This window comes from Heloderma suspectum, chromosome 1 (assembly GCF_057233095.1).
Source record: "Heloderma suspectum isolate Gila_16-S chromosome 1, 16-S_ref, whole genome shotgun sequence".
In the NCBI taxonomy this organism is placed as follows: domain Eukaryota; kingdom Metazoa; phylum Chordata; class Lepidosauria; order Squamata; family Helodermatidae; genus Heloderma; species Heloderma suspectum.
Genome location: NC_139458.1, coordinates 271531751 through 271675929, shown reverse-complemented (window position 1 = coordinate 271675929; position 144179 = coordinate 271531751).

Here is a 144179-nt window from a genome sequence, read left to right as displayed (position 1 = left end):
TTTTTTCAAAACATGGCAATTGCAGAAGAGACAGTTAGGGCCTGGGTAAGAGCGGGCAGCTCAGCAAGCAGGCATGGGGCTTGAGTTCAGGTCCAGGGATGCAAGCAGGAGCAGGGGCTGAGTGGTCACCCAGAGAACTCGAACCGGGGGGGGGCACCCATCCCTCCCTATTATTGACATCCTTCAAAATTATTACTATGCTTTAATATGAGCAAAACTTCCAAACATCCCTTGAATTCCACTTTAGAGCAATGTTTGGCCTCAGAAATTGGCAGTTGAGGCAATTTTATGCAACATTTCAATGTAATTATTGGTGCTGTTCCTTCTCACTCATGGTCATGTCTACCAGTTGGCTAAACTTTTACTGTTAAATCTTCTCACTTAATCATGCTGGGGAGATGCAAATGTTTCTGTGTATTTCATTAACTGAGAAAGCCAATTTGGCAGCAATAGATGTTATTCCAGATCTCCAATTATGTCCCGAACGATGTGAGCTGCAGTAAGTAAACAGAGTTACAATTGGACCGATGGTCTGATTTTCTATAATTGTGCCAGCATGTATGCTATAGTTGAATATAATAAAAATGCACTTACTAGACAGTGCAGTAGTTATACACTGATAAAGAAAAGGATGAAAGGGTGGTTTTGAGAGATGTTTGAAGTCATGAGTATTATCTCTCTTCTATTATTTTCTGTATGAGATTTTCTATCATAGTCTGGTTTGTGAACACCACAGATAGTAATATTGTTTTTGCAAAAACTGGAAATCTTTTAAGTTCCTGAACATTATTTTGCTCTCAGGCAGAACACTGCAAATTAACTGTGCAAGGACCTCCATATACATTCAAAATTCTAAGGGGCAGATGCATTTCAATAGCCTTTCTACTTCCCCGCCTGTAAATTCAGTAAGCCTTTATACTTTCAGTATACCAAGTAAACCAGAGTGTGTATGGATCTGTGAAATGAAATGCTCCTCTAAGCTCTCTCTGTTCCCTGCTTTCTGCTCCTTATCTCTGTCCTATATGTAAGGGCCTCAAAAAGTGCATTTCGATATCCTTGATACGTTTTCCCTAAAATCCGTCATTATGAAGTGTTCATGTCTCATTTGCAGCTTGAGATAAATGAAGCTGGCTTCCACAGAGTCAAATGAATGATCTATCTCAGGGGTGGGCAGGATGTGACCTGCATGCTGCATGTGGCCCTGTGCAGTCATTTTTGCACCCTCTGCTCCCCGCCGCTGCGGTAGCAAAAAACATAGGGATGTACCAAAGTGACTTGCCTTTCCGCGGATTATGTTGATGGTGGGGGGGAGGCGTTCCATCCCTCCCCCCGGAATCCTGGCCAGCCAGCTGTGCTCCGCAGCAATTCTGCGGAACCACCGGCCAGCTCCACAAGCAGCCGGACATCCAGCCACTGGCTAGCAGGGACGCAAATGGTGGCGGCCGTAGCCGCCGCCGTTTGCGTCCCTGCAGTCAGCCGTAATAGGCTACGTAAATGTTTACGTAGCCTATCACGACTGATTAAAAAAAAACGCGTGTACGCAAATGGCGGTGGCCATGGCCGCTGCCATTTGCATTCTTTATTTTGTCACGTCTTAGTCTACATAAACTTTTATGTAGACTAAGACAGCAAAAATAAGGGGAACGCAAATAGCGTAGGGTCTATGCTATTTGCGTTCCCCTTATTTTTGCCGTCTTAGTCTACGTAAATGTTTATGTAGACTAAGACGTGACAAAATAAGGAACATAAATGGTGGCGGCCATGGCCGCCGCCATTTGTGTACGCGCATTTTTTGGTTTTTTTTTTAATTCAGCCGTGATAGGCTATGTAAACATTTACGTAGGCTATCATGGTGTTTTTTTAAAATCTAGCCGTGATAGGCTACGTAAATCTTTATGTAGCCTATCACGTTTTGTTTGTTCGTTTGTTTGTTTGTTTTAACCTGGAAATGGCGGCAGTGGCAGCTGGTCGGAAGACCGGCCACCGACGACGACAACGATGAACCGCCGCCGACGAACCACAGCCAGAGCCGCCGGTGAAGCCGCCGCCGCCGCCAGGAAGATCCGCCCAAGGTATGTCTCATCCCGGGGGGGGTGGCGGGCCATTCCACCACCGATTTCAGGGCGCCGAATGCACTGGCATTCGGCCTCCCCGAGATCTGTGGCAGAACTTTCGTACGTCCGTAAAAAAAACAGCTGAATTTTTTCAAGAAAATAAGGTGCCCGGAATCCTCCTGGGAGTGCAATACTGCTTGTTATCAAGGCACTTGCCTCATGTGTGCCTTGGTTTCTTGTGAAATTGCTGCTTTTTTTCTACCGCTGCCACTGCCGCAGCAAATTCAGCTGCAATTGCAGTGAGGGGGGAGCAGTGGGTTCCAGGGGATGGGATGATGCACCTTCCAACCCCAGAAATTGTCCACTCCTGGTCAATCTAGTCCATTACTGTCTACTTGGGCAGGTAGCTGAGTAGGCCAGATAGAATATTGGTCTGACTCTGTATAATGTAATTTCATGTGTCTGAATTGGTTGGCAAAGGATGTGGTTCATCATATTAATTCACCTTGGCCACCTGAAGACTAAATCTGCTTGTTTATTTTGCTTATTTTGATCCTTTAAATTTTTTACTATAAACGTTTTCTTTGGGTATAATCTGGTTTTACTTCATTTTGAGAATCATTCCCTCAAGTTCAACTGTCCATAAGCTGATGTCTGTCTTCCCTTTGCACTCATATTTATTTAAGCCCAGACTTAGTCTTCATAACATCCAAAAAGACATGTCATTTACCATCGCAAATTATAACAGGCCCATGAGCTACTTAGAGTTAGTCCTGGATTTCACAGGTTATTGTTCAGTCGTTAAGTCATGTCCGACTCTTCGTGACCCCATGGACCATAGTATGCCAGGCCTTCCTGTCCTCCGCTCTCTCCCGGAGCATGCTCAAGTCCATATTCATTGCATCAGTGATGCTATCTAGCCATCTCATCCTCTGCCGTCCCCTTCTCCTTTTGCCTTCAGTCTTTCCCAGCATCAGGGTCTTTTCCAGAGAGTTTTCTCTTCGCATTAGGTGGCCAAAATATTGGAGCTTCAGCTTCAGTATCTGTCCTTCCAATGAGCAGTCAGGGTTGATTTCCTTTAGGATGGACTGATTTGACTTCCTTGCAGTCCAGGGGACTCGTAAGAGTCTTCTCCAGCACCACAGTTCAAAGGCATCCATTCTTCAGCGCTCAGTCTTCCTTACAGTCCAGCTCTCACAGCCATACATTACTACTGGGAAAACCATAGCCTTGATTATATGGACCTTTGTCGGCAAGGTGATGTCTCTGCTTCTTACTATGCTGTCTAGGTTTGCCATAGCTTTCCTCCCAAGGAGCAAGTAGGGATGTATGAAAGTGACTTACCTTTACGTGGATTCTGTTCATGGGGGTGGAGGCATTCCATCCCTCTTCCCAGAATCCTTGATGGGGGGGAAGGTGATCCGGAGGCAAACCAGCTTTTGCACTCTCCACTTTCACCCTCAACAAGAGGCTCTTGAGATCCTCTTCGCTTTCTGCCATTAGCGTGGTATCATCTGCATATCTAAGGTTGTTGATAATTCTCCTGGCAATCTTAATTCCGAGCTGTGATTCATCCAACCCAGAGTTTCTTATGATATACTCTGCATATAAGTTAAATAAGCAGGGCGACAATATGCAGCCTTGTTGTACTCCTTTCCCAATTTGGAACCAATCGGTTGTTCCATGTCCAGTTCTTACTGTTGCTTCTTGACCATCATACAGGTTTCTCAGGAGACAGGTAAGGTGGTCTGGTATTCCCATCTCTTTAAGAATTTGCCAGAGTTTGTTGTGATCCACACAATCAAAGGCTTTAGCGTAGTCAATGAAGCAGAAATAGACGTTTTTCTGGAATTCTCTTACTTTCTTCATGATCCAGCAAATGTTGGCGATTTGACCTCTAGTTCCTCTGCCTCATCGAAACCCAGCTTGTACTTCCGGTAGTTCTCGGTTCACATACTGCTGAAGCCTAGCTTGTAGGATTTTGAGCATCACCTTGCTGGCCTGTGAAATGAGCGCAATTGTACGGTAGTTTGAACACTCTTTGGCGTTGCCCTTCTTTGGAATTGGAATGTAACCTGACCTTTTCCAGTCTTGTGGCCACTGTTGAGTGTTCCAAATGTGTTGGCATATTGAGTGCAGCACTTTAACAGCATCATCTTTTAGGATTTTAAATAGCTCAGCTGGAAGACTGTCATCTCCACTAACTTTGTTGTTAGTAATGCTTCCTAAGGCCCACAAGTTCAGTGACTGCACTATCATGGCTATCAGGGACATTAAGATCTTTCCTGTATAGTTTTTCTGTGTATTCTTTCCACCTCTTCTTAATCTCATCTGCTTCTGTTAGGTCCCTGCCTTCTTTGTCCTTTATCATGCCCATCTTTGCACAAAACGTTCCCTTGAGATCTCCGATTTTCTTGGCAAGTTCTCTAGTCTTTCCCATTCTATTGTTTTCCTCGATTTCTTTGCATTGTTCATTTAAGAAGGCCTTCTTGTCTCTCCTTGCTCTTCTCTGGAACTCTGCATTCAGTTGGATATATCTTCCCCTTTCTCCCTTGCTTTTCACTTCCCTTCTTTCCTCAGCTACTTGTAAAGCCTCATCAGACAGCCACTTGGCTTTCTTGCATTTCTTTTTCTTTGGGATGGATTTAATTGCTGCCTCCTGAACAATGTTACAGACCTCTGTCCATAATTCCTCAGGCACTCTGTCAATCAGGTCTAATCCCTTAAATCTATTCCTCACCTCCACTGTGTAATCCTAAGGGATATGATTTAGGTCATACCTGAATGGTTTAGTGGTTTCCCCTACATTCTTCAATTTAAGCCGAAATTTTGTGATAAGAAGCTCATGATCTGAGCCACAGTCAGCTCCAGGTCTTGTTTTTACTGCCTGTATAGAGCTTCTCCATCTTTGGCTGCAAAGGACATAATCAATCTGATTTCGATATTGACCATCTGGTGACGTCCATGTGTAGAGTCGCCTCTTGTGCTGTTGGAAAAGAGTGTTTGCTACTATCAGCCTGTTCTCTTGGCAAAACTCTATTAGCCTTTGTCCTGCTTCATTTTATACACCAAGGCCATGCTTGCCTGTTATCCCAGTGATTTCTTGACTTCCTACTTTGCCATTCCAATCCCCTATGATGAAAAGGACATCTTTTTTTTGGTGTTAGTTCTAGAAGGTGTTCTAGGTCTTCATAGAACCTATCAACCTCAGCTTCTTTGGCCTCAGTGGTTGGGGCATAGACTTGAATTACTGTGATGTTGAATGGTTTGCCTTGGATTCGTACTGAGATCATTCTATTGTTTTTGAGATTGTACCCCAGTACTGCTTTTCCCAGCCTTTTATTGACTATGAGTGCTACTCCATTTCTTCTAAGGGATTCTTGCCCACAATAGTAGATATAATGGTCACCTGAATTAAATTTGCCCATGCTTGTCCATTTCAGTTTGCTGATTCCCAAGATGTCGATGTTCAATCTTGCCATCTCATATTTGGCCACCTCCAGCTTACCTTGATTCATTGATCTTACATTCCAGGTTCCTAAACAATATTGTTCTTTACAGCATCAGATTTTCTTTTCACCACCAGACACATCCACAGCTGAGTGTCCTTTCAGCTTTGGCCCACCCGCTTCACTCTTTCTGCCGCTACTTGGAAATACCCTCTGCTCTTCCCCAGTAGTATTTTGGACACCGTCCGACCTGAGGGTCTCATCTTCCGGCATAATATCTTTTAGCCTTGTGATACATTCCATGTGGTTTTCTTGGCAAGAATACTGGAGTGGGTTACCATTTCCTTCTCCAGTGGACCACATTTTGTCAGAACTCTCTGCCATGACCTGTCCGTCTTGGGTGGCCCTGCACAGCATAGCTTATAGCTTCACTGAGTTATGCAAGCCCCTTCACCACAACAAGGCAGTGATCCATGAAGGGGTTTCACAGGTTACCACACTTCTTATTGAAAAGCCTTAATATAAGACATTATTCCTGGCTAGGAATACAAATAGCCAATCCCTTGCTTTGTCTTATTGTTAAACTAACGAAGACAAACAAACGAACAAACACTGATCTACCATGGCACAGCCTCAATCCACCCCCTTGAACTGCTCCCAGTGTCAGAGCTCCAATGTTAGGGAGGTACATGATGGGTGAATTTGCACATCTTGCTAAGCCACCCAGAAGATAAGCCACTGGGGTTGGTTCTTCACTCAATAACCCCCGTTGATCAGGTGCCCTGTGGCTTGTCGTAGGTTGTTTCCCCCTTAGTTCTCCCACCTACTCCTGGCATGTAGCCCTGGCACCTTTGCAGCAGAAATCCTCAGTTACTCATCCCCTATGTCAGCATCTTTTCTGCAATTGGTCCATTGGGGTTGCCAGCTCATGAGGGAAACTCCCCCTGCTCACATCAGATCAACAAATGCTTATGATTTTCTGAGCCCTTATGAATGGGGTAACGTGTTCACAAACTTTTTTAAAAATGCCTTTATTCAGGGTCTTGCGGCATACCACTATCCATTGTCAATTTCACCTTCTACTTCAGCGCTAAGGCCTTTTGCTTTGAAGTGTGCTTCATGTACCACTGAACAAGTCACAGTGGCCCATAAAGCTCCTTCTCCTGCAGCCACCAGCTGCTTTCAGCTCCCCTCACCCTTCATGCTTGTTGCTTCCCTCCACTGATCTCTGTTGTTAGGGGATCAGTAAAGATACACAAATTTCAAGGCAGACAAATGAGGTGGATCTGTAAAGAGATGCAAATCCCATGGCAGAGCAGGGAGAAAAAGGGGATCAGTAAGGATATGCAAATTTCCTGGCAGAGCAGTAAAGCGGGGGGGGGGGATTACACAAATTTCATAGCTGTGGACTTTTGAATGCGCATGCTTGCACAAGACCAACAAATAAAATAAAATGAACAATGTTGCAAATGCATTCAGGACACTTTCCTTTTCCCCCCTTTTTCTCAATATTTGGGAGCATGGGGCAGAGGGACAAGGGATGAGGGAGGATAACTGTGGCACTAGCAAGATCACAAGCAGCAGCAGGGGGTTCTGCTACTCTTACCTGACCGCTCTCTAGCTGTTCCCAACAACCCATGATGAAGTCACTGTGCCAGGTCTGGACATCACAACAAGCCTCCCTGAACAACCCAACAACAAGCAATGGGTTCTCAGGGTGGCTTGTTCATGGAAAACAACCCATGATGAAAACAACACTCCAGCAATGGATATCACAACAAGCTACCCTGAAACAACCCATGGTGACAACCACTGTGTCTTATATCATGTGAACCAGGCCAATGTGGACTTTTCCATCATGGCTGGAAAGGGATTCCAAAGTCAAGTCTCTTCTCCCTCGGCCCTTGGAGGGGGTGATCTGAACAGTTCTATATCCTCTAAGACACACTCATGGGGCCCATACAATTGTCGCATAACTCAGGGGTCTAAAATTACCTGGCTGCACCCCTGAACATGCCAACTAGAAATTAGTAGACAGACACCAAGACTGGGATAGCTGTCAATTTAGGGGAGGAGAGCTGGTTCAAATTTGTTGTATGTGGTTCTTTGTATGTGGTTCTTTGTATGTAAATTTGTTCTATGTGCTTCTTTGTCTGCAGAGCATTCGATACTGAAGAAGTGTCTTGTCAGATTCATTCATCTTATGCTTAGGAGTGGGAGATCCACAAATCATAAAGAAAAGGAGAAAATTCACATAAGATTCCCTTGGAAGACTTTATCTCATGGTTAATTTATGGCAGTCACTTTTTTGAAGTCTTTGCCTCACAAGGAGGCCTTCACATCAAAGGAGAATCATAGCCATCCATGCTGCTATTTAACATGAGACACTGATCTGATTTTACAGGCTGTTTTCAAAAACACCTCAAACACAAGGATTGACCAACCTTCGTAAGCATTGTAAAAAAAAAAAATTAAATAAAAATAAAAGTGGGGTGGGGGGAGCAAAACTAGTGATGGCAGAGAATTCTGCCATGGATCTCGGTGAGGCTGAATGCCAGTGCATTCGGCCCCCCGAAATCTGTGGCGGAACGGCCTGCCCCCCCACCCCCCCACGGATCCCCCCCCGGGACGAGACTTATCTGGGGTGGATCTTCCAGGCAGCGGCGGCTCTGGTGGCTGCAGCGGTGGCTGGTCTTCCGACCGGCTGCCGCCACCGCCATTTCCAGTCTTGGTAAAAAAAAAAAAAAGACGTGATAGGCTACATAAAGATTTACATAGCCTATCATGGCTGGGTGGGTTTTTTTAAAAAAAACCCGCGTATGCAAATGGCGGCTACGGCCACAGCCATTTGCGTTCCTTCTTTTTGGCCGTCTTAGTCTGCGTCAATATTTATGTAGACTATGATGGCAAAAAAAAGGGGAACGCAAATAGTGTAGCGGGTGCTATTTGCATCCCCTTTTGATTCGCCATTTTAGCCTACGTAAATCTTTAAAACGGTGAATCAAAAAGGGACGCAAATAGCGCCCGCTATGCTATTTTCATTCCCCTTTCTTTTTGCCATCATAGTCTACGTAAATATTTATGTAGATTAAGATGGCCAAAAAGAAGGAATGCAAATGGCAGTGGCCGTAGCCGCCGCCATTTGCATACATGGGTGTTTGTTTGTTTGTTTACCCAGAGACCTCCGTGGCCAAAAATCCGGCTGCGGATGGCTCTGGCCTGGCTGGGCCTGGCCAGCTGCTCCGCGGAGCTGCCTCGGAGCATAGCCGGCCGTTCGAGGATTCCGGGGGGAGGAACGGAACACCTCCCCCCCCATCAACATAATCCGCGAACAGGTAAGTCAGTTTCGTACATCCCTAAGAAAAACACAAAGAAGATTTTGGATATTTTAATACCACCCTGTGATCAGTAAGCTATACCTTTTTTGAACCCCATAAAGAGTGAAAGAGGGCAAAAATTAAAAACGGTGAATCTATAAGTTTTCTCCAAAGAAGCATATGAAGTGCGAAATGTTTTTTCCACACTGGTGATCAAAAAAATAATTTGCAATAACATTTGCCTGGGAGTATATAACACCCATCTGCCTCTGTTGTGTGTCAACTCCCTTCAGTAATAGCTGTGTCTTAGAATATGCATATGGAGGATTTGTTTGGTCCTTAAAGAAATTGAGCTGGCAATGGCTTTTGAGAGGTTTTGAATGTGTAAATATTTTAGGATCTCAGCTATTAGGAAGCTATGATGGTAAATATTCCATGCATATTCATGGAGTTTATCCAGTATGTGCACCAAGTGAATATGGAAGTACATACAAGCTCAGACCTCTGTATGTGCATCAGAACTGTCGAATTGTGGGCTAAGAAGAGAAGAAAATGCGTTCTTTTCATATTTCCTTTCCAGATTTGCTGCACTACTCTATTGTTTACTTGTATCTCTGAAACATGATTGCTCTGATTTGACAAGATAGATCCACAAACATATGCAAGGCTCCTGAGTTACCTGGGAGCCCCCTCTTTGTGCAGGGCCACAGTCGGGGAGTGGAGAATGGGGTGACCATACGTCCGTGGCCGGTGGCTATTGTTCAGCATAGTGTGGCTTTGCTCTGTCCTGGGAGCCAATCAGGTACTCTGGAAGGCTCTCAGGGGGTGGGACCTTGGGGGTAGACCAGAGCGAAGATCTAGTTCTCCCTTCCTTGGATCCACCTTTGTGTGATAACAGAGGGCCTGACCTTCTGTTTTGGCATTGCTGTCACCAACGTCCCCACCCATCCACCAGGAATGGGAGAATCAGGGATGTTCAAGCTTACCAAAATTCTCCAAACATTCATTCATTCATTCATTCATTCATTCATTCATTACATTTGTATACTGCCCAATAGCCAAGGCCTCTAGGCGGTTCACAACCATTAAAAACACACAATACAGCATAAGATACATTATAACATTTAAAAGTTTAAAATTATAGTATAAATAACAAAAATTAAAAAACCTAGCAGCAATGCAGAGATTTAAAAAAAAATGATTTAAAACAACAGAACTAAAAGACTAAAATGCTTGGGAAAATATAAAGGTCTTCAACTAGTGCCAGAAATACCACAATGTTGGTGCCAGGTGAGCTTCCCTGGGAAGCTCATTCCACAACCTGGGTGCCACAGCAGAAAAGGCCCTCTTCTGTGTAGCCACCCACCTCAGTTCCTTTGGCAGGGGTAGGGGTGGACGAAAGTCCCTTACCTGTCCTCGAAGGTTGTTCATAGGGGGGGGGAGGCGCTTTGCTGCTTCCCCATGTGAAGTTCAGGCCGGGGGGGAGGCTTCCCGCCTCGCCCGGCCGCGAACTCGAAAGTTTAAAAAAAAAAAAAAACGCCCCCTGATAGGCTACGTGACGATTAACGTAGCCTATCACAGCTAGATTTGCAAAGTCAGCCGTGATAGGCTACGTCAATCGTCACGTAGCCTATCACGGGTGACTTAAAAAAAAAAAAGCGCGTACACTAATGGCGGCCCCCATAGGGAGCCGCCATTCGCGTTCCTTATTTGGTCGCTGTAGTCTATGTAAAGATTTACATAGACTACGGCGAAAATAAGGGCAATGCTATTTGCGTTGCCCTTATTTTCGCCGTAGTCTATGTAAATCTTTATGTAGACTACAGCGACCAAATAAGGAACGCAAATGGCAGCTCCCTATGGGGGCTGCCATTATCCGTACGCGCTTTTTTTTTTTTTAAAGTCACCCGTGATAGGCTACGTGACGATTGACGTAGCCTATCACGGCTGACTTTGCAAATCTAGCCGTGATAGGCTACGTTAATTGTCACATAGCCTATCAGGGGGCGTTTGTTTTTTTCTTTTCTTGGAATGGCGGCAGCAGCAGCCGGTCGAAAGACCGGCTGCCGCTCCCGCCCCGCACGAACACCCGACGAACCGCCGGCCGGACCCGCTGCCGGGAGGGACATTTGGCGAAGGTAAGTCTCATCCCGGGGGGGGGGGTGCGGGGGGTGGGGGGGCGGAGGATTTCTCCCCGAAACTTGTTCGGGGGGCCGAACACGTTGGCGCTCGGCCCCCCGAAGTTTCGGGGAGAAATTCTCCACCATCCCTAGTCAGGGGATCTCAGAGAAGGACCACTGAAGTTGATCTTAGGTTCTGGGCAGGTCATCAGGGAGGAGATGATCCTTCAGGTAACCTGGCCCCAAGCCATTTAGGACTTTGAATTCCAGGACCAGACATGTACTGGAAACCAGTGCAGATGGAAAAGTACTGGCATAATATAATCACTTTGGCCAGTCTTGTTAACTATCTCGTTGCCCTGTTTTGGATCAGCTGAATTTTCTGGACCATTTTCAAAGGCAGCCCCATTTGTAACTCATTCAAAGCTCAGTTCAGTTCACTCCCATTTTCGTTTGGGCCTGCTTTTCAGTTCATTTGGACAGGAAAAGTGTGCATTTTGAATGGGAATAGTGTGCATTTTTGTGTGCATTTTAAAAAACTACATACTTCCCCCTCCCATTAACTAAAGCATGAAAATACACATTGTTTTTTGAAGTGCATTTCAAAGTGTGATTTAAACACACATACACAGTTTCCAAACATGATCACCAGTTCAAAACATTTTTTGAAAACAATGTGTTTCCATTTGCACTCAGGGCAAGTTCAGATGATTTGCATGCATCCCTACTATCCACTCCTTGTACTAAGATGCCATCTTGTTACAGATTATAACTAGTCACCAGGTGACAGGACCAGGAAGGAATTCACCTACGCTACATGTACAAATTGTAGGGATGGATGGAACACTTACCTTCCATTCCATTCTGTTTCCACTGGGGGGGAGGTGCTCTATCCCTCCCCCTGGAATCCTCGACGGGGGGGGGAAGCGATTTGGTCCTCCCCCCCAGAATCTGCCATGGAGCCGCCATTTGCGTCCCTGCATTTAGCCGTGATAGGCTACGTAAATACTTATGTAGCCTATCACGGCAGGGAGAAAAAACACCAGTGTATGCAAATGGTGGCGGCTACGTAAATATTTACGTAGCCTATCATGGCAGGGGGAAAAAAACCCAGCGTACGCAAATGGCGGTAGCTGCCGCCATTTGTGTATGCTGGAGTTTTTTTCCCCCTGCCGTGATAGGCTACGTAAATACTTACGTAGCCTATCACGGCCTCCACAGGGATGCAAATGGCATCCCTGCATTAGCCATGATAGGCTATGTAAGTATTTACGTAGCCTATCACGGCTATGAAGAGGAAGCGAATGGCAGCCTCAGGTTGGCAGCCATTCGCAAAGCAGCACAGATGGGATCAGGTAAGTGCTCCATTTCGTGAACCTTTTGTGGGTTGGGGGCAGCGGGGACTTAGTCCCGCATGCCTTTCGTGGGTTGGGGGGTGGGGGCTTCGTTCCGCGATGGATTTTGGGGGGCCGAATGCACTGGCATTTGGCCTCACCGGGATCCGTCACAAAATTCTCTGACATCCCTAGCAAATTGGTTGGCAGTTTGGGGCTTTCACCATTCTCATAGCAAGATCCCTAATCTTGTCCAAGGGCACATAATATCATTAAAGCTGTTATACTGTTATTCTGAGGTCTTTGCTTTGTTTCCTCTCAGTTACCAGCACAACTTTTGACATCGGCATGGGGTTGGATCCATTAAAGGATTAGGCAGGATTGGTCTCTCCACTCCTCAGAAGAAAACTTGGAGGTGTAGCTTGAGGCCTAGCCCAGCACTGGAGCTGGCAGTAGCAGGCCTACCACACATCCAGGTCTGACGTGATAGGTTTGCTGCGTTGGGCCCAAGATTCCTGCCCCCCCACCTATGTCACCCAGCATACAGGCCAGGTTGGTGGTATCGGGCAGTAGTTGGGCTGCCTGATGACTGAATCAGGCCCCACCAACTCTATTGCAGCTGTAACAAATAAAGTTGTCACCAATTCTAAGCCACTCAGGTCTGTGTGTTATTTGTTACCTCTCCTCCCCCAACCTTTCTGACTCCATGCTGCAGGTACAAGCAACCTTCTATATGTGTGAGCAATCTTCTGTGCATTGTAGGGGTGTACGAAACCCCACTTACCTGGCTCCTCTGGGTTCCATGGGGGGGAGGCAATCCAGTCCTCCCCCAGAATCCTCAATGCGGGGGAGGCGATCCGGTCCTTCCCCCCAGAATCCTGCCTGGCCGGCTCCGCAGCCAGTCCTCAGAGCCACCAGCCAGGCCGATCTGCAGCAGGGCCCCCATCCACTGCTGGACTGCTGCGGACACAAATGGTGTCCTGCGTAGGGTCCTACATCATTTGCGTCCCTGCTGTAGCCATGATAGGCTACGTAAATATTTATGTAGCCTATCATGGCTAAAGCGGGGATGCAAATGGCGGCTGCTACGCCATTTGCGTCCCTGTCTTTTGCTGTGATAGGCTACATAGATACTTACGTAGCCTATCACGGCTACAGCAGGGATGCAAATGTCGGCCGCCACGACGGCCGCCATTTGCAGCCACAGCAGCCCAGAAGACAACCTGGAGCTGCCGCCGCCGCATCTGCTGCCAGGTAGGTCCGTTCTGGGGGGAGATGGCGGGGGTGGCGGGGGGTGAGGCCATTCCACCACATTGGAGTCCTCATTGGAGTCCGTGGCAGAATTCTCCCTAGTGCATTGCCAATGGAATATGCATCTCGTTGCACAGCTCCATCCAGCCTATTGACTGGGCTGGATAGGTTTTTTGCAAACAGGGATGTGTTTTCACATCTGGGCCACCAGTTAATAGATGTAATGAGTTGCCTGTAGTTGCATCTAGATAAGAGCCAGCATCAGTGTCATGGACCGGCAATGCCTTGTTCTATGAGTGGAAGGGGAAACTTGTAAAATAGTGTGCTAGCACTCCTTTTTTGCCATTCCCGTAATAATAACAATAACAATAATAATAGTTAAACATATACCTTCTAAAAAAAGAAGAAGCCCTGAACAGCAGCAAGGGAAATAATTTTAACAAACCTAATTTATGTATTTATTCATTCAAACAGGTATGCATCACGGGTGATAAAATAATTAGAGCTGGGAAATTACCACACTTCAAAGTTGTAGTTTTCTCATGCAGAAATCCTTATGGCCAACTGTCTGTTAGGCAACTTAAAAAGGCCTGTATATTTCCCCTGGTAGAAAAAGGAATTACGATTCAAAAGTGCATACAGGGAACTGTAGAACCAAAGTATAATGTATGTTGGTATTTCCAATGTTACTGCAAGGTTACTCCAAGGAGCAAAGCACATTGGGAAAAAAAAATAAAAAACTGCTGCATCAAGAAATGATAAATTTTGATTGAGAACATTGCATGGGTCCCCTCCTGCTGCTTATTTACTACAAACTGACTGAAATAAATAAAATTATATCCATCTTGAAACCACATTTTTGCTGGTTCTTCTTGCATTCATCTTAGTAGCTTTCCAATCAATTTAGAGCCCATCCCTAGCTTCCCCCTTTTAGGCTAGATCGACCACTGTGCAGATTCAAATATATGTATACAATGGTCAATGGGAGTTTTTATTGGATCACTGAAAATTTGCACAACTAACAGACCTCATAATGGATGCCAAGTTTCACAATACTAGCCTAAGAGGTGTCCTTTTTATAAGCAGTAGAATCTTGAGGCATATAATGGTGGAAACTTTTTTTTTGCAACTTACCTCAACTAAAGGGGCACCCCTACACTTTGATCAATGTCTGACCCCCTCTTCCAAGAGCCTCCTCTGAGAAAGTTCAGAGGATGGCAACAATTGTGGAATGCAATAGTGGAGTGCTTTCCTGAGTGAGGTCCACCTGGTGTAAACCTTGTCATATTTTCGGCACCATGGTTAAGATTTTTCTCAATCCCAGGCATTTGACAGCAAATGATAGACTTCTTAACTCAGCTGTTTGATCAGGTCTCAGTATTTTATTGTTAATTCGTTCTAGCTGTTTTAAATTGTTTTAAATGTTTGTATGTTCTAATCCCTGTTATAAAATACCATGAGTCCTTTTCTGAGATAGGCATCTAATAAATTTAATAATGTATTATTATTATTATTATTATTATTATTATTATTATTGTGTATATCAAACTAGGAGTATGTCAAAAGTTGAATGTATGAATTGTACTCACAATAGCTGAGGTAATAAGAGGGAATCAACATATAGCAGCTGGGTTTTGTCTAGTGCTTCAAGAATTTGAATAGTCGTATTTTGGCCAGGATGTGCAAAATGAAAAGTGAGCAAGATTCCTAATGAGACAGTTTGGTCCTCAGCACAAAAAAATATTGCCCACATTCTGGAAAACAGAAAGCAATTAGAAATAATTGAGAAGTACAAACTGGTTCAATTACTGAACAAACAACTGAAGATAATAAACTGAAACTTGAATTATTTACTTGTTCATAGATGATTGTATGTATTACACCTTCCTTGTGTCGTTTAATTAACTAAGTTATTAACAGGTTGTAAAGAATGGGAAGCTTTGATTGAGCTGATGTAACATTGACTTGATGTGATACATAAATGAATATTAATATCACCTGTTCCTAATGTAATAAGCAAGTGCTGACAGAGTTCCAAATGTAGCTGCAATTGCAATTGAAACCCTTTGGTATTTGGGAGAGCTGTACTTTGTATATGCTTGTGTCATCTCTACACATTCTTGCTCCAGTTTGGAACTCCCTTGCAATGTGGTTTGTGTGCTGAACCACACAATGGACCCAACTGCCTAGGGAGGTGGTGGGCTCTCCCAGACTGGAGACCTTCAAGATGAGGCTGGACAGCCATCTGTCCAGGATGCTCTGACTTGGATTCCTGCATTGAGCAGGGGGTTGGACTCGATGGCCTGGTAGGCCCCTTCCAACCCTACTGTTCTATGATTCTATGATTCTTTGATTCTGTGAACCCTTGTTGCTCTGACCTTGCTTCATGATGGATCCTCTGTGCTGCTGACCTTTGGCTTCCTGCTAGACTCTGCTCTTTGGACTGTTTTTGTGCTGGACTGCTTACCTGTGCTTTGACCTTTAACCAGGCCTCAGACCCTCATCCTGGAGTTCTCCTTCTTTGCTGGTAATACTCTGATTTTGACCTTTGCCTGCCTACTGACTTCTCCTGCTTTGAACCGCTCTCTCGCTGGACTGACAAAGCTGTGCTTGCCCTGTCTGCTGACTTGCTGTTGGATTTGCCCCATAGTCTGGCTCCGGGGATGAGCTTGTAGCACCAGTCTGTGTGGTTGATGGAAAGGGGTCTGGGTCTGGGTAAGGGAAAGGGGCATGGCCATACTGGGGAACCTGAGATGGTCAGATTGGGATCCCAGGAGGGGTGGATTTGTCCCCAGGCCTGAGGTTCCTCACCCCTGTGGGAAATTATGGTTTTCCATTACATCTGAACTAGGCCAGTATGAAAACACATATCTCTAGATGCAGTTATAAAACAGATGATTTTAAACTTATGGCTACCACATGGTTTTGTCTACTTGTGTCCAATCATGTGCATGCACCTGTACAGACTTATGTTAGGTTCTTTAACCAACAGTCATGGGGTGCTGTGGCAGTAATTGGGGTACTCAGGTGTGTGTAGGGGGGTAGAAGGCAGGGCAAGGAGACAACTGACCAGAGCTTAGAATAATAGAATGTATGTTTCATTATAGAAATAGATTAATTAATTACATCCACAGCATCCAAATTGGATTGGCAATTACTTGGTTAAATCTATAGAGGAGGTTTCAGATGGAGGGAGGGAGCAATGTGAGAGTGTTTTGTAGAAAACAAAGTGTTGTAGCAAAAGAAGAAAGTTTTCTTGCTGGCCAGAAGAGGAAGGAACCATCTTCTCTCTGAATAATTAATTTAGAGATGAACTAGGTAAATGTCAAACTTTGAGGAACTCACTTCTAACTGCAAAACATTCCTTTTTAAAACCTTGGTATTGTTTGGGGGAGGAGGTTTCCCCCCGAATCAAGGGGCAAGAGGAATATGCAAAGGAGATCATGTGTATATCTTGGGTGTAGGTACCTAGATTTGATGGAATCAGCAAAACTTGAGCTTGCTGAAGTTTTTCAAATTCCATGTCAAAGCTCATTCAAACTCAAGTCCATAGATTGTGAGCTTAGGGTTGTTGTTGTTTTGGCATGGAAATCTGCATATTTATGTTGTTTTTTTCTAAATGTACACATCAATTGGGTGTACGTTTGAAATATACACATTATTTTCCCATTGTTGAAGCATATTTGTGTGCATTTTTCAAAAGTTCACATTTCTTCATGCACATTTTTCAAATTTACGCATGCTGTCAAACACATGGGGGGGCTGCAAACCACATTGCAAGCTCAGAAGTATGGACTTCGACCCCAGATTGTGTCTGTGTTCAGTCCAGAAGGTATGAAGCAGGTAAATCCTAATCGAAAACATACTGAAACCAATTTCTCATATATCTGTATTAAGTACCTATTATGTGTTTACCAGTGGGTCTCTCCATGCTTCCTGCATGGTGCTTTTTTCATCAGAGTTGCCAAACATGTTTTCAAACTTTATGCAGCATTTCCAAAGTTGGGGGGGGGGGCTCTCCTCCTTGTTTTTCACTGAAGAGAATGTAGTTGTCAATTAAAAAGGAGGATTTGATTTTCCAGATCTCCACTAACATTTTAGCAGAGACTTGGAATGCAATGTCTCATTGGCTGCAATTTGAATTTGATCCATATTCTCATGCTAAATTAACTTTATGGGAGAATCCAGTTTTGAAAACAGAGAGATGGCCTTTTATGTGGAGGGGTTGAGCTGATAGTGGAATTTATACTTTAGATCAGTTAACGTGATCTGATGATGAATTTTACCATTTTCAGTATTGTGGATTAGATATCATTTACTGGCTAGTGCTCGTTGGCAGTACATTCAGCCACAGCATTTGTTGGAGTTTATATACAGGCCATCAGTACTTCAGTGCTTCCTACACCCTTGGAGGAATTAATTGGTTCTTTACAGAAAACTAAGCCTACTATAGCTGTTTATAAAGTCTTTTGGAATGTAGTAATGAAAATGTTCAGATTGTCAGAGAGAAATGGAATAAGGGGTTGGAATGCTCTATATAGGGTTGGTGGAGAATTCCACTGCAGACTCTGCCAGAGTCTGCAGCAGAATGGAGCACTTACCTCCGCCTCCCTCTGGAATCCTCAGGAGCCGGATCCTCTTCATGGTGATTACATGGAGTTGTGTGCCAGCTCCGTATCGCTGGAGATATGGTAATGGTGGCCGCCATTACTTTATTGCTGGAATGTATACAGCCACAAATGGCATAGCGGATGCCCCTTGCAGCCATAAAGCCCTTAGTTTAACCTAAATGCAGCCATAAATCTCCAGTGATATGGAGCCGGTGCGTGGCTCTATGGAATCGCTGCAGAGAGGAGCCGGCTCCTGAGATTCCCCATGGACCAGAAGGTAGGGAATCCGCCCGTCCCTAGCTCTATATAGTCTAATGAATGGAAAGCTGCCTCACCTTCCATATGTACTATTTCTGTAGATTTAAAACTGAGGCTGATTCAACAAAAATCAGTGATTTGTGTTGGACATCACAGAAGCTTGTTATGAAGAAGCTGGTTAGCTCTGCCCGATGCTGGCGATATAATGCAGACAATGCCTCATTGAGACATATGATGTGGGCATGTCTTACAGTGGCTTCTTTTGGGATGGAAGTCACTGCTTATATAATTTATTTTTCTTGAAAAATCTGTGATAACAGTGGCTGTCCGTGCGCTTTTAAATTGCAGGCCTATGATGTGGGAATTAACAGACTGACAGCAAAAGTGGATATTGAAAGCCCTTACAGTTGCAAAGGGACCTATACTTTAAGCTTGGAAGGATAAACACCCACCACCTATCATTCAGTGCACTGAAGATCTTACTACATTTGAAAATATCTCCTACTGCTGCCAATTTTGTATGGATGCCTATGTAGATATATAGTCTGCGTATGGTTATGCATATATACTGAAATGAAAGTGTTAAATCCTCTCCTCTTTTTTCATTTCTTTGCCCTTTTTTGCATCGTTGTTGTGTTTGCAAACCATTATAGTTATTATTATTTTTCAAAAGAGCGCTAGGCTGCCAGTTCTAAGGGGAGAGGGTGTGGCTCAGTGGTAGAGCCTCTGCTTTGTGCACAGAAGGTCCCAGGTTCAATCCCCGGCATCGCCAGGTAAGGCTTGAAAAAGTCCTGCCTGAAACCCTGGAGAGTTGTTGTCAGTCAGTGTCAACAACATTGGGCTGGATCAGCCTGGATGAACTCAGTATAAGGCACCTTCCTATATTCCTGTGATTAAGAGTAATGATGGGTTAGAATTTAGAAATTTGTTCAGTTTGCATTTTAATGTGAACTTACCAAATTTGCACTTCTTAAAATGATCACATTTGTAACCCACCTTTTTTCCACTTGAAAGGAATCCAGCATGGCTTCCTGAACCTATGCATGAATTGGAAGGGAGTGGCATGAAGTTATTCTCATTTTCCCAAATTTTGTGATGCAGTTTGTGCATAAAAAAAAATGTACACCCATCTCTACAGTAGGGAAAAATCTGTACCAAAAGAAAAGTGCCCACGTAAATGTTTATATTAGCGGAAAGTGCTCCAAACCCCACATTGTATCAGGGGAAATTGCTTGCTAAAAAAAAACTATATTTAGAAAATTGCATACAAAAAACATATATTTGGGAAAGTGTCTACCAAAATGTGAACATTTACAGAAATGTGCATGGAAATGTATGGATTTTCAGGTGGACTTTAACAAGGAAATTTGCAAAGTGATGTGGAAATGGGACAGAACAACCTAAATGTGGGGAAAATGAGGAACTGAGCAGAATCAAACTTGGCAGATTCATCCTTCTGGCTGACAGTAAGGCACCTGCACATTCCAGATTTCTCTCCCTCTTTCATAGAGTGAGAGACACTTGCGTAATTTGTCTTAATGGAGGATGGCCAACATACACTGCAGCACTGCTGGTTTCTTGTCCCGTGGTTCCCGAAGCCTCTGTAGAAATCTTCTCAGACAAAATGGAGATTTTTGGAATTAAGGTGCTTGGGAGTACTCATAATGGCAGGGAAGCTGAGTAAGTGGGTAGTATCCATGATGTATTTGTAATCTTCCTCACAGCCATTTTTATAAATAGCACAACTTCTAATGCTCTTTCCTCAATCTGGCAAGCAGCAAACTGCTCGAGCAGAGGAAGAAATAGATGCAGGGACATCTGGATTGTCCCTTCTGACATACTTTCTTAATATAGTTCATCAAGCTTTTCTTTTCATTCATCATGGTTTATAGATGCTGCAGAGACATTAATTGAATGCTTATGGGTAAACTGTGAACCTTTTCATCCTTTCTCATTTTCAGAAGTAATTTCATCTACACTGACACAGTAGACCATAAAAGCATCTCTGAAAGCTCTTGTAAGGTAAGATGCCAATAATTTGCCAATTGGAGTCCCTAAGCACTCATTGACATGATGAACTGCTATTATGAGACCCAAGGATTTGCTGTTATTTATTGGGTCAACACCGCAGGAGAGCCCCAGGAGTTGTTACTTCCTAATGGAAAATAATGCATTATAACAAACCTTTGAAGCAGTGGTTAACAGGCTAAATACTTATTGATTCTAGGTTAATCGTCTGATTTTGTAATATTTATAATTGAGCAATATCTTACTATATGAATTGGTTTGTCCTCTGAGTGCTTACATTGTATACATCAATAATAATTTTAAAAGGGCTTCAGATTCTGGCACTGTGTCTTTTAGAACAGATGCAATATTCAAGCTTGTGTATCTAAATGGCCTGATTGACATTTAAAATATATGAAAGTCTATCCAAAATGTAGCATTGGCCTGTGAAACCCAGTCCATCCAAGAAGAGGAATGTACTTCTGGTGCATACAACACATTGCCTGCTCAGCCTCATAAGCAACCCAAGAGTGAAGGCACGGGGTACCTACCAGGACCAGGATGCAGACAGGGTCAACTGACCCTGGTATCATCAGAGTACATCCAAGCTGTGAGAAACTCAGCTCAGCTGTATAAGGTCCCTGGGCCTAAAGGCTGAGGTGTCACTCTGGAGTGACAGGGAAGGCAGCTGTAGCTGCTGCCACCACCAACCAACCTAAGCAAACATCTGCTCCAGCAAAGTACCCCCACATACACCTCTAACCCCACCTCTAACTTCCAAGGTTTGGGGCTATAATGCCATGCTTGCCAGAAAGTCTAGGGCATTGTGAGACTTGGGGGTGGAGTTTAACCACACTCTCCTCCACCCAGTAATGCAGTGGTCCATTCTGAGGTGCAGGCACTCATCATGACAGTCCCCATAGCCATGCCCCATGGGGAGTCCAAAAATGCAGATAGTTGTGCTGATCCATATCAACAAATGAGTGCTGTGTCGAAAAATTTCATCCACATTTTTTTCAACCATTCCCATTCAATTTGATAGAAAATAAATGGTTTTTGAAAAGAAATTCAAAGGAGAAGAAATGTTGGAGAAATTCCCATGGGTTGGATTTGTGATTCTTCTGCTTACCTTACTTGTGAGCTGGCTGAGGAGCATGTGTGAGTGTCCTGTCTGTCATTGTACAGTAATCTCTGTGGCAGCCTGTAGTCTCCTTGGCTTCCCGCATTTCAGTGAAGCCATCATGAGGAAGACATCAGGAGACAATTCCTCCCATGGGGCTTTTTCAGTTCAGAAAGTGTAGGTGGCCTGGGAGGCTGCAGAGTGATGGAAAGATGTGGAACAAAGAGAGAAAACACACACAGCACCCTCGGCCACCTCGCAGTGATTAGGTAAGCTCAAAAAGACCACCAAAAGAAATTCAAACTTCTGCCTCAACAAAGTGGAAGCCTCAACATAGTCGATGCTGCTGCCACCTACAGAAGCAGGGCAGTAAACCAAAGACCCTTAGGAAGAAAAAGAAAGAAGCTGTGCTACAACAACCCCTGCCAATAGTGAGCCCTATCTGTGAGAAACGGCTGGAGAATTTCTCCTGCCTTAAGAGAAATTCAGTGAAATTGTCCCCCCAGTTTCTAGGGATGTACGAAAGTCACTTACCGTTTCACGGATCTGCTTCACGGTGGGGGGGAGGCGCTCCATCCCTCCCCCCGGAATCCTCAATGGGAGGGAAGCGATCCGTCCCTCCCCCCAGAGTCCTGCCCGGCCAGCTCCGCTCTGTGGAGATTCCTCAGAGCCGCCGGCCAGCTCTGCTCACAGCCGGACATCCGGCCTCTGTGCAGCAGGGAGGCAAATGGCAGCAGCCATAGCCGCTGCCGTTTGCATCTCTGTACTTAACCGTGATAGGCTACATAAATATTTACATAGCCTATCACGGCAAAGTAAAAAAAAAGTGTACGCAAATGGTGGCGGCTATGGCGGCCGCCATTTGTGTTTGCTATTTTTCGCCATTCTAGCCTACGTAAATATTTACATAGGCTAGAATGGCGAAAAATAGCGAACGCAAATGGTGGCCACTGTAGCCGCCACCATTTGCGTATGCTGCACCTGGCTGCAGCTGGCCAGGAGACCAGCCACCGCCGCCGCACCCGCCACTGCACCCACTGCTGCTGTCCCGCCTCACCCGCCGCCACACATCCCGCCGCTGCATCTGCTGCCGCCGCACTCGCTGCTGCCACCCCGCCACCCCCGCCGCACCTGCTGCCACTGCACCCACCGCCGAATCAGCCGCCGCCAGAGCCGCCGCCGAATCCGCCACCACGCTGCTGGAGCCACCACCGCCACCGCAACTGCCCCAGGTAAGTGCCGTCCCAGGGGATTACGTGGGGGGGAGGCGGGGGGCAGGAGGCCATTCCTCCACGGATTCCAGGGGGCTGGATTCTACAGAATCTGGCCTCACTGTAATCCATGGCGGAATTCTCCGCCATCCCTACCAGTTTCTCTGCCCACAAATAGGCTGGAGAATTTTGAGAGGACATTTGTGCACAGCTCTACAGCAAACCAGTTCTAGCAGTTTTCATCTCCACCAGGAGCAGGTCTTTGGCAAAGCTGATGGGTCAACTTACCATCCAAGACCAGGCAGGCCACCCCCAAATACTTTGCATTACAACAAGGAACAGTATATTGTTGCAGGGAACATTCATTTTTCCCCAGCTTCTGTGTGGATTGCAGCTAAGCTCAGAGGGAACAGGTAGGGATGTACAGATTCTGTAAAATATGTTCCATCTGTGTTTTGCAGATTGTCAGGTGCCTTTCAATCCATCGTCCACCCATTGATGGAACTGGATTTTTCCAGTTTCTGAATTTGCACGAATTCTCATATGCAAAAATTTGCAAATTCCCCCAAAATGCGCAAATTCCCCCCAAATGCACATTTTCATGCTTTAGCCTATGGGGGAAAATGTATGTTTTTGGCTGTTTTTTAAAAAAAATTGCATATTTTTCTATGACAAAATGTGCGCAAAATTCCCAAAGGTTAGAAAAATGGTCTGCAAGTCCCCTGAATACTCCCAAAAGGGGAAAAGCTGGTCTGCTGCAGAATCTGCAGGTCAGATTCATAAAAATCTGAACTTATTTGGTTCCATTGCAGACTTCTCCAACAATCCTAGTGTCAGGAATGAACCTGGGCCTGTGGAGAAGTCTGGCAGCTCAGATTCGGAATCAGAATGGCAACAGCAAGAACAGAGGGGGGCACCCTCCCTAGGGAGCCCAGATATGGTGAGACTTTCTTCCCAAGAGCTTGACACACAGATGACCCAGCCTGAAGGACTCCCCCATTCCACAGCCATGAGTACTCAACATTCGGAGGAGGACGAGGACATAGGAATGTGACTGACACCTAGGACCAGGGAAGGCTGAGGAGGTGGCAGATGATGTGAGCACCCCTGCTAATAAAAAAGTACCAGTGTGGCATCCCTGCAAGCCCTGGCTCCACTACACCGCTGGCCCCACCTCTGCTGTGTTTGGGCTAAAATTAAGTCCTTAGCTGTTCAGATTCTTGTTCATCCATTGATCCCGAAAGTAATAACCTTCAGTTATCCCATAAGGGGCCCTTGTAAGCCCTCACTCCAAAAGCATAGGGATGGGTTGATTGTGATCCTTCCTGTGGCCCTTTCTCAAGGCTTAAATTATGTCTACCTGACACTCTAGACAGGGAGTCAAAGGCCACACCTGGAGATGTGCAGATCCCCCAATGTCCAGTCGGGGGGACACACACAATTCAATAGGCCCCAAAAGGGCCAGATTTCCCAGTGACAGACGTACCTAACCAGTGCATCCTCTGGATTTTGGCATTTCTCTCTCTCTCTCTGTAAACAGAGCAAGATACGCCAATTTCAGCCACAATTTACTAGGGGTGGACGAAAGTCACTTACCTGTCCTCTAAGCTTGTTTGCGGTGGGGGGAAGGCGCTTCGCTGCTCCCCCCGCGAAGTTCAGGCCGGGGGGGGAGGCTTCCCGCTTCGCCCGGCCGAAATTCAGGCCAGGGGGGAGGCTTCCCGCCTCGCCCGGCCGAAATTCAGGCCAGGGAGGAGGCGCCTCGCCTCGCCCGGCCGCAAACTCAAGTTTTTTTTTTTTTAAAAAATGCCCCCGTGATAGGCTACGTGACGATTAACGTAGCCTATCACGGCTATATCTGCAAAGTCAGCCGTGATAGGCTACGTTAATCGTCACATAGCCTATCATGGGTGACTTAAAAAAAAAAAGCACGTACGCAAGTGGCGGCCCCCATAGGGAGCCGCCATTCGCGTTCCTTATTTGGTCGCTGTAGTCTACTTAAATCTTTACGTAGACTACGGCAAAAATAAGGGCAACGCAAATAGCGTTGCCCTTATTTTCGCCGTAGTCTACATAAAGATTTACGTAGACTACAGCGACCAAATAAGGAACAGGAATGGCGGCTCCCTATGGGGGCCGCCATTATCCGTATGCGCTTTTTTTTTTTTTTTAAGTCACCCGTGATAGGCTACGTGACGATTTACGTAGCCTATCACGGCTGACTTTGCAAATCTAGCCATGATAGGCTACGTTAATCGTCACGTAGCCTATCACGGGGGTGTTTTTGTTTTGTTTTCTTTGATTGGAATGGCGGCGGCGGCAGCCGGTCGAAAGACTGGCTGCCACTCCTGCCCCGGATGAACACCTGCCGAACTGCCGGCCGGACCCACCGCCGGGAGGGACATTCGGCAAAGGTAAGTCCCGTCCCAGGGGGGGTGCGGGGGGCGGGGTGTGTGGAGAATTTCTCCCCAAAACTTGTTCGGGGGGCCGAACACGTTGGCGCTCAGCCCCCCGATGTTTCGGGGAGAAATTCTCCGCCATCCCTACAATTTACGTATAACCAAGCACTTTATGGCCACAGGTGAGTGAAATAAGTGAATTACGGCTGTAATTTGCTCAAGCTATGCTAACCGTAGTTGAAGTTAATGTATCTTGCCCTGCTTATAGAAAGAAAGAAAAATTGCTGAAACCCAGAGGATACACAGGGCCAGCAGTGAGATTTCTCCAGCTTCCCTAGCCACACTACAACAGCTTTCCCCAACCCAGTGCCTTCTGGATGTGTTGGATTACAACTCACATCACCCCTAACCATTGGCCATGTTGGCTGAGGATGATAGGAGCTGTAGTTCAAGACATCTGGAGGGCATCAGGTTGGGGAACGCTGCCATGAACTATCTCTACTGACCCACCTGATCTGCATATTCTCCAAAGGAGAAAAAATGGCAAAGGATCAGATTTCTTTCTCTTGTAAGGGCACAATCCTATGCATTCTTAGAAGGAAAAAAGTCCTACAACTCCCAGCATTGCCCCAGCCAGAAATCCTATGCATGCTATTTTCCTGTTTAAGCATCCATAAGATTGCATCCTAACACTGAAGAAGCCAAGAAGTCCTACACACAGGGACACTGTAAACAGGTCTCTGTGTAAATTTGAAAAGAGCCCCCATTCAGAAGTGCATAGGAACTATACCCTACTTCCAAACCTTACACACACACAGAGAGGTTGTTGGCACACAAGAATGATGTAGAAGGGTTCTCCAAAAAGGGCAGGGGAAGTTTTAAAACATATTTAAAGGTTAGTTAAAGTGAAGGGGACATAGTTTGGAGAAAGATTTTAGTCAGACATCCCATAAATTGAGTTTGTCCTTGTTTCAATAAAGGGACCTTCTTTTTGAAAGGTTTCAAGAAAAAAAATTAAGCCATTCCTCTTTTTTTTTACCATCTATCTCTTTGCAGTTAATGAGAAAGTTAGGCTATTTAACTTAACTTTAAATGGAATCCATTCAGGCTGGGGGCACTTTTCAGATGGTTTCAGAGACAATCTATAAAGTTTAGACTTCAGTCAGAATTTGCCAGAAGTTTAACAGTGTTTGCATTAATATTCAGATCTAACATCATAATCATCATCGCCACCGTTGTTGTTATTGTTGTTATTGTTATATCCTCCTTATTAGCTTATTAAAAAAAATCTATCTTTAAAAATCAAAAGCTAGGTAACTACAGGCTCAATTTGTCCAGTCCTACAAATCTTTGGAAGATCAACATCATGCTGAAATATTGCACACTCCCTCCTGTATCCTCTCTCTTTTGCACAACTTCCCTTGTGGTTACTTGTTTAGCACTCTCTGTCAGTGGTGCAGCTGGGGCTGGAACTTGGGGCTAAAGCTTAGAGCCCTGGAGAACCCCCCTCCCCGCCCGCCACCACCATGACCACCCAGACAGTAGGGGTGGGCAAACGAGCGATGTTCAAGATCACTAGGATTCTCTGAACATCGTCTCACTGCTCATCGTATGTCCAAGTTGGGTTGGAGATCTCTGCTCGCTTTGCACAAACAGGAGATTTGCACACACCAAAACAGCAAATGGCAGACTTGTGCAAATCTCCTGAAATTCGCACAAATTTCCTCCATCGATTAAAGCAGGGCTGATCCAGTCTACTGGGGGAATTTGCACAAGTTAGGAAACTTGTGCAAATAGAACTGGGAATTGGGACTGAGACAAGCACATGCTGGCCAATTTGCAAAAATTTTCGGCAGACGTATGGTTGTGCTTGGGGCTTCAAACGGGGCATGCTTTGTGAGCAACACTGATATTTTCATACATCTCTACCAGAGAGCAGCAATGTTGGCTGCCATGGGCTTGCTGAGTCTCTCAGCAGGGCTGCCCCACATCATAGCAGCATCCTTTCTTCCTATTTTTAAATACATTTTATTGTTGAGGCAGCCCACCAAGCATGTACATTGTTACAGATGTACACTGTTTTTACTATAAAACGTGTATTATCCTTTTCTACAACAAAATTGTGCTTATTTCCATCCACATGTGTTTGTTTAGCATCAGGGCAGCAGAAGCAAACTCTATTTGATTCCTATGGTCACAATGATGCTATAATTTACGTAAGTTCAAAATGCACCCGAGTTTTGAGAAAGTTTGGGTTTTGCTGCAACCTATCAGGAATATAGAAACAGTTGTAAAACATGTAATAGTGGTCTGTGCATGTGAGCGAAGAAGACAAATGTTAGTCATGTACTCCACAACTGAAGTAACATGCATGGCCATCCCACCCACCCCATTAAGTCCAAGTTCTAAAATTATGTAGCTGCACCACTGCCCACCATAGCTTCCAACAGCGACATCTCAATGGGAAAATAATGATTAGCGCATGGTGGCAAACCAGAATCAGAAACTATAGCTGGAAATGGATTTCTGATTCCATTTTGGAAGAAAAAAAATAGCTATGGTTTGCTAATCTGGGTGTCATAGCAAACTATAGAGAGTCCCAAACAGAGATAGAAGGAAGCAAAAAGGGAGGGAGGCAGGGAGAATACAAGCCTGTAATTCATTCATGTCATATTCTGCCCAACCATAGTTTGGAGGATCAATTGAGCTGAGAAAGCTGTTATTTGAAATTATGTGTTTTCAAGGCACAAAAATGACTTTGTTGCAAGGTCACAATAATGTCATTTTTAGTGTTCAGGCAGCACCATACAGTGATTATTGATTTTTAACTATTCAGTAATTGACCAGCACCAGAAAGGAATTCCAGAATATATCTAACTCTTGACTGCTTTTGATTGAAACTATCATCTCTAATGATGAGGCACCAGGGATTAGCTATAAATGACAGAGAAAAGGTGAAATATCAAAAATGTCGGCATATTTTAACTTAACGCTTTTATTGCCAGGCAGGAACTAACACTTAGGAGATGCATTTCAACCTTTTTGATGGGAAAACTACACAAAAGCTGGGAAACCACCAAATCAGGGATGGGCTAAATGTGGACCCTGCTGCCCCCAATGTGACCTCCCCACCCCCTGAAATTTAGGGGACCCCCCACAATTTTTTAAAATTGCAAAAAAAAAAATGGCCCATTTATGCCTGTAATCTTGCATATATCAGCCATTCAGGGCGCTGTTTTGTGTAAGATCAGGTGTGTCCATTTTCGTGATCGACACTTCCTTTCACAAAATGGCAATCACAGAGCTTGCCAGAAGGGCCTGGGGTGAGTGCAGGTGGCTGGGTGAGCAGGGGGGAACTTGGGCACGGGTCTGGGGGCACACGAGGTGCATCAGCAGCTGGGCGGGCACCCGGAGGACCCAAGTTGGGTGCGTCCAGCCATCCCAACTTATACATACTTTCTTGGAACTGAGCACCATTGAACCTAGTGGGATTTACTTCTGAGTAAACATGTGTAGGATTGCACTGAAATCTGGCAGTGCTGTCCTACAACTTCCCGCTGCTCGGGGAATTGGGAAGAGCAGAACAGCAGACAGTAGCATGTTCAACTCCTTTCTTTCTGCTCCTCTCTTTGTGAAATCAGGCAGTTTCCTGAAGTTTATCTGCATTAGTTCCCACTTCATGATAAAACATAATACTTCACTGCCATTGCAGAGGATCATTCAAAGCTAAGCCTTTAATCTCATATTTGACTGTCATTTTATTATATTGTCCTGGGGTTGCAATATAGGAGCTAAGATAATTCTAGAAATCTGTGCTGCTATCTGAAATTGAGTGCCAGATTAACACTGCAGAGCAAACATTTCTGATAGTTTTGAAGATCAGGTCACTTTAGGCTTGTATTGAATATTCTCCCATGTTGATATTTGGGCTCAAAATTGTGTGTGTGTGTGTGTGTGTTTGTGTGCGTGCACACATATGACAGTGGAGGGAGAAATATTTCCTGGGGAAAATGCAATTGTGAGAATCCAATCTCTCAATCTTGTTTTCTCTCACTGTTTCAACGACCTGCTGCTACTTGTTATGCACCTTTTCTTTCTTTCTTGTTACTGTCCCTTTCTTCTTCCTGGCTTAATCAAGTAATCCCTGATGGTAGGGATGTACGAAACCTAGGGATGGAAGAGAATTCCACCACGGATCTCGGTGAGGCCGAATGCCAGTGCATTCGGCCCCCTGAAATCTGTGGCGGAACGGCCTGCCCCCCCTGCCACCACCCCCCACAGACCCCCCCCGGGGATGAGACTTACCTGGGGCAGATCTTCCGGGCTGCGGCGGCTGCGGCGGCTCCGGCAGGTGGTCTTCCGACCGGCCGCCACCGCCACCATTTGCAGGTTGTTGGGGTTTTTTTTACACCAACGTGATAGGCTACGTAAGTATTTACATAGCCTAAAACAACTGGGTTAAAAAAAAGCATATGCAAATGGCGGCAGCTATGGCTGCCGCCATTTGCGTTCCTTATTTTGGGCCGTCTTAGTCTACGTAAATAATTATGTAGACTAAGACATCGAAAATAACGGAAATGCAAATAGCGTCCACTACGCCATTTGCGTTCCCGTTATTTTCACATTCTTAGTCTACGTAAATATTTACGTAGATTAAGACGTCAAAAATAAGGAACGCAAATGGTGGTGGCCGTAGCCGCCGCCATTTGCGTACGCGGGTTTGTTTTTTTTCCCAGAGCCCTCCGCAGTCGGAAATCTGGCTGTGGATGGCTCTGGCCTGGCCATAGCGATGGACGAAAGGGACTTACCTTGTCCCACAGCTTGCTTCGCGGTGGGGGGGAGGTGCTTTGCTTCTCCACCCGAAGTTCAGGCGAGTGGGGGGAGGCGCCCCACCTCGCCCAGCCAAAATTCAGGCCGGGGTGGAGGCGCCCCACCTCGCCCAGCCAAAATTGAGGCCGGGGAGAAGCGCCCCGTCTCCCCGGCCGCAAAAGAAAAAGTGAAAAGAAAAAAAAAACCCGTGATAGGCTATGTAACGATTTACGTAGCCTATCACGGCTAGATTTCCAAAGTCAGCCATGATAGGCTACGTAAATCGTCACGTAGCCTATCACGGGTGACTTTGAAAAAAAAAGAAAAAGTGCGTAAGGAAATAATGTTCCTTATTTTGGCACATCTAGTCTACGTAAAGATTTACGTAGACTATGGCGAAAATAAGGGCAACTCAAATAGCGTTCCCTTATTTTCACCGTAGTCTACGTAAATCTTTACGTATACTACCCTGTCCAAATAAGGAATGCAAATGGCGGCGCCCATGGGGCGCTGCCATTTGTGTACGCGCTTTTTTTTTTTCCAAAGTCACCCATGATAGGCTACATGACGATTTATGTAGCCTATCACGGCTGACTTTGGAAATCTAGCCGTGATAGGCTACGTAAATGGTTACGTAGCCTATCACGTGTTGTTGTGGGTTTTTTTACTTTGTTTTTTAATGGCGGCAGCGGCAGCCGGTCAGGAGACCGGCCGCCATCCCCGTCCCCGCCCCCACCAAACCACCGCCGAACCGCCGCCAGGACCCGCCGCCGAGAGGGACATTCGCCGAAGGTAAGTCCCATCCCGGGGGGGGTGGGGGGGCAGAGAATTTCCCCAACACTTTTCCCAAAGATTCATGGAGAAAGTCTCCACCATCCCTACCTGCCCGGCTGCTCCGAGGAGCCACCGCGGAGCACAGCCGGCCAAGGAGGATTGCGGGGGGGTAGGAATGGAGCGCCTCCCCCCCCGTCCAGGATTCCGGGGGGAGGGGCGGAGTGCCTTCCCCCATCCAGGATTCCGGGGGAGGAACGGAGCGCCTCCCCTCCCACCATCAGCATAATCCGCGAACAGGTAAGTGATTTTTGTATATCCCTAACGAAACCCACGTTTTCGCAGATTGATTCGCGGTGGGGGGGCGCTCCATCCCTCCCCCCAGAATCTTCGACTGGGGGAGGTGATCTGGTCCTCCCACCCCGGAATCCTGCTCAGCTGGCTCCGCTCCACGGCAGCTCCGTAGAGCAGCCAGCCAGGGCCGTCCGCAGCCAGAGCCGCCGCCAGAGCCGAATCCGCTGCATCCGCCCCAGGTAAGTGCCGTCCCCAGGGGGATTCTGTGTGGGGGAGGGGGCAGGAGGCCGTTCCACCACAGATTCTGGGGGGCCCTTTCTAAAGAATCCGGGCTCACTGGAATCCATGGCGGAATTCTCTGCCATCCCTACCTGATGGTTTTGGATCATATAGCAAACAAAATGATGCCAAAAATGCTGCAGGGCCAAGCAGATTTGGTGAGAGCAAATTAAGTCAATTGAGAGTGAGGATTTCAAATGGGAATGGCAGAGAATTCCACCACGGAGCTCGGGGAGGCCGAATGCCAGTGCATTCAGCCCCCCAAAATCTGTGGCGGAACGGCCTGCCCCCCGCCCCCCCCACGGATCCCCCCAGAACGAGACTTACCTGGGGCGGATCTTCTGGGCATCAGCAACTCCGGTGGTGTATGTGCTTTTTTTTTTTTTTTTCCAAAGTCACCCGTGATAGGCTACGTAAAGATTTACATAGCCTATCACAGCTCACTTTGAAAATCTAGCCGTGATAGGCTACGTAAATCGTTGTGTAGCCTATCACGTGTTTTTTTTTTTGAAAAGCCTATCACATGTTTTTTTTTTTTTTTACTTTACTTTGTAATGGCGGCGGTGGCAGCCAGTCGGAAGACCGGCCGCCGCCCCTGCCGAAACACCGCTGAAACGCCGCCGGGACCCGTCGCCAAGAGGGACATTCGAAGGAGGTAAGTCCCATCCCGGGGGGGGGGGTGCAGAGAATTTCACGACCAATTTTGGGGGGCCGAATGCATTGGCATTCGGCCTTCCGGAGATTCGTGGAGAAATTCTCCGCCATCCCTAGATATTTTGCTGCCAAATGCCCCCACACACACTTGCTGTACCATTCAGACAACACTAGCACATTCCTTCATCTATCCCCCCACTCCATTCATCGTGCCACCTGAAACAAGTTGTTTCACCCTGCTGGATGGCGGAGCCAGCCCTGCCTTAGGATGGGATGAAAACATGCAGGCTACTATAGGTTGTAACTGTTCGTGGCACGTTTTAGGACACATGCTATGACATTCCTATATTGAAGAGTGAGTGAGGTATCTTAACTAGATGCCATAATTTTCAAGGATGTGTGTACAAAATATTCTTTCAAGAAACAATTGTCAAGTTAAGGCAAGGAATATAATGGAAATGTCCCCCACCCCAATAGACTACCTATATATTTGGATCTCTACTTTTAGTTCAGTCAGAATGTCTGCTTAAAAGCTTTCAATCCATCTTGAAACAATGTCAAGTTATATGCTAGCCAGATTTATAGATGGAGGTAAAAAAAGGGGTGCTGAAAGTGAAGTAAATCAAAGAGAATTTGTGATAGTGGTTGGAGCATGCCTACTATGCTATGTCAATGTTAAGCATTTTTAATCCCCAAGGATTTCAGTGGAAGATAGGTGACACAAGCAAGATGAGACAGAGAAGATTGTATCTCTTCCTTTTAAAATTATATTTAAAATTAGCTGAGGAGAATAAGGGGAATCATATACCACTTATCTTGAGTAGGACCCATTTAAGTCACTGGGACTAACTTCTGAGCAGTAATATATAGGATTGCACTGTTAGGCTATGAAGGTGAGGGGGAAGGGTTTAATCCATTCTCTTATGCTTTTCCCTAATCTAATCATCTTCAGGAGCTGATATCAGTCTTCAGGGGGAGGGGAGCATGTAGGTAGGGATGTATGAAGCTCACTTACGTTTTTGCAGATTGATTCACGGTGGAGGGGGAGGCGCTCCGTCCCTCCCCTCAGAATCCTCGACAGGGGGGGAGGTGATCTGGTCCTCCCCCCCAGAATCCTGCCCGGCCGGTTCCGCTCTGCGACAGCTCTGCGGAGCAGCCGGCCAGGACCGTCCACAGCCAGATTTCCGGCCGCAGATGGGCTGGTGCGGACGCAAATAGTGGCTGCCATAGCGGCCGCCATTTGCATCCAGCCAGGCTGCCACGATAGGCTACGTAAGAATTTACATTGCCTATCACGGCTAACCCCCCCCCCAAAACCAGCGTATACAAATGGCGGCGGCTACGGCAGCTGCCATTTGCGTTCCCTATTTTTTGCCGTTCTAGCCTACGTAAATATTTACATAGGCAATTATGGCGAAAAGAAAGGGGAACGCAAATAGCGTAGTGGGCGCTATTTGCATTCCTTTATTTTTAAATATTTTAAATATTTACTTAGGCTAGAATGGCAAAAAATAAAGAAACACAAATACCGCCCACTACGCTATTTGCATTCCCCCCTTTTTTTTTTGCCGTAATTGCCTACATAAATATTTACGTAGGCTATAATGGCAAAAAATAGGGAACGCAAATGGCAGCCATCGTAGCCGCCGCCATTTGAGTACGCTGGTTTTTTTGAGGGGGGGTTAGTTGTGATAGGCTACGTAAATTCTTACATAGCCTATCATGGCAGCAAGGACGGCAATGGTGGTCGCAGCAGCCTGGCTGCGGCCTGCCAGGAGCCCAGCTGCCGCCGCCGCCACCGGAACTGCCGCCGAATCTGCCACATCAACCCCAGGTAAGTGCCGTCCCAGGGGGATTCCATAGGGGGGCGGGGGGCAGGAGGCCGTTCCGCCATGGATTCTTTAGAATCCGGCCTCACTGGAATCCGTGGTGGAATTCTCTGCCATCCCTACATGTAGGTACCAAAAAAGTACCTGCATGATTTCCGCCAGGGGACAATTAGCAGCTTCAGGGGATATAAAGGAACAGAGGTGTCTTCTGTTTTTGTATTTAGTTGGTGTCAATATATTATGGGGTTAAATAAGTTTTTTAAGTGTTAGTTGGTTTCAGCCAAAAGGTTAATAATTTGAAAGTAAACTGCTTAATTAGAATATATAGTGGTCGAGACGTAGGGATGTATGAAATTGGCCTTACCTGGCTCCTCTGGGTTCCGCTGGGGGGGGGAGGCACTCCGTCCCTCACCCCAGGAATCCCTGGGGGGGGATTCCGTGGAGCCACCGGCCGGCTCCGCCAGCAGCCGGACATCCGGCCGCTGGCTAGCAGGGACGCAAATGGCAGCGGCCGTAGCTGCTGCCGTTTGCATCCCTGTAGTCAGCCGTGATAGGCTACGTAAATCTTTACGTAGCCTATCACATTTGACTTTAAAAAAACAACACGTGCGTAGTAGTACACACATGTAATGGACGCTATTTCTGTTCCCCCTTATTTTCGCCGTCTTAGTCTACGTAAATATTTACATAGACTAACATGGGCCAAAATAAGGAATGCAAATGGTGGCGGCCATAGCCACTGCCATTTGCATATGCGCGTTTTTGTTTTTGTTTTAAGTCAGACATGATTGGCTACGTAAAGATTTACGTAGCCTATCACGTCGTTTTTTGTTTTTTTAAAAAAAAACCTAGCCATGATAGGCTACGTCAATCTTTACGTAGCCTATCACATCTTTTCTTTTTTTGTTCAATACTGGAAATGGCGGCGGCGGCAGCTGGTCGGAAGATCCGCCCCAGGTAAGTCTCGTCCCGGGGGGGATCCACGGGGGGGTGGGGGGTGGCAGGCCATTCTGCCATCGAGTTCGGGGGGCCGAATGCACTGGAATTCGGCCTCACCGAGATCTGTGGCCGAATTCTCTGCCATCCCTATCAAGAAGTTGTGCTCAGGAGTAGGAGTTTATTCAAGAAAAGGTCAGCGTAAGGCAGAGAGAAAAGGCATTAGATTATAAACAGAAAACCTGATGAAGAGGGGAAGAGTTTTAAACATGGGAAATAGAAACTTAGTTTGCAGAAAAGAACAAGAAACTACCCTCTTCACTGATTTGAGCTGGAGAGGAAAAAATAATATTAAGAGATAAAAACCTAGGCAGAGCAGCAGAAAGTAGACGGGAGAAGCAAAGAAGCAAGCTCAGAGTCCTAGAGGAAAAAGTCACTGGTGCTGGAACTGAAGATGTGATTGAGATAGGGGTGCACGAAAGTCCCTTACCTGTCCTCGAAGCTTTTCGCGGTTGGGGGGGAGGCGCTTCGCTGCTCCCCCCGCGAAGTTCAGGCTGGGGGGGGAGGCTTCCTGCCTCGCCCGGCCAAAATTCAGGCCGGGGAGGAGGCGCCTCATCTCGCCCGGCCGCGAACTAAAAAGTTAAAAAAAAAAAACGCCCCCGTGATAGGCTACGTCACGATTAATGTAGCGTATCACGGCTAAATCTGCAAAGTCAGCCATGATAGGCTACGTAAATCGTCACGTAGCCTATCATGGATGACTTTAAAAAAAAAAAGCGCGTACACAAATGGCGGCCCCCATAGGGAGCCGCCATTCGCGTTCCTTATTTGGTCACTCTAGTCTACGTAAATCTTTACGTAGACTACAGCGAAAATAAGGGCAATGCAAATAGCGTTGCCCTTATTTTCGCCGTAGTCTACGTAAAGATTTACGTAGACTACAGCGACCAAATAAGGAACGCGAATGGCGGCTCCCTATGGGGGCCGCCATTATCCGTACACGCTTTTTTTTTTTTAAGTCACCCGTGATAGGCTACGTGACGATTTACGTAGCCTATCACAGCTGACTTTGCAAATCTAGCCGTGATAGGCTACGTAAATCATCACGTAGCCTATCACGGGTGACTTTAAAAAAAAAAAGCGCGTACGCAAATGGCGGCCCCCATAGGGAGCCGCCATTCGCATTCCTTATTTGGTCACATTCATTATTTGGTCATACTTTGCAAATCTAGCCATTATAGGCTACGTTAATCGTCACGTAGCCTATCACGGGGGCGTTTTTTTTTCTTTTCTTGGAATGGTGGCGGCGGCATGCCAAAGACTGGCTGCCACTCCTGCCCCGGACGAACACCAGCCGAACCGCCGGCCGGACCCGCTGCCGGGAGGGACATTCGCCAAAGGTAAGTCCCGTCCCAGGGGGGTGCGGGGTGCAGGGGGGTGCGGAGAATTTCTCCCCGAAACTTCTTCGGGGGGCCGAACACGTTGGCGCTCGGCCCCCCGATGTTTCGGGGAGAAATTCTCCACCAACCCTAGCAGCAGCTGCAACTTTGCATTCTGATAGCTACACAGTACATATCGCTTACTGCCCTTAAAATCCCACCCTATTGCAAACAGTATCTTTGCTTCTGGCTTATACACATTTTATGGTGATCAACATGATCGTGAAATAAAATGTCATTGTGAGAACAACAATATTAACTTACATTGCTTAGGCAGGGTGAGATGGATTATTGATTTTATATAAGATCCTGGCAGCAATTTATTTGACTTTATTTCTATCACCAGCCTCAGATTCTTGAGTGTAAATTCTTGTGTAGGGTCAGCTTCCTCATTCCCCACTGGCTTCCATCAAAATATGGATCTCCAATTAATTTTTATTTCTCTCCTGATTTTGAGGGAATAATATTTTCCATTTTAATAACCTTCTTTCATGTGGAAGACTGATGTTGGATCTTTTCTGAGGTGTTATTATTCCAAGAGATGAGACTTTTAAGTGAAGAAAGGCCATAGCAAGATTTACAGCCAAACCCCAGGTGTGATTGGCCTTTTTGTGGTTACAGTTGACATCACTGAAAGTAATTTAAACATCACCTCCCAGTTTATACACATCTCATTGCCAGAAAAGTTTCTCATTTGGAATATCAACAATATAGGGATGTACAAAACACCTACCTGGCTCCGTGCCGGGCAATCCGCGGTGGGGGGGAGGCGCTCTGTCCCTCCCCCCGAAATCCTCAACGGGGGGGAGGTGCTCCATCCCTCCCCTCGGAATCCTGCCCGGCCGGCTCCACTCCACGGTCAAGCCGCGGAGCCGCCGGCCGGCTCCGGCCACCCGCAGCCAGACATCCAGCCGCTGGCCAGCCCTGCAGGGATGCAAATGCTGGCTGTTGTAGCTGCCGCCATTTGCATCCCTGTATTGAGCTGTGATAGGCTACATAAATATTTACATAGCCTATCACGGCAGGAGGAAAAACCCCAGCATACGCAAACGCTGGGGTCCCCCCCCCAGCCATGATAGGCTACTTAAATACTTACATTTATTTATTTATTTATTTATTTATTTATTAAATTTATTAATCGCCCATCTGACTGGTCACCTAGCCACTCTGGGCGATGTACAACCCACCATAAAACAATTTAAAACAATAAAATTTTACCATAAAATTTTTTTTTAAATACCCTAACCCACCCCAAATGCCTGCCTGAACAACCACGTTTTTAATGCACGACGGAAGCTCATTAAAGAGGGGGCATGATGGAGTTCCCTAGGGAGGGAGTTCCACAGAGTGGGGGCCACCACAGAGAAGGCCCTCTCTCTCGTCCCCACCAGTCTAGCTGTCCTGGCTGATGGGACAGAGAGAAGGCCATCTGAGGCTGATCTTGTTAAGCGGCCTGTCTGGTGTTGCTGGAGGCGCTCCTTAAGATAGGCTGGGCCGGAACTATATAGGGTTTTAAAGGTCAAAACCAACACCTTGAATTTGGCCCGGAAAACAACTGGTAACCAGTGCAACTCCTTCAGCACTGGAGTGATGTGATCTCGCCGGCAGCTGCCTTTAATCAGGTGAGCCGCCGCGTTCTGTACCAGCTGCAGTTTCCGAACCGTCTTCAAGGGTAACCCCACGTAGAGCGCATTACAGTAGTCTAAACGAGAGGAGACCAGGGCATGTACTACCGATGGGAGCAGATGGTCGGGAAGGAAGGGGCGCAGCCGCCGTATCAGATGGAGTTGATACAGCGCTGTCCGGCTCACAGCTGACACCTGAGCCTCCATGGACAGCTGGGAGTCCAAAATAACCCCCAGGCTGCGGACCTGGTCTTTCAAGGGTAGCCGTACCCCATTCAACACCAGGTCAACATCCCCCAGCCTCCTCTTGTCTCCCACCAAAAGTACCTCGGTCTTGTCAGGGTTGAGCTTCAGCTTATTCCTCCCCATCCAGCCACTCACCGTCTCCAGACATTTGGACAGGGATTCTACGGCCAACCTTGGTGAAGATTTGAATGAGAGGTAGAGCTGCGTGTCATCCCCATATTGATGACACTGCACCCCAAACCTCCTGATGATAGCCCCCAGTGGCTTCACATAGATGTTAAATAGCATCGGGGAGAGGATGGAACTCTGTGGCACCCCACAAGTAAGTGGCCATGGGTCCGAAACCTCCTCTCCCAGTGCTACCCTCTGATACCTGCTGGAGAGGAAGGACCGGAACCACCGCAATACAGTGTCTCCAATGCCCAACCCCTCCAGCCGGTCCAGGAGGATACCATGGTCAACGGTATCGAAAGCCGCTGAGAGGTCGAGGAGAACAAGGAAGGAGCATTCACCCCTATCCAGAGCCCTCCTCATATCATCCACCAAGGCGACCAAGGCCATTTCTGTCCCATGCTCAGGCCTGAAGCCCGACTGAAATGGGTCTAGATAATCAGTTTCTTCCAAGTGTGCCTTCAACTGCACCGCCACCACCCGCTCAATCACCTTGCCCCAAAATGGCAGATTTGAGACTGGGCGAAAGTTGTTCAGAACTTGAGGATCCAAGGAGGGCTTCTTTAAGAGCGGTCTTATCACTGCCTCCTTGAGGGCTGATGGCATCACTCCCTCCTCAAGGGAGGCGTTCACCACCGCCTTGATCCCCTCACCCAGTCTCTCTCTGCAGCTCATAATGAGCCAAGATGGGCAAGGATCAAGTAAGCAGGTGGTCGGCCTTACAGATGAAAGCACCTTGTCCACTTCATCAGGAGGAAGAAGCTGGAACCGATCCCACAAAACCGGTTTGCCACAGGCCGCCTCTTGCTCACTAACTGTATCCAGAGTGTGCAGAGTAACACACCTAATCTGATCAATTTTATCTGCAAAGTGCCTTGCCAAGGCCTCACAGGAGGCCTTAGAATGCTCCAGTGTTTCCGGAGCCACAGGACCGACCAGGCTCCGGACCACTTGGAACAGCCTCCTGGGGCAGCACTCTGCAGACGCGATGGAGGCAGCATAATATTCCTTTTTTGCTGCCTTCACCGCCACGTGATAGGCTGAAGATATAGCTCTAGCCCGTGTCTGATCGTCTTTGGAGCGAGACTTCCGCCACCGGCGCTCTAGCCGTCTCACCTCCTGTTTCAGAGCTCGTAACTGCGGATTGAACCATGGTGCAGTCCGAGCCCTGTTCAGGGGGAGAGGGCGTTTCGGAGCCACCCGATCTAATGCCCCAGTGATTGCGGCATTCCAGCCACCCACCAGGGTCTCGACCGAGTGGCCGTTGGCATGCCCCAGAGAATCCCCAAGCGCGTTCAGGAATCCTTTTGGATCCATAAGACGCCTGGGGTGGACCATTTTAATGGGTCCTCCACCCCTGCGGAGGGGTTGTGGAACCGAGAAGTCCAACATCACCAGATAGTGATCTGACCATGACAAGGGGGTGGTGGATATACCCCCGACTTCCAGATCACTCCCCGATTCTCCAGAAACAAACACAAGGTCTAGTGCATGACCGGCTACATGGGTGGGCCCAGTTAGAATATGGTGCAGCTCCCAGGAGGCCATGGTCTCCATGAAGTCCCGAGGTGCTCCTGTGAGGATGGCCTCCAAATGTACGTTGAAGTCCCCCAACACCAATAAGTTAGGGGACTGTACACGCACATCAGAGACCACCTCAAGCACCTCGGCCAGGGAGTCAGTCATGCAGCAGGGTGGACGGTACACGAGCAGAATCCCCAGACTGCCCTTCGGGCCCAACCTCCAGTACATGCACTCAGCAACCTTGGTCTCCCGGAGAGGGGGTCTGGTGAAGACCAAGGACTCTTGGTAGATAACAGCCACTCCCCCTCCCCGATCCCCAGCCCTCGGCTGCTGTGCATACGAAAATCCAGCTGGACACATGGCTGCAAGGGTTGGAGCAGCAGCCTCGTCCAGCCAGGTCTCCGTAATACATGCCAGGTCTGCACCCTCATCCAGGATCATGTCATGGATGAGGGAGGTTTTCTGGGTAACAGACCTGGCATTGCAGAGCAGCAAACAAAGGCCAGAAGATGGGGTCACGCCTCCCCCAGCCATCCTTTGGCTCTGGACAGGCCCGGAGCAGGGGACAGATACTACACATCTCTCCCTTGTTCCCCTTACCTGGCATGGCCTGCCCCTAGTGCTCCGCCAGCGCCTGCCGCCCAGCCTCGGTATGTTCTGGCCCCCAACACTCCCCCTACTGCCTCCATCAGGTGGACACATGCCCCCTCGCTCCCGCCTATCAGGCAGGCTACCCACCCCTAAAAACACAACAAAATCCCCCCCAACAAAATAAAACAAACAAACAAAACAATTAAAATCCCCTTAAAAATGCCAGGCAGGAGTCCACAGGGAAGGCCTGGTGGCGGTGGTAGTGGCGGCGGCAGCAGGCCCAGCAGCAGCAAGCACGCCTCTTCCCCAGTGGTGGTGGTGGTGGCTTCTCCTGCAGGCCCTGGCTCTCCCAGGCCACCTCAGCCAGCCAGCTTATGTAGCCCCTCCAGGGAGGGGCAGGTGGAGCAGCACAGCTGGCTCGGTACCTGGGGGCCTGGTCCTACAGGGACTGGCGGTCTGCCAGGCAGAAGTCCACAGGCAAGGCCTGGTGGTGATGGCAGCGGCGGCAGCAGCAGGCCCAGCGGCGGCAGCAGCAGGCCCAGCGGCGGCAGCAGCAGGCCCAGCGGCAGCAGCAGCAGGCCCAGCGGGGGCAAGCACACCTCTTCCCCAGTGGTGGTGGTGGTGGCTTCTCCTGCAGGCGCTGGCTCTTACATAGCCTATCACAGCCTCCACAGGGACGCAAATGGCAGGACAGCCGCCATTCACAAAGCAGCATGGACAGGAGCAGGTAAGCGCTCCATTTCGCACGCCTTTCGTGGGGTGGGGGCAGTGGGGACTTCGTCCCGCGCACCTTTCATGGGATGGGGGGATGGGGGCTTCGTTCCGCAATGGATTTTGGGGGGCCGAATGCACTGGCATTCGGCCTCACCGAGATCCATCACAGAATTCTCTGACATCCCTACATATGTGAACCTGCACTTGTAGCCCCTTGTCTTTCAACAAGAATGTTTAAGTGCTGTTTTTCTAATTGCTGCTTTACACAATGGTGAGTATTTTGTGAGCGGAGATGGGTCAAAGAAGACTCGGACAACAAAGTTTGGGTTGAAAATTGGGCCATGTTTATTGAAAATATCTGCAAAAGGGTGCCTTGGACGTAAAGTCCCAAACTTACAACATTTGGGTGGAAATAGAGGAAAGGCCAGAGAGCATTCTATTAGGATGCAAGAGAGATGGGGAGATGTACGAAACACCTACCTGGCTCCACGCGGGGCAATCCACGGTGGGGGGGAGGCACTCCGTCCCTCCCCCCAGAATCCTCGACCGGGGGAAGGCACTCCGTTCTTCCCCCCGGAATCCTGCCCAGCCGGCTCCACTCCACGGCCAAGCTGCAGAGCCACCGGCCAGCTCCGGCCGCCCACAGCCGGACATCCGGCCACTGGGCAGCCCTGCAGGGAAGCAAATGGCAGCTGTCGTAGCCGCTGCCATTTGCGTCCCTGTACTGAGCCGTGATAGACTATGTAAATACTTACGTAGCTTATCACGGCAGGGGGAAAAAAAACACCAGCATATGCAAATGGCGGCAGCTACCGCCATTTGCATACGCTGGGCTTTTTCCCCCTGCCATGATAGGCTACGTAAATATTTACGTAGCCTATCATGGCTCAATACAAGGATGCAAATGGCGTCCCCGCATTAGCCGTGATAGGCTATGTAAGTATTTATGTAGCCTATTACGGCTATGAAGAGGAGGAAGCGAATGGCAGCCGCAGGACGGCCGCCATTCACAAAGCAGCGCCGATGGGAGCAGGTAAGCGCTCCATTTTGCACGCCTTTCGTGGGGTGGGGGCAGTGGGGACTTCGTCCCACGCACCTTTCATGGGATGGGGGGATGGGGGCTTCGTTCCGCAATGGATTTTGGGGGGCCGAATGCACTGGCATTCGGCCTCACCGAGATCCGTCGCGGAATTCTCTGATATCCCTAAAATAAACTGTGTTCATGATCTTTTGCCAGTATGAAAATGGTAAAGGAAGTATACTGACCAGCATATGCTAAGGTTGTGTTTGAATGGGCCTTCTGGCAGAGATTAAGTGATTCCATCTCAATCCATGCTGTTGGCCAAGCTGCACAGGAGGTGAAACTAACACCAGGATCAGCCAGTACTTTTGTCTGCACAATCCATAATGTGACATTCATAGAGTTGCTCCATATGATACATTTTACCTCCTTCTTTTTCCCCAGAGGACTGCAGCTGAACCTCCAATAGTTAAAAATCCCATGCACACCTATGTATGGCATTGTATGTACCTAGGCTTGCACTGAGAAATGAATAATCCCCACACAAGATGGACCTTCCAAAAGAAGAACCATGTGGTGTGGAACATCCACCCAGCACCAACCTTCCTTGAAACTTATGAAGCAGAGTTGTTATTATTAACTGCCTTATCATTGGTCCATTAGTTCATCTAACCCAGTGCTGTCAACACCAACCTGAAGGAGGTCTCCAAGATTTCATGCACAGGCCTTCCCCAGCATTGATTAGAGCCTTTGGACTAGAGAAGCCAGGGCTCAGCGCATGTGCGGTGCCACTCTGTTATACCCCCTTGCCTTAAAAGAAGAGCACTGCCCTCAGTCAGGAGTGCCATGCTGCCAAAGATCTTGGGACTGAGCAAGGAAAGCTTTCATGTTCAGTGTAATGCTCTCCTGGCAGGGGGACATTGGTTTCCAGGTCAGCTAATCTGTCATATCAACTTTCTCCCACATCCATTTTAAAAAAACCCACCTCAAGTTCTTTCTCTCTCAAATATGATCTTTGTAAACATTGCTAAATTCTTTTCAAGAACTGAAATGCAATTAATTTCTTAACTATTTCTACAAACAAGCCACCAATGACACCATCAGCCATAATCACCGAAGGAGTAAATTGCACTGTGGCATACATTGGGATGGCTTTCAGTGCCATTGGCCATTGTGTCCTTCTGGATTAGCTCCCAAGGATGGGACTTGGGGCACATTGTTAGAGTGGGTTCTGTCCTTCCTAGAAGGCTGTTTCAGAGGAGGTGCTGGAGAAAGTCTATTCAAGGCCTTGGCCATGAGCCTATGAAGTCCTTTAGCATTCTATCTTGTCCCCATGCTACTTAACATCTACAGGGTTATCTGAAATCTGAGGGAAGTCATTTGGGTTTGGGGATTCAGTGTGAACAATATGGAAGTGATACCCAATGCTATCTGTCCTTTCCATTTCATTCCTGGGATGCTGTCAAGGTCCTGAACCTTTACTTATAGATGGTAACGTACTGGATGTAGGCTCGAAAGGCAGGTATGACAGGTGCTCTTGGATGGGAGAGTTGACCTGGGAATTGGAATTCAACCTGAATGCTGAAAGAGTTATCACTCCCCTTGAAAACACAGGCTCATAGTTTAGGGATTCCTCTGGACTCTGCCTTGACCTTGGGTGAGGTCTCAGTGGTGGTCAGAAGTGCCTTTTTCCAGCTGAGGCTGATGCACCAGCTATGCTTGATCCTGGAAAATGCAGATCTGGCCAAGGTGACACCTGTCTTAGTTTCATCATGTCTGGATCATTGCAATGCACTCATTGTGCTTTGAAGGGTATTCTGAAACTACAATTGGTCCAAATGTAACTGAGCATTTGCACAAATGCAAATTTGCACAAATTTGGAAACAAAAGAAATTTGATTCCATCAATGGGAGGACAACGGAATGAAAGGCACCTGACAATCCACAAAACACAGGTGGAATGGAGTTTACACAATCTTTACACAATTATTAAAAATTCATCAAGCTAAGTCAGAAATCAGGAGAACTTGAGCCATGCAGCAGAATTAACCCACAGAACAATAAAGGGATGGACTGGGGTAAATTCTTTGGGAGCTTTGATCTGGATGGAACTTGGACTGAATGAGTTCATTTCACTCTGTCTTTCTACTGTGTAAATCCAGCTTCAAGTAGGGATGGGGGAGAATTTCTCCCCGAAACTTCGGGGGGCCGAGTGCCAACACATTCAGTCCTCCGAAGGTTCGGGGAGAAATTCTCCGCCCCCCCGCCCCCCCAGATGGGACTTACCTTTTACGAATGTCGCTCCCGGCGGCGGGTCCCGGCGGCGGTTCGGCAGGTCTTCGTCAGGGGCGGTGGCGGCAGCCGGTCTTTCGACCGGCTGCCGCCACCGCCATTACAAGAAAAGTTAAAAAAAAAATGCCCCGTGATAGGCTACGTAACGATTAACGTAGCCTATCACAGCTAGATCTGCAAAGTCAGCCGTGATAGGCTACGTTAATCGTCATGTAGCCTATCACGGGTGACTTTGAAAAAAAAAAAGTGCGTATGCAAATGGCGGCCGCCATAGGGAGCCGCCATTCGCTTTCCTTATTTGGTCCCTGTAGTCTACGTAAAGATTTACGTAGACTACAGCAAAAATAAGGGCAATGCAAATAGCGTTGCCCTTATTTTCGCCGTAGTCTACATAAATCTTTACGTAGACTACAGGGACCAAATAAGGAACACGAATGGCGGCTCCCTATGGGGGCCACCATTTGCGTACACGCTTTTTTTTTTCAAAGTCACCCGTGATAGGCTACGTGACGATTAATGTAGCCTATCACGGCTGACTTTGCAAATCTAGCCATGATAGGCTACGTAAATCGTTACGTAGCCTATCACGGGGCTTTTTTTTTTTTACTTTTCTTTTGAAGTTCGCGGCCAGGGAGACGGGGCGCTTCTCCCCGGCCTGAATTTCAGCCGGGCGAGGCGGGAAGACACCCCCCCCTCGCATGAACTTCGGGGGGAGAAGTGAAGCGCCTCCCCCCCCACCACGAAAAAAGCTGCGGGACAAGGTAAGTCCCTTTCGTACATCCCTAGCTTCAAGTAGGCCTCCAGAAAGCAAGTTACCCATTTGGACACTAGCTCTATGGCACATAACAGGTAAAAGAAAACATGGGAAGGTTTTTAAAAGAAGCCAGTGTCTAACAGGTAAGCAGAGAAATTGTGTTTTTTTTGCTCTCCTACCATGGTAAGTTCCTTGCTTTGAAATTCTGTCCCTTGCATTGATGTCTACAAAGAAGGAAAGAAGGAAGGAAATGTTCTCCCCATACTGACCTGTTTGCCTTTACTAGAATTAATGATGTTGTTTGTTCTATTTTAGTCTGTAAATGGCTTTTAAAAAGTGCAGATTCCCTCCATGCCCTCTCAGAAAAAGCTCAGGCAAATTATATCTGAAGTACTTTTCTCCCCCACCTCCACAACAGACTTTTTTTTTTTTTAAGACATCATGGTTTTACTAGGGATGTACAAAAGTCACTTACCTTTTCACGGAATTTTTTCATGGTGGGGGAGGAGGCGCTCCGTCCCTGCCCCTGGAATCCTTGATGGGGGGGGAGGCGATCCAGTCCTCCCCCCCGGAATCCTGCTTGGCTGGCTCCGCTCCGCAGTGGCTCCACGGAGCAGCTGGCCAGGACCGTCCACAGCCAGAGTTCCAGCCGCGGATGGGCTGCTGCGGATGCAAATGGCAGCCGCTGTAGCGGCTGTCATTTGCATCCAGCCAGGTTGCCGTGATAGGCTATGTAAGTATTTACGTAGCCTATCACAGCTGGGCAAAAAACAAAAAAGAACAAAAACAGCGTATGCAAATGGTGGCGGCTATGGCGGCCGCCATTTGCGTTCCCTATTTTTCGCCGTTTTAGCCTACATAAATATTTACCTAGGCTATTACGGCAAAAAAAGGGGAATGCAAATAGCGTAGTGGGTGCTATTTGCATTCCTTTCTTTCGCCGTAGTAGCTTACGTAAATATTTACGTAGGCTAAAACAGTGAAAAATAGGGAACGCAAATGGCGGCCGCCGTAGCCACTGCCATTTGCGTTCGCGGTTTTGTTTTTTTTTGCTTGGCTTGCCGTGATAGGCTACGTAAATACTTACATAGCCTATCACGGCAAAGATCAGGATGGAAATGGCGGCGGCGGCAGCTGGTCAAAAGACCAGCTGCCACCGTCGCCTCTGGAGCTGCCGCCGCCGCCCAGAACATCCACCCCAGGTAAGCTTCGTCCTGGGGGGAATCCACGGGGGGGTGGAGGGTGGCAGGCCATTCCATCACAGATTTCGGGGGGCCAAATGCCAGTGCATTTGGCCTCACTGAAATCCATGGCGGAATTCTCCACCATCCCTAGGTTTTTCCACAATTTTGCATTTTCATAAGCCATGAAAACTTCACCAGCACAACTTGCCTCAGAACTTCTCCAGTACTCGCTGTTAAAAACATAACTTATTCCATACGAGCAGAATCTTTTTAGAGAAAGCCTGGAAGACTGAATATGTGACATTTGCAAGATTGGCGTTCTCCCACCCCCCATCCCACATCCCATCCCATTAATCAGAAGCAGACATTAGAATGTTTTGTCAGAGATTTCGGTGTGAAATTGGCCTGTCTGCTTGCGTTTGGGTGGTCAGCATGCTTATCAGAACGGCACATGTTCTGAGTATTTTTCAACCTTGCCTGAGACAGAATGCAGAAGGAATATGAAATCCTGGCAGACGGGACATCAGAAGCACACAAATGGCATGATGCCCACCCTTATGAATGGATTGGAGAGGATCCCCACAGACATTACTGGGAGCCTTCCCCTGTTCCTCCCTGCCTCGCTCCCATGCATGTGATTGCTGTGCCAGGCACACTATAGAACACACACCCTTTACTGCTAATGGGAGACCATTTTGCTCCACATTTGCAGTATCCTACTGCTCCCCAGCACCAGATAAACAGGAGAGATGAACAAGAATTTTGTTTCTGTTCACAAATCATGCGAACATGTCCCGTTCGCAACCATGAAAGTGACGGGGAGCACTTAAAAAAAAGTTTGCAGTTTCCTGAAAATTGCATACTTTTTAAAAATGTGCATCTTGAAATGCACTTATATATATATGTGTGTGTGTGTGTGTGTATGTGTGTGTATATGTATGTGTGTGTGTGTGTGTATATATATATATATATATATATATATATATATATATAATCTCACACATTAGTCAATGGGGGAAAATGTGCACTTTTGAAAAAAGTGCAGAGACATGTGCACTTTTCCCATTTGAAATCTGCACTTTTTCCATCTGAACAAGTCAAACACAAAAATGGGAGTGAGCCAAAATGGACTTCAAAGTAAATTCTCGACAACTGGGGTGAACTTGAAAATCATTGCTTCTCCTGTCCCTTGTAAACAAGAAGCATGAGTAGCCTGCATACTAGGGGTCTATAGAGAGCCAGGTATGGCCATTGAATATGTAATTGTAAGTATGTGAGGCACGCAATGAAAAATGGCCAATTGTAATCCAGTAGGTCTGGCATAATGGCAATACACCTGGCTGAGAGTAGGGATTTCATTTTTATTCATTTTGGACCAAAATTTGTCCTGTTTGCACTCCTGAATAGGGATGGCATGGGTGCCCAATTGGGTCTGGGAGTCCATTGGACACTCTCCTGCCCATGCCTCCAAACCCGGTTCAGTGAGCCGCTGCCCCCACCCACTGAGCTGCATGAGCAGCTGGGACTTAACAGGCCCAGCTGCTTGCACCCCTTAACCACCCATCCTTCATGTGAGCCTCCATTTTAATGCAAGATGGGGCTCTGTATTTTCTATAGATCTAATGTTGTGCACAATGGTGGCCATCCATTGGGCTCAATATTAGATCTATGAGAAATACAAAGCCCCATCTTGAATTAATGTTGCACCCAACAGTGGCTGTAAAGGGCCATTTCCCCAACATAATGTGCAGAACAGGCGAGTGGCAATGGTGCCTCTTCAAGCATGCACCGAGGCTAGGGATGTCAGAGAATTCTGCCACGGACTGAAATGGTATCAAATTCCCTTCGGTCCATGCCACAGAATCCTCTGCAGAATGGCACCACGAGGTCCTGCGGAGCCAGCAGTCATGTGGCTTTTTCCCCATCGTCTGCAAAGAGTCACGAAATTTTCATAAATAAAAACGCAGTGTAGTATATTCCAATAATAAATATGTAAGTTTTTTAAAAAAATGAATTGTGCTCACCACCTTGTTTGTGGGTGTTCTTTTTAAATTGAAATCCTTTTAAAATTGAAATCCTTTAAATTGAAACAGAGGAAGTGTTTTGGCCATTTACTTTCAGCCAAAACACTTTCTCTTTCTAGGGGCTTCCCAGAAGAAGGCTGTCTTAGGTGTGCCTGAGCGATAAACTATTTGTTTAAAGCAACACTGTTTAAAAGAAAGAAAGAAAAAACGTTTAAAATGACCATGCTGGTCCTGGAGCCCTGCACGAGATATTATTCTCCCTGCTAAGCTCCAGGACTGGCAAGTATGAAAATAAATGCAATTGAATGGATCAGAACTATGACTAAAAATGTGCAAAACTGATATGGACTAGAAATCAACTGTTTTGTCCATTTCTAGTTTCAAGTACTTATCAGAGTCCCACCTGCACACCAGAGCCCCTCCTCCATCAGCTTGATGGAGGAAAATATGCCCTCCCCAATCTTGGATTCTTTTATGTGGCAGCTGGACTGGACATTCTCGGAAGTATACAAGATGGCAGCACTCATGTTGTCTGTTTTGGTCAAAGTCATTCAATTGTTTATTCCCAACAAGTATTTGGAAGGATCGGCTCAGTTGAATTTCATCTGAACTTCTATTCGAATGCTCATGGTAATTTTGAGTCTGTCCCAGTAATACTTTGTGTGTGCTCTTTTCATTCCTGGGATACAAAAGGGAAGGAAATGTATCAGCTTACATCTGACAGGATGAATATAGCCCAACCAGCATACTTGGAAGAGTGTCGATGAACAGTCAGGGGCCATGACTATAACATAGTCATGCTTTTGTCCAATCTTCTTGATCACAGATTAGAACATAGGAAGATCCCATATAACACCTCAAACTGTTGGTCCATCTAGCCCAGTATTTTCTACTCTAACTGGCAACAGCTCTTGGGGTTATCAGGAACAGCCCTTTTCTAGAACATGCTTCCTGATCCTTTCAACTGAAGATGGCAAGAATTGAACCTACAACTTATCTGTATGCAAAGTATTTGCTGTCCCATTCAGCTCCAGCCCCTCCTCTTTATTATTACTTATTTTCCTGATAAATCTTGTTCATTGTATCATAATTCTTTCGGTTTCCCACATTTTAACAGATATTTCTACATGAAGTTATTTACTGAAAATGAAATTTCAAGACAAATATAAAGGTTCTGAGTGACTTGAGCGATAAATCAATGGAATTTAGCGGGAAGTATATGGAACGTACTCCAGGCCTGAACATGGATGCAAAATTAATCTGTGGTCAAAGTCTGTAACTTTCTGATCTTGGAATGTGATTTACAGAACAAAACAAGTGTTGTATGTACATTTTAAGGACAGGAAAAATGCATACATTTCAAAAATGTTCATGATGTATGCATACATTTTGAAAAAAATAAGTATGAAAATAGTATACACACAAAGTTTTATGTAGACAAAAAGCAAAACTTGCAGTCTGATATGGACATGAATCAAAACAAGCATCAAGGTAAAATTTGGAGAACCTTGATAAGCTCAACTTTTGCTGATTTGCACATCCCTACTTGAAATTCACCTCATATTTCACAGTATGCTTTAATGGGACAAGCACATTATAGAAAACTTGAGCCTTACCATTATATTCCCCAAAGAGGATCAGTGTATTGGTGACTTCGTCTACAAGTACAACATCACATGTTTAAAAAGCTTCTTTCTGTATCTCTGGTTGATTCTGGTACTGGAAACTGAATGCTTCCTTTTGATTTCTGCAGCCTGGCACAAGCTGGGTATAATCCACAGAAAGTTAAGCATGCACAATACCAATTGAAATCAGTGAGATTCAGGTGCTTAACAGCAAATTTAAGAGAGAGAGCTAGGTACACCAGACCTCCTCCGCCCCCTTTTTCCCCCTTTTGGACTTTATCTCTAGAAAATGAACTAGTTTCCCTAATTTTTCTCTTCTAGCAAACAAATTATTTACTTCTTACAAGTTTCACTTCCTGTTCTGTATGAAGCTTACGGCATCCAACCCTGCAGGTGAGCTTGGTTCGTGAGCACAAATGAGACACCATGCAGAGCCTCACAGAATGTCTTCTACAGTGGAGAAGACATGTGAATGTCCTGGTTTGGTCCTTGCTTTTTCTGGTACCCTGGTTGCTTGTGCCTCATTTCCTGTTCCTTGTCTACATCTGGGGAAGATAGATAGGCTGTCCTAAAACAGAGCATATTTCATCCCGGTGCTCTGTTGATTAGGTCTAATAAGCATTACAAAAATGTGATACCTTCACACTTCTTGGCTATGTTCTTCATAGTGTGTCATTCAAACAAATGGAGCCCAATTTTCTTGTCACTTGCATTGATCCAGCCCCTCTGAACTTTGGAAGGCTATGTAATTTGCCAGAGTAAAAATGAGAGAATTGCTTGCATTATTTGAAACAGGTGTGTGTGGGGGGGCACCTACTGCACATAGGTGACATTAAACTGTTTTGAACAAATGAGATCCTTTTATTATAGTCAAAGTTGGTGTGATGGATGATGGAGGCTGAGTCTCATTTTCTTTTCTAGTAATCTCCGTGTAGAAGGACTTTTTAAAAATGTATGTCACAAGCTACCAGTTAAACAAGCTTGATATCCCCATTCCTGTCCCTTGGAACTGACAGCATGTCTCTCCATGAATTTGATGCATAGATGTACGCACTGAGAGTTCCCACAGTTGAGGAGGCAGTCAGATTAATCAAGGTGCCTCCAAAAGTATAGAAGCTCTCTGTGTGCTCATCTGTATGTGCAGGGGACTCATTCTTACAAATGTCCACTAAGCATTTGCCAGGGAAGGGTGGAGGGATGAAAGGACAGCAGTACCATGGGTGGGGCTAGCCTACACAGCCCCCTGGCTCACTCCACAGGTTCTTTCAATGCATGTATGGGGTCGTGTGTACCAAACAGTCCAGATGTTCTCTTCATTGGAGATTTATGGCACTCAGTTTCATTGCATAGCTTTAAAGATAAAGGGAATGATGCTGATATCCACAATGCCCCAAAGCTAGGAAGAAACATATTGTCTAGGCTATTCTTGTAAATAGCAAAACCAGCCTTTGAGCCTTTGTCACTATTGTTTTTAAGATCTCCCTCCACACCAAAGCCAATAAGTAAAATAGAACTTTTGGATTCTCGGGTATATATATATATTCATATATTTCATTGCTGCTGGTGCTGCTGGTGGCAGAAATGGAGCTTCACTCTCAGTGGCACCATTTTCTTAACCCCAAAATTATCCGCATCATTCTTGGGGGGTATTGGGGGGGTATGGTAGCCACAACAAAAATATGGCCAGTTGTCCCCCTGCTTAAGGTAAGGGCTGAATTTCATCACACTGCGTCCCCCTGAAAATCAGAGAAGTGGCCCCCAAATTCAGACTGTGATATTTGGAGGTCATTTCTGTACAGCCCTACTACCACTAAGTTGATATCACTGGTACTAGGAACTAGACAAAAGGTGCTTAAATCACCCAGAAAGGATTGTGTGAGAGAGTGCATGCCTGTTTTTGCTGCTATTTGTCTTCTGCCAGTTTTACTGCATTTATTGTATTGTTGGTATATTGTTTGAGAAATCTAGTCCAGGCAATGCACTGTCACTTTTAGGGGGAAAAGTGAACAAAATTATACTTCTATGGTCAACCTTGTCTTACCCATTTCTATTTAGCTGAATAAGTCAGATTACTGCTACCCAGTTCTCTCTCTCTCTCTCCCCACCTACACACACACACACACACACAGTCTGATATCTCATTCATGGATTGTTTATAGAATCATAGAATAGTAAGGTTGGAAGGGGCCTACAAGGCCATCGAGTCCAACCCCCTGCTCAATGCAGGAATCCAAGTCAGAGCATCCATGACAGGTGGCTGTCCAGCCTCATCTTGAATGCCTCCAGTGGGGGAGAGCCCACCACCTCCCTAGGTAATTGGTCCTATTGTCATATTGCTCTAACAGTCAGGACGTTTTTCCTGATGTTCAGCCGGAATCTGGTTTCCTGTAGCTTGAGCCTGTTATTCTGTGTCCTGCACTCTGGGATGACCGAGAAGAGATCCTGGCCTTCCTCCTTATATTGCTATACAGTCTTTATTGCACCACATTTAGACAGCCAACAGCTCTCAGGTTACCTGGGAGATGAGAATGAGAATAAAGATTGTCATAGAGAAGAATATTTTCTGTATCCCAGTAGGAACTGGCATTTTGGTAAAAATTAGGTCTTATTTACATTTTTCAGGACATTTAAGTATATATATTATACAGTATATGCTCTTGGAACAATCATGTTAATGTGGCAAACCCAGCCATTCTGTGAATCCCCAGCCATGATTGTTGGAAGAACAGCTTTGGGGCAGGGAGCTGGAATGGGAGCCTGCCCCCTCCCTTTAGTCAAGCTCCTTCCCTGTTTTGCTGAGGAGAGGGGATGTGGTAGGAGAAACCAGGATGGTATTTGGGGGCAGGTGACTGGAGCTACTGCCTGGGACACTGGGCTTGGGGAGCACCATGCACAAGCATATATTTCGTAGACTATCTACTCAATTATCCACTTAATAGTTGAAGCTAATAGCACATCATTTGTAAGTTGGCCACCCTGATCTGTGTGACCAGTATTGCTTGCATTAGCATTCATATGGGGGAGAGGAGAGGGAGAGGAGCTCCATTGCTTGTGCCAGCATCAGCAGCACAAGCAGTGGTGAAATGACGAGGACTAGCAAAGGGTACTGAACACTGCATCAGTTACGGATCCAGAGTAATTATTAAATTACCCCAGTTTTCTGTTGTTGACACTTTGGCCAGTAATAATTGGTTCATAGAAAATGTAACAAAAAACATCTATTTAATAGTCCATATCCTGCTTTTAGAACATGTCCCTAGTAATTACACGTCTAAGCATAGCATCATTTGAACATCTTGCGAGAGCTGTTGCTCATCATAATAACCTCCAAACATTTGTCCAATCCTTCACTGAATCCAATCACTAGAGAAACTTAAGAATTTTACTATATCCTAAAATGTATTAATTCATGATTCTTGATTTCATTGATATCATGTGCTCATTTTCACTGAAAATAACAGAAATGGGCTTCTGATTAGGGATGTCAGAGAATTCCACCACGGATCTCAGGGAGGCCGAATGCCAGCGCATTCGGCCACCCAAAATCAGTGGCGGAACGGTCTGCCACCCCCCCACCCACCCCCCCGGGACGAGACTTACCTGGGGCGGATCTTCCTGGTGGCAGCGGCTCCGGCAGCGGCTTTGGCAGCGGTTCAGTGGCGGCGGCGGCCAGTCTTCTGACCAGCTGCCGCCGCCGCCATTTCCAGTTAAAAAAAAAAAAGTGATAGGCTACATAAAGATGTACGTAGCCTATCATGGCTAAGTTTAAAAAAAAAACACCACGATAGGATACGTAAATGTTTACGTAGCCTATCACATCTGACTTTAAAAACAAAACCGTGCGTACGCAAATGGTGGTGGCCATGGCCGCTGCCATTTGCATTCCTTATTTTGGCACGTCTTAGTCTACGTCAAGATTTACTTAGACTAAGACAGCGAAAATAAGGGGAACGCAAATATCGTAGCGTCTACGCTATTTGTGTTCCCCTTATTTTTGCCATCTTAGTCTACATAAATCTTGACGTAGACTAAGACATGCCAAAATAAGGAATGCAAATGGCGGCGGCCATGGCCGCCGCCATTTGCGTACGCACAGTTTTGTTGTTGTTGTTTTAAGTCAGCCATGATAGGCTACGTAAACATTTATGTAGCCTATCACGGCTGACTGCAGGGACGCAAACGGTGGCGGCTACGGCTGCCGCCATTTGTGTCCCTGCTAGCCAGCGTCCAGATGTCCGGCTGCTGGCGGAGCTGGCCGGCAGCGCCGCAGAATTTCTGCGGAGCACAGCCGGCCGGCCAGGATTACGGGGGGGAGGAACGGAGCGCCTCTCCCCCCCACCATCAACATAATCCGCGAAAGTTAAGTGCCTTTCATACATCCCTACTTCTGATAGTAATATGGCACAACTGAATGTCAATTCAATTGAATTCATGCCTAATACATGCCTTATCCACCTGGAAAATAAACTTGTGTGCAGTGAATTCTGTTGAGTTTTTTAAAATGTTTTATCTAATGATACTCTCTCTCTCTCTCTCTCTCTCTATATATATATATATATATATATATATGGATATGGATATGGATATGGATATGGATATGACTGGAAATCTCATGGAAATCCATTCTTTTGATATGCATCATTTCTGGCTTTCAATCTCATTCAGTGTGTGTGTGTGTGTGTGTGTGTGTTTAGCAATGTATGTATTTTGTTAAATCCGTTCTGTCTGTGTTTTGTGGATTGTCGGGTGTCTTTCATTCTGTTGTTCACTCACTGACAAAATCAGATTTTTTATAACCAGAATTTCATTCTACTTGCTCTAATTTCATGAATAGTAATGCTCATTAACGCTAATGTGCAAATGTGCCAATGCACATTAGTGCTACTGTGCATTAGCGCAACCCCCCCCAAAGTGAAAAAATGGTCTGCATGTCCACAGAAGCTGCGTGACTTGGAAAAGTCTGGTCCAGTGCAGAATCAGCAGGTCGGTTTCACAGAAATCCAACTAATTTCAATTAGAAATGTCAGAGGATTCCTCCATGGATCTCAGTGAGACCGAATGCTAGTGCATTCAGCCCCCCGAAATCCATGGTGGAATGAAGCCCCCGCGCCCCACCACCCCACGAAAGGCACAAGAAATGGAGCACTTACCTGGTGCCGTTCGTGCTGCTTTGCGAATGGCGGCCGCATGCTTCCCCATTTTTGCTGTGATAAGCTATGTAAATACTTACATAGCCTATCAAGGCTAACGGAGGGACACCATTTGCATCCCTGCGGAGGCCGTGATAGGCTACGTAAATATTTACGTAGCCTATCACGCAAAAAAGGGAACACAAATGGCGGCAGCTACGGTGGCCGCCATTTGCACCCCTGTTTTTTTGCCGTAATAGGCTACGTAAATATTTACATAGCCTATCATGGAAAAAAAACAAGAATGCAAATGGCAGCTGCCGTAGCCGCCAGCATTTGCGTCCACAGGCTCCACACACCTGCGAATGGAACCGGCCAGCGGCTCCGCAGAGTTGCCGTGAAGTGAAGCCAGCCGGTTTAGGATTTCGGGGGGAGGTGCGGAGCACCTCCCCGCCACCGCGAATCACCCCTTCGAAAAGGTAGATGACTTTCGCACATCCCTAATTTCAATACATTGTGGATTTCTCCAACATCCCTGTGTGGTTTTCAGTGTGCTCTTCCTAAAAACAACATTAGCAAGAGATGAAAGCATCTTTCTCTCTCCCCTCTCCCACTAATTTAATCACTATAATCTGTTTATGGTCATGGGAGGGGGGAGAAAGGACAACATTTAGTCTCATTCACATCTATCTTAGGGATGTCAGGGTGGACACTGAGCCCATAGAATCCCAGAGTAGTTCTGATTCTGAGGAAGAGCAGTCGCTCCTGGGAGAGGAGCGCACTCCTCTTTCCCAGGGCCCACAGCTGACGGAGATTCCTCCCACCAGCATTCCTAGATTAGAAAGCAGACCAGGGAGTGACCGATTTAGATAGTAGACTTGGTGGATGCGCGACGCAGACGCAGAGAGCGGCGCCAGATGGAGGGCGCGGAAAGGAGGCACAGTGCCTGGTTGGCGCGCAAACAAAGGCTGTGCCCAGAGGATCCAAGGGAAAAGGGGAGGGACTCTCCCTAGTCCTTAAGTTCAGGGGTCTGCCAGCAATTCCCTTTCAAACGGGGACCAACTGTTTCAACTTACGGCATAGGTACTCTGCTGCTCAGATCTAGTTGCTACCTGTAGAGTTGTTAAGTTGTAAAAGAAGAATAAAGCTTTAAAAGGAATCCCTTTGTCTGTGTCTGGACTTGGCTACTGGATTAGACTGAGAGAGGCCTCCAAGGAGCCCTTGACAAGGGATGTATGAAAGTGACTTACCTTTTGGTGATTATGTTGATGGGGGGGAGGTGTTCCATCCCTCCCCACGGAATCCTGGCCAGGGGGGGAGGTGCTCCGTTCCTCCCCGCAGAATCCTCCAACGGCCGGCTGTGCTCTGCAGCAGCTCCGCAGAGCAGCCAGCCAGGCCCGGCCCGGCCAGGCCAGAGCCGTCCGCAGCCAGATTTCTGGCCGCGGAGGGCTCTGGGTAAAAAACAAAAACAAAAAACCGCGTACACAAATGGCGGCAGCTACAGCCGCCGCCATTTGCATTCCTTCTTTTTGGCCATCTTAATCTACATAAATATTCATGCACACTATGATGGCGAAAATAAAGGGGAATGCAAATAGAGTAGTGGGCGCTATTTGCGTCCCTTTATCATTCACCGTTTTTGCCTATGTAAATCTTTACATAAGCTAAAACGGCGAATCAGAAGGGGACACAAATAGCGCCCGCTATGCTATTTGCGTTCCCCTTTATTTTCGCCATCAAAGTCTACATAAATATTTACGTAGATTAAGATGGTAAAAAGAAGGAATGCAAACGGCGGCGGCCGTAGCCACCGCTATTTGCGTACACGGGTTGTTGTTTTTTTAAAACCCACCCAACCATGATAGGCTACGTAAAGATTTACGTAGCCTATCACGTCTTTTTTTCTTTCTTTTTTTAACCTAGCCATGATAGGCTACATAAATGTTTACGTAGCCTATCACCTCTTTTTTTTTTTTTTTTTACACAAGCCTGGAAATGGCGGTGGCGGCAGCCGGTTGGAAGACCGGCCGCCGCCGCCGGAGCCGCCACCGGAGCCGCTGCCGGAGCCGCCACTGGAGCCGCCGCCTCCCGGAAGATCCGCCCCAGGTGAGTCTCGTCCCTGGGGGGATCCACGGGGGAGCGGGGGGTGGCAGGCCGTTCCGCCATGGAGTTCGGGGGGCTGAATGCACTGGCATTCAGCCTCACCGAGATCAGTGGTGGAATTCTCTGACATCCCTAATCTATCTTAAAAATTAAACTCTAACTACATTTAACTTTTCTAAAAAATTTAATTTAGGATTTACAAAATAAAGAAAAAGGACCTTAGGGCTTTATCAAGTAATACAACTGTCACATGTTAAAGCTAAGTATTTCAAGTGGAAAATTAATTCAGATTAGTTACATTTAAGGGTTTTAAAAAATAAGCTGCATTACTCATTGCAAAATTAAATTTATTACCAGAGTATATAGCCAATTTGTCTACTGAAGAGTTTGTCTACATGAATATTCATTAGCAATGAGCATGTCTGGGGGGGAAATAACCACAAAGAGTAGAATCTAGTTTATGACTCAGATACACTAAACTTAGGGATGTACGAAAGTCACTTACCTTTTCGCGGATTCTGTTCATGGTGGGGGGGAGGCGTTCCGTCCCTCCCCCCAGAATCCCCGATGGCCAGCTGTGCTCTGTGGCGGCTCCGCAGAGCAGCTGAGCAGGCCCAGGCCAGGGCTGTCCGCAGCCAGCTCTGGATAAAAAACCAAACAAACTGCGGTAAAAACCCCCCAAAAAACGCCGCCATTTGAGTTCCTTATTTTTCGCCGTCTTAGTCTACATAAATATTTATGTAAATATTTATGTAGACTAAGACGAAGAAAAGAAAGGGGAGCGCAAAAAGCATACTGGGCGCTATTTGCATTCCCCTTTCTTTTCTTCGTCTTAGTCTACATAAATATTTACGTAGACTAAGATGAAGAAAAATAAGGAATGGAAATACACGTTTTTTTGTTGTTGTTTTTTTACCCTGACGTGATAGGCTACATAAGTCTTTACATAGCCTATCATGTCTGGGGGGGGGGGAGAAAAAAACACAGACTGCAAATGGCGGTGGCGGAAGCCGGTCAGAAGACCAGCTGCCGCCGCCACCGCCAAAGCCGCTGCTGGAGCCGCCACCATTCGAAACATCTGCCCCAGGTAAGTCTCATCCTGGGGGGGATCTGTGGGGGGCGGGGGTGCAGGCCGTTCCGTGATGGATTTCGGGGGGCCGAATGCACTGGCATTTGGCCTCACCGAGATCCGTCGTGGAATTCTCTGACATCCCTAGTATCTATCCCCCTTTAAAAGCCATCCAAATTGGTGGTAATCTCTACATGGTGTGGTAGCAAATTCTATAATTTAACTATGCACTGTGTGAAGAAGTACTTCCTTTTATCTGTCCTGAATCTCCTACCAATTCGCTTCAAGGGATGACCCTGGGTTCTAGTATTATGAGAGAGGGAGAAAAATGTATCTCTATCCACATTCTGCACACCATGCATAATTTTGAAGACCTCTATCATGTTTCCCCTTACCCTCCTTTTTTTTCCAAGCTAAAAAATACCAGCTGTTGTAACTTTCTCTCGTAGGGGAGATGCTCCAGCCTCTTGATCATTTTAGTTGCCCTTTCTGCACTTTTTCCATCTCTACAACATCTTTTTTTGAACTATACACAGTATTCTAAGTGTGGACACACCATAGATTTATATAAAGGCAGTATGATATTGGCAGTTTTATTCTCATTTCCTTCCTAATTATGCCTAACATGGGGTTTGCCTTTTTTTATAGGGATGTTAGAGAATTCTGCCGTGGATCCCAGGGGGGCCGAATTCCAGTGAATTCGGCCCCCCAGAATCCATGGTGGAATGGAACCCCCCACCCCTCCACCCTGCGAAAGCCCCGCGCGAAAGCCCTACCTAGCTGCGGCTCCGGCTGCGGCGGTGGCGGCAGCGATGGCTCCGGTTGCTGCCGGACTGGTACAGACGCAACTGGCATCCTGAGTAGGGTATGCCATTTGCATCCCTATGTTAGCCTGTAATAGGCTACGTAAATATTTACATATCGCCTCCCCCCCCGTCAAGGATTCCGGGGGGAGGAACGAATCGCCTCCCCCCACCTGCGGAACCCGGTGGAGCCAAGTAAGCGGGGTTTTGTACGCCCCTACTGTTTTACAGTGCCACACACTGAATTGTTATTTTATTTGAACTGCCCACCACAACCCCAAGATCCCTTTCTTGGTTGGTGACTGCTAGCTCTGATCTCATCAGGTGGAAGTTGGGCTTTTTCTCCCCGATGTGAATCACTTTATACTTGCTTACATTGAACTAGGGATGGCAGAGAATTCCACTACGGATCTCGGTGAGGCCGAATGCCAGTGCATTCAGCCCCCCGAAATCTGTGGCAGAGTGGCCTGCCACCCCCCGCCCCCCCACAGACGCCCCCCCAGGACAAGACTTACCTGGGGCGGATGTTCCGGGCGGCGGCGGCAGCGGCGGCGGCGGCAGCGGCTGATCTTCCGACCGGCTGCCGCTGCCACCATTTGCAGACTTGTGGGGGGGGTTGTTTTTGTTTATTCAAGACGTGATAGGCTACGAAAAGATTTACGTAGCCTATCATGGCTGGGTTAAAAAAAGAAAAATGGCCGCCACCATTTGCGTTCCTTATTTTTGGTGTCTTAGTCTACGTAAATGTTTATGTAGACTAAGAGGGAGAAAATAAGGGAAACGCAAATAGCGTAGCGTAAATATTTATGTAGGCTAAAACGGCAAACCAAAAAGAGACACAAATAGCGCCCGCTACACTATTTGCGTTCCCCTTTATTTTCGCTGCCATAGTTTACGTAAATATTTACATAGACTAAGACAGTGAAAAATAAAGAACGCAAATGGCAGCAGCTGTAGCCGCCGTCATTTGCATACGCGTTTTTTTTTTAACTGGGATGTGATAGGCTATGTAAGTCTTCATGACGCTGCAAATGGCGGCAGCAGCAGCCAGTCGGAAGACCAGCCGCCGGAATCGCCGCTGCCCGGAACATCCGCCCCAGGTAAGTCTCGTCCCAAGGGTGATCCGGGGGGGCGGGGGGGCAGGCCGTTCTGCCACAAATTTTGGGGGGCCGAATGCATCCCTGGTCTTTGCCATGATAGGCTACGTAAATACTTATGTAGCCTATCGTGGCTGCTAGCAAGGATGCAAATGGCGGCTGCTACAACAGCCGCCATTTGTGGCTGCAGCAGCCTGGCTGCGGCCAGAACTCTGGCTGCGGCCAGCCCCGGCCGGCAGCTCTGCAGAGCCGCCATGGAGTGGAGCCGGCCAGGGAGGATTCCGGGGGGAGGGACGGAGCACCTCCCCTCCACCACGGATGCCTGTTCGGAGCCAGGTAAGGGATTCGCACATCCCTATATTTTGGACAAATATTTGCAGATGGCAATTATGGAAACTGTTCATAACCTAATTATTGATGGGTTCATGATTATTTTTGTAATATTTTTTTCTTCCCTTCACATGTTTGGTTTTAAACTCAAAGGTAAGGAAATAATTGTAGGAAGAGTCTCCTAATGAAGAAACATTGGTGCTAAAGTACCATGATGTTTTTCTTCTCCAAGTAGGGATGGGGGAGAATTTCTCCCCGAAACTTCGGGGGGCCGAGTGCCAACGCATTCGGTCCTCCGAAGGTTGTTGGAGGAGAAATTCTCCACCCCCCCACCCCCTGCCCCCCCCAGGATGGGACTTACCTTTCACCAATGTCCCTCCCGGCGGCGGGTCCCAGCAGCAGTTCAGCAGGTCTTCAGCAGGGGCGGGGGCGGCAGCCGGTCTTTCAACCAGCTGCCGCCACTGCCATTACAAGAAAAGTTAAAAAAAAAAAAAACACCCCTGTGATAGGCTACGTAACGATTAACGTAGCCTATCATGGCTAGATTTGCAAAGTCTAAACCCGGAGATTTGTGGAGAAATTCTCCGCCATCCCTACATATGTAGCCCATCATGGCCACAACAGGGATGCAAATGGTGTCCCTGCATTAGCTGTGATAGGCTATGTAAGTATTTATGTAGCCTATCACGGCTATAATGAAGAAGCAGGTAAGTGCTCTGTTTTGCGCACCTTTCGCAGGGAGGGGGGTGGGGGGCTTTGTTCCGCCACGGATTTTGGGGGGCTGAATGCGCTGGCATTGAGCCTCTCTGAGATCCATGGTGCAATTCTCTGACATCCCTAGGTAAAACATGAAATGCCTCCTCTTGGAGATAGGGATGCACGAAAGTCACTTACCTGGTCTCGCAGCTTGCTTCGTGGTGGGGGGGAGGCACTTTGCTGCTCCCCCCGAAGTTCAGGCCGGGGGGGAGGCTTCCCTCCTCACCCGGCCGAAATTCAGGCCGGGGGGGATGCTTCCTGCCTCGCCCAGCCGAAATTCAGGCCGGGGAGAAGCGCCCCGTCTCCCCGGCCGTGAACTTCAAAAGAAAAAAAAACGCCCCTGTGATAGGCTACATAACGATTAACGTAGCCTATCACGGGTAGATCTGCAAATGTAGATCTGCAAAGTCAGCTGTGATAGGCTACGTTAATCTTTGAAAAAAAAAAAAGCGCGTACGCAAATGGCGGCCCCCATAGGGAGCCGCCATTCGTGTTCCTTATTTGGTCCCTGTAGTCTACGTAAAGTTTTATGTAGACTACGGCGAAAATAAGGGCAACGCTATTTGCATTGCCCTTATTTTTGCCGTAGTCTACGTAAATCTTTACGTAGACTACAGGGACCAAATAAGGAAAGCGAATGGCGCGTAAAAAAAGCGCGTACCAAATGGCGGTGCCCATGGGTGCCGCCATTTGCATTCCTTAGTTTGGCACGTCTAGTCTACGTAAAGATTTACATGGACTACAGCGAAAATAAGGGCAACGCAAATAGCGTTCCCTTATTTTCGCCATAGTCTATGTAAATCTTTACGTAGACTAGATGTGCCAAACTAAGGAACGCAAATGGTGGCGCCCATGGGCACCGCCATTTGGTACGCGCTTTTTTTTCCCCAAAAGTCACCCGTGATAGGCTACGTGATGATTTACATAGCCTATCACAGCTGACTTTGGAAATCTATCCGTGATAGGCTACGTAAATCGTTACGTAGCCTATCATGGGTGTGTTTTGTGGTTTTTTTACTTTACTTTTTTTTCGCGGACGGGGAGACAGGGCGCTCCTCCCCGGCCTGAATTTCGGCGGCGAGGGATGGGGCGCCTCCTCCCCGGCCTGAATTTCAGCCGGGCGAGGTGGGGCGCCTCCCCCCCTCGCCTGAACTTCGGGGGGAGAAGCGAAGCGCCTCCCCCCCACCGCGAAGCAAGCTGCGGGACCAGGTAAGTCCCTTTCGTCCATCCCTATACGTAAGTATTTACGTAGCCTATCACGGCAAAAAAAAGGGAATGCAAATGGCAGCCGCCGTTGCCACCACCATTTGCGTTCCCTTTTTTTTTTGCTGTGATAGGCTACGTAAATATTTACGTAGCCTATCACGGCAAAAGACAGGGATGCAAATGGTAGCAGCTATGGTGGCCGCCATTTGCATCCCTGTGCAGGCTGCCCAGCGGCTGGATGTCCGGCTGTGGGCAGCCCCGGCCAGCAGCTCTGCGAAGTTGGCTCTGCAAAGAAGGGAAGCAGCAGGCAAGGGGCGGAACCTCCCTCTCTAAGTTAGCCTAGTCAGACAGCTGCCTTTTCAAACTGCGGGTGACGTTCGTTTATTCCCATTTGAATCCCCTGGAGACATTCCCTTGTATCGAGAGAGTCTTTGAGGATTTGCATCTGTAATGAACCCGAGAATAATGAAAAGGCATGAGACTGAAGCCTCTCTTTTTGTGTGTGAGTTCTGGAGGACAGAGCTGGGGGGGGGGGCGAGCAAGGGAACCCTGACAGCTTTCTAATTTCTTGTGTACCTAGATTTGGCCAAGAATTGCATCCCAGTATCCTCCATGACAGTGCCAGGGCTCCTGGGATCATTCCTTGGATCATATATTGCTTCACTGACACCCTGAGCAATGTTGCTACCCTGTGCAATCACCATGGATCAGTGCTAGATGACATATTTTACATGGAGAGGGATCACAATGCATTTCCCAGCATTTTTATTTGGTAGTAAGGCCAGAAAAGACCTCTTCTTAAGAGTTTTGGAGAGCCAATGATCATCAGAGGAGACCATGTGGGGCTAGATCAAGGGAGGGGACCTGTGCCCCTCTAGATGTTGTTGGAGTACAACTTCCATCATCCTTGACCATTGGAAATTATCACTGTTGCTGATAGAAGGAGTCCAACACCATTTGGAGGATCACAGTTTCCCCACCCCTGGGCTAGATGGACCAGAAGTCAGATTCAGTGTAACCAAAAGATGAAAGGAACACTTTTTTCATGATCTGTTTAAAAACATCAAAAAAACAACAGTGAATAGCTAAAGAAGATCAAGTACCCCCAGTTGTAAGCCAAGAGAAAAGATGCCACCCTTCCTGCTCTCATATTTTCTTTTGGTTTGCTATCCTAGATTCTCTGTTCTTCCCCGTTCCACTGATATATTTTCTGATCCAGGATAAGTAGATTCACATCATGTTCACTATGGTTTATGCATGAATCTGGGCAAGCCTTGCAGATTTGCCAGTGGTTCAGTTGCCTTCCTATGGACACACGGTCTCTGAAATAAGATCCTATATGCCCGGGAAGTAGGAGAGATCCAGCCACCTGCCACTAGGTTCCATTTGCTGCAGCAGCTCACAGGGAAGGGCCATAAACCACTTCAGACAAGGAAAATATTCACCAGTCAGGTTTAATAGCTGTACGTTATAGATGCCATGAAATAGGTTCTCTAGGTCTTCGTGGTGGTGCTGAGAAGAATGCTTACCAAGTCCTCTGATCCAGCACTGTACAGAAATTGTCCCTGGGAGCCATAGGTGTGTGTGTGTATACACACACACACACATACACACACACACACACACACATGGAGGGAGAAAGAGAGAGAAAGAGAGAGAGAGAGAGAGAGAGAGCTTGTGTGTGTGTAGATTAGACTACATTTCAATCATCTGCCTGTTCTCCTTGCTCTATTTATTACCTCTTTCATTCTCATCAGGTATGTGCTAAATGTATTTTATGTATTAAAAGCACGAGCAGTTCTGAGTACTCTGAAAGCATTTTTCTGGTACTGTTAACTGTAGCTGCCCCCAAAGAATTTGTTCTTTTTTTCCTTTTGCCTGTACAGGAATATTTATGTCAATGTTGCGCAACTGACTGCTGGTATCGCTTGCAGACAAATTGCTCATCACAGATGGTCCACCCTGCATTGACCACTGAAGCAGATTGCAAAGGGCAGGGGTAGGTAACCTGGCACCCTCCAGGGGTTTTGGCATACAAATGCCATCAGCCCCAGCCAACATGACCTGTGCTCAGGGATTATGGGAGTTGTGGTCCAAAACATCTGGAAAGCATCAGGTTGTCTATCCTTGGGCACAGGGCAACCCACAAATCTCACCCTATAGTTCGAAGTGCTGTTTGCATTGTATAGCATGTGTTCCCTCTGTTTCTTGCTCTCCTTCCAACCCCAAGTCTCTTTCTACTGAGAAGGTCATTTTCATGCTTATCTTATTTTCTGCCCTTGCTCTTATGTCTCCTGTTCCTACTAATCATTTAAATGTAATCCTTGTACATTAAAAGCGTGTAATGCAAATCCCCTTAGAGCATAATCCTGTTAAAATAAAATGAATATAATAATGAAGAAGCAGATTGTACCACACGGATCCCTTCATTTGAGCCCCAACCTTTGCCTCTTTGCATAGCTTGCTATGTGCATAAAAGGAGGACACTGTTGTTGTAAGATACTCTATAGATTTATAGACATGGTAGAATACAGAGAATCGGTTACTACAAACAGAGACTGGGGTGTTGTTAGTTGCAATGGATGAGAATTTAATTTGATTCACATATGAATGTAAACTTTCCAAATTCACAGTTTTCAAACTTGCATATGAACTGGAATGCAGTTTTGGTGATAAACAGTGATGGTTTTTATCTCGATTTTATTATTGTTAGCTTCCAAGAGCACTATTTTTTGTGGGAAGATGGGATATGAATGTAATAAATATTCACACTTTTCTTAATTTTGTGATGCAGTTCTCAAACCAAAAACCATATAAAAAAGGTATGTATTAGGAGAAATCACTAGCAAACATTTCATATATTAGGACAAGTACATTAAAAATGTGCATATGAGAAGATGTGCGATTAGGGATGTGCAAATAAGCAAAGTTCTCCAAATTCCATCTTGAACCTCAATCTGACTAGAGTCTGTATCAGACTGCAAGCTTTTTTTTCTTTTCACATGAAAATCTGTGCATTTATTTTCCAAATGTACACATCAATTGTGCACATTTTTGAAATGTATGCATTCTTCTCCCATGATAAAGCCTATTTTTGCACATTTTTAAAATGTACACATTTTGAAATGTATGCATTTTTTAAATGTATACATGCTTTCAAATACATTGGGGGAGGGGGTGTCTGTGAATCAGATTGCAAGCTTGGAAATGTACAGACTTCAACTGCAGATTACATCCAAGTCCATTTTTGGTCCAGAAGGTGCAAACTGGGTAAATTCTGATCAAAAATGAACTGAAACAAATGTCTCATACATCTCATCAAATGTCCCCTCTTTCATGAGCTTCTGCCAGGCTTTGAAAACCTGGCTGTTCAGGTGGGCCGAGTTAGGGTTTTTTAGAGCAATGCTGTTTTACTTAGTTGATCATGTAAATTTGTTGTATTTTGTGTTGTTATTTGTACTGTACACCACCTAGAGTGGCAGGGTAGCTGGCCAGTTGGGCAGCTAATAAATCTAATAAATAAATAAATAAATAAATACTCTACCATTTGCAAAATGTGCCTGAACCTGGATATACCATGTTTATTTGTACCTGAGAACTCCCTGAGCCTGAGATCCAAACCCTGCTTTCAAGCTCGATCTGATCTGAATTATGGGGTATGCGAAAACTCATATTCAAATAGACACTGTAGCTTTCAGTTTAGGATTTGTGTGAGAGTGAGACATGATGAGACAGCCAGGTGGAAGGCCAGGGTCCCCTGGCATGCCAAGTAGATATGGACAAAGCAGTCTATTTTCAGTCTGTGCCAGTCTGTTCTGTTCCATTTCCAAATCAAACTGCTGATCTTTTAAAAACACACACATATATGGAAATTAGCATTATTTTTGAACATGCCTTTTTCAAAAAATGTGCATTTTTGTACACATTTTACCCTAAAATATGCATTTTGGATGCTGAACAAGTGCCTAGATTCAGTAATGGCCTGGATGTGGGTCAATAAACAGAAGCTTAATCCTGGCAAGATGGACATCCTGTGGATAGATCGTTCTTTAAGTCAGGGAGATGGTATCCAGTCAGTTGTGGATGGTGCTGCATTTCCCCTGAAGGAGCAGATTCTAAGATTGGGGGTGCTCCTCAGTCCAGCTATTTTTTGCAGCATAGATTGCCTTTCACCAGCTTCACCAGGCGTTCCAGTGGAGACCTCTCCTGAGCAGCGATAGTCTGGCCACAGTTATCCATGCTCATCTTGTCATGATTACTGCCATGAGAACATGATAACATCCTGCCTGGATTACTGCAATTATAAATACTTACAGTTGGCCTCTGAAAAAGATTCAGAAGCTTAAGTTACTGCAGAATGCAGTGACCAGATGTTTGACTGGCACCGCTCAGAAGGATTGTATCTCACCAGTCTGAAAGGACTTTCACTGGCTGCCTATTCACTTCAAGGGCCAATTCAAAGAGCAGATGCTCACCTTAAATGGCTTGGGATTCAAGTACTTGTTGGAGAGCCTCTTCAGATATCAGCTCACTGCATGCAAAGGTAGTTGGCTGATACCCTTCTCCAAATACTACCTGCACCAGGAAAGGAGCTTTTCAGACATAGCACCCCAGGTATAGAATTCTCACCATCACCTTACTGGGGAGTAAGCCTGGTGCCAGCAATGCCGTCTTTTAGGCACCAGACAAGACCATTTTTAACATTTCTTTACCCGGGCATTTTCAAACATTTTTACCATGTTGTTGTTGTTGTTGTTCAGTCATTCAGTCGTGTCTGACTCTTCGTGACCCCATGGACCATAGCACGCCAGGCCTTCCTGTCCTGTGCTCTCTCCCGGAGTGTGCTCAAGTTCATATTCATTGCATCGGTGATGCTATCTAGCCATTTTACCATGTTAATTCTGTAGAATTCTCTGACTTTTAATGGTGCTTTTAGCTGCTGGTTGTTTTGTATGTATTTATTGTTTTACTTGTTTTGATTTTTACAAGCTGCCTTGAAATCATTGATAAAAGGCAGTAGGTAGATGTTTTCAAATAGATGATAAAGATTATAACATTTAAGAAGTCTGTTGAGGTAGAAGGGATTTGATGGGAGTTACAGACACAAAGGAAGACAGGGCTCCTGTACCATTACAGAGTGGGCAACAAATGGCCTGCAGGCCACATCAGGGCCCCTCTGGGCTTTTTCATTCCCCCTGCACTGGCCTGCCCTGGGCAAAATTCAGCACTTCAGAAAGCTGCAATTTAGCTCCCTTTTAAAAGGATAAAGCGGCAGTTTGCCACTGAAATTTGGTGGCATGGTGGCAAAAAGGGGCCATTTTAAAGCAAAATAGCCCCTTTTTGCTGCTGCCACACCACTGAATTTGGCTTTATCCTTTAAAACGGGGGGGGGGGGCTGTTTGCAGATTTCCCTACTACCACCACTGCTGTTGTTGTACCACCAAATTTCAGTGGCAAATTCAGCATCACAGTAGTAGGGCAGGAATGCAGCCCCCAGTGGGGGGGCATGTGAAGACCAGGAAGTTGCCCACCTCAGCTTTAAAGGGTGAAAATAGGGTTCAGTCATGTCTGTACTATTTTCTTACTCAAAATTATGGGGGGGGCACTATCCAGATCAGGAACACAGTGCACAGGGAGTCAAGCTTTATTTTTGTTATTTTATTTTACTGTCCATAATTACAGTAAAATAAAGTTCTGGGCAGGGAAGGATTAAACCTCCCCACATGCTACAGTCCTAATCTAGATTGCTCCGCATGCTTACTTTTGAGTAAGAAAATACACTGATATAGCTGTATACTATGTATTGAAAGTGACATGTACTTTGACGCCATATTCGCCAACAGGGAATGTGGGCAAGTGTGCGGGGCTGCAGTTCCTGAAATTCCTTCTACCCAACTAATTGAAGGTACACAAAACCTCTCTTTCTTTGCAACCTGCTGACAGCACTTGAATTTAGGGGAAGAAAGGTCAAGGGGCTCTTGGGGAAATTCATCATCCCCACCCCCACCCCGAGTTGTACCAAATCATGCCCCCGATAGCTGTCTTAAGACAGTAGGTAAGTGTAACAAAAGGTACACTGCGTGGGGGGGGGGGCTCTGCCTTGCTCCACAATTCAAACACATCCTGTGAGGCAGGTTGTGTGACAGGGCCTTCAATATCTAAACCACACCTTACCCATATAATGCAAATTATGCTGTGTCACAAGCAGAGCTCAGGGCAGGAGTAAACTATTCCAAAGATGTCCATACTGCAGGACAGGGAATATGTTTAATAGAACAAACCCAGATTGCTCCAGCTGGTGAGATGGATCATATAGAACAGTGGAATGATGAAAACTACCCAGAGGTGCCATCCAAAGTGACCTGGAGGAAAAATCCTTCTTTGTACCAAATGATTCTATGCAAATTCAACCCATCTCTTTCTTCCATTCAAGGGCAAGTTTTCTGATAAATTTATCATCAAACATACGTCCCCTTCTATTTCATTTCCAGACACAGAGTACAAGCCAGAGAAAGGGTATTTGGTCCTCAGTGAAATAAATGTGATTTTTAGGTGCTCTCTTCAGTACTTTGTTTCCTGGCCCCAACAAAAAAGAAATTAGATCTTATCACATCAAATAGATCTAAAATAAAACTATTTGATGGATGAAAACTTTCAGTGTAGTGCATCTATTTGGATTTTGTACCTGAAGATACTACATTTTTGTCTTTCATTAGCCAATGCCTCTAACCAATCACTGAACTCAGTTTTCTACTGCAAAACAAATAAACCTGCTTTCTGTCAAGTTCATAGTTCCTATGAAGTCATTCTGTATAACAAAAAATATTAAGGTTATCAGTAATAACCTTCATTATTAAAGATTTGAAGCACTTTACTTGTAGTTTGTATGATTCTAGCTGCACACTCATTTGCTGGCGAGGGTTTTTAATGCTTTTGTCCACAAAACAATCCTATACTCACTTAGCTGGGAGTATACCCCACTGAACTTAATGGGTCTTACATTGTATAGGATTGCAGCATTAATTAATGAAATAGTCCAAAATATTTTTTCTTTAACTATACCTTAAAATACTCAACACTGATTCATCCCCTGAGCCAAATACTTCTGGGAGGCCATCTATTGGATGGTTAGATTGTGAAGAAGAGTGACAGAAAAAATAATAATTCCACTCTGTAAAGATACTTTGTGCTGTAAATTTTCCATTTTGAACATTTGTGCCACAGTGCACTATTATAATCTCTGAGAAAAGATTATAATGAAAATGCTGACACAGTTCTAGCTGTACTATTGCTTGCAACATGGTAATATTCAGACAGGATGATAATCCTTCACTGACCTTGACATGTTTATCATCTTCAGCAGTTCTGTTGTTCTCCCTGTAAAAATTTGACAGCTTGCAATAAGAAATCAACCTCATACATCAAGACCATATTGAATACAAGTTTTGATATAGAACAGAAACCCTACTACATGCTGCATACAAAGCAGCTTTTGAGGAAATACCTACCTAGTCCATAAAAAATGGATGAGATGAATTCCTCCCTGTGGGTGAAATGGACAATGCAAAACTGTGATGCTGCCCCCATGGCATAACACTGAGCTACTCAGGCATCGTTTTGTGATACCTTCACTCCAGTGCCTACAGAAGGCATGATTAATTCTAGGTGAGTTTCTCACTTGGAGGCTTGTGAAGCTGAGGTGCTAGTCAGAGCTCATATAGGCTGTTCTACATCAGCCTGGCAAAGACCATCCTCCATCTATATCACTGCTTTGCATTTAAAACATTAGAGAAACAAAACTTGAATCTTCCAGCACATCTCACTAGCCATAGAAAGTAATCTTCCAAAAAAAAAAAGGAAAACGAGACAGGCTGTCATGAATATCACAGTCCCTACCAGCTAGTTCTGCAGAAGCTTTAATTAAATATATTTCCATACAATATCTATATTTACATACAATGATTTGACATCTGAAGAAAAGAGGCATCTCATTGGCTGAACCTTTGCCTATAACGATGCATGATACACTGTGCAAAATCAGTTAAATCAACAACACATTGAAGCTTCTGCAGTGGTGGGCAACCTTTTTGTCCCTGAAGGCTACATGTGATAATGGTTTGACGGAATGGCCAGTTCTAGACAATTTGTCCCTGGGACTAGCTGTCTGTGACGGACCCCCTACTCTGCCCTCAGTACTGAAGTCACAGACAAATTTTGTGCACACACAGAGAGAGTCAACAAGGTACAGTAATAATGCAAAAAAAAAAAAATCACTACATATTTTAGTGGAAATAATCTGCCATGTTTTCCTGGAAACAATAGACTAATATATGTTCCATGGTAGAGAACTCAAATGCAAACACAAACTTCACTTTTTACAGCATACAGGACATGGACATGGAAAGCATACACAGAAAGTGCTTTCTCTCTCTCTCTCTCTCTCTCTCTCTCTCTCTCTCTCTCATGCACACACACACACACTCAAGAAAGAGATATGGGCAGACTCACTGCCACATTCAGACACAACATCCAATCAGGACACACACAGACAGAGCCACAGTTTGCTGCTTGAGGAGGACCAGCAAATGTCTCCCATTTCTCACTGGATGATCAGGGTCAGTCACTACCTCTCAGCTCAATGTACCTTACAAGATTGTTGTGAGGGTAAAAACAGGGAGATGTTTAGGAGGAAAGGCAAAAAATAAATATAATATAATATATATAATATATATAATAAAATTAATAATTATATACGAGAAAAGCATAATTGTCTTACTTTATGTTCATAATAAGTCCCCCTAGCATGTAAAATGGCCATCTGTGCATTGCATAACTGTATGCTCTCATTTACATGCATGTGCAGTACAGACAGGGTGCATACGCCCCACCCATATGCCTCCATCTCCTGCATGAACATCAACTCAAGTAAATTTGATGAACAGCAAAATCAACAAAACGTTTTCTGACACCTAGCATAACTTTGGCCTGTAGTCCACTTTATGAACCAGCAAGTCCTTTCCACAGACAAGTCTTTACTCTATGTCTCTGTGGCCAAATGTTGATCATAGCTACATCTTCACTCATTGGCTAAACACAGTGAAGTGAGGTAGCAGTCTCATTTCCCATAAAACAATTGGACAAAACGATTGTCCGTTTCTCACAAAATGATTGGAATGTGCGTGAATGTTTTACCTCATATATTGGGTTCTATAAGGGCTAGAAATTTGCCCTTTTTTAATATGAAAGCTAGGCTAGGTAGCAGGGTCTCTCAGATCATATGGTTAATCCAGCTATGGTTGGGGGCTGCATGCTGGAAGTGGCTGTGGCTACAGATGGCAATGGGCAGAGCCTGGGAACCCCTTCACTCCTCTCTTTCTCTCACACAAACACACACACAGCCTTCTTCCCACTCACTGACTCACTCTCTCTGTCTCTTTCTCTCTCTCCCCCCCCCATTCTCTCTCTCTCTCTCTCTCTCTCACACACACACACACACAGAGTGTGCAGTGGACTAAAATGCCATTTATTTATTTGTTTGTTTGTTTATTTATATACTGCCCAATAGCCAAAGCTCTCTGGGCACAAAGCTCTCTTAATCACAAAAATTAAAACCAAACAGCACACAATCAAGCAATATAAAACATATGGAACATTAAAACCACAGTATAACAATACAACCAGAATAAAACCTAGCAGAAGTGCAGGGATTTAAAATACAGATTTAAAACAGCAAAGCTAAAAGTCTAGAAAGCTAAAATGCTAAAATGCCTGGGAAAATAAAAAGGTCTTCACCTGGTGCTGGAAAGAATACACTGTAGGTGCCCGGTGAACCTCACTAGGGAGCTCCTTCCACAGCCGGGTTGCCACAGTAGAAAAAATAACTGGCAGTGGCAGACAGAGGAGAGATTGAGGTGGCACTAGGGAACTGGTTTGGTGCAGGGGAGATTCAAGGGCTTTGGGTTTGTCACATGTGTTTTAGAGCAATAAAAGCAAGCCTCAAGATGCCTAATTAGCATATTGTAGATGAATGTTAAATAAAGCTTGCTTCTGTCATGCTGCCTCACTGCTAACATGAATGGTATAAAACCCATTTTACCCCATGGCTCTGGGTTCAGAGAAGCTGTCTGATCCAACCATTGGGTATGTCTGTGTCCTGTAAGTTACTCAATAAAGTACTCCTTGTAAGTAAACCTGGGTCTGATTTATCACTATCTTAGCACCTCTAAATTAAGAGTTCGAAGCCTACTGCAGGGACAATACAATCATGAAATTTAATTTTATTTTGAAATAAAGTTAAAAAATAAAGGCAACAATAATAGAATTAGATCACTAAAGAAACAAAGAAATTCATTAATCATAATTCTTAGTCTATCACTAATATGTTTGTGGAACATCTACAGTAAAAGTACCTAAATAGGAGCGCACTATCTAATGAAAGACTGAAAATACAAGTTATTCAGCATGCATAAGGACTGTGTGCATGTGTGTGTGGGGGGGAAGTCTTTGGCAGGCAAAGGACTGCCAAATTTTCCATTGACGATTGCAGCTATGCCTTGAGTACAAACATAACTGGGTGATTTCCAAAGCTTCACCTGATGATTTCTGTACATCACACACATTTTAAAGGCACAACAGCAGGCCAGGTTGATGTTTTTCTGGTCAGCTGGCAACCCTAGCCATACATTCTGCGAGACTGCTGTCCATCTTCAAAGTATTTACAACCTCTTAGCATGGTATAGTTATGCCCGCTGCTCAATTTCACCACCACCGTGCTGATAACGTCATCGTTAAATTAGGTTTCAACCCTCCCTGTTGTACATCTTTCCTTACTCAGTAAATCTGCACCAGACAGGGCCAGTGCACATCTAATCAATCCAGGTGGGGTTTCCATGGCAACCCATTCTGCAGATGGGCTGATCATAACTGCATCTTTTTCTTTAGTGGAGGAATCCAGGCAGTTAATGAAGCAAGAGAAGTGCCATCTAGAAAAGGAAGTTCAAATTATGCTCTAAAACCTGTTCAGGAAATGAGAGGCTGCCCTGTACACCACAAGACAAGAGGCAGAACAGGCCCAGGTGAGTCAGTAGCAGTTTCTGACTGGGTGGAACCCCTGGCGAAGGTATTTTCAGGGGAGCAATAGACTCAGTAGTGAGGTTCACTGTGCAAATCCTTGGAATAAAATAATAGCAATAACAATAATAACAACAACAGATTGGGGAGAGAAGAAATCAAACATGATGTTGATATACATAAAATACTTGGCAATGTGACAACTTACTAAAATGATGATGATAACAGTGATGGTGATTGAATACTGCTACTGCTACCACTACTGGTAATTTACTACAGCTGCTACTACTATTGCTACTACTAAATTTTTATACCACTTTGCCACAAAGTTCAATGCATTTTTTTTACTAGCAAACATAGCATATTAACAAAAATAAACAATTCTAAAAGCACAATAAAATCACTACATAAAACCAAGTTTTTGTGCAGTATCCAACAGTATCCAACTAGCAGAAACTAAGTTCTGAACTATGCTCAAGAGCAAAATCCAACTACAGTTCCATTTGTGCAAGCGCGCTTGCACAAGCAGTTACACAAGAGGTTGTATGAGTGGCTGTGCATTACGCTCACAAGCTGTTGTGCAGCCAGTTGAGCTTTGCACTTGCTCAGTCCCTTGTGCAACTAGTTGCACATTACACTTGCACCATCAGTTGCACTACTCGTTGTGCTTTACACTTGTGCAAACAGATTTAGAGGATCTCTGCTAGCAGTATTTGATTTGTAGAATGAAACCGTTGCATACTGCCCCTTGATTCATTCAGTTACCATCATATATGCCTTGGCCCTAAAACTGCTCTCCTACGTCCACTTATTAGGGAGCAAGCCCCTTTTCCACCCCTTTTGACGCAGCGATGCATACGCTGAGTAAAATAAACATACATAAGCTTGGACTTTAGGGCTACAAGGCTGCAATCCTGTGCACAGTTATTTGAAAGTAAGTCCCTTTGAATCAAGTGGGATTTACTTCCAAGTAAACATACACAGAATTCAGCTCCCTGGGGTTTTGTATATGTTGCTGAATGCATATCAGGCTGAGAAGTAGCAGCTTTACCTAACTGTGAAACTTACCAAGAACTGCTGTCTTCACGTACCATCTTGACCTAGAAAAAGAAATGAAGTACTGGCAATGATGTCTTTATCCCTGGGTGAACTCAACTATGCACCAGTGCTTGAAGGGAAATGTATGTGACTGCTACATTTTCTTCTCTCATTGCCAGAGCAGAGGTTGTGCCTATCTCCATATCACCTTCAGGCTACCAACAGAGACCGCTGGAAGAAAATCACCTATTGTTGGTTTGTTTTATAAAAAATAAGGTTAAGGTAAGGGGTGGCCTATGACCTGAGTACATACAGCATGAATTTAACTTGTGCACATAGCCTTAGTAGCTTACCCAATGCACAATAAAACACCTCTCTCATGCAAGAATCTGTAGAGGACATCAGAGACATTTGGCAAGGAACTCTACCCAGTGCAAGAAATCACCTCTTCTCCTTACATAGTAAGGGGTTTTTATGTGATTTCTTTTCATATGCATGCTTTGGTGGTGTGAGGGAAAGAAATACATGACCTACAGCATATTAAAATGAATGGAAATTTCCAAAGCGTTTTCAGAGTCATTAGGAGCAGACCTCATTCTGTATACTTTTTGACACATAGAAGTACCTTATGCATTGTTTGGATAACGTTATGATATGTTCTAGAACAATTTTTGGAATCTCAAATATCCCAGTATCCCAAGTTTACTTTGGCATAAAGGAAGAACTCCTTTTTGTGAATTAATTAAATTAATAGTAGGTTCAGTTAATCACCTCAGCACAAAAAAACAATGCTATTAGTAGCTATATCAGTGCATTTAGTGTTCCCCTGCCAGTACCAGCTTTTTAATTAAAGTACAGCTTCTGGGGTTGGTTTGCACATAACGTTAACCTATAGTGTATTTTAGCCATGGTTTCTTGCCCCACCCATGGTTTTTCTGGTAGACAATTGAACAAACTGTGGTTTCTTTTCTCAATCCCTGGGTTTTGTTTCCCTCCCCCTTTACCCGCACCCTCCCTATATCCCAAATGCTTTTATGGCACTGTAGTACTGGCATGTAGAATGACTAGTATTCTTACCTCTCTTGCCCATCACTGGTGTACCCTGGCAAAATGACCGATGAACAACCCACAGTTCTGGGTTTGTACATGACATGACAACCCATGGTTTGAACAACCCTGAGTTTGCAACCCAACAACAAATCATGTGTTCTCTTTCTGGGTTGTTTATGGTTAACAAACCATGGCCGCTTTCAAACATCATAACAACCCAAAATAGAACAACCCATACCATAGGTTATGTTATGTGCAAACCAGGCCATTCGCTCCATCTAGGGATGTACAAATCCCTTACCTGGTTCCAGTCGGGGCATCCACTGGGGGGGGAGGTGCTCTGTCCCTTCCCCCAGAATCCTCAATGGGGGGGAGGTGATCCGGTCCTCCCCCCTGGAATCCTGCCCAGCCGGCTCTGCTCTGCGGCGACTCCGTGGAGCAGCCAGCCAGGGCCCAGATGGGCTGCTGTGGATGCAAATGGCAGCCGCTGTAGCGGCTGCCATTTGCGTCCTTCCAGGCTGCCGTGATAGGATAGATAAGTATTTATGTAGCCTATCACGGCATGCCCCCCCCAAAAAAATGGCTACAGCGGCCGCCATTTGTGTTCCCTATTTTTTGCTGTTCTAGCCTACGTAGATATTTATGTAGGCAATTACAGTGAAAAAAAGGGAACCACAAATAGCGTAGTGAGTGCTATTTCCATTTCTTTTTTTTTCGCCATAAAAGCCTATGTAAATATTTATGTAGGATAAAACGGCAAAAAAAGGAATGTAAATAGCACCCACTATGCTATTTGCATTCCCCTTATTTTTTGCCGTAATAGCCTACGTAGGGATGTACGAAACTCCCCTTACCTGGCTTTGCCAGGTTCCACTGGGGGGGGGAGGCGCTCCATCCCTCCCCCTGGAATCCTGGCCAGCCAGCTCCACTCTGCGGGGATTCCGCAGAGCTGCCAGTCAGCTCCACCAGCAGCCGGACATCCGGCCGCTGGCTAGCAGGGACACAAATGGTGGTGGCTGTAGCCACCGCCATTTCCATCCCTGTAGTCAGCCATGATAGGCTACGTAAAGGCTTACATAGCCTATCACATCTGGCTTTAAAAAAAAATGCGCGTACGCAAATGGTGGCGGCTACAGCCGCCGCCATTTACGTTCCTTATTTTTGCCCATCTTAGTCTACGTGAATATTCACATAGACTAAGATGGCGAAAATAAGGGGGAACGCAAATAGCGTCCGCTACGTCCCACTACACTATTTGCATTCCCCTTATTTTCGCCGTCTTAGTCTACGTAAATATTTACGTAGACTAAGACAGGCAAAAATAAGGAATGCAAATGGCGGCAGCTGTAGCTGCCACCACTTGCGTACGCTTTTTTTTTTTAAGCCAGACATGATAGGCTACGTATGTCTTTACGTAGCCTATCACGTCTTGTAAAAAAACAACAACACCTCCAGACTGCAAATGGCGGCGGCAGCAGCCAGTCGGAAGACCAGCCGCCGCAGCCGCCACTGCCAAAGCCGCTGCCGGAGCCGCCACCGCCTGGAAGATCCGCCCCAGGTAAGTCTCGTCCCGGGGGGAATCCGCGGGGGGGCGGGGGGCAGGTCGTTCCACCACAGGTTTCGGTGGAAACCGTGGTGGAATTCTCTGCCATCCCTAAGCCTACATAAATATTTACGTAGGCTAGAATGGCAAAAAATAGGGATTGCAAATGGCGGCCACCGTAGCCTCCACCATTTGCGTATGCTGGGGTTTTTTTGGGGGGGGGTTAGCCGTGATAGGCTACGTAAATTCTTACATAGCCTATCACAGCTGCAAAGACGCCAATGGCGGCCACAGCAGTCCGGCCGTGGCCGGCCAGGAGACCAGCCATCGGAGACGCTGCCACCGCAGAAACCGCCGCATCCTCCCCAGGTAAGTGCCATCCCGGGGGATTCTGCGGGGGGGGGGGCTGGGCAGCAGGAGGCCGTTCCGCCATGGATTCTGGGGGGCCGGCCTCACTGGAATCTGTGGCAGAATTCTCTGCCATCCCTAGCTCCATCACACTATCCCAAACCTTCCAGTTTATCAAAACTATTAACAGAATAATTCTTCTCTACTACTTTTTCCCCCCTAAGAGAATTAATTAAAAAAATGAAGGAACTTTCAGAGTGATGTGCTGTACATAACCTTTTTCTTTCAAAATCTAAAATGACTGTCTGTAACGGATGACAAAGTCTTTCTAGGCACTGAAGACACTAACAGTCCACTGCACGCTAGCAATCACTGTTAGGGTATGTTACCCATCTAGTTCTATTCACATCTAGTTATGGGTGATTGTGGAGGGAGATGCTCATTCAGATGTGCCCCCTTATGTACATCCAGTGGAAAGTAATGCAGCATGGCTAGATCCATTGAGATGAACATTCAAATGCACTTCTGATCCTGATCCAGGAAGTGATCCGGCTTCCATATATGGATTTCTTTTTCTGAGGGTTTAAAAATGACAGAAACTGAATGAGCAGCTACTGTAGCTTCTTGTATTAAGAAGTACCTCAAAATTGTGACTAGAGTCTACATGCCCATTTATTTAATTAGCAAACTTATTGTGTCCATCTTGATTTTTTTTTTTAGGGGAAAAGTGAAACTACATCTCTATTTGAGACACAGCTGGCAGGTGGTCATTACTGCTATTAAATTTGCATCTCATATTCTTAGGCTAATGAACTCCCTACATAGCTCACAACATATAAAATTCCAGAACAATAAAAACATAATCAAATTAACAGTACCAATTAAAACAATAAAACAGCAAGCACTTGTATAAAGTAATTTTAAAAATACTGCCTTCATTCTGCTTCCACCAGCCGCAAGGCCTTCATAGATTTAACTTAATCTAATTACATATCAGGAAATTCTAGATTAATGGTCACCTGATAACTTCAGCTGTATTTTCCATGTGCGTTCCAAAGAGAACTCTCATCACATATAGGGATGTCAGAGAATTCCGCCACGGATCTCGGTGAGGCCGAATGCCAGTGCATTCGGCCCCCCAAATTCCGTGGCGGAACAGCCGGCCACCCCCCGCCCCCCTGCGGATCCCCCCCAGGATGAGACTTACCTGAGGCAGATGTTCTGGGTGGCGGCGGCTCCAGTGGCGGCAGCGGCAGCGGCTGGTCTTCCGACCAGCTGCCGCCGCCGCATACACGAACGCTATTTGCACGCTATTTGCATCCCTTTTTGATTCGCCTTTTTAGCCTACGTAAATATTTGCATAGGCTAAAACGGTGAATCAAAAAGGGACGCAAATAGCACCTGCTACGCTATTTGCGTTCCCCTTTATTTTCTCCATCATAGTCTACGTAAATATTTACATAGACTAAGACAGCCAAAAATAAGGAACGCAAATGGCGGTGGCTGTAGCCGCAGCCATTTGCGTATGCGGTTGTTGTTGTTGTTTTATCCAGAGCCCTCCACGGCCAGAAATCCAGCTGCGGACGGCTCTGGCCTGGGCCTGGCTGGCTGCTCCACAGAGCTGCCGCAGAGCACAGCCGGCCATGGAGGATTCTGGGGGGGAACAACGGATCACCTCCCCCGCGTCGAGGATTCCGGGGGGAGGGACAAAATGCCTCCCCCCCACCATCAACATAATCCACGGAAAGGTAAGTGACTTTCGTACATCCTTAACACATATCAAAACACAAAGGGGGGGGGAGAGGGAGGCGGGTTTTTTTTTCATTCCAGTGTTACAGACCATATATATCATAAGTGTTGAAACTTGTTCAGCCTGAGGACCAAATGCTATTTTTGGAAAGCTCTTGGGGGCACATTCCAGTGGTGGGTGGGGCTAAAGGCAAAAGGGGCAGGACCAAAAATGCCAAAGGTACTAGCATATTTTAGCTTAAAGCACTTACTGCCAATAAATAAGTCTTAGGAGAGGCATTTCAATCTTTTAGAATGGGGGGAAACCAACACAAAATTGGGAAACCACTGAATGATCAGTGATTGGAAGGATGGGGTGGGGTCATGGGAAGGGTGTATGACCCTCTGCAGAATGCTGGAGGGCTGGATTGGGACCCCAGGAAGGCCAGATTTGTCCCCCGGACTTGAAGTTCTGTACCCCTTATATATCTATACACCTGACAGAATCACACAATGAGATACAATGTGACCTGGTCAAGATCAACAATGCTAGGTTTAAATAGAAAATATTATAATTAGTTATCTTTAAAGGCCACTTAACAAGATCAGCCTCGGATGGCCTTCTCTCTGTCCCATCAGCCAGGACAGTTAGACTGGTGGGGATGAGGGAGAGGGCCTTCTCTGTGGTGGCCCCCACTCTGTGGAACTCCCTCCCTAGGGAACTCCACCATGCCCCCTCTTTAATGATCTTCTGCCGCGCATTAAAAATGTGGTTGTTCAGGCAGGCATTTGGGGTGAGTTAGGGTATTTTTAGAAATATGGTGTTTTTACTTTAGAATTTTATTGTTTTAAACTGTTCCAATATATACTTTGTACATCGCCCAGAGTGGCTGGGTGACCGGCCAGATGGGCAATTAATAAATTAAATAAATAAATAAATAAATAAATGAGGAAGAAAATTATCTTCTACCAGCTGCAGATGGAACTTAATTGGGGGTGGTGGGGATGGGTTACATGCCATCCAACCACCAGCTAATACTATTAACTATACCTAGTATACCACCTAAAATTAATCTTCAGCCTTGCTAATATGAAGACTACCAAGTTTCTCTTTATTTCTCTCTGACTCCCACAAGGCCTGTACTATTAGGGCTGGAAAGTGGAAAGAGAACTGAGCGACTGCTGGATTTTATATTTTCAAACAGGAGGGAACAGCTCAGGGATGGACGAACGTCACTTACCTGGTCCCGCAGCTTGCTTCACGGTGGGAGGGAAGCGCTCCGTTCCTCCCTGCCGAAATTCTGGCCGGAGGGGAGGCGCCCCGTCCCTCCGGCCAAAATTCTGGCCGGGGGGGAGGCGCCCCATCCCTCCGGCCGAAATTCTGGCTGGGGGGGAGGCACCCCGTCCCTCTGGCCGCGAATCTTCCTGGCCGGCCGGGACGCAAATGGCGGCAGCCGTAGCCACCACCGTTTGCGTCCCTGCAGTCAGCCGTGATAGGCTACGTAAATCCTTACATAGCCTATCACAGCTGACTTTGGGGGGGGGGGAAAAGCGCGTACGCAAATGGCGGCACCCATGGGCACGTGTAGTTCCTTCTTTGGGCACGGGTAGTCTACATAAACATTTACGTAGACTATGGCGAAAATAAGGGGAACGCAAATAGCGTAGTGTCTACGCTTTTTGCGTTGCCCTTATTTTCGCCGTAGTCTACGTAAATGTTTACATAGACTACACGTGCCCAAATAAGGAACGCAAATGGCGGTGCCCATGGGCGCCGCCATTTATTTATTTATTTCATTTCTACACCGCCCAATAGCCGAAGCTCTCTGGGCGGTTCACAAAAATTAAATCCAAGCAACACACAATAAAACAATTTAAAATATACAGAACATTAAAACCACAATATAACAATACAACCACAATAAAACCTAGCAGCAGTACAGGAGTTTAAAATACAGATTTAAAACAGCAAAGATAAAAATTTAGAAAGCTAAAATGCTAAAATGCCTGGGAAAATAAAAAGGTCTTCACCTGGCACCGAAAGGAATACAATGTAGGCACCAGGCGAACCTCACTAGGAAGCTCATTCCAGAGCCGGGGTGCCACAGCAGAAAAAGCCCTCCTCCTAGTAGCCACCCGCCTCACTTCCTTTGGCAGGGGCTCACGGAGAAGGGCCGCTGATGATGATCTTAAGGTCATTTGCGTACACGCTTTTTTTTTTCCCCCAAGTCAACCGTGATAGGCTACGTAAGGATTTACGTAGCCTATCATGGTGTTTTTTGAAAATCTAGCCATGATAGGCTACATAAATCTTTACATAGCCTATTACATTTGTTGTTTTTGTTTTTGTTTTACACTTGGAAATGGCGGTGGCAGCAGCCGGTCAGAAGACCGGCTGCCGCCGCCACTGAACCGCCGCTGGGAGCCGCCAGCTCCAGGGACATTCGCGCAAGGTAAGTCCCATCCGGGGGGGGGGGGCGGACGGTTTCTCCACCAATTTTGGTGGGCCAAATGCATTGGCATTCGGCCTCCCAGAGATTTGTGGAGAAATTCTCCGACATCCCTAGAACAGCTACTTTCGCTGTCCCAGTGACCCTGGGTATATCCTGAAATCTTGTCTTCTAGTGAGGCTAATCTAATTATTAGTGCATGACTCTTCCGATACTCCATCTTAAGACTGTTATAAATGCCCTTTGGGGCAATAACACGGTGGCCAGCTTCTTCTCCCCACACCCTTGTTTTGTTTGACGTCCATCCTGATGAAGAGTTCTGGAGAATTCAGAACCTTGCTCGCACTCTTTGACATTTTGGTCAGTTGGCCCTGATAAAATAGTATGTTTAATTATGGCTTTTGAACATCGTCATGTAAGAAAGGAAAATAGTGGTTGCACAACCCACATTTGTTGTGCTGTAGTTAATTGGACCATGCCAGAGTAAGTGGGTGATTATAATCACTCCAGAAACACCTGCATGACAAGAACACAGAACTGAGATAATAATAAAGCACTATTTGGAATCATGTGCTAAGTCCACAGAGTTAAAATAATTGTGCCCTATGGCTGGGTTCTGACCTCAAACCCACTACAGCACAACTCCTGAGAGGATTTTATGGAATTATAACATTTTCTTCTTTGAGCACGCTGTGACTCAGTGCCTCCCACAGTAAATCAAATGCTGCCTCTCCCTGTTTGTTTCCACACATGAAAAACAGAGCTGCAATTTTGTTGACATATCTGAGTTTCAACCACTGACATAAAGATGTTTTGTGTTTTTTTCTGAAGAAAGCTAATAACCGCTGAGGTTTGGTTGCAGGTTGAGAAGGGAGGAATCTTTTTTGCCATTTCTTCAGCTCTCTGTAAAACCAAGGACATTTAAGGGCAGCAAGCTTCCATCAAGTGGTCATGCAGCCTTTATGTTTTCAACTCTGCTGACTTTGACCACTGTACATGTGTTTGCAGAACAAAACTATGCTTGACTTTTGGGCTCTTCCAAAAATTGAACTGGAGATGTAAGGCTGTTTCCATAAGTTCTAAAGGCAGTCTTAGGGTTGCCCTGTCATCTGAAGTGAGACACTGGGACTCAGTAGGCAGCGCCTTGCATCACTTGCAGTTGCAGCTATGAACAATAATTCAGTCAGTTAGGAAACAAATTTCATTGTGAAGATATTGCCCATCTGGCTGAAACCAGAAAAGAAGGGTCAAATCCTAACTTTGGGTGTGCATATACCATATCAGAACATGCAGATTTATATATTTTTTATTTTTTACATTGCAAATTATATAATAGTATAAGATGATGTACATGAAAGGCATCGAGCCTCCCTGTCTAATATTGTACCAACCAGTGAAATAATGCTCTAGCATGCAACCAATATCAGGCTCTAAAGGTTTCCAACTCTTGAAATTTAAAAATCCAGTATCTGGGTGGGTGGGATGTATAAATGGTGTACACCTGCAGATTGAGCCCAGAGAGAACACCATATACATCTAAGGTAATAGCAATTGTATGTACTTACAAATCCTGGCCATGAAGGATTACCATACACAAACGATATCAATTCCCAACAGTTCACAACATATCCAGACTACAACGGTGCTACAACAAGAAAGCTATAATTATTTATGTATCTATCCTATTTTATAACTTATATTCTATTTTCTATTCTACTTTATATATTCTATTTTAATATTATATTGTATAACATATGCATAACAGAACATGTGCGCCAAATCACATGCTACAAATCAAGTCATGCATCCACATTAGATAGGCAATGAATTCTTTTTTAACCATTCATTGGGTGGGTGCAAATAAAACACTCCTGAAAAAGTGTGTGTGTGTGTGTGTGTGTGTGTGTAGTGGGGAGCAATTTCACTGAATTTTGGGGAGTTTACCACGCTGAAATTGTTTACCTTTCTGAACCTTACAAGGTGGCCAAGATTTCCTGTTTTTTTATCTTGGTTTTGGGGCTTAACACCCCCCCCCATGTGCTGTTTGACTATCTTCATAGTGCCCCACTGGTGATACTTCTTGGATAAAGAAAGCAGAAAATCAGACCCTGTTTTCACAGCAGGGGGCATGAATTTTGGCCCAGTTCTATTTATTTATTGCATTTTATTTATTACACTGCTAATCTGCCCAATAACTTATGTTCTCAGGGCAGATTGTAAACAGTTAAAAAACTAAAATGTCATACAACAGTTAAAAATATAAAATACAATACAAATATTTAAAAGAATAAAATGCAATAAAATGCAAAACAATAAACAGCAGGACTCAAACAGGAACAAGAATCAAACAGCCCAGCCCTAGAAGTATGCAACATTAGGAAACATTTCACAATTGTACAGATGGGAATGCAAGCTGAGATGATACTAGCCCAACAAAAATGTTTTAATGGCAAAGAAATTAGAGATCAGATAACTCAAGAGGTGTTCAGGCCGCACATATAGACACATATGGTATGGTCAAGGAAATTAAGCATGCAGACAACACCATATGAAGCATGACATTAATACACCCAGGACTAGGGTTGTCACAAGCGTCCATCTGGGGGCTCGAGCTCGGTGGGTTCCGGCCAGTTCAGCCCCCTGGACACCAGTCCATGAGCTCCTGCTCTCTCCTGGCTTGTATGCCAACTCAGGCAAGTGCAGCAGCCCCCACTCCTGTCCCGAGCGGCAATGGCAGGACGGGAAGCCTTCCCATCCTGCCGCCAGGAGCAACTGTGCCCGTCTCTGCCGGTGCTCAGCAGAGAGGGGCACAGTTGCTGTCGGCAGTGGCAGAGAGGGCAGGATGGGAAGTGAGAGGGAAGCGGTGCTTCCCTCTTGCTTCCCATCCTGCCGCCGAGAGAAACTGCACCTATCGGGATGCAGTTGCTCATTGCGGCAGTGACAGCACTCTCTGGGCTCCTGCAAACCACCAGCCAGCTCGCATCCCATCACAAGATGGGTCCAGCAGTGGGCAAGGATCTGGCGATCAGGTTGCGGTGCAGACTCGAGTGAGTTCACACAACCCTACCCAGGACCACACATTTGTTTTCTCTCTGCCTCTGTCTGTCTGTCTGTCTGTCTCTCTCTCTCTAATACAAGGTTGCACCTGATCTGGCTGCTCCTGCTGTGCCTGAATGGCAGATTCAGAATGGCAGATTCTTCCATTGCTGTTGCTCGTCTTCCTAAAGCAAGCAGAGTAGGCAGGCATGGCCTAGCAGGGATGCCCTCACCTCAAGGAGAAAGGGGTAGCTGGCAATGGTGGTAGCTTGTCTCTCCACAAGGTGAGCAGAATCTCAGGGCCAGGTGCTAGATGCAGGCTTCTGGGGCTCCCCAGATGGCTACACCCCTTCCCCTGATCCCATATACCCCCTTTCCCTGACACCAACCATTTGGTGATTTCCTGGGTCTGGGGCATTTTTTCTCCCACTGAAAAAGGGTTGAAAGGCATCCCCTAAGGCTTAGTTACTGGCGATAAGAGCTTTAAAATAAAGCACGCACATATTTTGGTATTTGGGGCCCTGCCTCTTTTGGTTTTGGCCCCACCCCATTGTGCCTTTGGCTCCCACTCTCCACCCACCACTGGAATGAGGCCCCCAAGAGCTCCTCCCAAATGGTACTTGGCCCTTGGGATGAGAGAGGTTTAATACCACTGCTCTCTACCCTTGTGGAAGTGGCTATCAGCAAGTGAGTAGGGCCACCCAGCTAGCAGTCTTGCCCTGTCCACCCTCCTCCTCCCACCACCCTGACTGCTGTGATGGCACTGCATTGCCTCCTGCTCACTATGCCCCATTGTGCATTCCATTGTCTCATATTTTGCATGCTCAAGATGGAGCTTTTACACATCCACACCGTTTTTCACACTATGTAGTACCTGCCTCGAATTGGAACCAGAAGTTCCCACTTCCATGCTCCCGCCTTCAATACCCTGATATCCTGGTATTTCCCCTTAATGTGCTCTGATTTTCCACCTTCACTACCATATCTGGTCATAGTCCCCTCGCCTGCCTGTCCATATACGGTGGTGTTTGTATTTCCCTCCTGTCCAATCACAGCTCTCAACGGCCCCACGTCGTCTTCCGGCTACTGATCACATAGCTTCCTCAGCACTCAGTGTTTCCTCAGCAACAAGCAAAGGGCTGGATGTGCACGTGCTTGTCTGATCTCGGAAGCTAAGCAGGGTCTGTCCCGGTCAGTAGTTGGATGGGTGACCACCTGGGAATCAGGCTTCCTGCACTGAGCAGGTGGTTGCTCTATCCCTTCAAATGAGAATAAGTTTTACCCTTCTATCTGCTGCTTCAGTTTTGTTTTGTTTTTTTAATTAAGGCGTTATCTTTGAAGAATCGTGGCTTCTCAGCGATGATTTTTTTTCTAATTCAGGCATGATCTTTTAAGATTCAAAGATTTGAAGATGTGAAGCTTCAAGGGCTGTCAAGGGCTGGCGCGGGGAAAAGAGCATTGGCAGACACCCCCCAGCTGCTCGCCCTGGCCTCCAGCAGGTGGGGGTGGAGAAGGGGATAGGTGCCTCCTTCTTCTCTCCTCCACCTGCTACAGCAGCAGCGGCAAGGGACAAGCTGGTCATTTTCCCCAAGGCCAGGAAAACATGCAGAAAACAACAAGCCTCTCCCACGTCACTGCCGTGCGGTGGGCATGGAATCAGCAGAAACAGGAAGAGTTTCTGATCCTCCAATGAAAGTCGCCATCTTAAGAGCAGGAAAACAGCACAGCACTCGAGTGTGATACAAGCTCACGCATTTGATGAAGCACCGCAATGGGGAAAATGGCTGAGTGTGGATAATCACATTTTAATGTGAGAGCGTTTAAACTGACAGGACACCAAATTTGTTGCAATGGTGGGTGCAATGTAGATCGGCCCTGCGTTATCTGTAGGGCCCAGGGCAAGTATAAGTGTTGGTAGGCCCTGTGGGGCCTTAACAGCTGCTCAAGGTTGCCAAGTACTGATGTCAAATGAAGAGTCTAACAAAACTGGTTAGTTTGGAGTCCTCCTATGAAAAGGCAACTTCAGAGCTGCCGAAATGAAGCTTTGTGTTTTTTGTTAGAAATCCCTGAGCTAAAGGCACAAGGCTGCAATCATGACTGCTTGGATTCTACCAGTCTCCATCCCTAATCCTCTAAATCAGGGTTGTTTAACTTATTTCAACCCAACAGCTGAATTCCACTAAGGAGAAACACTCAGAGGTCTAAGGGTAAATTTAGTTTAAGAGGAGCTCCTGGGGCCCACATTCCTGTGGTGGGTGGGGCCAATAGCAAAAGGGGCAGGGCCAAAGCCAAAGGAGTGTGCATCCAAAATGCCAAACATACAAGCTTTTTCTAGCTTGAAGCACTTACTGCCAGTAACCAAGTCTTTCATCTCAACCTTGTAGAACTGGGAAAAAGCTGCACAAAAGCCAGGAAATCACCAAACAATTGTGGTCTGGAGAAAAGGGGTGGGGCCAGGGAAAGGGGCATGGCTATCTGGGGAACCCATGAGGGCCAGATTGGGAGCTCAGGGCACTCAGATTTGGCCCACAGACCTGAGGTTCTGCATCTCTGCTCTTAATGGCTTGCTTTGGCTCCACCCTTGACCTACCAGGTTCTGTGATGGCAGCACTGCTTCTAAATTCCCTCCTCTTACCACACAGTAAATGCAGTGGTCCAATCCAAGGGCTCTGTGTTCAGCTACACTGAGCTGTTACCTCAGTTATCAAACTCATCCAAAGTATTTTCTCAGTTCCAAGCAGAATATCAGCCAATTAGGAGAAAAAAATGCTTTCATCTCGCAAAATGAACAGATGAAGCAATTCTTGCTCAGCTTCCCCCATAAGGTCATCATAATCTTCCACCTCTATCCCACACAAGGCCCAAAACTTGCCAGAGGAGGCTTTTCTCCAATTTTTGAGGTCGTTTTTGTGAACCACCCAGAGACCTTCTGCTATTGGGCAGTATAGAAATGAAATGAATGAATGAATGAATGAATGAATGAATGAATGAATATTGTTAATTAAAAATAAAACCTGTTGCTGAACTCTGAAATGGAGAATACCAAGATGACAGAGGTAGATGAGAAAGTCCCTTCAGGAGAGTTTAAAGAAAAAGGTAACTTGCAGCCTTCTGGTATGGGCTATAGATATCTAAGAGCCACTCACTCCCTTTTCCATAGCTCCACCATCTTCCCAGTGGCTGAGATCCTTCTCTGATCATTTGGTGGTCCCTCCTACAACACACCATTCAACTCCTGATTTGCCAGATTGTATAGCCTGCTCTTTCTCTGTTTCCTGGCAATCCCTAGCATTATCCAATGGCCTCGACTGTGGGTCCAGTATTCTTTAAATCAAAAGTTGGCAATCATAGCCCAGCAAATAATTTGACTGGGTTGGAGCTCTTTAAATTATTTACTGTAAGGAAATCCATCAAGCCTTTTTCTTCTTCTTAACAAATCGATCCTGCCTTCTTTAAAAATGTTAAGCGGTTTAGCCAGAAAAATGTTCTGGCCATAAACATGTCCTGGTCATAAAATGGTTACGCTTTGCATAGTTCCTGTAGTTTTTGGTGTCTGGTTTGCCTATCTAGTCTAACCCATTTTAGTTAAATGGAGCATTGTCTTTGAGCAAAGGTTTTGCCCTCAACTTCAGCAACATCCAGAATTCAACCATACATAATTGGCTTCTGAAGACAGCAACAAATATTATGGTAATGAAGGACAAACAGAGATTACTCCAACATGTACACAAATAAAGAATTGTTGACATGATGTTTAAGGTGTTTGCGAAGCTTTAGGCAGCCATTTGTTTATAGGAGGAAATGAGCAAATAAAAAAAAAACTTTTTGTTGGGGATTTTAAAAAAGAATGTAGCTGGTCCTGACACTGAAGAAATGCATATTAAACTATAACAAATGACTATTTTTATACAGAACAAATGAAATGTGTATCTGTGCATAGTGTATCACCTTACTGATGCAAGCCTCTGTGTATTCACAGTTTTATTATCTTAGAAATTCGTTGTTGTTTTATTATTTTTTAATCCATTTTGGGGGGGTAGAAGATAAATCTTCCTAAAAATTAGAGCTGATTGAAAAAATGGCCACTCAAAATTCTGCAACGTGGCCTTTTATTTCTACTGGGTAGGAAAGGAAAAATCTCAGGACTTCTCTGACAACAGTATCTTCTGAGAAATTTTGGCTCAGCTCTACTTGTCATCCCTCAGGGTTCAGCTCTTTCCCTAGGGTCTTGCAGAATTTAAGACTCTGAGGGGTGATTTGCGGATACTAGGGATGTACAAAAGTCACTTACCTTTTCGCAGCTTGGCTTCGCGGTGGGGGGGAGGCACTTCGCTTCTCCCCCCGAAGTTCAGGCGAGGGGGGGGGAGGCATCCCACCTCGCCCGGCCGAAATTCAGGCCGGGGAGAAGTGCCCCGTCTCCCCAGCCGCCAAACAAACAAACAAACAAACAAAAAGACCCCATGATAGGCTACATGACGATTAACGTAGCCTATCACGGCTAGATTTCCAAAGTCAGCCGTGATAGGCTACGTAAATCGTCACGTAGCCTATCACGGGTGACTTTGGAAAAAAAAAAAAGCACGTACGCAAATGGCGGCCCCCATGGGGCACTGCCATTTGCGTTCCTTATTTGGTCCCTGTAGTCTACATAAAGATTTACGTAGACTACGGCGAAAATAAGGGCAACGCTATTTCACCGAGAATTTCACCGCCGATTTCGGGGGGCCGAATGCGTTGGCGCTCAGCCCCCCGAAGATTCGGGGAGAAATTCTCCACCATCCCTAGCAGATACTCCTTGTCTCTAATGCAGGTGCTGATAATATTGCTACTTCCTTGCAAGACCTTGTATTGCCCCTGCAGTAGGCTTTGAACTCTTAATTTAGAGGTGCCAAGATAGTGATAAATCAGATCCAGGTTTACTTACAAGGAGATACTTTATTGAGTACAATCAGCACACAGGCATACCCAATCAGACAGCTTCTCTGAACCCAGAGCCATGGGGTAAAATGGGTTTTATACCATACATGTTAGCAGTGAGGCAGCATGACAACAGTAAGTGTTAATTAGCATCCCAACATAGACTAACAGTGCTTGTTCAGAAGGAAATTTTCCCAGCACAGACACCAGCAGCTTGGCATAAACATAACCTCACTTCCCAGGCACATACTAGGCCCTGATAAGATACTAGCCTTCATCAGCATGGAATGTGCTGAGGCCACTACTATTGACCTTTGACTCATCTCACATGCTCAGAGGTCCACTAGCAAGGGAATTGCACTAATAATGAACTTAAGCAAAGCATTATGGATCTCTAGGCCCCTCTAGAACTACAGGTAACTTGGTTACAGGCCTGGGGCCAATACAGACCTGTAGCAGGTGTGAGGGGACAGTCTTGTGTCCAGCTCCAGGGAAGAGGGGGAGCTGGTGCTATGCCAAAATCTGTCCTCCAGTTTCCTGAAAGTTTTCTTCCCCCATGAAAGAGGCTTCCATTGTTCTGTCTTATACTCAGGGTGTTTTATCATTTATTTTTGTGAAGTATTTGAGCTTACCGCATCACTGTGAGATGATTGAAGGTGGGGTGTGTGTGTGTGTTTCTTGATATTGCACAGCTCTCCATTGTTCTGCAATTACTTCCACTTCCCGATCTGAAAAGGCCCTATGGGAGGAATTACCTCATGGCCTGCCTTTACACTAAATAAAACCCCCACAGTCCTCCCATTGTGAAGCCTTTCTGCATTTACAATGGGCTTCTAGATGGCAACCATGTGATTGCTGAGAGGGGAAGTTTTTAATTTTCAAGCTTCCATAGAGATCAATGAAACAGCACCATCCAGTGGCTTTTTTAATCGCATAACAATCCAACTTAAATTGTTTATTATTTCCGGATCTTTTTGAGATGGAATAACCAGGAAATACTTCTGGATGTGCCCTGGAAGTTGACGATGTCATGAAAAGTCCTGCAAATGTCTGTGAGTGAGCAATCTCAATAGCAGGATAAAAGCTCCATGTGAAGAAGCCCATGATATCTTCCTCTGGGCTTTAATTGAAGTCCAGGAAGCTGAGGATGCTACATGCTGCCAGAGAGATGAAAGACAAGACACTTCCCCTCATCCATCTCCTAAGTAAGGTAAGCACAAGAAACCCAATCCATCAGAATTTCTCCAAAAAAATTTCACCATTGAATTTCTTTTTGAAAGCAATTTCTCTTCTACCAAATTGAATGAGAAAGGCCCAAAAGAGAAATGTTTGGCACCACACTACTAAAAATGCTTCATAGGGCCTAAGGACGGCATGTGGATGTTTGATTGAATCTATTTTTAGTCTGAAAGAAATTGGCAAGTGAAAATCAGTTTGTAAAAACAAGATAAGATAGACAATTCTTTTAGGCAATTCACTTTTCATTAACAGAAAGTGCCTTTTCTGTATAGATTTCTAAATAATTAAAGCATCCACCTCAATACATAAAATATTTAGAAATCTGTTTCAATAGCCTTAATTCAGGAAACAGCTGCTCAAAGGTTTAATTGCATTGGAGATTTTAATAGCTCTGGATATGTCAACTTTAAAAATAAAAGAATTTCTTTTTACAAAAAATATTCCAGGAGGAATGCATTTTCAGATAACTTTGTTATCCAGCCGTAAAAGAGTCAGAATCTATTTCAGGTGCCACCAGAGATTGTGTTCATGCTCCTCAGGGAGAGTTCCAACTGAGGGGAAAATGCAATGTGATATTTTATTCATGTTGAACATTACTTTGTAACATTTTTTTTAAAGATGTCATTGGACCTAAGTATAGCTTAGGCTGTACAATTTTTATAATCATTGTGGATGCCAATGAAATTCATCCAATGCATATGAAATCCTTTGAACATTTGAAATGTGCCACATAAAAGTTAAAAATGCTTTTTATTGGGGCCGAACTAGATGCGGCATGGGAAATCCCTGATTAGATCACCAAGTGTCATTTGCTACCTCAGTGTAGCTCAGCAGGGGCTGCTAATTTTATTGAGGAACAGATACTGGGCACCTTTGTTTGTACTGGGGAAAGGATTTCCCCCTTTCCCACACAAGCACGTCCTACCACCCTCCCCTACCCCAGGCAGCTATAAGCCCACTAGGGGAAAAGTCAGGAACAATACCATGGTATCTGACCCTTTTTTCCCAATTGAGCTAATAGACGTGGGGGGGAGGTGAGAACAGGGAAATAACACAGGGGGGAAGATAAGCCCTCATCCCCAGGTCCACTTCCCCAATCAAATTAGCAGCATCCTATATCCAGGGACATCTGAACACAGTAATGAGATCTCCCACATTACGGCTAGTTTGCCCATCGTATTGTTATATCTTTGTGGCCATGGATCTCTGTGGATAACACTATTCATTTTCAGAAGGCATGAATGCTGGGACTGATCCACTTAAGACAAGAAGATATTCAAGGCATTCAATCGAGACGAGGCTGGACAGCTATCTGCCAAGGATGCTCTGACTTGGATTCATGCATTGAACAGGGGGGTGGACTCGATGGTCTTGTAGACCCCTTCTGACCCTATGATTCTATGATTCTGTGATTCTATATGCAGCTGATGGGGATCGTTCCCTCCTAGCTATTGACCCCTGTCCCCCAACACACACACATCAGGCTGCCCTGAAAGTAAGCTGAGCTACTTCCTGAAATACTGGGGCTTAGTTTATTTCTGAGGGCCGAAACAGACATTACTTTAAGGGTGCAATCCTATGCATGTTTAGATGGAAAGAAGTCCTACAACTCCCAGCATGCCCCAGAAAGCATGGATCTGATCCCCCACCCCACCAAGCTCAGAATCAACATCCTCTGTTGATTCAGAGAACCCCATTAAGTTAAATGGGGCTTACTCCCAAGTAAGTGTGCTGAGGGTTGTACAGCACAATCTTACGTCTACAGAGAAGTAGGGATGTCAGAGAATTTTGCCACGAATCTCAGGGAGGCCGAATGCCAGCGCATTCGGCCCCCTGAAATTGGTGGCGAAACGATCTGCCACCCCCCCCCCCGCCACCCCCGGGACGGGACTTACCTTGGGCGAATCCTCCTGGCGGCGGCGGCCACCAGGATCAAATTTCGATACAGGTAAGAGACTTTTGTACATCCCTACGAGAAGTAAGTCATAACTTTCCTGGGGGCTTTGAGGAAACAGTACAGCACAAGTTAAGGGACAAAAACAAGACTCCCCCCTCTCCTTTGCACACATGCGGGAGGCGTTCTCTTGATTTGAACCACATGTGTGCCATTTAAAGGAGACCATCATAATCCCACAAAGAAACTGAAAGCAGAGAGCCACGTTAAGTATGTGGGCTTTTTGCTTAATGTAGAGACACCCTGTGGTAGCATGACCAGTAGCAGGCATCCTGAGGTGGCAGTGGGCTAGAGGGAGACCTGGAACTTAGGGGCTTTTTGGAGGAGGAGCAAGGGGAGAAAGACCCCCCAAAAGACGCCCTCAGTACGTGACATCCTGGGGAGCCTTCAGACCAAGACATTCAAGCTACAGGTCTGGAAGTCTCCACACCATTTGCCTAGGTTCCTGGCTGGTTCTTAGACACACACACCCTGTCACCCACAAGAGCAGGGGAGACAGCACACTAGGCAGGAGCTTCAAGGCTGCTGGCCAGCTAGGTCAACATGGAACTATTTAGGAGGAGTGGCACCTGCCAGGCTGTGGGCACCTGCCTGGATCAGGGCCTGGCTAAGAATCAGGAAGGGGTGGGATCTCCATCTCCTAGATTTGCTCTCAGTCTGAACTCAGGCATTGCTGAAGCAACAGCTTCCTCCAAGATCTTGTTAGGGGTGGACGAAAGTCCCTTACCTTTCGCCGAAGCTTGTTCGCGGTGGGGGGGAGGCGCTTCGCTGCTCCCCCCGCGAAGTTCAGGCCAGGGGGGGAGGCTTCCCGCCTCGCCCGGCCGCGAACTCGAAAGTTTAAAAAAAAAAAATGCCCCGTGATAGGCTACGTGACGATTCACGTAGCCTATCACGGCTAGATCTGCAAAGTCAGCCGTGATAGGCTACGTTAATCGTCACGTAGCCTATCACAGGTGACTTAAAAAAAAAAAAGCGCATACGCGAATGGCGGCCCCCATAGGGAGCCGCCATTCGCGTTCCTTATTTGGTCGCTGTAGTCTACGTAAAGATTTACATAGACTACAGCGACCAAATAAGGAACGGGAATGGCGGCTCCCTATGGGGGCCGCCATTATCCGTACACGCTTTTTTTTAAAAAAGTCACCCGTGATAGGCTACGTGACGATTTACGTAGCCTATCATGGCTGACTTTGCAAACCTAGCCATGATAGGCTACGTTAATCGTCACGTAGCCTATCACGGGGGCGTTTGTTTTGTTTTTTCTTTTGTTGGAATGGCGGCGGCGGCAGCCGGTCAAAAGACCGGCTGCCGCTCCCGCCCCGCACGAACAGCTGCCGAACCGCCGGCCGGACCCGCCGCTGGGAGGGACATTTGTCGAAGGTAAGTCCCATCCTGGGGGGGGTGCGGGGGGTGCGGGGGTGCGGAGGATTTCTCCCCGAAACTTGTTCGGGGGGCCGAACACGTTGGCGCTCAGCCCCCCAAAGTTTCGGGGAGAAATTCTCCGCCATCCCTAGATCTTGTGCCTGGTCTTCCTTGAACTGGAGAAATGGACAAAGGGAAGCCAACTCTCTTTCCACTCATTCTCTCTCTAAAAGCACTGCTGAAGCTGACAGCACCAAACATCATCTGACTGCCTGAAAATCCATTTGCATAGTTGTGTGCATTCAAGCCATTAATGTCTGCAAGGGCATAACATTCAATCTTCACAGGATGGCTTTTTTAAGTGATCCAGTGAGTACATTCCTGCCTGCCCCCTCAACTCTGTTACCTGAGTACAATCAAAAATCCCTCTCATAATTCTCTGAAAATGCCAATTGGTATTTAAAATTGATTTCAAATAAGAGTTATTCCACATCAGAAAAGAAGAATAAAATTTCTGGAGGGCTGTGCACCACACAGCAGGATTGTGCAGCAAACTAAGTCAGACTCTGTAGTAGTGTTGATTAATACATGTACCATGGGTGTGTAAGCCATGGAGTATGGCAGAGGTGTCCAAGAAGTACATTAATCCAGCTCTCTTGGGGCTAGAGATGTATGAGAAATTTGGTTTCAATTTGTTTTTGATCAATTGTTTCACTCAATTTGCACTTTCCAGACCAAACACAGATTCAGATGCAATCTGCACTTGAAGCCGATGCATGCATTTCCAAGCTTGCAATGTGATTAACACATTAAAAAAATGAATTTGACAACATGTGTACATTTGAAAAATTCATATAAAAATTCATACTTTTGAGAAATGCCTGCAAATTAGGGATGGGGGAGAATTTCTCCCCGAAACCTTGGGGGGCCGAGTGCCAACGTATTTGGCCCCCCGAAGTAGTTTCAGGGAGAAATTCTCCGCACTCCCCCACCCCCCGCACCCTCCCCAGGATGGGACTTGCCTTTCCCGAATGTCGCTCCCGGTGGCAGGTCGCAGCGGTGGTTCAGCAGGGCTTCGACAGTGGCAGGGGCGGCAGCTGGTCTTTCGACCGGCTGCCACCGCCACCATTCCAAGAAAAGTAAAAAAAAAAAAAAAAAACCGCCCCCGAAATTCAGGCCGGGGAGGAGGCGCCTCACCTCACCCGGCCGCGAACTAAAAAGTTAAAAAAAAAAAACGCCCCCGTGATAGGCTTCATGATGATTAACGTAGCCTATCATGGCTAGATTTGCAAAGTCAGTCGTGATAGGCTACGTAAATCATCACGTAGCCTATCACGGGTGACTTTGCAGATCTAGCCGTGATAGGCTACGTAAATCGTCACGTAGCCTATCACGGGGGCATATTTTTTTTTACTTTTTATTTCGCGGCCGGGCGAGGCGAGGCGCCTCCTCCCCGGCCTGAATTTCGGCCGGGCGAGGCGGGAAGCCTCCCCCCCAGCCTGAATTTCGGCCGGGCGAGGAGGGAAGCCTCCCCCCCGGCCTGAACTTCGGGGGGAGCAGCGAAGCACCTCCCCCCCACTGCGAAGCAAGCTGCGAGACCAGGTAAGTGACTTTCGTGCACCCCTAATGCAAATACGATTTAATCCAAGGAAGAAGATGTCAGGGTGGACACTGAGCCCATAGAATCCCAGAGTAGTTCTGATTCTGAGGAAGAGCAGCCACTCCTGGGAGGGGAACACGCTCCTCTTTCCCAGGGCCAACAGCTGACGGAGATTCCTTCCACCAACATTCCTAGCTTAGATAGCAGTCCAGGGAGTAACGGAGCGCAGATAGCAGACTTGATGGACGCGCGACACAGACGCAAAGAGCAGCGCCAGATGGAGGGCACAGAAAGGAGGCGTAGTGCCCAGTTGGCGCACAAACAACGGCTGCGCCCAGAGGATCCAAGGGAAAAGGGGAGGGACTCTCCCTAGTCCTTAAGTTCAGGGGTCTGCCAGTAATTCCCTTTCAAATGGGGACCAACTGTTCCAACTTAGGGCATAGGTACTGTGCTGCTCAGATCTAGTTGCAAACGGTATAGTTGTTAAGTTGGAAAAGAAGAATAAAGCTTTGAAAGGAATCCCTTTGTGTCTGGACTTGGCTACTGGATTAGACTGAGAGAGGCCTCCAAGGAGCCCTTGACAGAAGATTCCGTTCCACAAGCAGTGCCCACTGCTTGCTGAACAAGGATTTAGTACTTCCTCTAGGAATCAGAAATGAATGCAAACACTCATCTGAAATGGGACAGGTCAACAGGCGACCTGTCCTGATCCAGGATTGAGTGTTTCCTCTTGTTTTGGGCCTTCCCAGGGGAAGCACTAAATCCCTGTTGCGCAAGTGGTGGGCACCACTTGGAGAAAGGAATCAGCATTGTCCCCGCATCCCCTGCTTGTGGACCAGAACCAGAGCTTGGCCGCATTTATGGAGCAGCCCACCTAGATGCTGTCCATTGTGTACGTTGAAGAAATGTGTGTGGCAGGTGTGTGTGCATGTGTAGGCAGCATTATATGTCTAAGATAGGGATGTCAGAGAATTTCGCCACGAATCTCAGGGAGGCCGAATGCCAGCGCATTCTGCCCCCCGAAATTGGTGGCGAAACAGTCTGCCACCCCCCGCCCCCCCAGGACGGGACTTACCTTGGGCGAATCCTCCTGGCGGTGGCAGCTCCAGCCACGGTGCGGCGGCGGTGCAGTGGTGGTGGCTGCGGCGGCCGGTCTTCCAACCAGCTGCTGCCACCACCATTTCCAGTAAAAAAAAAGTGATAGGCTATGTAAAGATTTACGTAGCCTATCATGGCTAGATTTTTAAAAAATACCATGATAGGCTATGTAAATGTTTACGTAGCCTATCAAGGCTGAGTAAAACAAAAACAAAAAAACCCGCTCGTATGCAAATGGCAGCGCCCATGGGCGCCGCCATGTGCGTTCCTTATTTTGGCACATCTAGTTTACGTAAACATTTACATAGACTACAGCGAAAATAAGGGGAACGCAAATAGCGTAGCATCTACGCTATTTGCGTTCCCCTTATTTTCGCCATAGTCTAAGTAAATGTTTACATAGACTAGATGTGCCAAAATAAGGAACGCAAATGGCGGTGCCCATGGGCGCCGCCATTTGCGTGCGCGCGGGTTTTTTCTTTTTTAACTCAGCCATGATAGGCTACGTAAACATTTACGTAGCCTATCATGGCTGACTACAGGGATGCAAACGGCAGTGGCTACAGCCGCCGCCATTTGCGGCCCGGCCAGCCAGGATTCGGGGGTAGAGGGACGGAGCGCCTCCCCCCCTGGCCAGAATTTTGGGGGGGAGGGACGGATAGGGATGGGCGAAAGTCCCTTACCTGTCCTCGAAGCTTGCTTCGCGGTGGGGGGGAGGCGCTTCGCTTCTTCCCCCGAAGTTCATGAGAGGGGGGGGAGGCGCCCCGCCTCGCCCGGCCGAAATTCAGGCTGGGGGGGAGGCGCCCCATCCCTCGCCAGCGAAATTCAGGCTGGGTAGAAGCGTCCCGTGTACCCGGCTGCGAAAAAAAAAGTAAAAACAAAAAAACACCCCCATGTTAGGCTACATAACGATTTACGTAGCCTATCACGGTTAGAATTCCAAAGTCAAAATCCAAAGTTTAGATTTCCAAATGCAAAGCTATTTGCGTTGCCCTTATTTTCACTGTAGTCTACGTAAATCTTTACGTAGACTACAGGGACCAAATAAGGAACGCAAATGGCGGCGCCCCATTTGCGTACGCGCTTTTTTTTTTCCCAAAGTCACCCGTGATAGGCTATGTAACGATTAACGTAGCCTATCACATCTGACTTTGGAAATCTAGCCGTGATAGGCTACGTTAATCGTTACGTAGCCTATCACGGGGTTTTTGTGTTTTTTTTTACTTCACTTGTAATGGCGACAGTGGCAGCCGGTCAAAAGACTGGCTGCCGCCCCTGCCCCTGACGAAAACCCGCCAAACCGCCGTCGGGACCCACCACCGGGAGGGACATTCATCAAAGGTAAGTCCCATCCCGGGGGGGGTGGGGGGGCAGAGAATTTCACCGCCGATTTTGGGGGGCCGAATCGGGGGGAGGGACGGAGCACCTCCCCCCTGGCCAGAATTTCGGGGGGGAGGGACGGAGCGCCTCCTCCCGCCAGAATTTTAGGGGGAGGAACGGAGCACCTCCCCCCCACCGCGAATCAAATTTTGTTCAAGGTAAGTGACTTTCCTACATCCCTAGTCTAAGAGCCACTTTACATATTACATATGTGTATCATGTGTTATATGAACAATTCAATTGAAAGGAATAATCAGGAAGTCCAAATGGATTATTGAAATGGTATTATTTTGAAATAGGAATATATGGACTGTGTAAAATCCGCTCCGTCTATGTTTCATGGATTGTCAGGCGCCTTTTGTTCCATTGTCTGTTCACAGACAGATGCAAAAAAAAAATTGTCATGCAGAAAAGTATGCAAATAGTTACGTAAGAGGTTTCGTAACTATTTACATCATTTGTCTTAGTATGTAACAATTAACATATTGCCCCCGATTCCATTCAACTTTTCTTCAGCAGAAATGTGTAGGGATGTATGAATGTCACTTACCTTTTCACGGATTCTGTTCGTGGGGGGGGGAGGAGCTCCGTCACTCCCCCAAGAATCCTCAACGGGGGAGGAGGCGATCTGGTCCTCCCCCCCGGAATCCTCAACGGCCGGCTCTGCTCCACGGCGGCTCCGCAGAGCAGCCGGCCAGGGCCATCCGGAGCCATATTTCCAGCTGCGGACTGGCTGGTGTGGACGCAAATGGCAGCCGCTGTAGCAGCCACCATTTATGTTCAGCCAGGAAGCTATGATAGGCTACATAAGTCTTTATGTAGCCTATCGTGGCTGGGAAAAAAAAAAAATAGCATATGCAAATGGCAGCGGCTACAGCAGCCGCCATTTGCGTTCCTTATTTTTCTCCGTCTCAGTCTACGTAAATATTTACATAGACTATTACAGCGAAAAAAATGGGAACTCAAATAGTGTAGTGGGTGCCATTTGCGTTCCTTTTTTATTCGCCGTTTTAGCCTACATAAATATTTACGTAGGCTAGAATGGTGAAAAATAAAGAAACACAAATAGCACCCACTACACTATTTGCGTTCCCCTTTTTTTTGCTGTTTTATCTTACGTAAATATTTACGTAAGATAAATAATATCTTATTTATATGTAAATATTTACATAAGATAAATCGGTGAAAAATAGGGAATGCAAATGGCGGCCGCCGTAGCCACCACCATTTGCGTACGCTGGGGGGTTTTGGGGGGGTAGCCGTGATAGGCTACATAAATTCTTACGTAGCCTATCACAGCTGCAAGGATGGCAATGGCGGCGGCAGCAGTCTGGCCGTAGCCTACCAGGAGACCAGCTGCTGGAGCTGCCGCCACCGGAACCGCCACCGCCGAATCCACCGCATCCGCCCCAGGTAAGTGCCGTCCCAGGGAGATTCCACGGGGGTGCAGGAGGCCGTTCCGCCAAGGTTTCCGGGGGTGGGGTGGATTCTAAAGAATCCGGCCTCACTGGAATCCATGGCGGAATTCTCTGCCATCCCTAGAAATGTGTGCATTCTCCTATGAATAAATATGTGTAAATTTTGGGAAAGTTAAAAGAAAAAAAAACATCCAAAAGTCCAGACTCCACATGGCCTGAAGAGGTCAGTGCGCAGCAGATTCTGCAGGTTGGATTAATAGAAATCCGAGCTCATTTTGTCCATCTCGAATTTCTCCAGCGTCCCTATTGTGAGATACCTTCCTGGTTGTTAAGCCACTGATGTAAGCCTCATTTATGTAGCAGAGAGCTGTAGGTAGAGAGGTGGGCAAGCCCTCCTTACCTCATCTCAGATTGACTCAGAAATTGTCCAGGTTCTTTCCCAAAGAAGTCAGAACAAATTTAAATCATTTTCTGAACCAATCTGAAACTTGGAATATGACACCCACGGCCCTGCCACACTCCACTAACCTCCCCCACTCCCCCCCACTAACTTCCCCCACTCCCAAGAGCACCATTAATTTTAATGAGTCTACTTTAATAGAGACTCTAATAGAAAATTAATGAGAGACATTAGTCTACTCATAGCATGACTAAGTCTGGATCCATTCTCGCTCTTGCTCTCTCTCTCTCCCTCCCTCTCTCTATATATATATCCACTCAACTACACTGGTAAAGTGAGGGTTTTAAAACAAAAAAATCCTTCATCAGGAAGGTTCAGCCAAAGGATATGAGATAAGTAAGTCATACTCCTGATGAGTTCTAAACTTGTCAGGATCCACTTGTCTTTGTGATATAGGTTAAATTGCAAAAGTTACATTCTAGCTTGTAGTTAGGTGCTTTTCTGCTTGAGACTGTTTCTCCAACTGATTTTTGCAGCAGTGGCAGTTTAAAGTTACAGCTGGCAAAAATGGTCCATTTTTTTACCTGTATGTGTATTGGTTTCTTTAGTCAGGTTCCCACAAGGGTTGTGGGGAAAGAAACTGTGCTGACTTTAGGGCACAATTCTATGCATGTTTAGACAGAAAAAGCATGGGGAAATGCTTGGAACTGTAGGTTTTCTGTCTAAACCTGCATAAGATTTAGCCCTGGGTAATTGTCACACTTGAAACAAAAAAGTCAAGTGATTTTTAATGGTTCTGCATCCACAGATGGAGGTTGAAGGCCACAAAATGGCACCCTCCAGTGCTGCCTTTACTTACAGGTTTAAGGCTAACCCCACCCCCAGAAGGTGGCAGTGGTGAGGAAAAGAAAGGAAAGTGAGAGCTAGGACACCAGATTTTGCTATTTAGAAACATTAAAAGAAACAACACTGAAAGCCCTCATAAATCCTACAGTGCTGTTCCTATAAGATGTGAAGCAAATTATTCTGACCCAGCACAAATGCATATTCACAACACATTAAATCTAGCCCAAAATAAATTCTGAGCCCTTGAAATAGAAGTGCAATACAAAATCCATGGAGGCAATAAGCAACATAAAATATTTTATGCACACATTAATGGCACTCATTGATTAGCCTTCCAGGCAAGTCCACAGGCACATATATTCTTATCATAAATACAGACATTACATTTTGCTATGAAATTTTGAATATTCACAAAGCAATATGAGTATGTCACAGACAAAAACACACTGAAATGAATGATCATGGTATGAGAGTATTATACTGACCCAAAGAATCTGATGATAGATAAATGGACCTTGAAAAATAAATGTACTATGGAACTTACTCCTAGGTAAGTGTGTATTGGATTGCAGCTGGGCAGAGCAGTCCTAACTTGGAAGGGGGACGGGGGGATCAAAAGGTGGTGAATTGCCTCTTCTAAAGCCCTGCTTGGCATGCACCATTTTGGGTGCCCCCTCCCTTTCAGAGTTTTTGTTTCTCTTTGGTAATTTCCCTTCCATTTATTTCAATTGGTGGTATGCCAGCCGCATAGAATCTTCAGATCCTATGGATCCAAATGTCTTCCAATTTAACCACAGCACACCTCCCGATATGCCCCTTTTGCCCCTTCCAACAATGATGCTCTGAAGTCAGAGAGGCAAGGGCAGCAGAGGTTTCCAGAGAAGCTGGGTGGGGGTGTCCAAGGGTGGACCTCTCTCCCCTGCATTAGTGGTGGAGATCCAACTAACTATCCCTATAGCCCCTGGGACTCCCTCCATACGATTTCAACCTTAATGTATTGCTAACCTCAAAGTGTTTTCATTGGTGATGGAAGATGAATTCTGTAGAGGCGAGCAGTTCATGGTTTTACTGCTCCAGTCAAGAGATTCAGCTGCATTTTAATATATAGATAGAAGGACCAGATTAATACGCACAAAGGAATCTCTGCATAGATCTGTTCATTCCCTCTGTTGAACTGAATGGAAAAAGCCTTTTAGGTGAGGAAGTTGGATTGGGTCATATCTTTTGGATTTAGCACATGATTTTACATTTAATACATAATTTCATAAGAATATAATGAATGACCAGCTTGCATTTTATTGAAATTGAGGAATTATGGGCTGTCATAGTTATGTGGTCATTCCTATGAAAGCATAATATCTCTACAATAAAAATGGGAGATCTTTGCAAAGTCTGTCCATGTGTCTTTCCATGTGCCCCTTGTGTTGTCTACAAACTGAAGGACTTCAACAAGAAACCTTCTTCTTTCACCTTCAGTGTTCTTCTCATGTATTTATTTGTGACTACTGAGTTTCCTGCTTTTACATCTTTTACAGAGCTGTGTGTAAATGGCCTCAAAATTCTCCATCCAATTTGTGGGCAGAGAAATTTCTAGGGATGTACGAAAGTGACTTACCTGTTCGCGGATTATGTTTATGGGGGGGGAGGCATTCCGTCCCTCCCCCCCGGAATCCTCGCCGGGGGGGGGAGGCGCTCCATTCCTCCCCCCAGAATCCTCGAACGGCCGGCTGTGCTCCACGGCAGCTCCGTGGAGCAGCCGGCCAGGCCCGGCCAGGCCAGAGCCGTCCGCAGCCGGATTTCTGGCCACAGAAGGCTCTGGGTTAAAAAAAAAAAAAAAGCGTATGCAAATGGCGGTGGCTACGGCCACTGCCATTTGTATTCCTTCTTTTTGGATGTCTTAATCTACGTAAATATTTACATAGGTTAAACATGATGGTTAAAATCAAGGGGAACGCAAATAGTGTAGCAGGTGCTATTTGAGTCCCTTTTTCATTCACCATTTTAGCCTACGTAAATATTTACATAGGCTAAAACATGGAATATTTACGTAGATTAAGATGGTAAAAAGAAGGAACACAAATGGTGGCGGCCGTAGCCGCCGCCATTTGCGTAAATGGTTTTTTTTTTTAAACCCACCCAACCATGATAGGCTATGTAAAGATTTATGTGTTGTTGTTGTTTTTAACCTAGCCATGATAGGCTACGTAAATCTTTACGCAGCCTATCACATCTTTTTTTTTTTTTTACACAAGCCTGGAAATGGTGGCGGTGGCAGCTGGTTGGAAGACCGGCCGCCACAGCCGCTGCCGCCGAAGCCACCGCCGCCGCCCGGGAGATCCGCCCCAGGTAAGTCTCGTCCCAGGGGGGATCCGCAGGGGGGCGGGGCAGGTGGCATGCTGTTCCACCACGGAGTTCGTGGGGGCCGAATGCACTGGCATTCGGCCTCACTGAGACCCATGGCAGAACTCTCTGACATCCCTAGAAATTTCATCAAATTTCTTCAGAGAGAGGAGAAATTTTCCAGCAGTTTCTTGGGGATGGGTCTCACCATTAGCAGTGGTGAGAAACATCTTTTTTTTCCCCCTGAAGTTTTTAAATATTTTATTGCTCCTGTTTTGAGTGGCAGCTAGGGATGTCAGAGAATTTCTCCACGAATACTGGGGAAGCCGAATACCAGAGCTTTCGGCCCCCCGAAATTGGTGGCGAAATGGTCTGCCCCCCCTGCCCCCCCTGGGATGGGACTTACCTTGGGCGAATCCTCCTGGCAGCGGTGGCTCCAGCGGCGGTTCGGCAGCAGTTCAGCGGCGGTTCGGTGGCGGTTCGGCGGTGGCAGCTGCGGCAGCTGGTCTTCCGACCGGCTGCTGCCACCGCCATTTCCAGTAAAAAAAAAAAACATGATAGGCTACATAAAGATTTACATAGCCTATCATGGCTAGATTTTAATAAAATACCATGATAGGCTACGTAAATGTCTACGCTATTTGCGTTCCCCTTATTTTCGCCGTAGTCTACGTAAATGTTTACGTAGACTAGTTGTGCCAAAATAAGGAACGCAAATGGCGGCACCCATGGGTGCCGCCATTTGCGTACATGAGGGGGTTTTTTGTTTTTGTTTTACTCAGCCATGATAGGCTACGTAAACATTTACGTAGCCTATCATGGCTGACTGCAGGGATGCAAATGGTGGCGGCTACGGCCGCCGCCATTTGCAGCCCGGCCTGCCAGGATTCGGGTGTGGAGGGACGGAGTGCCTCCCCCCTTGCCAGAATTTTGGGGGGAGGGATGGAGTGCCTCCCCCCCGCCAGAATTTCGGGGGGGGGAGGGATGGAGCGCCTCCCCCCCACCAGAATTTTGGGGGGAGGGACGGAGCGCCTCCCCCCCACCACGAACCAAATTTCATTCAAGGTAAGTGACTTTCGTACATCACTACTAGCCTGGAAGGGCTTGGGCCTATTCAGCCTCTGGGATCTCAGAATTTCTAGAGGCTGAATAAGCCCCTCAAAACGTTTTCAGGCTGCTTCTATTCAAATCAAATCCTAGCTATAACCTACAAGACCTACTGCAGTGCTGAACTTGAGCCCTGACAATACCAACCTGCCTGTGGCTTAAGATCAGCAGCTGAGGATCTTCTCTGAGTCTGAGCACCTTTTCCCAGAGAGGTATATTATATGGCAATGGCAACAACTGAGACAGCCTTTTCAGTGGTGGTGCCCTGACTCTGGAATAGTGCTGTGCTGAACATTTCTCCCATATTTATTTTGACCATTCTCATTAATTTGATTTTTTTTAAAAATTGCTTTTGAAAAGAAATTCAAAGAAGGAGAATTTTCGGAGAAATTCTCATGGGTTGGGTTTGGGGTTCTTGGGCTTGCCTTATTTATGAGGTGGCTGAGGAGTGTGTGTAAGCATCCTATCTGTCATTGTACATTACTCTCTGTGGCAGCCTGTAGCCTCCTCGGCTTCCTGCACTTCAGTTGAAGCCATCATGAGGAAGCCATCATGAGGCGATTCCTCCCATGGGGTCTTTTCAGTTTAGAAAGTGCAGGTGGCCTGGGAGGCTGCAGAGCGATGGAGAGATGTGTAAGAGAGAAAACACACATAGCACCCTCGGCCACCTCGCAGTGATTAGGTAAGCTCAAAAATACCACCAAAAAAATTCAAAATTCTGCCTCAAAAACATGGAAGCCTCACCACAGTTGAAGCTGTTGCCACTTGCAGAAGCAATGCAACAACCCAAAAACCCCTTAGGCAAAAAGGAAGAACGTGTAACCCTGCCAATAGTGAGCCCTGTGAGAAATTGTTGGAGAATTTCTCCTCCCCTGGGAGAAATTTGGTGAAATTGTCCCCCCAATTTCTCTGCCCACAAATAGATTGGAGAATTTTTAGAGGCCATTTGTGCACAGCCCTACTCTGGAATAACCCTTCCAAGGAGGGTGCAACATTGCAGTCCATTAAGCACCAGGTTCAGCTCTTTTTATTTGTCCAGCCAAAACTGAAGCAGGCTTTGAGTAGGAGGATGGCATATTATCTTATAGCATCTGCTTCTGTGGGAAATTCTGAGATTGTGAGAAGGTTAGCATTAAGGGCTAGTGGGATAAGGCAGGGTAGTATATGTCATCTCCATAGGGTTCATAATAGGAGATGAAAAAGAACGTGAAATATATTTATCCAATGCACTTCCTCAGCAGCCCGTAGTCCCTGTTTTGCTAATGCAATCTTTAGCAGAGATACAGACTGAGCTATGAGTTGCCCACCACCCAGCACCCTCACAATTGCATAATGTTGTGAAGCAAAGGTTTAAAAATAAGCTTCTTCTTTTTTTGCAAAGAGAAACAAATTGGATTTGGAAAATAAACCGGCAAATGTATGTTTGTATTTATATATGTTGCTGTCATCACTTATGGTTTAATATCCCATTATACTGAAAAGCCTATGAATCACGTCCCACACTGGCTTCTGCTCAGAGACACACACACAAATAAAGAAAATAGAGGTGGTCTTTCAAGCCTCATGAAGATTTAGATTAGCTGTGTGGTGTGAATAGCTGAGAAATGAATGGCACCCTCAGCCAATCTCTCATCTCTAAAGATGTGGATGAAAGTCCAGGCAAGCAATAGATGTCAGCCCTGAGTGAAAACCTTCAGGAGCTTGGCAAAGGCTAAGTCAACAACTCAAAAAAAGTCACTCTAAAGAAAGAAGCATTCTGGCAAAAGTCACCCTTTTACCTAAAGCATTCAGCTCTCACCCCTCCCACAGGGTTCTTCGGTGACTCTTGGTAAATTGCTGATGGCCCGGTCCATTAAAGTGCTCAAAAAGTGTAGTGCTACCCAGAGAATGATACATTGGCATGTCTGGGTTTCAGCACACTTACAGTGCAATGCTGTTTATGTCTGCTCCGTAGCAGGTCCCATGGAGTTTAATGGGGCTTACTCCTAAGTAAATGGATGTTAGCCTTAAGCACATTTTTAACAGGAACAAGATAGTGATTAGAATACTCAAATGCTAGCCTGTTAGAGAGCTAGTGTTAGTAGCTAAAAGGCTGAGCTATGGATCAGAAATAGGGTGGCCATGTGTGTGACTTTACAGAGGACTCTCCAGTTCACGCCTCACGTAAGGATGAGACCCAGGGCCTTGAAGCTGGCCCTGGGCAGCAGCCTGAGCAGGCATACTGGTCACAGCCTCCCACCATTGTTTAATGAAAGCAGCAACATGATTTAACTGCCCCCCTGCCCTAAATTATACTGCTTGGGATGACCAGAAGTAGCGTGTGTGTGCGTGTGCGTGCGTGCCTGCGTGCGTGCGTGCGTGTGAATGTGAGTTGCACTCAGTTCTGCTACTTAGATGTAAGGTATGTATGGTATTTCTACTTAAATTATAGATGTATGATTCCGCTGTGTTTCTATTTAAATTATAATCATTTCTAAATTTGCATCTATACATATCAATTAGCATATGCAAATTTTATGTAGTCTGTGCCCTCTTTTGCCCCCCCCCCTTTTTAGTGATGCATTTCCTCTTTGTTGGCAATGTGTAAGTGTCCAGCCCAGTGATGACGTATTCCTGGGCAAATCATTTCTGGGGAAAGTGGGGAAATCATAGTGTAAGACTGGGCAGGCTTCAAGCTTGCAAGGTGTCCTCTTTTTTCCCTTTTCTTTTTTTTTACTAGAACTCAAGTAGGGATGGACAAGCAGCTCGCACGGCCCGGACCTGCTCAGCGAGCTTCCCTGCTCACCCCGCCTGCCTGTGAGCCGCACGAGAAGCCCCCTTCCTCGCGCTGGCTGTCAAGGGCTGGCACGGGGAAGACAGGCCTAGGCAACCAACCCCCAGCCTCTTGCCCTGGCCTCCAGCAGGTAGGAGGTGCCTCTGGGATGCCGCTGTTGCCCTTCTTCCTTGTGCCAGCTGTCAAGGGCTGGCTCGGGGAAGAAAGGCCTTGGCAGGCAGCCCCCAGCCTCTCACTCTGGCCTCCAGCAGGTGCGCGGGAGAGAAGGGGATAGGTGCCTCCTTCTTCCCTCCATCCCCACCTGCTACAGTAGCCGCAGCAAGGGACAAGCTGGTCATTTTCCAGAAGGCTCTTACACTTACAGAAAGTGACCAGCCTGTCCCGTGCCACTGCTGCTGTAGCAAGGATGGGGGAAGGAGGAGAGGTGCTACCTTCTTCCCCTCTCAGCGATAGGCGGCTGGCTCTCTGAGGGAGCGGGTGCTTGAGCTCTTGCCCGACTCGGTATGCTGCGAGTCAGGCAAGAGCTCAAGTCCATGAACTGGCATCCGGGGGGCCGAACCAGCAACTACTTCTCACCGGGTTTTGATTCCCAACCGGATGCTCGTGCCATCCCTAAACCCAAGATCTTCCAACCAGAGCCTAGTACAAAAGACAGGAATTTGTTCTGAGTATCAGAACTGAATGGAGCTCACAGCCCTTCTGCACAAAACCCCACTGCTGGTAATCTGGAGTTGGCCACTTATGAATTGTCCAAAAATGCTTTGCCAATGAAGATGACAAAAGAGGTTACCAATTTGCATAAGTTTGCATATGTGCATTTATACGTATAGATGCAAATGTAGAAATAATTATTATAATCTATATAGAAATACAGTACATCTCACCATAGTGTGGAAGATTGTGACCAGGTAACCTGTGTGCTTGCTATCTAGGTGCTGTTGATGGGCAGCGTCAAGGCCCCACACTGCTCTCCCTTCTTGTGTTTCTTTATCTTTAAACCAGAGCTGGATTAGACAGCTCTTCAAATAGAGGACTGTCCATTAGTAGTCCTTCAGAAAGAGAACTGCCCTCTGTAAAAAAAATTTAAAAAGGCCACTTGGCCATCCTAATTGTATCTAGGGTAGGGGGGAGAGTTGTTTTGTTGCTGCTATTGTTAAACAACTGGGAGTGGAAAAAAAAATCCTTGCTGATCTACTGCAAATCACCCAGAGATCTACCAGTAGATCCAGATTTGCCTTCCACCTACCCCTGTCTTAGTGGGCAGAACACAGCAAGCAAGTAGGCCTCATGAGCCTTTAATATGTGATCAAGGGATTTAGGGCACAATCCTATGCATGTTTAGACAGAGAAAAGGTCTACAACTCCCAGAGGAAAGGACTCCAACTAGCTATTACAGCTAGGGATGTCAGAGAATTCTACAAGAATTTTAAATGGGATCAAATTCTGACAAGCCTGGTCTGCGGAATCCTCCTTGGAATGGGGCGGCCCAGTCGACACAGACCGGAGCTCATGCAGACCCATTTATTTTGTCCACCGAACGGTGGATTTTACAAAAATAATCACGAAAAGAAATCTGTAAATGGGAAATGGAAGAACGCGAATGGCTTTACCCTTTTTACGATAATAAATAGGCATTTTCCCTGTGATCTGGGGCTCTCTTTCACTGGGCTGAGTTGCGAAGTCCACGAAAATCCTCCATCTTTTCTGTTTATTGTCTGTGGAGGTGAGGTGAGGTCAGGTCAGGTCAGGTCTGGTGAGGTCAGGTCAGGTCAGAACAGGTCCGGTGAGGTCAGGTGACTAGAAGTTACATGGGGAATCCCCGCGAAGGGCTTTACCCTTACAGAAACTGGCAGCGGGCGCTCAGAAAGGATTTTTCAGTGGTACTTACAGAATTATTTTCATAAGTTCAGGGAGCTGAAAAAAATGGGGGAATCCAGGGCATGTGGACGGCGGAACGGGGTGGCCCTCGTGTCTGCAGAATCCTTGCAGAGCGGAGCTGCTCCACAAGGATTCTGGGGGGAGGAATAGATCACCTCCCCCCATGGATTCCCCACCGGAATGGACGGTGGGGAATCCGTACATCCCTAATTGCAGCGCAGAGGTCCAGTTAAAAAGCTTAGAGTTTCAAAACCTTGAATCCACATGACCAAAGGCCAAATCTTGAAAGGAGGCCTCTCCTTCAAGCAGCAGGCATTCTGTGGTTCTATTCTTACAGTATTGATCATGCACCATGGTTCATCTAAAATTCAGAAGCGTATTTGAATTTTTTTGCTACAGAACTAGCCCCCAAAAGAAAAAAAATGTGCCAAGATCTTATGAAAATCTGCTTTTCTCAGCTTTTGGAACTGTAGTTAGCTTCTGAAATGGATTCATCACTGATACAAACATTTTGACAGGAAAGGGCTTGGTGGTGACTGCAGTGCAAAACTATCTGAGAATAAATGTAGTGTGACTCGTAACATAAGATACAATTTTCTTTGCATAGAAGCAAAAAAATGAAGTGATGACAGCGTTCAGAAAAACCTATTCTCTTCCTGAAATTGCATTCTTCTGACCTTGTCGTTCAGTAGGAGTCTTTCAAAAAGTTAAATTTGACAGTCTAGGAAAGTTCCATAGAATTTGGTCTGTCAACTGACAACAGCAGTACTGTGGTTTCCCATTTCTTCTTCACTTTCTTCATGTCCACAAAACTGCTCAACAGGGGACTCTCTGTTCCCAGAGTTGATATATGCTATGCTGCAGTGTCAATCTTGTCAAGCTGGGACAGATATTTCTGACAGGGTCAGTTCCAGGTTTGAGGAAACCCTTGGCAAGGTGCTTTGTGACAGCAAGACACCAGCTGTGGGCTCACGTTAGGGGTGTACGGATTACTTACCCCATTCCGGGGAGGGGTCCACTGGTGGGGGGAGGTGATCCATCCCTCCCCCCAGAATCCTCCCCAGCCAGCTCTGCTCCACAGCGAGTCTGTGGAGCTGCCAGCTGGGCCTGCTCGCAGCCAGACTTCTGTCCGCTGCCAGGCTGTGGCCGCAAATGGCATCCACCGTAGTGACCGCCATTTCCATCCCTGCATTAGCCATGATAGGCTATGTATATATTTATGTAGCCTATCACAGCAAAGAGCAGGGACACAAATGGCGGCCGCTACGCCATTTGCGTCCCTGCATTAGCCGTGATAGGCTACATATATATTTACGTAGCCTATCACAGCAAGAGGCAGGGATGCAAATGGCATAGAGGCCACCATTTGCATCCCTGCTATTTGCTGCGATAGGCTACGTAAATGCTTACGTAGCCTATCACGGCTAAAGTAGGGAGGCAAATGGTGGCTGCAGACCGGGGCAGCCATTTGCAGCCGCAGACCAGGGCAGCTGACAGACCAGACTGGCTGACACCAGGTAGGGTCCATCCCGGGAAAATTTTGCAGGGTGGCGGGGGGGATTGCTCTGTTCTGTCACGGACTCCAGGGGGCCGGATTCTAAAGAATACTAAAGAATCCGGCCTCACTGGAGTGCATGGCAGAATTCTCTAACATCCCTAGCTCATGTGGCAGCAGCAGCTCCCTGAAGTAGCATCATTCCATGGTATTATGGGAAAATGAAAGGGCTGCCCACTGCACCTGTTGCCACCAGGTCAGCTTACAGTCAGCAGCCCAGGGCAGGTGTCAAAACCTGGGATCCCTGCTTTGGGGCTGAGGCCTGACAACTGCCCAAGCGGTCTGGCTGAGGCCAGGCTGAGGCCTTACTTTTCAAAGGAATGTATGTAAGACAGTCTGGTTAAGCTTTTTAGCTTAGGGCCAATACACATGTTACGTTTTGTAAGTGTATATTGTAGAGTGTAAATTCAAACAAGCCGTGACAGATTTTATTTTCTTGGGCTCCAAGATCACCGCAGACAGTGACTGTAGCCATGAAATTAAAAGACGCTTGCTCCTGGGGAGGAAAGCTATGGCAAACCTAGACAGCATAGGAAGAAGCAGAGACATCACCTTGCCAACAAAGGTCCGTCTAATCAAAGCTATGGTTTTCCCAATAGTAACGTATGGCTGTGAGAGCTGGACTATAAGGAAGGCTGAGCGCCGCAGAATTGATGCTTTTGAACTGTGGTGCTGGAGAAGACTCTTAGGAGTCCCCTGAACTGCAAGGAGGTCAAATCAGTCCATCCTAAAGGAAATCAACCCTGAGTGCTCATTGGAAGGACAGATACTGAAGCTGAAGCTCAAATATTTTGGCCACCTAATGCGAAGAGAAAACTCTCTGGAAAAGACCCTGATGCTGGGAAAGACTGAAGGCAAAAGGAGAAGTGGCGGCAGAGGATGAGATGGCTAGATAGCATCACTGATGAAATGAATATGGACTTGAGCACGCTCCAGGAGAGAATGGAGGACAGGAAGGCCTGGCATGCTATGGTCCATGGGGTCACGAAGAGTCGGACATGACTGAACGACTGAACAACAACAACAAATTCAACCAGCATGTGTATCTCTAGCGTTTACTTGTCAGGCAGCCAAAATGGGCTGCAGTTCCCCATCAAGTGTACACTCCATAGCAAAGTTGGGTTTGCTACCATGTAATGTATGAAACAGTCCTTAGTGCTCAATTTCCATTTTTAAAAAAACAATTATGATGTTCCGAGGCAATCATATGAATCAAGTCTGATTCACATGACTTCCTTGAAACATACTGACTGTATGAAAAACATACACATTGGATCTGTTGTGAGCAGATCACGTGCAACTACACACACACACACACAGGGTTACGCTTAGAGGCATTTGTTTGTTCAAAGAATTGCATTTATGGTGATATGCCAAAGGCAGAAGATACATCATGGTGAATGCACACATCTGGAAATGGGATCCACCAAGGACAGATTTTCCAAATGTTTATCATGCACCTGACAGTTGTGTGAATTGGCAGCCCTGTATACAACTGACAAGTTGAAGTTACTGAAGGTGCACTGCTGGTCTTTTTAGAATCTAATGTCACAGCAGTTTATATGCCAAAACAGATATCAATAAAACACAACAGAAATGTTTTAGTTCCAACTTATAGGTTAGCCCTAACTTTTTTTCACAAATGGCCAGATCCTATGTTTGTTTATTCAGATGTAAATCTGATAAGTTGAATGGGGCTTACTCCCAAGTAATCATGCATTGGATTGCAGCATTGCTCAAGGATTTTCTACTTATTTTTTGCATTTGTTTATTTATATCCTAACCTTCCTCAGAGTGGCATTAAATCTCACAACAAATCTGTGAAGTGGGTTAGGCTGATATATAATGATTTGTTGAGGACAAGGACAACCCATGGAGCTAAATAGCAGGCCAAAGATTTAGATCTGAGTAGAGTATCCCACATCCAAGGCCAATACTCTAGCCTCTGCAGTGCACACTCTCCATGCATGTAACTGGAATGTAAACAATGCTAGGATATACATTCAAAATAGCTGTTTTCCACATCTGTTTGCAATTAACTGCTCACATGGTGCATGAAATTTCTCAAAATAACTTTAATCTTAAATATCTTTTAATTTCAAGCTTTCAAAAAACAAACAAACAAAAAAACAGCATGCAGGCTATGTGCGAGTTAAGCTATACACAGGGGCCAAGTTAAGAATGCTCAGAGATCTGTGGCTGAAAGTGAATTCCCTGGAACTTTAGCAATACGCTAGGTGCAGAGGTGGCATGGTAGAACAGGAGAGGTAATACTGGAGCTCTGTACCCCATGCATCCAGGATGCAGGATTGTGACCCTGCATCCTGGATGATATTTGGATTCTGGGACCACGGGCTATACTTCCTGGAAGATGGGCTGTTGGCTAGGGATGGGTTGCACCTCACAAAGGCTGGGAAGAATGTGTTTGGCCACAGCATGAAGAACTTCATCAGGAGGGCTTTAAACTGAATCCTACGGGGAAGGGAGATGTAATGTTGGGGGTAACAATGGACGTAGGCGCATGCACTGCAATGGAGAGAACAGCGCTGATAGCGCCCAATAATAGTCTTCAGACACATGTAGGAAGAAAGCCAGACTATGAAGCACATGGTCTTCGATGTCTATATACTAATGCCCAGAGTATGGGAAACAAACAGAACGAACTTGAACTCTTAATACAGGAGGGAAATTATGACTTGATAGGTATAACTGAGACTTGGTGGGATGACTCTCATGACTGGAATACAGCAGTTGAAGGATATAACTTGTTCAAAAAGAACAGGAGGAACAGAAAGGGAGGCGGGGTTGCACTGTATGTGAAAAATACATATCTCTGCACAGAAATACAGGAGGAGGAGCTTGGTAGCCCCATCGAGAGCATCTGGGTTGAAATAAATGGAGCAAAGAATAAAAGGAACCTGGTGGTCGGAGTCTATTACCGGCCACCCAATCAAGGAGAAGCCAAGGATGAAACTTTTGAAAAGCAAATAGCCAATGTTTTAAGGAAGCATGATGTAGTAGTAATGGGGGACTTCAATTTCCCCGATATTTGTTGGGAGACAAATTCTGCAAAACATGGCCCCTCCAGGAAATTCCTGACTTGTGTGGCGGATAACTTCCTCCTACAGAAAGTAGAGGAAGGAACTAGAGGATCGGCTATCCTTGACTTGATCCTAACCAACAGAGATGACTTAGTGGATAAAGTAGCAGTTACAGGAACTCTGGGGGAAAGCGACCATGTTGTACTTGAGTTCTTGGTTCTAAGGGAAGCAAAAGCCGAGTGTACTCAAACGCGTACCCTGGATTTTAGGAAAGCTGATTTTAATAAACTCAGAACAATGATCAGTAAGGTCCCATGGCAAGCAATGCTAGCGAGAAAAGGAGTCCAAGATGGGTGGGAACTTTTAAAAAAGGAAATTCTCAAGGCACAATCACAAACAATTCCAACAAGAAGAAAAGGTGGAAGACAACAGAAGAAGCCAATGTGGCTTCACAAAAAGCTTAGGGATGACCTGAAAACAAAAAAGGACACATATAGGAAGTGGAAAGAAGGCCAAGTAACAAAGGAAGAGTACAGGCAGGTAGCACAGAATTGCAGGGATGGCGTCAGGAAGGCTAAAGCGGAGAACGAGGTGAGGTTAGCGAGGGATGCTAAAAACAACAAAAAGGCTTTCTTCAGCTACGTGCATAGTAAAAGGCAGAGGAAAGAAATGGTTGTTCAGCTATTAAATAAGGATGGCAAAATGATAACAGAGGACAAAGAAAAGGCAGAGGTGCTCAATTCCTACTTTGGCTCAGTCTTCTCCCAAAAGAGGGTCTATGACCCCCCTGGCAAAGGCGAAGTACAGGCTGAAGGGGCAGGATTGCAGCTTGAGATCGACAGGCATATGGTCAAGGAACACCTCATTACTTTGAATGAGTTCAAATCTCCAGGGCCAGATGAACTGCATCCTAGAGTCATAAAGGAACTGGCAGAAGAGCTCTCAGAACCGCTGTCTATTCTCTTTGAGAAATCATGGAGGACCGGGGAAGTGCCAGATGACTGGAGGAGGGCTAACGTTGTCCCTATCTTCAAAAAGGGTAAAAAGGAGGAACCTGGGAACTACAGACCAGTCAGTCTGACATCAATCCCTGGGAAAATTCTGGAGCAGATCATAAAGCAATCCATCTGGAAGCACCTTGACAACAATGCAGTGATTACTCGAAGCCAACATGGATTTGTCAAAAACAAGTCCTGCCAGACAAATCTGATCTCATTTTTTGATCAAGTCACCTCCCTTGTAGACCGTGGGAATGCTGTAGACATCATATACCTCGACTTCAGCAAAGCTTTCGACAAAGTGCCCCATGATATCCTGATGAGCAAACTAGCTCGAAGTGGGCTAGATGAAACAACGATCCAGTGGATCCACAGTTGGCTACAGAATCGGACTCAAAGAGTGCTTATCAATGGGACCTTCTCAAGCTGGGGAGAGGTAACGAGTGGGGTACCGCAGGGCTCAGTCCTGGGCCCAGTGCTCTTCAATATTTTTATTAATGACTTGGAGGAGGAGGTGCAGGGAATGCTGATCAAATTTGCAGATGACACAAAATTGGGAGGGATAGCTAATACTTTGGAAGACAGAAACAAAATTCAAAGTGATCTGGATAGACTGGAGTGCTGGGCAGAAAACAACAGAATGGCATTTAATAGGGACAAATGCCAAGTTCTGCACCTAGGAAAAAGAAACCAAATGCACAGTTACAAGATGGGGGATACGTGGCTCAACCACACTACGAGCGAGAAGGATCTTGGAATTGTCGTCGATCACAAGCTGAATATGAGCCAACAATGTGATGTGGCTGCAAAAAAGGCAAATGCTATTTTGGGCTGCATTCATAGAAGCATCGCTTCCAAATCCCGGGAAGTACTAGTTCCCCTCTACTCAGCACTGGTTAGGCCTCATCTGGAGTACTGTGTCCAGTTCTGGGCACCACACTTTAAGAAGGATGCAGACAAGCTGGAGAGGGTTCAAAGGAGGGCAACAAAGATGATCAGGGGACTGGAAACAAAGCCCTATGAAGAGAGACTGAAAGAACTGGGCATGTTTAGCCTTGAGAAGAGAAGACTGAGGGGAGATATGATAGCGCTCTTCAAGTACTTGAAGGGTTGTCACAGAGAAGAAGGCCAGGATCTCTTCTTGATCATCCCAGAGTGCAGGACACGGAATAATGGGCTCAAGTTACAGGAAGCCAGATTCCGACTGAACATCAGGAAAAACTTCCTGAGTGTCAGAGCAATACGGCAATGGAACCAATTACCTGGGGAGGTGGTGGGCTCTCCCACACTGGAGGCCTTCAAGACGAGGCTGGACAGCCATTTGTCAGGGATGCTCTGACTTGGATTCCTGCATTGAGCAGGGGGTTGGACTCGATGGCCTTGTAGGCCCCTTCCAACCCTACTATTCTATGATTCTATGATTCTATGACCCTACAGCATTCCTAAAATAGAATCTAAAGTAAAGTGGCTGTTCTCTCTCTCTCTCTCTCTCTCTCTCTCTCTCTCCCCCCCCCCTAGCAAAATAATATAACATGAAAAATACTTTCAGGACTTTAAATCCTGCTGGGTTTTGCCAATCCCTTTACCCCCATGCTTCCTCCCACCATTTCAGGGAAGCTCTCTCTCTTGCTCTCTCTCTCTCTCTCTCTCTCTCTCTCTCTCTCTCAATCAATCAATCTCTCAAATCAGAAATATATTTTCTTCATCTTATTATGGAGATAGTCTCTAGAAGAAAAAAAGAAGAAAAACCCCAAGCAAAATGGTTTCAGATCATGCCCTGTAAAATTAAAGCTGGGACAAGGTATGGTTAGTTTTAACCTTAGGGAGAAGAGAGAGAGAGAGAGAGAGAGAGAGAAGAAGAGGAAGAGGAAGAGGAAGAGGAAGAAGTTGTTAGTATAGGGAGATACCAGTGACACCTTATTTCTCTTGTGTCAACATCAGTGTTCATCCCAGAGGCCAATACAGCTTGTTCCCTGTACTTTACTTAGGTTGCTTCGGGGGATTATGTAGAGGACTCCATGATTGTGGCAAACATTTCTCCTTCCTCCTTTGAAAGTTAGTGCTCTCCCAGTAATGTTTGAAGATACAATTGCTGCATTTTGCCCAGAATACCCCCAAGTGACTTGATTTTGCCCTTGGCATTTTACAAAGCTCACCAAGCTTGTGCTGCCTCAGTATGTCAACCAACTTCCTACTGCCTCTTCATTTCTCTAAGGCCCCATCTACATGGCACCATTTTCAGCCCCCCCACCCCATCGCAGCTGTGCAGCAATGTGGCTTTGAATCATCATCCCCTGAGATACACTCACGATGTACTGCGCACTTCCCTAACAGACTCGCCGTGCACTTGGGGGGGGGGAGGCATTATATGAAATGTGCAGCTGTGCAGTCCTGTGAGTGTGGGGGTGCGACATTTCAGTGGCTGTTTTGTATTTGAGGGGCTCTGCTGTGTCTTTCTGTCCCTTCTTAGGTAAAAAGTGGGTGTTTTGTGCTCCTTCATTTCTGCACCATCAGTTTGTCAGTTCCTCAGCCTGAGGCTCTTGCGATGGTTTGTACTCACAAGCATGAGCAGTACGTGCCCAGGCATCTCTCCAAAATGGTGGACAGAGCGATGTTGCTCCTCCCCCAAGTCACACCCCCCCGGCCCTTGGGTACTGAGTCCAGAAGCAACCATTGCAAAGATACGAGAAGCTGCAGAAATGTGCGGAAGTGTGATTAAATAGATGAAAACGCCCCTCTGTGCCTCTGTAACTGCGCAGCTGTGAAGGGATGGGGGGGAGTAAAGGTTCGGCTGGCACTACGCATGCCTACAACACACCCACTGCAAAATGCGAAGTCGGTTTGGGGAAGGGATAGATGGCTCACAAGCATGGAGAAACCCATAACAAATGAAAAACATCACAGCAAAATGACTCCTTGGAACTCCGCATTTTCCGGGTGAAAACCATGGAGGGCTGCGAAGTGGCGACTGCATCATCTGTCATGAGAGACTTTGACTCGCACCCACCCTGGAGTAAAAACTGGGTGTAGATGGGCCCTAAGAGGCAGGGATCCACTGTCCTCTGGTGCAAGCTATGTAAGGGTAGATTCAGTCAGCCATATCATGACAGCTTTTACAGACACCACACAGTGGGATTCCAGCAGAAGCAGGAGCCTGTTTAAAGGGCGTCAAACATGCAGTGGCCACTAAATCACACACACACAAAATCTTAGTCATTCCAGAGTGAGGACACTACCACAGAGAAGATCCATCGCTGTGCTCCTGTCAGATATCATGTGACCCTGTAGGATGTGGCACAAACAGCAAGTCCTCTCCTGAAGGTTGTAGTGGTTTAACAGGTCACTTGATCTTTCAGGACATGCAGCTTATATGTATAAAATGGGTACTATGTTAGTACATTGTAGACTAATTTCTATTATTCATGCACAGTTGGTTTTTAAAAAAACAAAAACAAAACTAGCCACTCACTTATTTTAGCTGGATGTAAATAGTTGATACCGTGGTTTTGTGATCAGAAAAATGTTATTGCAGTATACTGGAAATTTTTGAAGTCACAGAAGCATCAGTACAGAATAACACTGGACTCAGAGGGAAGGACATATGTCATATGATTTACAGTAGCTGACAATAAACTCCATAGGACTTTTGACTTTGACTTAAGAAGGGGGGAAAGATCATACTGTCTTGTTTGCTGTGCTTTCACCTCTGAGAATTAAAAATAGTCCATAAGATGTTTTGGAAAGTCGGTGTATGGAGAGAGAAAAAAGAGATATGTTTGGGCTGAAACCATCTATGACAAGTTCTAGCCTAGAGTGAATTTCTATAGCAGAGTTATAAACTCCTGCAGGAAGGGGGTTATAATGGAAATACTGACAGGCATTTAACTATAGCATTGCCTAGGAGGGCTGTTGTAATAATTGGATTTGGGGAGGGAATGCAAAGCTAAATTTACAGATTCTTTCTGCCTGAGGGGTAGCCATTCATTCCTGTCTGAAACAGCTACAACACAAAAGTGTAGCATCATTTCTGGGGAGGGCAGAGAAAAGGGAAGGAGAGAGAGGCATTTAAAAATGGTTCCTTCTGTAGAGCACTCAGAAAACAACAATTACTTGAGAGATTAAGTGATGCATGAGGTGCATAAAATATTGGACACTACATTGACGAGATGTATGCAGGAGATCTTAATTTGTTTTTTAAGTAATGTTGCGTAGAGAGTCTGATGGCTCTGTCACCTGAGCTTCCCAATAAATAAATCATTGGAGCGATAAATTTAAAGAAAAAAACACCCAACAGCAACCAAGCACATAAAACTTGAGATGTTACATGTGAAGTCTTAACCACTTATCAGAGCACCTTTGGTAGAATGCTGTGCCTCTATCCAATGAAAACAGTTTCCTCCCCTACACTGACTTTTTTGAGTTGACAAAGCTCAAATAGCCCTTGATGTCTAAGTCCAAATGAAACAAATTGTTAGATTCTGTCATGGAGAAAGATGAACGGAATTCCTCAAGAAATGAAGCTCAATAGCCATGTTGATGGCATGTCACATGGCAGCACACTACGGCTTGCAGTGGAGCAGCTGTGCCTCAGAAAATCCCTAATCACCTCAGTGCATTCTCAAATATAGTAGTCTATCAGGTGACCTCTATTGTGGTATCGCATGACTTAAGTATGTCTTCTGTTCATTGATAAAGCCTAGTTTACCCTACAGAAAAGCTTTGCTACCTTTATCTCTGGTTCAGCACCATTGTTTGGCACCAGTTGCTTTAAGAGCAGAAAAGGGAATGTTTTCTATATGTATTTCCTAAAACTGACATCAGAATTTGAAAAAAAAAAAGTGTGGGAAGTTTTTTTTTAAAATGTCTTACTATTTCAGATGTTTTCCTTCTTTTTTGGGGAGGGCCATTTTCAAAGCTGTATGCTTCGATATAATGTTCTACTCCCATACACATGCTTCTTCGATGATGAGTTCCGGGGACACAGCACTTGCCCAGGTTCAGTTTCCTTTGCAAGGAGGCCACTGGAAGCTTACTGACATTTTGTTATCTTTTTGTTGATTTATAAATATACAGGTTGATCATAGATGGAGGCACAGCTTAAATCTTTCTACAGCCAGCCAATGTCCCCTCTAGGAAGACAGCCCACAATATATTCCCTAGCAGCATCCCAGTCACCGGGGTTGCACTGTTGAATCTCAAGTGATCTTGGAACCTTGTGTTTTAATGTACAATGTTGGGTATGAGTGCTTCAGAAATGCAATGTTTCTGAAAAGTTCAGAACTCTGATAGCTTTTCCACTTATACTTCACCCCTTTTCCCACCATCCAGAAAGAGCCAATTCAAGATTTATTTATTTATTTATTTATTTATTTATTACATTTATATCCCACCTTTTTTCCTCCAAGGAACTCAAGGCGGTGTACATACTCCTCCTCCTCTCCATTTTAGCCTCACAACAACAACCCTGTGAGGTGGGTTGGGCTGAGAGTCTGTGACTGGCCCAAAGTCACCCAGTGAGCTTCCATGGCCGAGTGGGGACTAGAACCCGGATCTCCCAACTCCCAGTCCAGCACTCTAGCCACTACACCACACTGGCTCTCAATTCAGATTCCAGATTTCAGATTTCAGATTCCAATGGTGGTGTTTTCCCAGGCAATCACTCAGAAGGACATTGCAGGAAGGATTTCCATTGGTACACAATACGCTGTAAATGCCCTAACTTTTAATTAGTTCATTCATTCATTCATTCATTCATTGCATTTCTATACTGCCCAATAGATGAAACTCTCTGGGCAGTTCACAACCATTTAAACCATAAAATACAACATGACAAGATACAATATAAAAGTTTTAACACACTTTAACACACATCCTGAGTGTTTTTATTAAATTAATTGGTGGGTTGTCTTAATTCTTCTGTTTATGATGTTGTATGGACAGTAGAGTAACTCATTTGATCATTGCTGCCATACTATGGAGAGCTCTTGTTCAGGATGGCAGCCAGCCAGCTGGCTATGCCCTTTTCCAGGAGGCTCTATTCTGGGGCTGCAAAACTTCAAGCTCAGGGTCCCGTATGAGCCTTCTGGGAGTTCTAATCCAGTTCTCTGTGGTTTAGCTACTGGCAGTAAGAGCTTTAATCTAAAATATGGTGCGGGGGGGATTTGTTTTTATTTCGCCCCTGCCCCTTTTCTCTTGGGTCCCACCTCCTTTTGCAATTGGTAACACTGTGTGATTGGGATTCCCAATAATGTGGAGAATACTAAGTTCATTCAGCAAAACACATAAAGAATCCCACTTCAGACCTTTGGCCTCAATACACGAAGGTCAGGGGTGGAGCTAGCAAGGATGGGGACATCAGGGGTTGGGTAGGGATGTTGGAGAAATCTGCAATGGATTCAAATGAGTTTGGATTTCCATGAATATGAGCTGTGGATTCCACAGAGGAACAGCTTTTTCCAAGTTTTGCAGACTTTTTTTTTTTTTACTTCTTGAGGGGGATTTATGCAAATTTGCAGTTGCACTCATGCACATTAGCGCAGGTGAGAAATAGTGGTAATAGGTAATACACATTAGTGCAAGTGGAACTAAATTCTGGTACATCCCTAAAAACCCTGCGATTATGTCAGTGAGTGAACAATGGAATGAAAGATGCCTGACAATCCGCGAAACACAGATGGGATGGATTCAATAAAATCCATACTTCCTTAGGGTGGGACTAGACATTTGGTCTCATTCCCCCTCCATGTGTTGTTTAAAAGAGGGTATTCTAAAAGGGGCTTATAGGATATGAGTTATTTGCTCAGATATTCTCTCCAGTAAAGCTGACTCCTTTCTCTTGTACATTACTAGAAAAACCTCATAGGAAAGGAGCAGGAAGGAAATTCTTTAAAGGGGGAGGCTTCATTTTATTATTTATGATTTACTTTGAAAATTGAGGTCACTGATCCAGTGTAGTAACTTAAGTACTGACTGGCAAATTTTGAGTGATCGTTTTCCTGGTGCTGACATTTTGTGTCATTTCTTCCCCCTTATACAGATTTTATTACATTATTTCTGTCCTGCAGCCAATTTTTGGTTAATGTTCTGAGCCATGGGACCTTTGAAGAGAAAAGAGATGTTTGTGGCTGTTTGGGGCCAATATACCATGTGGTGTGAGAATGTGCACAAAATAAATATTTACGTAACATGAGTTGCAGCTAGAATAAATGAACAAGCTGTTGATGCAGTAATGGGTTGCACATTTCCTTTTCAGGGGTTATAGTAGAGGTATATAGTAAGGTGAGAAATACATGTTATATTTGACATGAGACTGCTAGTGAAAGCAGCATCCTTGTCTTACGGTCCCCCCTTTCCCCTGTATTTAGGGATATCGATGGAACTCAGAATTGGTTGGTTCATAGGTCATGTCTATTAGCTTTGTAATTCCCAAATGTATAAGAGTTCAGATCTCAGTCTGGAGAATTGTGAATGAATTTAGGGTGACTGAATTTTGGTTTGCACATTGTTTGAAAAATGTGACATTAGGTAAGTTTGCATTAAAATGTGATCCAGACAAATGTCTCCCCCATCCCTATTGAACTGGGATGAAGAGAGAGAGAGAGAGAGAGAGAGAGAGAAACATGGCTGTCCCCATAGGTCTATGAAGGCAGCCATTTTTTCTGTGCAATGTCCCAGGGAAGGAGAGCATGTTGGTATGTGCCATTGCTCCCAGGGAGCTATTGGTATGGTCTCAGTTGCAGTGTGCACAGTGGGTGCCACACTTTCCACACATTTATATCTGTAAAAAAAAACACAAATGTTAGTGAGCCCTCAGACCACTTCATTATGGAATTCAGTGACAGCACAGATTCTGAAGTAGGCCACCCCTCAAGCCATCCTTTGATCTGAGAGCTGCAGATGAGGTGAGCTTGCTTCAGAAATCAGATCTAATCCTGCACCCCTCATTAGGACACAGGAGGAGTAATCCTATATGTTACAGATGAAAAGGGGGAATAGGGATAACCAAGAGCCAAGTGTAACATGTAGGGCATAATTAGGAAAGCAATTGAAAATAAAGCTGCCAATATCATTCTGCCTTTAGACAAATCTGTTGTGTGACCGCAGTTGGAATACTGTCTACAATTCTGGTCACTGTATGTAAAAAAAGGATACTGTCAAGTTTACAAAGGCACAGATGGGGCACTAAAATTATCAAGGGACTGGAGCAACTCTCATATGAGGACAGATCACAATGTCTGGGGCTGTTTAGCTTAGAAAAGGGATGAGTAAGGGGAGATGTGATAAAGGTGCTTTTATGCATAGTGTAGGGATGGGCGGAACGCTTACCTCTGCGTCTGAGGGGGGGAGGCGATCCGTCCCTCCCCCCCGGAATCCTAGCTGGCTGGCTCTGCTCCGCGACGATTCTGAGGAGATGCCAGTCGGCTCCAGAGCGCCAGCAATACGGCCACCATTGCCATAAATAGCTGCATTTAGCTTAAACTAAGACATTGCCATTTGCATCCGCAGTCAATCTGCCCAGCCAGCAATATGGCAATGGTGGCCGTATTGCGGGTGCTCCGGAGCTGGCTGGCGGGGAGGATCCGGCCAGCGAGGATTCCTCCAGGAGGCAGAGGTAAGTCTTCCAATCCTCCACGGACTCCGGAGGCCGGATTCTTTTGTATCCGGCCTCACTGGGGTCTGTAGAAGATTTCTCCCCCATCCCTAGCATGGTGTGGAGAATGTAGATAGGGATCATTTTCTCCCTCTCCCATAATACTGGAACCCAAGGGTCATCCTATGAAGCCGATTGGTGGGAGATTCAGGACAGATAAAACTAAGTACTTCTTCACACTGCACATAGTTAAACTATGGAATACACTACCACAAGATTTAGTGATGGCATTGGCCACCCATTTGGATGGCTTAAAAGGGGACTACACAAATTCATGGAGGGTAAGGCTATCAACGGTTACTAGTCCTGATGGCTATATGCTACCTCCAGAGTCAGAGGTAGCATGCCTATATCTGGGGAACATGGGAAGGAGACTGCTATTGCACTCATGTCCTACTTATGGGTTTCCTACAGGCAGCTGGTTGGCCACTGTGTGAACAGAACACTGGACTAGATGGACTCTTGGTCTGATCCAGTATTGTTGTTCTTATTATATTAGTTTCATTCTGAGAAGTTTGGTGCAGTCTATTGTCATTAACACCCAAAACCATTTGATGTTTTATATCTCTATCTGAGACAAAGGATTTAGCCTTGTTCGAGTCTAAAATTTTAGCCTACTGAAGCACATTTGTGCTGTTCAATGATATCCTTTTGAGCCTGGGTGCTTGAGCTAGTTTCAGAACTGATAAATGAGCCCATTTCAATACACGAACCCATCATCAATAATACTGTATGCAATCTACATTGCAACAGATGGGTGCATTTTGTTCCCTTAATATTTTATGGCAGGGAAGTAATGAAATTTGTGAGCTGTGACTCTGCCTTGTGTAAAGGAAAAACAGTGCTGGAAATTATTTACAGAAGTACCATTTAAACAGCTCTCACAGAATGCAGCTGCAAAGACAGAGGGTATCTTTTAGCATATATGTGGATAAGACATACATTTGTGTGGCTCTTTCCCCTGATAGTTTGAGGGTGTTTTGTTTATGCACATTTGACAGGGAGAATGGCAGGAAGTGGGACTGCTTCATGCTTTCTCTTCCTGCCATTGTCCAGTCAAAATCATCCCACAAGCCACTTTTCTTCCCATGACAGGAAGATGCGGAAATCCAGTATTTCCCCACCCCCACCATCCCGCCCCCCATTGGTGGGAAATCAGCCTGGATGCTAATTTTGAGCAAACAGCAGAAAGTGATAGGGTTAAACAGCTGCTAGGGATGGGGGGGGGGGAATTAATCCAGTTCACATTTCTATGTGTATTTACCTAATTTTGCACTTTCAAACCAACACATGAACCGAAATTCAGTTATCCTTTGAAATTTGAACTTCTCTGAATTTTGCAATGGAGTTCTCCAATCAAAAATGCATATAAAAATGCCTACGTTAGGGAAAATAATGTTCAAAAATAATGTTCAAAAACACTGGGAAAATTGCTTGCAAAGAAATGTGTACATTAGGCAAAAGTGCATATAAAATGCATATATTAGAAGGAATGTGCAGAAAAATACTTATACATTTTCATGGAAACTTCTTTAAAAAAGAAGAACATTTCTCAAAGTTGGGAATGAGCTGAAGTTCAGAAATTCACAAAGTTTGAGAAGAACCGAACTTAAGAAAAATGAGAAAAAAGAAACCAAGATGGACAGCTTTATCACTCTCTAAGCATCCCACCACTTTTCTGCTCCCAATCACAGACTCTCAGTGCTGCTTTAAAAAAACACACACAGACCAATAACCATCAGGGGAAACAGGCTTGTGTTGCATCTAATTTGGCTCATGCATGCCTGCATCTCTGGGTGCCGATCATTCTGCTTTGGCATTCACTGTAGCCTCAGTAGAATGTGTTTTTAAGGTAGAGTACTTTGGTGAGTATGGCAACATATTGCAATTAGTCTCATAACAATAATGTTTATAGCTATACTAGAGAAGAAATGGTCCATGGAAGGGTAATTGGGATTTACTGAAACAGTGAACTGGATAATCTAAGCTTGCCTGAAGAGGGGGAAAAAAGGGGGGGGAAGACATCTAAACATTAGCATTTTCACTGTGTTGGATTTCAGTTTATTATTGGTGACATGCATCACTTGGTCACTGTGTCTCTCATTTCTGGTTGTACTGCTACTGAATCTCTTACTTGCTAGAAGTTTGTAAGAAGCAGCAGCAACAGCTATAATTGAAACTGTTAAAAAAGCAACATCCACTGGGTTTAGCAACAGACACATTGCTTTTGTCGCTAAGGCCTAAACACACTTACAAGGGAGTAAGTCCTATTGAACTCTGTAGGACTTATCTTTGAGTAGACATGCATAGGATTGCTGTATTTTATTTTTTTTTAATAACAGAATCTCCATATTATCTGGCTTATCAAAGGGTTAGAATTTCACAATGGAAGTCTGCGGTTTAAACATAAATTTAAATTTAAGCATAGTTAGAAGAGGGATAGAAAGGGAACGAAAAATACTCCGGGTGAATGACTGGCTACGAAGGTGGTGCCGACGAGAGAGATTTGGATTCTGGGACCACGGGCTATACTTCCTGGAAGATGGGCTGTTGGCTAGGGATGGGTTGCACCTCACAAAGGCTGGGAAGAATGTGTTTGGCCACAGCATGAAGAACTTCATCAGGAGGGCTTTAAACTGAATCCTACGGGGAAGGGAGATGTAATGTTGGGGGTAACAATGGACGTAGGCGCATGCACTGCAATGCAGAGAACAGCGCTGATAGCGCCCAATAATAGTCTTCAGACACATGTAGGAAGAAAGCCAGACTATGAAGCACATGGTCTTCGATGTCTATATACTAATGCCCAGAGTATGGGAAACAAACAGAACGAACTTGAACTCTTAATACAGGAGGGAAATTATGACTTGATAGGTATAACTGAGACTTGGTGGGATGACTCTCATGACTGGAATACAGCAGTTGAAGGATATAACTTGTTCAAAAAGAACAGGAGGAACAGAAAGGGAGGCGGGGTTGCACTGTATGTGAAAAATACATATCTCTGCACAGAAATACAGGAGGAGGAGCTTGGTAGCCCCATCGAGAGCATCTGGGTTGAAATAAATGGAGCAAAGAATAAAAGGAACCTGGTGGTCGGAGTCTACTACCGGCCACCCAATCAAGGAGAAGCCAAGGATGAAACTTTTGAAAAGCAAATAGCCAATGTTTTAAGGAAGCATGATGTAGTAGTAATGGGGGACTTCAATTTCCCCGATATTTGTTGGGAGACAAATTCTGCAAAACATGGCCCCTCCAGGAAATTCCTGACTTGTGTGGCGGATAACTTCCTCCTACAGAAAGTAGAGGAAGGAACTAGAGGATCGGCTATCCTTGACTTGATCCTAACCAACAGAGATGACTTAGTGGATAAAGTAGCAGTTACAGGAACTCTGGGGGAAAGCGACCATGTTGTACTTGAGTTCTTGGTTCTAAGGGAAGCAAAAGCCGAGTGTACTCAAACGCGTACCCTGGATTTTAGGAAAGCTGATTTTAATAAACTCAGAACAATGATCAGTAAGGTCCCATGGCAAGCAATGCTAGCGAGAAAAGGAGTCCAAGATGGGTGGGAACTTTTAAAAAAGGAAATTCTCAAGGCACAATCACAAACAATTCCAACAAGAAGAAAAGGTGGAAGACAACAGAAGAAGCCAATGTGGCTTCACAAAAAGCTTAGGGATGACCTGAAAACAAAAAAGGACACATATAGGAAGTGGAAAGAAGGCCAAGTAACAAAGGAAGAGTACAGGCAGGTAGCACAGAATTGCAGGGATGGCATCAGGAAGGCTAAAGCGGAGAACGAGGTGAGGTTAGCGAGGGATGCTAAAAACAACAAAAAGGCTTTCTTCAGCTACGTGCATAGTAAAAGGCAGAGGAAAGAAATGGTTGTTCAGCTATTAAATAAGGATGGCAAAATGATAACAGAGGACAAAGAAAAGGCAGAGGTGCTCAATTCCTACTTTGGCTCAGTCTTCTCCCAAAAGAGGGTCTATGACCCCCCTGGCAAAGGCGAAGTACAGGCTGAAGGGGCAGGATTGCAGCTTGAGATCGATAGGCATATGGTCAAGGAACACCTCATTACTTTGAATGAGTTCAAATCTCCAGGGCCAGATGAACTGCATCCTAGAGTCATAAAGGAACTGGCAGAAGAGCTCTCAGAACCGCTGTCTATTCTCTTTGAGAAATCATGGAGGACCGGGGAAGTGCCAGATGACTGGAGGAGGGCTAACGTTGTCCCTATCTTCAAAAAGGGTAAAAAGGAGGAACCTGGGAACTACAGAACAGTCAGTCTGACATCAATCCCTGGGAAAATTCTGGAGCAGATCATAAAGCAATCCATCTGGAAGCACCTTGACAACAATGCAGTGATTACTCGAAGCCAACATGGATTTGTCAAAAACAAGTCCTGCCAGACAAATCTGATCTCATTTTTTGATCAAGTCACCTCCCTTGTAGACCGTGGGAATGCTGTAGACATCATATACCTCGACTTCAGCAAAGCTTTCGACAAAGTGCCCCATGATATCCTGATGAGCAAACTAGCTCGAAGTGGGCTAGATGAAACAACGATCATGTGGATCCACAGTTGGCTACAGAATTGGACTCAAAGAGTGCTTATCAATGGGACCTTCTCAAGCTGGGGAGAGGTAACGAGTGGGGTACCGCAGGGCTCAGTCCTGGGCCCAGTGCTCTTCAATATTTTTATTAATGACTTGGAGGAGGAGGTGCAGGGAATGCTGATCAAATTTGCAGATGACACAAAATTGGGAGGGATAGCTAATACTTTGGAAGACAGAAACAAAATTCAAAGTGATCTGGATAGACTGGAGTGCTGGGCAGAAAACAACAGAATGGCATTTAATAGGGACAAATGCCAAGTTCTGCACCTAGGAAAAAGAAACCAAATGCACAGTTACAAGATGGGGGATACGTGGCTCAACCACACTACGAGCGAGAAGGATCTTGGAATTGTCGTCGATCACAAGCTGAATATGAGCCAACAATGTGATGTGGCTGCAAAAAAGGCAAATGCTATTTTGGGCTGCATTCATAGAAGCATCGCTTCCAAATCCCGGGAAGTACTAGTTCCCCTCTACTCAGCACTGGTTAGGCCTCATCTGGAGTACTGTGTCCAGTTCTGGGCACCACACTTTAAGAAGGATGCAGACAAGCTGGAGAGGGTTCAAAGGAGGGCAACAAAGATGATCAGGGGACTGGAAACAAAGCCCTATGAAGAGAGACTGAAAGAACTGGGCATGTTTAGCCTTGAGAAGAGAAGACTGAGGGGAGATATGATAGCGCTCTTCAAGTACTTGAAAGGTTGTCACAGAGAAGAAGGCCAGGATCTCTTCTTGATCATCCCAGAGTGCAGGACACGGAATAATGGGCTCAAGTTACAGGAAGCCAGATTCCGACTGAACATCAGGAAAAACTTCCTGAGTGTCAGAGCAATACGGCAATGGAACCAATTACCTGGGGAGGTGGTGGGCTCTCCCACACTGGAGGCCTTCAAGACGAGGCTGGACAGCCATTTGTCAGGGATGCTCTGACTTGGATTCCTGCATTGAGCAGGGGGTTGGACTCGATGGCCTTGTAGGCCCCTTCCAACCCTACTATTCTATGATTCTATGATTCTATGAAATAAATCAAGAAAATAGTCTTTTGGCTTTTGGTAGATTTCATTGGGTTCTTTGACCATAGGGAAAAGCTTCTACCTCTCTACTTCGCCTGTATCATAGTGCCCTGAATGCACATTTCAGCATGTCCCTGCAAAACTCAATGTAACAACATTTTAATGTTTTTGATATCTGTTCTTTTTCCTCATGGAGGGTGGGTCTGCCTTCTTTGGGGTGGCTTCTATATCATATTGGTAAAGTCTAATGTGCCATGTCACATCAGGCAGCCAAGTCATAAAGATACTCCCAAGGGAGGTACTCACATTGTTCAGGAAACAGATGTGATGCAGAATGTCAGTTTGAATCAGGCCTTAGGGAAGAGCGAGGGACAAACTAGACATGCTATTAGAACTGTGTAAGCATTTAACCTGCCTGATTCTTGTTCTTTAAAAAGAGGTGGGTGATCAGGATTGGGACTGTGGTTCACAGGGAGGTGAAAGAAACTTTGTCCCATGCTATGATCCCAGTGTATCTCCCTTCCTTCCCTCCAAATCTGCTATTAGCCCTGAGAGTTCACATTAGCATCATGGCTAATGCCAGCTTGGGGAGGGGTGATTTTCATTGGTACCCTAGCATGGGGGGGGGCAGTTAAAGTACTGCTGTTCCAATACAGATCACCCTTTCCCCACAGCTGCTGTTTAAAGAATAAAAATCAAACACATTAAATGCTTACATGTATTTGATTTGACATTGCACCAGGTTTGGCCAAGAGAAGAAAGCAAGAGTATGAGGACAGCTCATAGTTCCATGGCAGACTGTATTCCTCCACTGCATAGATAACATGATCTGTGTCTTCACGGCCAATGGACAGGGATGATGGGAGTTATACTCCAGATCATCTGGAGGTCCCCAGGTTGGGAAGGCTGGACTAAGGCTTCAGTCTTATATACACACTTACCTGGGAGTGTCCCATTGAACTCAACGGGGCTTCCGAGTAGATGTGTATTCTGAGTAGATGTGCCGAGTAGACCCTGCACTCTAAGGGTCTCACCCAGTCTACAGCAGCTTCAGATAATCTTCTTAAAAACTAGAGCAGGGGGAGATCAAGCTAAAGCGATAAGAGAGGAGCTCCTCTTTTCTTGTCCATCCACTATCCACTATCCACTATCCACTATCCAGAAAGGTGCAGAAGTAATCCAGCACAGAAAGTTTACTGCAGAAGTAAACTAAGAAATGGTGCTTGTTCTTTTTCTCCAGAATGCCAGATATGAGAAGTGGAGTTGATTTTACAGCAGAATCCTCTGCTCAATTGGATCTGAAACAAGGAATTACCCTGCTCCCCACCGGCAGTATGTCAAAATCAAACTCTGAATGGGAAATCATTTCTAGAAATGATAATTAAAGAGCAGCTAAGAATCTGGATCTAAGACACGGCTAGGACTTTAAATGGTACAAATCGCAATCCACAATGCCCTAAAATGAGCTCAGCTAATGCAGCTCACAAAAATGTGCCTCTGTGTGCATCTCTCCATCTATCTGTATATATCTTGATCACAACAGTTTATTGTCAAGGAAATTATTATGTGTGTCAGAAGTTCACTATTATGTCTCTACTTTGACACCAATTAAAAGGAAAGATGGGATATGAGAGGAGGAAGCTCTTGTTTAAATGCGAATGCTAGCAGAGGCAATCAGCAAGAGCTGCAGAGAAACTCATGAATACGTATACAGGGAAGGAAAATCGATTTTGAGCCAAGGCACAATGTGCAGAACTTGAAAGCCCCACCACCACCACCCCAATCTAAAAAATTGTACTTAATAGACTGAAATGCAGTCAGAAGTTGTAGAAATATCTCTAATGGGACGTGAGCTTTAAAAGCAAAGATTGATGGGGCTGATTGCTTTTCTTATTGGACACTATGGTCAACAAAATGAATCAGATGCTTCTATGTTAACATTAATGAATCAGATGCTTCTATGTTAACATTCCCCACTACCACCACCACCCGTAGGTATTATCCAGCAGAAGGAGCTATGCAGATGTATAGCATGAAATCAAGATGGCTTCATACAGATTAGAGCTCTAGAAGGATTTTGTCTGATTTTAAATTGCCATGTCACAACAACAGCAAACAATTTCACATGCAAAGATCACTACCAGTATGGGTGACAATTTGCTTCATGCTGCAATTCATTCTAGTCTTCAGTTCTCCAAAGCTACTAAATTAATGCCAGTGATAGGTGTTGACAAGCACCATCTCCAGGAAAAATGCACGAAATATAGGAGATATGAATGACTGTTGCCTCTGATAAAGACATATACTTTGGATTCTTCTTTAATAATACCGGGGCGGGGAGAGCTTTCATCACACTTCTTGAGGTTCACAGCTTCTCTTTTTGTTGGGCTTTGGTCTCTGATGTTTCCCTCTTTCTTTGTCTCATATATACAAAAAAAAATGGAAGAATGTTATGGAAGACGAAAGCTGGGGTCCTCGGGAACATGAGGTAGAAAGAAACATGAATGTTTCTCGCTCTCTCATATTGCTTGAGCTTGGAGCTGCCCAATGAAGTTAGCTGATTTGAGGGAAGGTTTGAGTGAGATGTACTACTTATGGAAATTCAGTGTCAAAAGATGCGATGGTGGTGATGCCAACATGCTCAGATGGCTTTACGTTAATGGAGGAGTACCAATGTACCTCCATGTTTAGAGGAAGGACTCCTCTGCTTATTACATAGTGGATAGAGGGTGAGTATCCCTGCATCCACCAACTGGGTGACTCAGTGTCCCTTTTAACTGCAAAAGTCATTGCACAATGAGGAGGAGAAAGTACCAACCTATATTCACCCAAAGGCATACAACAAAAGGCAGTACATACCACAAAGACTGCACCAACAAGCCGTGACATGAGGCAGTTGTGTAATGCACCACTGGAAGGGTAGGCCAGATCAGAGATCAGGGAACAATGCTCTCCAGTAAGATCTGGTGAGGAGGACTTTACAAGACAACAAGATGTTAATTCAGTATGGAAACTTGTGTTATTCCTTCAGCTCTGCCATTCCATAACAATATTATGACTATACTGAAAAAGTCCTGATTATCATAGCCCCATTTGTGGACCATACATATGTGTGTGTGCTGGGGTGCATGCCAAAATCCTCCTTCTACCTGTTGCAGTGTTGATTGGAGCAGCTCCCCAGGGTTTTTTTGGTTTTGGTTTTTTTAATTGCAGAAGAAAAATGTATGTTTTACTCGAGGCTTGTGCCTGAGGTAGGGATGTACGAAAGTCACTTACCTTTCCACAGATTATGTTGATGGGGGGGGCATTCTGTCCCTCCCCCCAGAATCCTTGACAGGGGGGGAGGCAATCCATATCTCCCCCCCACCGGAATCCTCCACAGCCGGCTGTGCTCCGCGGCCGCTCCACGGAGCAGCCAGCCAGGCCCAGCCAGGCCAGAGCCGTCTGCAGCCGGATTTCTGGCCGTGGAGGGCTCTGGGTAAAAAAAAACAAAAACACATACACAAATGGTGGCAGCTACAGCCGCCGCCATTTGCTTTCCTTATTTTTGGTTATCTTTTTAGCCTACATAAATATTTACGTAGGCCAAAAAGGCGAATCAAAAAGGGACGCAAATAGCGCCCACTATGCTATTTGCGTTCCCCTTTATTTTCGCCATCATAGTCTACATAAATATTTACGTAGACTAAGACGGCCAAAAATAAGGAATGCAAATGGCGGTGGCCGTAGCCGCTGCCATTTGCGTACACGGGGGGGGTTGTTTGTTTGTTTTACCCAGCCATGATAGGCTACGTAAATCTTTACATAGCCTATCACATCTTGTAAAAAAAAAAATGACAAGACTGCAAATGGCAGCAGCGGAAGCTGGTCGGAAGACCAGCCGCCGCAGCCACCGCCACCACAGCTGCCGCCGGAGCTGCCGCCACCCGGAACATCTGCCCCAGGTAAGCCTGGAACATCCGTCCCAGGGGGGATCCGCAGGGGGGCGGGGGGGCAGGCCATTCCACCACGGAGTTCGGGGGCCTGAATGCACTGGCATTCAGCCTCACCGAGATCCGTGGCAGAATTCTCTGACATCCCTAGCCTGAGGAAAGTTGCATTGTAACTGCTGCTGGTGTACCACCACCCTGCTGCCCCACATCCTCCCTGACTGAGCTGGCAGAGGCAGTTGCAAGTGTAGTGTTGGAGGAACCCAGGACGGTGGTTCTGGGTGACTTCAACTTCCATGCTGAGGCTGTCTCCAGAGTTCCAGCTCAGGACTTCATGGCCTCTGTGACAACCATGGGGCTATCTCAGTATGTCATTGGCCCAACACATGAAGCAGGGTACACCCTTGATTTGGTTTTTGCTCCAACTTGTGAGATGGATAGTCTGAAGATTGGGGGTTCCAAGCAACCTCATTGTCATGGTCAGACCATTTCCTGGTGAGATCTGAACTCACAGTGTTACTCTCCTCCCGCAGGGGTGGGTGACCTATTCGGATGGTCCATCCCAGGAGACTGATGGAATCCAATGGATTTCTGAATGCTCTTGGGGACTTTCCAGTGGAGGGAGCTGGTGATCCAGCCAAGGCCCTAGCCTCACTGTGGAACAGTGAGATGCGGAGGGCCATCGACTTGATCACACCTGAGTGCCCTCCCCGGCACCGTGGAGTCTGTTCTGCTCCCTGGTATACGGAGGAGCTGCAGTCAATGAAACAGGCTGGATGTCAGCCTCAGATGGCCTTCTCTCTGTCCCATCAGCCAGGACAGCTAGACTGGTGGGGACGAGGGAGAGGGCCTTCTCTGTGGTGGCCCCCACTCTGTGGAACTCCCTCCCTAGGGAACTCCATCATGCCCCCTCTTTAATGAGCTTCCGTCGTGCATTAAAAACGTGGTTGTTCAGGCAGGCATTTGGGGTGGGTTAGGGTATTTTAAAAAAAAAATTATGGTAAAATTTTATTGTTTTAAATTGTTTTATGGTGGGTTGTACATCGCCCAGAGTGGCTGGGTGACCAGTCAGATGGGCGAGTAATAAATTTAATAAAATAAATAAATAAATAAATAAATAGAGCGCAAATAGCGCAAGACTCGAAGTGAACACAACCGAGCATGCTCTAGAGTGCATAATCATGCCTACTGCGTGGCAGTGCGGGCAGCAAAGGTTTATTTTGCTGCCTCCATTGCATCCTCGAGTAGCCATCCAGCAAAGCTCTTCCAGGTGGTCTGGCGGTTGTTAACATCTTCCCCAGTAAATGGGGCCCTGGCCCCGTCGAGGACCCGCTGTGACCTTTTTGCATCGCACTTTGAGGACAAAATCACTTGTCTCCACAGTGACCTTGATGCTGTTGTTAATGCAGTACCAGTTGGGGTGTCTGATGCCACCATCTGCCCAATTTTGTGGGATCAGTTCCAGTTGTTATGGCCTGATGATGTGGACAAGATGCTTGCAATAATGTGACCGACCACGTGCCCTCTTGATCCCTGTCCCTCCTGGCTAATAAAAGCTAGCCGAAAGGTATGACTGGGTGGGTCCAGGGAGTGATAAATGCTTCCCTATGGGAAGGGGTGGTCCCTGTTGTCCTTAAGGAGGCAGTAGTGCAGCCACTCCTGAAGAAGCCTGCTCTGGACCCAACGGTATTAGACAACTACCGCCCAGTTGCAAATACCCCTTTTCTAGGGAAGATACTTGAGAGTGTCATGGTGGACCAACTGCAGGCACTCTTGGAGGATACTGATTATCTAGACCCATTTCAATCTGTTTTCGTCCTGGTTACAGGACTGAATCAGACTTGGTTGCCCTGATGGATGACCTTTATCGAGAGAGGGACGGGGGGAAGTGCAACCTTGTTAATCCTGCTCGATCTCTCATCGGTTTGTGATACCATTGACCATGCTATCCTCCTGGATCAACTCCGTGAGATGGGTATTGGAGGCACTGTGTGACAGTGGTTCCAGTCCTACCTACGAGGCCAATTTCAAAGGGCAACATTGGGTGACTATTCTTCGGCCCCTTGGCAATTGAGCTAGGGGGTGACGCACGGTACCATCTTGTCTCCAATGTTGTTTAACATCTATATGAAGCTGCTGGGAGTGGTCATTAGGGGATATGAAGCTAAATGCCATCAGTATGCTGAATCAGGAGAGGCTGTGCAAGTTCTGAATCAGTGCCTAGACTCAGTGATGGGCTGGATGAGGGCCAATAAACTGAAGCTGAATCCTGGCAAGACGGAAGCCCTGTGGGTGAGTGGTTCCCGGGTCCAGGAGATAGGCTCATTGCCTGTTCTGGATGGGGTTGCACTCCCTCTGAAAGATCACGTCCGTAGTCTGGGGCTACTCCTAGATCCATCATTGTCTCTAGAGGCCCAAGTGGCTGCGGCAGCTCGGAGGGCCTTTTACCAGCTTTGTCTGGTTCGCCAGCTACGGCCTCTCCTGGACAGGGATAGCTTGACCACGGTGGCATTAGTAACCTCAAGCCTGGGTAACTGCAATGCGTTCTATGTGGGGCTGCCTTTGAGGCTGGTCCAGAAACTGGAGCTAGTGCAGAATTCAGCAGCTCGGCTGTTGTCGGGAGCCGCCCCTTTTCAGTGTGTAACTCCTCTGCTGAGGAAACAGCACTGGCTGCCTATTCGCTACCAGGCCAGGTTTAAGGTATTAGTACTAGTGTACAAAGCCCTAAACAACTTGGGACCAGGATACCTGAGAGAGCACCTTCTTCCTTACTAACCTGCCCGGTCACTGAGGTCATCAGAGGGCATGTTCCTGGTTTCCACATGGACCCATGCCCTGGTTGGAGTCCACCAGGAAAAAAGCCTTCAGTGTGGTGGCTCCCTTCCTGTGGAATTCCCTGCCTTTAGAGGTCAGGCAGGTGCCAACATTGTATTCCTTCTGGCGCCTCCTGAAGATGTTCTTTCAAGAGACCTTCCTTGCATGACAAGCCACAGTTTGTTAAATTCCACTTCGTTGGGGTTTGTGTTTTAAAAAATGTTTCAACTCTTTTAACCTGTTGTTTTATTCTTTTACCATGTTGTTCACCACTTCAAAATCTTCTGATGTGGAGCGGTATATAAATATTGCAAATAAAGAAATAAACAAACAAAACAAAACAAAACATGATGTACTGGCAAATTGACAACTGCTGTTACTGCTAGGAGGTGAAAATGAAGCCAGGTTCTGACTATTTATATGGGAAGGTAGAACTGAAATTGTACCTCCTGATTGGGGAATAACTGAACATTCTAGATATTCCCTAAAGTTGCACACTGTTTTAACTTTTTTATTTTTTTAGATTGTTTTAAATCAGCATTAGCTTGCTTAGGGAGCAATCCCCTCTAGATTGACAGTCACCTCCGGCCCCAGGGATGACCACCTATCCAGTGCAGGGCGGGAGGAGTGGCAAGGAGTGGATCTCCTCTTCGTTCCTCCTGCCCAGCTTTCACAGCTAGACAGCTGATTTCAGCTGACTAGCTGCGGGTCCTTGGAGCGTGGGAAGCAGCGGCCAGATGACGCATAGGATGTGTCGTACCGGATTTCCAACTTCCCTGCCCGCCCCCAGAATGCCCCATTTTCACTGCTCCACACTGCTCTTATGAGCATGGAGCACAGGGCTGATCCGTGCTGCCTACAAGGCGGGGTGGGAGGGGGCGGGGGGCGGTTCTCTGGGAACCAACCTCTCCTATGGCTGTCTAGCTGCTGACTAGCAGCCATAGGATTGTGTCCTTAATGGTTTAATATGTTTTTAGCTGTTTAAATTATTTATTGTATTATTATTATTATTATTATTATTATTATTTATTACATTTCTATACTGTCCAATAGCCAAAGCTCTCTGGGTGGTTTACAAAGATAAAAAACATTCAAAATACAATATACAGAGATTAAAAGCCATTTACATAAAAAACACATGAACAGACAATATACACAAGAGAACATATATCTCAGACAACTTCAAACAAGCAATCTCAAAGCAAACAACCATAACCATAAGACAACCCAGGATCAATTAAAACTCATCATATGCTGTCAAATGCCTGGGAGAAGAGAAAGGTCTTGACCTGGCACCAAAAAGATAACCATGTTTGCGCCAGGTAGCCCTCATTGGGGAGATCATTCCATAATTTGAGGGCCACCACCAAGAAGGCCCTCTCCCTTGTTGCTGTCTTCTGAGCTTCCCTTGGAGAAGGCAGCTGGAGGACAACCTTATATGGTGAGCATAGTGTACGGGTAGGTTCATGTCAGGAGAGGCACTCCATCAGGTATTGTGGTCCCAAGCCATGTAAAGCTTTATAGGTTAAAACCAGCACCTTGAATAGGGCTCAGAAACATACAGGCAGCCAGTGCAAGTGGGCCAGAGTTGGTCTTATATGTCCAGACCTTCTGGTCCCCATTATCAATCTGGCTGCCGCATTTGCACAAGCTGCAGCTTCTGAACCATCTTCAAAGGCAGCCCCACAGAGTCCATTGCAGTAATCTAACTGGGAGATTGCCAGAACATAGACAACTGAAGCCAGGTTATCCTTGTCAGGGGCATAGCTGGGCCACCAACCGAAGTTGGTAGAAGGCACTTGGTGCCAATGATCCAACCTGAGCCTCAAGTGACAAAGATGGCTCAAGAAGAACTCCCAAACTATGAACCTGCTCCTTCAGGGGGAGTGCAACCCCATCCAGAACAGGTTGAGCACCCTCCGACCGATCAGCGGAACCACCCACCAGCAGCATCTCAGTCTTGTCTGGATTGAGTCTCAGTTTATTAGCCCTCATCCAGTCCATTGTCACAGCCAGGCACTGATTTAGCACATCCATAGCCTCACCTGAAGAAGATGAATAGGAGAAATAGAGCTGCGTGTCATCAGTGTACTGATGACAATGCACTCCAAAACTCTAGATAACCACACTCAACAGTTTCATGTCGATGTTAAATAGCATGGGGGACAAAACCAACCCCTGTGGAACCCCATACTGGAGAATCCATGGGGCCATGCATTATTCCCCAAGCACCACCTTCTGGAGCTGACCATCCAAGTAGGAGCGAAACCACTGCAATGCAGGGCCTCCCACTCCTAGCTCAGACAATCGTCCCTTAAAGATACCATGGCCTATGGTATCGAAAGCTACCCAGAGATCAAGGAGAATCAACAAGGTCACACTCCCCATGTCTCTCCCCTGACATAGGTCATCATACAGAGCAACCAAGGCTGTTTCCATGCCAAAACCTGGCCTGAACCACAACTGGAATAGATCTAGATAATCAGTCTCATCCAAGAGTGTTTGGAGCTGGTTGGCAACCACCCAATCAAGAACCTTGCCCAGGAAAGGAACATTTGTGACTGGCCTAAAATTACGAAGTTTTTCTGGGTCCAGGGAGGGTTTCTTCAGGAGTGGTCTCACCACTTCCTGTCTGAGGTGGCCCAGGACCACTCGCTCTTGCAAGGAGGCATTATTCACCTCCCTGGCCCAGCCAGCTGTTCACTCTCCACCAGTTTTTATAAGCCATGGGGAGCAAGGATCCAGTACAGAAGTGGTTACAAGAACCTGTCCAAGCACCTTGTCAGTGCCCTCAAGCTCTATCAACTGAAACTCATCCAGGAGAACAGGACAAGGCTGTGCTCTGGATACCTCACCAGATTCACCTGCTATAACACTAGGGATGTCAGAGAATTCCGCCACGGATCTCGGGGAGGCCGAATGCCAGCGCATTCTGCCCCCCGAAATCAGTGGCGGAACGGTCTGCCCCCCCCCACCCCCCCCGGGACGGGACTTACCTTGGGCGGATCTTCCTGGTGGTGGCGGCTCCGGCAACGGTTCGGCGGCGGCAGCTGCGGCAGCCGGTCTTCCGACCAGCTGCCACCGCCGCCTTTTCCAGTTAAAAAAAAAAAAAAAAAGTGATAGGCTACGTAAAGATTTACATAGCCTATCACGGCTAGATTTTTTTTAATAAAACACCATGACAGGCTACGTAAATGTTTACATAGCCTATCACGGCTGATTTAAAAGGAAAAAAAAACGCGTGTATGCAAATGGCGGCGCTACGCTAGATGCTACGCTATTTCCATTCCCCTTATTTTCGCCATCTTAGTCTACCTAAATGTTTACGTAGACTAAGACATGCCAAAATAAGGAATACAAATGGCGGCGCCCATGGCCGCCACCATTTGCGTATGCGCATGTTTTTTCTCTCTTTTAAATCAGCCATGATAGGCTACGTAAACATTTATGTAGCCTATCACGGCTGACTGCAGGGACGCAAACGGTGGCGGCTACGGCCGCTGCCATTTGCGTCCCTGCTAGCCAGTGGCCGGATGTCCGGCCGCTGGCGGAGCCGGCCAGCGGCTCCGCAGAATCCCTGCAGAGCGGAGCCGGCTGACCAGGATTTGGGGGGAGGGATGGGGCGCCTCCCCCCCCGGCCAGAATTTCAGGGGGAGGGACGGAGCGCCTCCCCCCCACAGCAAATGTCACCCTTCGAAAAGGTAAGTGACTTTCGTACATCCCTATTAACACTGGAGTCTAAGTCCCAGCAGATGCAAGAGATCTTATCCTGGAAGTGTCTTGCAAATGCATTACAGTGGGCTTCAGAGGTGTCTACAGTATCCTTAGGGCTGTCATGTAAAAGCCCCTGGATGACTCTGAAAAGCTCCCCTGGATGGAAGATAGAAGATTCAATATAGGCAGCAAGATTATGTGTTTTTTTGCCACCCTCGCTTCCCCTGAATATTCTTTACCGTAGACACATACCAGCATTTGATTGCATCCACTAGGAGTTCTTCTCCATCTGTACTCAAGCTGTTTCCTATTTTGTTTCATTGCTCTCAGCTCCAGAGTATACCATGAAGCAGCACAAGCTCTACTCAGGAGAGGGCGCTCAGGAGCAATTGTGTCAACCACCTGGGTCATTTCTGCATTCCACAGATCAACCAGTATTTCAACAGGAAAGCCTGCCATATCAGCTGGAAACCTCCTCAGAGTCCTCTGGAAACTATCCAGATCCATTCACCTCTGGGAGCAGAGCATTTTATTAGGTCCTCCACCCTGCAGAGGGGGAAAGCTGTTGTAAGTCTAAACCTCAGCAGAGAATCTGACCATGACAAGGGGACTGATGCAAAGTCCCGCACTTTCAGACCACCATCTCCATGTCCAGTTGAGAAAACCAAGTCTGGAGTATGCCTCACTACATGCATTGGGCCGATGACATGTTGGGACAGTACCATGGTCATCATGGAGGACATGAAATACTGAGCAGCCCCAGACAAGGTGCCTCCAGAATCAATGTTGACATCCCCCAGAACCAACAGTCTGGGGGATTGCAACAGTTCGCCCAACACCACCTCCATCAGCTCAGATAGGGAGTCTGTTGAGCAGCACGGTGGGCGGTACACCAACAGAGTCCCCAATCTGTCCCGCTGGACCAACACAAGGTGCAAACACTCCAGGCCAGTAGTCACATGGACAGGGAGCCTGCAGAGGGAGATGGAATTCCTATAGACCACAGCAACCCCGCCTCCCCGGCCCTCAGGTCTTCCCTGATGCTGAACCAGGTACCCCAGTGGGCAGAGCTGGGAGAGACTAACTCCTCCCTGTTCACCCACCCAGGTCTCAGTTACGCATGCCAGGTCGGCCACCTCATCCACTATTAAATCATGGATGAGGGAGGTCTTATTTTGAACTGATCTGGCATTTAAAAGCAGCATCCAGAGACCAGAGGGCAAGCAGATAGGGCAACCACTATGCCTGTGGATGAGGGGAGGGCCGGAACATGGCACAGCCGTTAACTGTCTGGGCTGTGTTCCCCTAACCTGGCTAGCCCTCCTCCCAATGCCATATCTCCTTTGACCCATAACCACAGTATTGGAGTCCCCTCAAGTGCCCCGACTTGGCCATATATCCTCTCTCCCAGGCACATAACAGGATCCTAAGTGAAAAACAACAATAATCAACCCCCACACATAGAAGACGCAAAACCAATCAACTCAATGTTAGAGGGGTGGTCCTTGCCCTTGTGTCTCCCCTGAAGTGTCTCCCCCAAAAGCTGGGCAGATAAGAGGCTTACTGGGGAACCTGGGCCCTCCTGGCTCGAATGAGCAGTAAGTAGCCCAAGGCAGGTTGTTTGTTTGTATTTTTCCCCCCTCTTCAGCTCTAGCCAGCGGGTGGCTTCTCTCTGGCAGCAACACAGTCCCAGGCAGGGCCAATAAGGTGGTGAGTTGGCCCACCTGCCTCTGTTGGAAGTCCGGGCTGCCTTCCCCTGCTCAGTCCAGGCTTTGAATGGCATCAGAGCCGCACAGATAAGAGGCTTCCCAGAACTTGGGCCCAACTGTTTTGAATTTATGCCGCTTAAACTGATTTTATCTGTACACCACCCTGAGATCTTAATGATTGATAAATAAATAAATAAATAAATAAATGCCCATTGAGGCAAGTTGATACAGAGATAGGGTGATGGAATGTTGGCTGCCCCTAAGCTGATTGGCTGGATGGTTCTGACTAGAGCTGTGGAGAGTCTGACACGGGAGTCTGTCAGAAGGAGTCTGACTGCAGAGTTGCCAGAGGAGGTCTCCTTGTGAGAAACTGGGGAGCCTGAAGAAGACATCAGCCAGGAGGAAGAGCAGCTGCAAGACCGGGAGGCTGAGCTCAGAGCACATGACACAGAAGCTGGAGAAGGTCTGCAAGAGGAGAGAAGAAGATTCCCAGAGCAGCCTTTGGAGGAACGAGCTGATGCCTGAGTGTCTGGGAGGACGGGGGTGTCCTGAAAACTAAGCAGCTGCTGGACCAGACTGAAGACTACAGGAGAAGCCTGGTGAACAGTGTTGAAGGTTCCAGGTGGAAATGAAGCCCAGCCAGAAAGCAGACTGCCTTTCAATGCTTCTTTGTTAGGCCTGTGAAGTAACTGTGAGTTAACTGGAGTGGAGCTTGATAGAGAAATTGCCTTAAAGTTGATTAGGGGTAGGAACTGGGGTTTCTAACACCTGATTGGCGGTAAAAGTAACTGTATAGGAAACCTGTTTAAAAGTAGTGACAACATTCTTAAAATAAGAAGCTTTCTTGTTTTATTTTTAACAAAATACTATATAACTTGGTTGACTTTTCTGGCATGTCTGATCTGTTTTGTCTCATGCCTGATGACCAGCTACCTTAAGGGAAAAGACATATGTTAAGTAAAAGGGGTGTAGTTTAATGGTGGCAGTGGAAGTGAAGAGAGGGATTACCCAGTGGTAAGGGATGACCCTCCACATTTGGGGATAGGGGTGGGTTTGCCCTAGTGTACAGGCCCCAACCCCAATAGTAGCTTATCTATAGGGGGGAAGGGGGAAACCTACCCCTAGGGATGGTGTGGGTGCCTGATTCCAACTGGGAATCTGGCATAACCCCCTTTGCCCAGCTCACCGTGCCCCTGCCCACACCCATCCCCTGCCTGCACTTGGCAAGTGGCCCACACTCACCCCAGCTGCCTCCACGGTCACCATTTTTTGAAAAATAAAATGGCGGACGCAAAAATGCTCAAATTTGCATATGCACAAAAACATGCATTTCTGCAAATGTGTATATCCACCTGTGCAAAATGTGCATTCATGAATGTGCATATTTGTGTGTGCACAAAATGTGCATTTTTGCAAAAGCGCACATTTTTGCACATACGCAAATATGTGCATTTTTGCGATTTCCATTTTAGTTTTCACACAATGGTGACCACGGACTCAACTAAACTGCTGGGTTGGGTACAAGCTGCTTGCTGAGCATGGGAGGGGTTCAAGTTTGGTCCGGGGACCGGCGAGCAGGGGCAGGAGCTGAGTGGGCACCCAGAGAAGCCAGACGGGGGTGGGTTCGCACATCCTACCCCACCCTCACCAAGGACTTTGAGTAGGTTTCCTCCTTCCAGTTGTTTTTTTTTGTCAAGGGACCCTTTTTCCACCTCTGTTAAAGACTATGGAATGAGATCTTGCTCCATTTACCTTGGTAGAGCTGAGGGCAGGACAGGAAAGGTGTCTTGTCAAAAAATGGCATGTGGGGGAGGAGTAGTGTAGAGATCCAGAAAGGGGGTGGAAAGAAAAGTGGAAATCCAGAGAAGGGGTGCTTCCAACATTTTACCTGCAGTGGCAATTTTCTGGTGGTGCCTGGGACACTTTTTCAAAACGTCAAATGTGCCCACAGGCCTGAAAAGTTTGCCTACCCTGGGCTTAGGGATGTCAGAGAATTCTACCATGGATCTCAGTGAGGCCAAATGCTAGTGCATTCGGCCTCCTGAAATCCATGGTGGAACGAAGCACCCCGCCCACCCACCCCGCAAAATGGGCCCGGAACGGAGAACCTACCTGCTGCTGTCCGCACTGCATTGCGAATGGCGGCTGCGTCTGCGGCCACCATTCGCTTCTTCCATATAGCTGTGATAGGCTACGTAAATACTTACATAGTCTATCACAGCTAACGCAGGGACTCCATTTGCATCCCCGCGGAAGCCGTGATAGGCTATGTAAGTATTTACATAGCCTATGACGGCAAAACTAAGGGAACGCAAATGATGGCGGTGGCTACAGCGGCCGCCATTTGCGTTCCCTTTTTTTTTGCTGTGTGATAGGCTATGTAAATATTTACATAGCCTATTACGACAAAAGAGAGGTGCGCAAATGGCGTAGTGGCCATCATTTGCGTTCCCTTTTTTTTTTGCTGCCATAGGCTACGTAAATATTTACGTAGCCTATCACGGCAAAAAAAAAAAGGAATGCAAATGGCGGCCGCTGTAGCCGCTGCCATTTGCGTTCGCTGTTTTTTTTCCCCCATGATAGGCTACATAAATATTTAGGTAGCCTATCATGGCAAAATACAGGGACTCTAATGGCGGCAGCTACGGCCGCCACCATTTGTGTCCCTGTGCAGGCTGCCCAGTGGCTGGATGTCTGGCTGCAGGCGGCCCCGGCCGGCAGCTCTGTGGAATCTCTGCGGAGTGGAGCCGGCTGGAGAGAATTTCGGGGGGAGGGACGGAGCGCCTCCCCCCCACCGCAAATGTCACCCTTCAAAAAGGTAAGTGACTTTCGTACATCCCTACAGGCTGGGCTACAGTCTTATCCTAGGCAGTTAGGCTTCTAAGACACCAGATGGATCTACCTCTCCAGGCTAGCCATCGGTTCACCTCACCAGAAAAAGCAACAAGTTTTCCTTTGCAGGCTGGAATTTTGCCTGAGCAACAAGGTCTTTACTGGCTCTTGCTAAACTCTCTCCCAAACACTTACATCTCCCTGCCTGCCTGTCTAAGTACTTGCCACTCTGCTTTCTACACTACTGACCTTATCAAATGAAATTAAATGTTAAAACATGCTATTGTGTGGGATCAGGTTGCCAGTTTGCAACCTTGAGACCTTCCTT